We start from the raw sequence: 144,179 nt of genomic DNA, 5'->3' as shown, positions 1-144,179 counted from the left end.
AAAAGGCAGTTTGATGGGTTTCATGGAGCACATGCTCCATGTTTTTCAGAGCACCATGGACAAAGAGAAGCCAAGAGGGACAAGCTGGAGAGGGGCAAACACCAGGCCAATGAATCACTTAAATCCTACTTGCCTACACAGAGCCTGTCTTCCTAATTTGATTTTTTTTATCTGTTGAAACAACTGGACACCCCTCTGATTGAAGCAGAGCAGGACAACTGTGGTTGTGTATATGTGTGTGTATGTGTATATATATATATATATATTTTATTTATTTATTTATTTATTTATTTATATTTTATATATATTTATTTATATTATATATATAATATAAATAAATATATATTAATATATGTATAAACATATATTATATTATATATAATATATAAATATTATATATAAAAATATATGATATATATAATATAAATATATATATTATATATATAAATATATATTTATTTATATATATGTATATATATGGTTCTGTGTGTGTATAGTGCTTGTAGGATGGTCTGGGTGGGAAAGGATGGCAGGACAGAATTGAGAATTGAGAATTGAGAATTGAGAATTGTCCCTGGCTGAGCTGCCAGAGGCTCAGGGCCAAGTCCTGTGCTGGGATCACTCCAGTGGAGCAGAGATTTTGGGCCAGCATTTACCCCCTTGCAGGGCAGGCTGCAGCCTCTCCCACAGCTGTCTGGAAAGGAATGTACCAGGAGGGAAAGCAAGTCAATTAGTGAAATTAAATTGGAAACACCCCTGTGCAGTCCTGGGGCACTTTTGGACAGCTGGTTATTTCACTGAGGATGGTGGATACCAAACAGGGGAAGGATTGAACAAAGAGCAGGTGCCAGCACATTTCAGCAAGGAGAAGGAGGTGGCCATCACATCCTGGGGCTGGTCCTTCCCCACAGCACAGAATGGTGGCAATCAGCATTTCCCAGGGACCTTAGAATCCAGAGCCATCACACCTTTGAATGCAGCAATCAACATTTCTGCACTTTTTACTGCAATTTGAAAGGGAGAACAACTTCTAGGCCAAAGAGAATATAAGAATTAACCTGTGAGGTGAGTGTAGATGAACAGGCCCGAACAGATCCATGCAACATTTTTTTTTTTAATTTTCCAGGGTACCCAGATGTTGGAATTGGAACAACTAAAAAATCCCCTCTCGTTTTTAGCAATGCATCTTTGGATTTCCACACACCTGGACCAGTATAAGATAGGCTCCAAAAAATCAACATAAAAGACAGGAGGGGAAAAATAGAAAGAAAAGGGTAATGCAAAAACTATGGAGTTCTAGCTCTTCATCCCTGTGTCTGTAATTCTGTTTTCAGAGAAGCCCTCCATGGGGTTCAAAGCTGGGTCTAATACTATTTTGCATGTTCTGTCAGACAGAGGGACCATGGAAGAAGCTCCATGGTATATCCAATTTTCCAAGAAGCCAGAAGATACTGTGTTGGAACAGAGACAACAGGGGATCTGTAAGATGCAGACATGATTTTGAGAAAACAGGCAGATTACTTGGAAGAAGCAAGGTTGAAAAATACATCTGGGGAAATCTAATTAGGAGGGGAAAAAAAAGTAATCAAAGTAATTTTTCACTTCCTAGAAATGGGAGATGTCTGCTGGTAAGAGCAAAGTTATCTTAATTTTTACTCTTCTGTGAATAGAAAAATACCAAACTTAAATATCTCAGACTTCACACGGATGAAATTCCTACAGAACTGCCACCCTGTTAATTCAGTTCAGGACTGCAGGCATCTCCAAAGGCACAACTGTACTGACAGCTGCACCTACTAAGGATGACAATGACAGTAAGAAGGGAGGAAAATAAAGAGAAAGAATTCAGATACAAAGGAAGAAGGGCAGGGGAGATAAATAATCTGATTAATTTTGTGCATTTCATTTATGTGTAAGTCACCTCCAGCTACTTTTCCCTTTGTTTTCTGAGCCTGAGATGCTACACACCTGAATCATTTTGAAGTTAAAAAATAAGGAAATTAAGAGCTGCATAATCAGTGTTTTGACAAGATTCCTTTTAACTCCAAACTCTTGTTTTCAGAGGCTAACAAAGCAAAGCCTTAGTGCTCAAAACCCACTTTCCTGATCTGAAAAGCAGTTCTACATTCCCCACCTCATCCAGCAAGACTGTTAAAATATTTAATACTGTATTTGTCATGCAGACAAAAAAAAAAGACCAAGTCATATTTACTAAGGAGTGAACATTCTTTTTGGAGTTCTTGAACCTGCCAATTTTTGATGGCAAGAACAAAGAATGAAGCAAATCCAAAAGTATGTCTGGACCAACTTTAGAGATCTTGTCTGACCTATGCAGAGGACATAAGGAATGTTTTTCAAGTAGTTTTGCTGACTCCAGCTGCTGCCATGTCCTTCCCAAAAAAACAAAATTGTTTTGATTGGTAAGTGATGGGAGTCAGTGCAGCAGAACTCTGCATTCTCTCAGAGCATGGGTGCCACTGCTTGCAGTGTGCCCACAGCTCCCTGTGCTCCTTCCTGACTGCACTCCCAGCCCAGCTGAGCCCCTGAGCATCTCTGGGAGCCTGGAGCACCAGAGGCTTGTGAACAAACCCAGAGCATCAGCCTCCACATGCAATGTGCTCCCTGCACCTGCACGTCTGGGCATGGCTTCACAGCCTCCCCTCTAAAATCTCCCTCAGAGCTTTTTACAACAGACAGTGGCAGCCTGTATGTGCCAGCTCTTCAATTACATCAGCTTATCAAAAATCCATCCCACCTCTAAACACCCCTACAATTTTGCCATCGTTCCCAATTTTATTCCACGCTCTGCCCAACATCCGTCACAGTCCATGGTGCAAACAGGGGCATTTCAGGGACTGAAGGACTCATTCCATAAAAGAAAGATGCATGGGTTACATTACACAAATGTAGGTTACATTACACATATGTGGGTATCAATTGCAAAAGGAGAAAAAACAAACCAAGAAAACCAACTCAAGTCCTGATCTTCCTTTCCAAGTAATCCTCAGACAGAAAAGTGAAGCAAATGGATGCCCAGTAAGTAGGAATAGTGGCATTTTGATGCCCAAATGTGGCCATTAGGAATACAGGTTTTCTGTTATTGACTTGGTAAAGAGAGTTAAAAACATCAGAACAAGTTGGTTCTTGTTTTTTGGTTTTTTTTAAGTCTTTTTCAGTGCAGATAGGTTTGCCAAAATCCAACCCTTCCCTGCTTCTGCTACTGGCACAGCTTTAGTTCCACAAGGAAATGTGGCTTCAGCCACAATCTCCTTTCCAAAAATGACTGTCCTTTGTTGTACAGATTTGCAGGGAAGTGATTGTGCTGTACTGCTGCCTGCAGACATAAGGGCTCCCCTCATCAGCTGCCCCCCTAAAGGTGGTGGGGACAGGAATCTCTGCAGGCTGTGCTTGAATTCACTGCTCACCTCAAGGCCAGCCTCCTCCCAAGGCATAGCCACAAAGGGAAGAAATTCCTCTCTTTCCTCTCTGGGAAGAAATCCCAACAAGAATCTAAGAGTCAGATCACACAACTTCACCCCCTTATGCACAATTCAGTGGGGTTTCACTATGAGGGATCTTGTAAGAGAGGGATTATACACAAGTGGTGGAAGGGGAAGAAAACAAAGCTGAAATAATTCAGAACCCTCTCCTTCTCAATTAAGAAGGTTCTAAGTGGTTCTCAGAACCATTTCCTGCCCCTAAACACAATTTACTTCTGACTGATATTTATTTTGAGAGCTGGGGAGGAATCTTTTTCTCTGGAGTTCTTTATATCTGGTCCTTATCCTCACAGCCAGCTCTTAAGAAAGGTGCACCTCATTTGGCATGGCTGTAGTAGTTTATCCTCTGTAAGGATGACAGGGCAATAAACCACTGCAAAGCACTCAAGGCTTTGTGGCTGACATACACAGCGTATATGGAATACACCTTGAAATTTAATGATACAAACAAACCCAGTTTTAATCTCAGAGGAAAACTGGATTGGTCAGTGTATTGGACCTGATGAAGACAGACCTGCCAGCTCAGCTATTGCTGTCTGTCTGCTTCTTTTTTTTTTTTTTCTTTTTTTCTTTTTTTTGGTGATATAAACTCATATTGCTCTAAAAAAGAGCCTGAGCAGAGCAGAGGCTCCTCTGGCCCCCTGAGAGTCCCCAGTGTTTCAGCCTTTTGGACAGCCACAGGCCAAAATGAGCAGCTGCCTGTTGATGCAAACCCTCCTCACGCTGGAAAAACAGGTGATAATGAATTCTTGAAGCATATGCAAGCATTAAGCAACTACTCCATGAACTGTCAGCAGCTGTTTCAAGAGCCCTGCCCTGCCTGCCACAGGTATTTATTTAAAGTATGGTACCCACCCTGATATGAAACACATGCACAGACTTATACTCTGCCCTGAGTCCCTTATGGCTCCTGAGCCAGCCCCTGCCAGCAGGGGAATCTGTTTGGGAATTTCAAAGCTACCCACTGGGAAGGGAAGCAAACAAAAAAAGGAAGGACCTCAGGAGAAATAACAGGGTCTAATTTCCTTGTCATTTTATAGACAGATCCTTCAAGAGAAAGTCATATGGCTGTCCTGGTTCCCAACACTTCTAATATTTTTCTAATGTACATTCTGCTCACACAATTAGATGACATTCAGCCTCCATCCCAGCAGGCAGAACTCCCCCACATCCTCACCACAACTGAGGCACTTCAGGAATTTTCACTTACAATATGGTTCTATCACCTCAGCCTTGAAGGAATGTGGCACTGGGACATTTTCCCTCATTGGTCAGTGAGTGCCATCTATGTTTTTGGGATTACTTAGAAAGATTCCACCTCTGCAGACCATTCACTGGCATTGTCTGATATAGTTCAGCTTTTCCCTGTGCTCTGCTGCTGTCTCAGCCATTGCTGCCTCCTCAGATACAGAAAAGAGAGGGACAGTGTGCAAGGAAGCTCTGAGGTTACAGAGGAAGCAGTGACATGACTAGATAAAGGGAAATCACCTGTTCTAAGATCCTAATTATCATGAATTAACTGCACATCAAACTAGGAATCTAAACAGCAAAGTAGAAGCTCATTAAAAAAGGAAAAAAAAAAGCCTTAACTTTATTAAAGCAGTTACTGCTAGGTTTGGAAAATAAAAATAAATAAAACCAAAAAAGCAAGGCTCCACAAGTCCCAGCTCTGAAGAATTCACATCTGAAACAACTCCATGTCATTAGAAACACTGAATAACACGGTGATCAAAGGCACTGTCAGTGCAATTATTCTGTACAGGAGGATAAGAGGGAGGCCCAGACAACTAACTGTGAGTAATTGGGTTACTCCTTAGGCTTGTTTTTAAACACTGCACTACACCATGTGAATGCTGCAGGTCTCATTCAACTGGGTCACCAAAACTGAGGCAAAAGTCTTCTAACTTAAGGCTAGGAAGTGCAATTTGTATGCCTAACTTCAGGTGATGAGGTGAGAACACTGGGAAGCAAACCCACACAAGTAAGGCCAGGAGTTTGGCCCAGCAGATGGAACAGCTCAGAACTCTGCTCCTCAGCTTTCAGGACCTCTCTGTCCTTACGAATATGCTTTGTTCTTTTTCCCCCACATAATTCACATTTAGAAGCAACCTATATTTAAGATAAAGTTAAGAACAGAGTAAGTGACATGCCCTCCCAAAGTGCCCAGACAACGGGCACCTGCCTGGAAAATTGCAGCCCTCTCCAGCCCTGGGCTCCTGCCAAGCATTTCACGTAGTAATTCAAAGTAAATACCTTTCAGTGGGTAATCCTGCCACAGCCATATCTTGAGGTTCACTGAGGTCAGGGCTCTTAGGCTCAGTTAATGCCAGTGGTGATAGCTTTCCTTTGGCATCCTCGAGGGAGATTTCGTGTTCTGAATTCATCTTGCTTGGCTCATTTTCAGCAACAACAACACCTGCACATGCAGAATGCTCGCCCTGCTCCATCGCAGGGAGGGCTGGAGAGTGATTTCTGTACAGGTGTGCCTCCTGCTCCTCAGTGCTGGAGTTTATAGCTAGGTTTCCCTCAGCAGTGACTAACATCCTTGCAGTACCAGTTTCAGGGATGTCTCCAGTTTTTTCATTACCTGTCCTTGCTGAGCTTAACACTGTGTCACTGCTCTCTTTCACCTCTCCCTCAGTCATGCTGCCAGACTCTAGTGTACAGGCAGTTTGCAAGCAATCATCCTGGCTTACTTCAGTTTTTAAGTAATCTATTAACCCATGCATGGTCACGTTCTTTTCTTGCTGTGCATCTTGAGAATCCCCCGATGTTTCCAAGCAGTTCCTATTTACTGCTTCGTCCTGTATCAACTGCATGTCACTCTGAGACCTAATGTCATGCACACAATTGCTGTGAATGTTTTCCTCCTGATTTTCCTCAGGTGACACCCTGAAACTGTCTGGCAGTTCTTCATGGCTGTAAGATCCTCCCGGGATGAGCGTTGGAGCTGCCATGTCAGAGCTGCTCTTGGCAACCTCTGCATCACCGTACTCACTTCTCCCCTGTTCATTTGGCTTAGGATCCTGGCCCTGTGCAGCAGGAAGACTTACATCCTCTTCAGAGGGAGCTGGTTGTGCATTGCACTCTGTAATTAAGTTATTTCCCTCTGTGGCAGCAGCATCTTCTACGTCCCTGCCCTGCCCATTGCCTGCAGAGATAACAGCTCCGGTGGGTCGCTGCTGGCTCTCGGAACACGCAGGGAAGTTCTCAGCTGCTGTTGCTGCTGCCCCATCAAATGAAGCTGGTCCTTGCTTCTTTCTCTCTAAGCTTATTAGTGATTCAGGATCAACGCCACCAGCACACACGCCCTCCTCTCTTTCCATCTCACTGCTCTCAGTGGGTTTGCCTGGCTTTCGCAGATTTTCCCGGGCTTGTTCGGCAGATGGAGCGCCATCCAAGCCAGGGACCACTTCTGAACAGCCAGAGGGCTGCCTGCTTTCCTCAGGGTCCTGGAGACTTGCTGGTGGCAGCTCTGCCCCTGTGTTTTCTTGTTGCAGAGGTTTGCCCTGGGCAGCTTTGCAGGAAATCTCAGTAGCTAAAGACAACTCTGGCCCCTCTGCTTCTGAGGTGCCCTCGGGAGCTCCTTTGCCCGCCTTGTTTGGTTCTGAAAAGTTCTCAGCAACACAAAGTTCTGCTGTGTCCTTGGCCACTGGGCTCTGCTTGAAGCCTGCATGGTTTTCAGTCAAAAGCTGGGGTAATTCAGCACTCAGTGTGCTGTGGACAGTTTTCTTAAAAATCTGGCTGATGTGCTCCCTGAAGTCTGGGATGCTGGAGCCAATGTCCAGAGCGCTGCAAGTCAGAGCCTCATGCTCCCTTCCAGAGTTCTCTGCAGACTGCTCAGAAACACTGATGTCTGCCCTGGTTATGTTATTATTCTCTTTTGAAAGCTCTTCCATTTTTTCTGAATTCCCAGGTTTCTTTAAGATCTTACCGTACTTGTCATCTACGCAGAGATTGGTTGCAATTTCCTCATTACAGCCTCCTCGTGATGATGAAAGGCTCAGCAGCTTCCCCTCTGTAGTAGGGAGTGCTAACAGAGACTCTGCTGAACTGTCACTTTGCTGTTCTTTGAAGTTTAGCTCACTTTTTGTTTTGTTGGATTTAATTGCAGAGATCTCTTTCTTCAGCTTCTCAGAATTGAAGTGTGATAAGTTTCCAGTTCTCTGCCCTACATTCAAAGTCTCTGACAGGGCAAACATTTTGTTTCCATCACCCTGAAAACTTTGGTCTGGACACTCTTTTTCCCTCACACACATATTCCCTCCAGAGCTGTTTTCTGAGTTTGCTGCTTTATCTGTGCTTACCCTGGGTGAGGGACCTAAGGGTGCTGACACCTGAGGACCTGGGGGACCCTGCAAATTAGAGTTACCTTCTGAGCTGGTTTGGGATGTTGCAACTTCCAGCTCATTATTTAGTGATTCCCCCCTAGTACCCTTGTGCTCGTTGTTTCCAGGCTGCTGGCTGGGATGGCTGAGTGCAGAAATTGCAAAATCTGCTTTACAATAACCAGGCTGCTCTGTTGCATTTTGAATGCAGCTGGATTTATGTGAGTTATCAGTGGGAATGTCCTCCCTGTGTGCCTGTAGTGGTGAAGGAGATCCTTGTGCCCCTGGACTTGCATCAGGCTTTATATTGCTTGTTTCTGGGGCAGAAGCACTGTCCTCACAACTCATCTCCATGTTTCCATCTTTCTGGATGATTCCATCAGCAGTCAGAATATTTTCTGAATTTTTTGCCATTAATGGCATTTTCCTTTGCATTTTTGGATGAGATATTTGGGGATCATTTTTCTCAGAATTATCAGAAGTATGTGCTATTTCTGTATCTCTTGGCAGAGCCTGTGATGTGTTAGTGGCACTTGCTGAATCCTGTGTCCCTGGAAGAGCATTTACAGCAGCAGCAGCAGCAGCAGCAGCAGCACAGCTTTCAGCAGCATTATCCTCTCTCCTGCACACGCTGCCTGGCTGCTCATTCTTTTCAAGTTCTTTACAAAACGTGTCTCTCTGACATGCTGCTTCATGCTGCCTCGCTGAGATCAAAGAATTATCACCCTGCTCGGGCTTGCTGGAGTTGTGCTTACTGCAGCACTTCTCTCCTGCCTGCAGATGGGTTTTGTTTTGCTCCTTGCAATCTTGCAAATTAAGCGCGGTCACACCAGGAGCGTTGTGCCCGTGTTTGCTCACGTCCTCAGCTCTGCTGTCATCCCTGTCCTGCTCTTTTGGCCTTTCAGAGCCACTCTGGGGCAGTGCTGGACCTGGCACAGGAGATTGCTTGTCAGGGCTGTTTGAAATGTCCGGAGGTATTACCAATATGTTGCTGTGACTGTCTTGGTCTGGCCGCTCGGGTTGTGGTGCCCTTCCCTTGTTCTGCTGCTCATCTGCTCTGCTGGCAGCTGGCAGCCTGCCCTGGTGCTCCTGCTGTTCAGGTGCTGTGTTTGAGCTCCAGGCACTGCCACCAGCAGCAGACAGTGACTGCTCTGCTTGGGGAGGGGCTGTTGGAGCACCCTCATTGTCCTGCCCCTCTGGGACACTGCCCTCCAGGACCCCTGGAGAGCTGCTCGTGTCCCTCTCAGAGGGGCAGCTGTTTGCAGTGACGTGGCTGTCACCCCTTTCCTCCATGTGAACTTGGGGATCAGTAAGTCCTGAAGTGCTGGCTGCAGTTTTGGGGGGCTCTGAACCAGCCATCTGTGTATTTCTGTGACTTTCTGCAGCCACTTGCTCCAGCTGAGCTTGCACATCCAATTTACATTTACTTTTCTGAGCCAAATCTTCATCCCCCACAGAACTTTTCCCTGCAGTTTGGAGCTTCCCTTGTTGAACACCCTCATTTTGGTTTCCATCCCCAGCACTGCTGTGTGCAGCTGCAGGTTCCTGCTCTGGATCTCTGTGAGGTGCCTTGCTGATGTGACTCTTCTGTTCTTTGGTTTCCTGTGAGGCCTCCTTGGTTTGTCCCATAGTCCCTGCCAACTCATTTAAGGCCTGGAGATTGAGTTTTAATTCAGGCATTTTTGCACTTTCTCCTGACTTGCTGGAGCTCTCAGGCTTTTCTTGACTCTCAGTTTTGTGTTCAGATTCCAGCACAGCTTCTCTAGCAAAAGCCTTTTCCCAGGACTCATCCTGCTTACTCTGCTTGATATGATTGTTCCCAGGGTGGAGGAGCAGTGAACTGTGTGCACCATCTAAACAAACCTTTTCAGCCCTGTCACAGCCTGACTGGTCCCAAGTTTTGCCTTCTGCCTCAGTGTTAAAGCAATCAAAACTCCCTGGGCATTCCTCCCTTGCCAACTGTGGGGAAGCCACGAGTTTGTCCTGCAGGCCATCTGGAGCAGCTGTTTTCTCTTTGCTCATTTCTTGTTCAGGTTCACAACCATGAGGCTGGGAATCCCCTTTGGGCAATTTAAAGTTACTGTCCACATTCAGAGGCTTTTCCCCACCTTTTTCCCCCAGGTCACCTGTTGAAGTGTTTTCACAAAGACTGAATTTTTCAGGATCGTGTTCAAACTGGGTGTTTTCCATGTCCTGGTGGTGGCTACTAACAGAGCTCAAGAGTTGTTTTCCTGCCCCACTTGAGCCCTCAGGTAATTCACTTGTTTCTGACACTTGTGCATCCTCTGTTCTGTTTCCATTTTTTCTTCCTGTTACATCCACCCCCGTTTCTTTTTGATACAGCTCTGTGGATCTGCTCAAAGAAGTACTTGATGCATATTCTTCCAGTAATAATCTTTTCTCTACCACTGAATTTTCCTTGGTGGGGCTGATAATGCTTTCTGTTTCAGAAAGTGTGGTGCTTTCTCTAGACACATCATCAGCTTTTATAATTTCATTGCTATTGGCTTTTTTTGGGCTTTCAGTTGTGACAGCTGATTTTTCTTCTTCCTCTCTCTCAAATGATAAAGGCACACTGAACTGCTCAGCACTAACAAGCTCATGCTCCTTTTGAAGCTCTCTTTGAAAAAGGGGTTTGTTTTTTTCAGAGGCTGTTTTCACTGCTTCACTCCTCACTGGATCTTGAGAGCCATTTCCAGGCACATATTCCCTCAAAGGCTCTTCAGGCTTTGGTACCAGGAAGAGATTTGGAGGGCTAGAAGGCAACTCTGACATTAAAGTACAAGGTTCTGATTGCTCCCTTTTGCTTCCAGATAGAGCTGGATTTGCCTCATTGCCTCTAGCTGTTGTTTCAGCCCCCATCTGTAGATTACAGATCTCGCTGAAGCCCTGGGCGTTCACAATTGCTCCAAATTTTTCACCGTCTGAGCCTCCTGTTGCTGGCTGATTTGGGATTAAGGTTTCCTTTTCCATTAGCAGCCCCTCTCCACCATCTGTGTTCTGTCTACCTTGCTGCATTACTGCCTGCAGCTGACCTACTTCCCAAACTCCTCGCTGCTGCTGCTGCTGCTGCTGGGCCTCCTGAGCAGTAAAATCATCTCCTGCTGCCTCACCCCAGGGAAAGGCGCTGCCATGTGGCTCCCTCCTGCCACCCAGCTGCTCACCCTGCTGGAGCGATCCCGATTCACCCAAACTCACTGCTGCGAGGGCAGGGCTGGGCTCCTGTGGCATTCTGGGCTCGTTCTGGCTGCTTTGGGTGCAGGAGGCAGCAGCATTGTCCACATGTGCTGGTGCCTCTTCTTTGTCCTCCCCTGCACCTGGTGATGGCTGTGCTCTGTGGCAGTCTGAGGAGGTGTGTGGTTTGTCACTGCTGCCTGTGACAGGTCCTTTGGCACGGTCTGTGGCAGGCAGGATTCTCTCCCTTGCTTCAGCAGAGTGCTTTAAGAAATCAGAGTCTGTTTGTCCTCCTTGCTCTTGCAAGGCAGTGCTCTGTCCTGTCCCCTCTGGAGACCCCAGGCTGGAATTTAGGCTGGAATTTGGGCTGGAGAGCTCTTCAGCACTGTGGCTACTGATGCTGCCAACAATGGAAACATTTATTTGTTTCATATCAATAAAGAAGCAAAGAAATAAGAAGAAAAGAATAAAAACCAGTTTGTGGCACTGATGTTTCAAAGCCATGCAGTGCATGCACTGAGAAGCTGATAATCTGCTTTCAGCAGTTAAACCAGCAGATGAACAGTGATTTAAATGCTCATTACTCTGTGAAGAATGGTCCCAGTGTTACCTGAGAGCCACCATGCTCAGGGCATGCATTTTAACCACTCCAAAATCTCAGATGAGTGTGGGGAGAGGGGACACACATCTGACAGACTAAAGGAGCAACAGGGGAAAAACAGGAAAAAAATAACACTGGGAAAACCCACAGCACCTCAAAGAAAGGCTTTTTGTTTCTGCTTCTAAGAGACTGCTTTGGCAGAGCTACACACTAAGTGCTGTTATCTGGCTGTACTCGAGTGTGTAGCAGAAGATTAAGAAGAGCCCATCTGCTGAATGTTTTCTCCAACTAATCAGCACAGTTGATTCTCACCAAAAGGTCAGAGGCTCACCCTGCCCAGTGTGGGATGCTGCTGTGCCACCATCCACACCCCAATGATGAGCTCATTTCATTGCAGTGTTTGATTTCAGTGCATCCAACCTGTAACCCTTGGTGTGATCTCTCTCTCCACCCATTAAAGATATGATAGAAAGAACAGAACCAGAGATGACTAACTGCAAGAAGGAAAAGTTATTTTAAGTATTTTTCACTGTGTGGGCCTCAGTTTTTTCCCACACTGAGGTTTGTAGGCCATGAAATAGGTTAACCTTGTTCTCTCACTCACCTTCCATGCCTGGGCAGGGGAATATGGAGAGAAACATCAGTTTCAGACTGGATGTAGGATTGCACAGAAGAGCAAGGGGCAGTGTTTACTTGACATGAAAGAATGAATCCCAAGCAAGGCAGGACACAGAAAACACAGTGCCAGGCACTGGGTGGTCAGTGCAGAGCTGCACAAGGAGAAGTGGCTCAGAGCTTTGCCACAGCTTAGCAGTGACAGGTTACATTTCAGAAATTCCAAGTCCCCTTTAGATTGGAGCTGGAAAAGATGCTTAAAACACCTCCTGTACAGCCAGGCATGGATTGGATTTTAAGTAATCTCCAGAAACCTGAGAAGCCTCTCTCTGCTTCTCTGCCCAAGTTTAACACACAAAATACTTGATGGAGAAGGGACCAGCTCTGGGGTCCCTGCAGATTAGGTTTGTGTTTATGCAAGCACAGCACCTTGGGCTGTGCTGCCATGCACAAAATGCACTTCCAGCTGGGGCCAAGCCTCCTCCTAATTCTGAGAACTGCCCAGCAAACAATTTCTTTAGGGACAGCTAAAGCTGAATATCATCAGTCTGTCTTTGGTGCTAAAAACCTCCTTCAGAGTCATTGCAGTGGAAAACAGAGTGGTCTTTAAAGAGCCATTGAAATTTACCTGTATTAAGGCTAAGCCTCAAATCTAAGGTAAAATATAACTTAAAATTCATATATAGTTCAAACAAGCTTCAGCAATGCTTGGCATGGGTTTGAACATTTAATTTGTAGCACCAATACATTTTATTTAAATGTTCAGAAAACAATTTGTTCAGAGGAATTCTTCTCTCCCTAGCACACTGAAGACACTTATCCATATGAAACTTACTGACACTGGGAATACCAGAGATGGCAACAGAATATTTGGTGTCTGCTGGATCACTGACAGCACAGGGCATGACAGGGCATGAGCAGACAGCAGGGAGATGCCAGGAGGTTTTCCCCAAGCAAGGCATACACTTTATTATTGACATTAATTTTGCACTGAGGGAAGCTTAATTAGAAGAGGAGGGACAGAAACCACAACACTGAACTGGGGAGGGGGTGGAGGAGTGGGAGTCAATTGTTATTCAGGATTTTTGCTGTGTTGCAGGTCTATCTTCTTACTGACTAAATTGCTCATTAGCAGTTTTGTGCCCAGGGTTCTTCACCCTGGAAGCCAGCTCCTGTCAGAGATGTGGTGATCAGGAGGAGAACAGAACTGGGTGGGGGTTGAGGGGGAAAGCCCCTTTACCCTCTGTGAAACTGAGCACTGGAAGAAGCAGAAAACACCATCCACAGTTATAATTGCTCCTTATCATTTATCTTTAATCTCCAGTTCTTTATTTATCATTAATGCCATCTGTCAACAGAGCTGGTAAATGCACAGTAATAAATCTGGGATGGAAATGTTGGTAATGTTCACTATATAGAGCATTCATCATCATATATTTGCATTTTTCAGATTTCATCTGACTCAATTTTCTCTTAAGACTTCTACACACGACTTCTTTGTTACATTAGACTTCTGTTTGCAGCTATTAAATATGAAACAGTTCCAGACATGTCTGGAGTGGTTAAATATTCTTGATGATAATATCCAAACCCATGAACTGTCTACTGCCATACTGGTGTCAACTTTGTTAAGAGCCATACTAACAAACTTGTGACTTAGCAAGTTCAAGGGAGATGGCAATCCTATCAACTAAGTTCAGCATTATGAATCAATCAAAACAATTTTTTCTGCTATTCCAAAATGCTGAAAAGTTGTTCATTTTACTGAGGAGCAGATGAAGGAATTGGGACAAGTTTGTAATTAATGTATGCTGAAGAGAATTAAAATGAGAGTGCTGGCACAGGCTGTGACAGTGAGTTGAACTGTCACTGTTAGAGTGGAGAAGCACAGATTCATCATCTTGCTGCTGCTGCTCGCTCAATGTTTTATTCAGAACACAACAGAACTGAAAAGTCTGAGTTTCATTCAGCAGGATTGGCCCAGGCTGACCTGTCTGGGATATCTCTGTTTATATTTCTCCCTCTGATGGAGCTAACAAGGAAAACCATTCAGGGAACATATCCTTCCTACATCTTCCTTTTCATTATTTGCAATCTTGCTTTTCTGTCTGCAAGGCATGCTGGGGTTAGACAAACATCTGTTGGGAATGCCTTAAGCACAGTTGATCCTGCTTTAGGGCAGAAGGATGGACTGGATGGCCCCTTAAGGTCACACCTAGTCCCATTATCTTCCACTCTTTTTAAGGGGAATAACACTACTGGGAAATTACACCACATGCTGAGGATAATTCCCCTGAGTAAAACCCAATCTACATTAAATCAATAATTACTTTCAGGGAACATGTATTTTTAGACAACCCATTTAATACAATCAGCACAAAGCTATGGCCCTTAAAGTTGGTGTTTTTAAACACAGGGAAATAAAGTATGGTCTCTTTTGTGGGTAATCTGACCTAGCTCAATATTATTAAGGGGAAAATTCATTCTTATTTAAAACAAAACATGCAAATGACAAAGCGTGGAAGAACATTCGAGTTCCTCATAGTTCATGTAGAGTTTAGGGCAGAAAAAGTCATTTTGCTGTGAATAATTGCTGCATGTGATGGATGATGTTAAGAAAAGAGAAAATGCAGTCATGCAAAGACATAGGTGCATCTGTAGCTTGAACTATGGGTGTCCCACTGCACTCAAGAGTTACCAAAGGGAACTTTTCCCTCAGCTTAGAAGTTAAGAATTTTCAATTTCAAGGCCCTAACATACTGAGCATGTGAATATTTTGCCTAAAATGTTTGTTTTGCATAAACAATTCTTGACAATTCGCTCATTTGGAAGCACATTGCCAACTTAGCAATTAATTTTTAATAGCTGCAGTTAACCTTTTCCACCCTCAGAAGATATTGTGGCAAGTCTGAATTTTCCTGGAGAAATTTAGGAGTCCTGCCCAGTTACTAAGCTGTTTGTTAGGAGAGCACTGCCTGCTCTGTGTTTAGGGGGTGAAGCTATAAAGGATGTTAAGAAATCAAAGACTTTTGGTGCACATCCCATAAATACTTCCAGATTAAGAGCCATACCCAGTCTATCAACCATTAACACTTGAAGTCACAACTCCCATTCTTCTGTTTTGTCATCCACAGCAAAGACAAAGGGGTCAGGAGATAAAACCAGCAGCAGCCAGACAAAATCTCTGGCATTTATCATTTACTGTCTGAGTGGGAGTGTGTGTGGAAAGGGGGTTTACAGGTGCCCAAATATGATAAATGTGTTGGAAAAACAACAAGAAATGAAGAAATGCAGATACCAAGAAATGAAGATACCAGAAAATTGTAGAGTGTGTGTGGAAAGGGGGTTTACAGATGCCCAAATATGATAAATGTACCGGATAAACAACAGGAAATGAAGATATCAAGAAACGAAGATACCAGAAAATTGTAGATAATTCAAAATTTTCATTTCTAATTCCTTTTCTCCCGTTCTAAAACATGCAGTAGTTATTGAAAGGACAGGCAGCCCTCCCAACCCAGTGAGACAAAGGCATCAAGAGCCAAAGGCTGCGGATCCCAGGGGTCACCCACGGCTGCCATCCACGCTGATGTCACTGTGAGCCGCAGTGATTGTACTCCCAGGAGCCTGGGATCTGAGCATGAACTTAGAAAGCACCCAGGGGAACAAATGCACAGCCAGCTCTGAAACCACAGCACATGCAGAGCTGCCTCCCAAATGGTTCTGTTCTCTTCCCACTGACACGTGAGAGATCAGTGCCTACGTTTTGAGTTTACACATGTGGACACGGCGCTTGAGTTAAGGAATCCTGCATTTTAATCTGTCCCTAAGAGGTACTGAAAGTTAGTGAGGAACATGGAATTCATTTCCATATTCCCGTTCAAAAACAAAACAAAACAAGGCAAGTGACAGTTTTAGAGACGGAACAATTCACTTTTTGAACTTTTCAGTGTGAACAAGCACATGAGAAACCCATCATCGCTGAAGGGCTGCTAACAGCAGCCAGGCTCCCCCACCCTCCCTGTGCATCTAAGCTTTCAGGAAAAAGTAGGAAGCAGGAATAATGATCTATACTGTCCTCTGGGGAGCCATCCTCCCCTTCTCCCCCACCCCCAGTCACTTTTCACCTCCTTGTTCCATCCACAGAAGAAAAGGCAGGCCCTGCAGTATTTTAAGTATGACCAAACGAAATTATTCTAACATGAAAGAGGTAAGCTGCTGCAGCCAGCAGGGCCAGGCCTCCCTTTCCATTCCAGGAGTGGCTCCTGGTCTCCATCTGGGATATTTGGAGCTCCAGCAGGAAGCAGGGCACTGACAGAGTGTCCCACAGGACGTGTGGCAGCTTTGTCACCCCGCAGTGGCTCTGTGGGTCCCACAGGATCTGTGCTCTGCACTCCGGCTGGGAGAGCAGCCAGGGTCATCCACAAAGAGTGCTGCACCCCCTGAACTGTTTCTGGGTGTGTTATCCTTTAAACTGATGAGTTATCTTTTAAATTGATGCATCTGCTCCTTGCTGAGCCTGCTGGAAGAAGAAAGTGCCTCTGGGGTAGGGCTGTCCAGCTCCCAGGCTGTGCACCAGGAGAAGGGCAGGGTTACACCTCTCATGGACACCACTGCAAAGCCTGAGCCTTCCTAACTGCCCTGGCATTTTTATTCCACGTGGAAACTTCACAGATTAATTGTGTACTAATTACTGATTCTGCGTATTAATTACTGACGAGCTTATTTTCAGCACAAAGCACCAGCGAGTAACAGGTAAGGAAAAAAATCGGGCTGAAACAATGATAAAGTTCGAGCCAGAGACATTTTGAGCTCCAAAAGACAAGGGTTTAAAAGCAGTTTGTGAGGATTTGTGGAGGACAGAAGAAAGGCACCCAGAGGAAAAGCAAACGTGGTAATTTTCCACGCAGAGATCCTCCAGCCCAGGGTGGCAGGTCCCACGCCCTGCAGGCTCTCAGAGTTCACTTCAGGGTGGAAAAGATGCGCTCAAAGCAGCACAGGGGAGCGAGTTAAAAATAAACAGCTGGAATGTGGAACTTCAAAGATTTTCCGTTCATTGTCTTTGTTTCTATTTTGGCAGGATGTAACTTAAAAGACACCCAGAAGAGGCATGTGCCAGCGCTTTCAGGAGTGAGGCTAAAGAACGAGTCATTGCCTGAGCTCCCGCCCATTTGGTAAATTTCCTGAAACAAGAATCCTGTGAATCCTTTCAAGCTGACTCATCCATGTAACATTCATCTCCCACGAGTCAGAATTCTGCATGCTGCAGTGCAAAGCTGTTTTAGCCAGCTTGAATATAAATCTAAGTGTTCTAGGTACTCACATTTTGGAAAGGAACCCCTACAGAACGGCCCTTCTGCTATTTTTGAACAATACATTTTTAAAAATGCAAATTAGTTGCAAAATAGGATAAAGTTACCATGCTGATGTTAAAAAAAAATAATAATAAAAAGCAAGAGTGCACTTGCTGCAGGCAAGCCACAAATGTTCCAAACCCAAGGTAGGAGTCTCCACTCTTAGAGAATCCATGTGGATTCTGGTACAAATGCTGTCTGATATTGTGGAGTTCCACAAACAACTCCAGTTTGCAGCAATGTTAGTTATGATAAATCTATGGTAAATATCAGCACTTAGCAGCACTCATCATTTCCTCTCTTTTTCCCCCTCTCCATAATCTGCATACTGATTAGAATAGCAGAAAATTACTGCTTTGCTGTAGCAAATCAGAATGCATCATTCTTCTAGGTAGCTTCCTAATTTATAAAATAATTATGTTTTCTTCAGTAGGACAGCATGGTTACTCACAAACAATGCAGTGGTTATGCACAATACCATCAAGAGGAACTAAAACTAGAGGATACATGTGGTATTTGTTAACTGAAATAACAAACAAACAAAATGCACATTAAAAATCTCACCCTGTCCAATTTTACATCATTATTCCAATATTTGATTTTTTTCCTAACTACTGGGAATGACATCTATGGCTTGCCTCATTAGAGGCACTCAAAGACAGGAGAAATTCATCCAAGAAAAAGGTGTTGCATGTGTGGACCTGGTGCTCAACAGTAGAGTGATTAAGCCATGCATCTCCAGGAAAGAAGTGCAACCTTCCATCACTTTAAACTTCATGCCTAAATACCTTTATCACTGTAAATTGACTTAGCAGTCTTAGTCTTGCTGAGACTCCATTATTTTCAGTAGATAATTAAGATGTGCAAGTGGCAGTCAGAAGAAATAGAATTAATAGCAAAAATCCTCCTGTGTAAGAGCTCCACAGCACAGCCAAACTGTCCCTTCCAGAAAACAAGCTGTTCTTTTCTCATAAATCCTTTTAGATTATGTCATGTGTCTGAATTTCCCTGAAATGTCCCCAATGTGGTCAATGATGATCTTATTTAATACCTACATTTGGACTTCAACTGCCAGAAACTGTTGCAAATATCAAATAATTTTAAAACAGACTGGACTACAATGGAGTAGAATAGAATAGAACAGAATAGAATAGAATAGAATAGAATAGAATAGAATAGAATAGAATAGAATAGAATAGGATATTGGAAGGGACCCACTATGATCCAGCTGCCTGAGCACTTCAGGGCTCACCAAGGGTTAAAACAAAGACTCTTCACTGTTGCTCTGTCTCAGATGAGAGTTTATTAGTGCAAGCAAAAAGCATGGAAAGGTTGGGTCAAGGGTTACTACAACAGCTGGAGCTTGGTTTACAGCTCTGCAGTAAGGCAAGAAAATCAGTTTGGTGATCAGTGAGCAGTCTGGTGGTGTGAGGTTATTTTGAGGAGTGCATCATCATCATCATCATCACCACCATCATCCATCAGGATGACAGATCTCCCCCCAGTTATCAACAGCATCAGGGCTCCAGTGTTTTTCCCAGGAGGAAATTTCATGTCTTACCTTGCAGGTCCTGCAGTGGATGGGGGTGAGCTCTGCTCAGCCAGTGGCACAGCAGCAGCCAGAGCATCTGAGGGCCCCTGACCTCCAGACTTTGCTGTGCTCTTTTTCTCAGGGCTCCTTTTGAAATTGTGGCCATTACCAGGAGGTTGGCCCGATTCTGAGTCTTGTGGGGTGTTCTAGAATGAAAAGAGAGAACAAATGAAATAGCTGCTGCTGTTTTGGGGAATACATAAGCTTAAGGAGTTTTGTTCTGCCCACAGACAGACAACCTCTGTGGTGGATTTCCCTGCTTTGATGGAACTTGCAGGTTCTAAAGCCATTTTTTTTTTTTCTTAACAGCAGAAAAACAGAAGGAAGTGGTTGGGCCAAAATTAAGTACTAGGAAAAGAAGAGGGAGAGAAGAATGCAACAATTGTTCTGAAGCAGCCACAGCCTTTACTGACCCAAGGAGGGTATCATCTTCTCTTCCTCCAAGCCTGGCAAATGCTTCCTTGCTGAGCAAGTTTAAAATGAGAAAGGATGGAAACAGGCCATAAACTTGGGCACTCATAATATTAGCAGCATATTTTGGAGTTAAGTTAGAGATAAAACCAATGGCACTTGAATCCAAGTCCAGATTCCTTCCCTCCCACTTCAACAAAAGCTCAGAATGCCTCTGAATTGAAACAGAGGGCTTGATTCTTCACCAGGCTGCCCTTCTCTGATAACAGTGACAGGAAATGCTGTAGTTTCTCTAGTGACAGCTAGAAATGCTATTCCACAACTGTGGCTGTGCTGCATCACCTCTTCTCAAAGGGAAATAATTACCAGGGATCTCCATCCATGGAGATATGCCTTACATGAGTGGATTTTTTTTGTTTTGTTTTTATTGCAAATTATTGGTTTTGCTGCAGAGAGGAAGAGAGTCCTGGGCAAGCAGAGTGTTACATCAGGTAGTGAGTGGCACCTTCCAAATGAATTTTTTTTTGGAAGAAGTCTCTTTAGAACATGAAGAAGAACTAGAAAAAGCTGTCCTGACAGTAGCTGAGGATGTTCTTTGAGCATAGGAAAGAACTGGAGTAATGGAGAGAAACAACCAAGTGAAAAGAAAAAAGTCTGAATGAAGGCCTTTATCAAATCCTCTGGCACATCAAGCAATAGTTAAAAAGAAGGAAAGCTGCTTCACTAAACCACCCTTCACATAAAGTTACTGTGGTTTTAATTCTTAATTCTAGCTGTGAGAAGCCTAAGGCACACTTAACCTAAAGACACATAAGTGTATTTACTAATGGCAGAGCCACTGCAGGGCAACACCAGAGACTGAAAGCACATCACACAATGCCAGCTCATCTCTTGGGGCTTCCTTCCCTCCTTTTAATGTTTATTTTGTTCTCTCAGTAGTCAGTAAATTGCAGAGAGCCGTTGTTGAGAGGATTGCCCTGCTCTGTGTGAGCCGAGAGCTGCTGGAGCTCAGAGCCAGCAATGAGACACCCAGTGGACAAGCAAAGTGCAATGAGCAACTGGAAAGGCCAGGGCACGCTGAAAATACAAAAATACTGCCTTTATACTTAAGATAAACTTGATTAACTCTCATATCCTCTGCCTTTCCCTGGAGGAGCCCCTTCACTGTAGCTTTGCTCTCCTTTATCTCTCCACGTTCCTCTGGGAGAGACCAAGGGCTCTTGGTTGCATGATCATGCAGCACTTACCCAGCATGTGCTGACATCTGGCATTCAGAATATTTATCTAAGTATATATGTTGGCTGCAAACCCAGAGTATATGGCAAAAAAAAAAAATAAAACATCAAAAATTATACAAGGAAATTTGTTTTCTTCAGCCAGAGTGGAAAAAAACAGAGCTGAGTGAGCTTACAGGGCTCTGTTTTGATTTTGGCTTTTGTTTGCATGAGAAATCTGCTTGGAGAGTTTATTTCAGTGTGCAGAGAGAAAGAGCTATGAAAAAAAGTGTTATTAAATGAATTACCAGGAAAAAAACCCCAATCAGTGGGTGGGTAAATTCCCACCCAGGCAGGTGAGGCAGCCACAGTGCCGTGCTCTTAGTCCCTGTATCATGTCTCATCTTGAGAGCTACAGGTGGGTCAGATGCAAAGCTGGGACACAGACAAATGCCTCACTGTAGCAGCCAAGTTAAAAAATCATTTTCAGGCCCCTTGCAGACAGAAATGACCTCCTTTATTTTCCCAGCAGGGCAGGCAGGGTTGGGAGAACCACATGGAGAACCCCAAGAAATGAGTCCAATTTATTAAATTGTCCAGTTGGCAAGAGCAGTGAGAACTAATTATTCATTTTTTCCTCCTTTCTACTTCTGCCACCTCAAATTTTCTCCAGCTGCTCCGGGTGCCAGGCAGGAGGAACACCTCACATCTCTCCTGACACGAAGAGCTGCATGTTTTGTCTCCTTCTCTAAATTTAACATTTTCCATAGATTGTTTGAGGTCAGGGGACTGGTGATTTTTTTGTTTGGTTGATTGGTTTTGACTTTTTTTTTTGTTTTTAAATAACTTTGTGCTTTCAGGGCACTAATGTTTAAGAAGTTATAGTTCATCTCCAAATGATCCCCTCAGTGACTGACTTTGGCCACAGAAAATTCTGACTCTTGTTCTTGCAGTTCATTACCAAATTTAACAAGTATTAAAACAATCTTAGCAGCACAGGCCCTGTTAAAGCAGAGGAGTCTGAACTGTGGACACTTCATTTCTTTCTTTCTGTTGGATGTTTGAATGATCAAAAAGCTGCTCTAATACCTAGTAAGGTAAAAGCACACACATAGGTTCAAAAGAAGCTCAAAAGAGTATTTTAGCCATAATCTAAAATAAATCTTAATGGAGATATGTACATGCAAAATGAACTACTAATATGCCAAGATATTGAAAATCTTCATATATTGGTTTTCTGCACTTAATGTATTCATGTAATCATACAAAAGAACATGCTTTGTGAATCTAAGCCAGACAACAGAAAAACATAATTCAATTTTTAGATTAAATTTTTTAAATTTAAGCTAGTTATGCAAATCAGGTGGTGAACTAGCTTTGCAAAGCAAGCTTTTAAAATTTTTAATTAACATGTGTGAAAACAATTATAACAACTGTGTTTTGTTCACAAGTACCATCAGACAGCTGCAGTTAAATAAATTACTTTTGAGTTCCAATACATGCAGCCTCTGAAGTGATTGACTACAGAAGTTTGCAGCTAAATTTGTTCTATATTTGTTCCAAGTGTAAAAGGATTCTCATTATAAAGAGTTACTTAACTGGAAGACTTAAATAATTATTATAAAAACCAGAACACAGAGGTTCTCAGCATTTTTAAGTCTAGGCTAATTAAAAAACCCAACAACAGACCAACCAGCTTTGTCACAGAGAGCATACAAACAACAGGAGGAAAACTAAACAGCTCATACTTTTCTCCCCTTTAAGGCAGCACTATATTTAAATGAATACAAGTGATTCTCCTGAAATATGCAATGTAATTTCCATTAAACCCTTCCAGAAGCACTGGAGTCTGCAAGAACACAAAGTAAATCTACAGGATCACTTTATTCTCCCAATGACTTTGAACAGGATGCTAAAAAATAATAATAAAAAAATTTGAAAAAAGGAAGGGAACTCCATTAACACTGCAGCCAAAAGGATTGTGTGCACTGCTGCACTGGAGTTATCACAGCAGAAAGAAATGCCTTTAATGCTGCCTGGGAGCCTGAGCAGAGCCCAGCTCCCAGACCCCAGCTCCCAGCAGCACCAGGCACATCCTCATGTCCACAGCCCAAGGCTGGAGCTCCCCAGCCCAGCAGCACCCCCAGAGCACAGCCCAGCTCTGCCCCCAGCCCCCTGCATTCCCACCCAGCCCTCAGAAAGGTGAGCTTGGCCTGGCTCCCCTTCCTCTTCCTCCTGCCCCTGCCACATTCCCCCACGGAGCTCATCCTTTTCCAGCACTGCTGGGACCTGCCAGAGCCCTGAGGAGCTCAGAGTGATCCTTGAGGGCTTACATTGAATTTCCATCCCCTCCAACTCCCTCTGGTTTCGTGGAGGGGAAGCTGGAGCAAGCCTTTACAAATCTCAGGCAATAAACCAGAAATTGCCTTTCCTTGTCCTCCATGCCTTCCACTACAAGCTGGGGGAGGGAGTTGTTTGAACAGGTTTTCTTTAAAAAACAGTCTGTCTGTTAGAGGTTGTTCACATGGTTGGGAAATCAGGGTTTTTAAATGGTTCTTGAAACTTTTGAAGACAGAAAAGGTTTTTTTGAAACCACCCTTTCACTCTTCTGGCTTTTGTTGTTCTGCAGGAACAGTAGCCAAGCTGTAAGTTAGAGTTTTAAAACTTCATATCTTTGGAGAGTCATTGTCTCTCCCTTGTTTGCAGAAGTGGTACCAAAATAAATAAGTAGATAGTGAGGGGATATTGCTTTAACAGCTGGAACTTTGCATTAAAATCAGTGAACACTGGTCAGCAGAAACAGTGAGCCATCACAGAAGAGTAACAAATCACTGCCTAATACATTGAGCCAAGCTTGAGCTCCATGTGACACTTCAGATCTGAAGAATTACACTAAAACTCAGTTTTACCACCTTGCAAGGGAGCTAAATGTGACTTTAGCAAACAACTTGGTGCATTGCTGCCCCTTTGTGAGAGTGGCTGGGCTACAGCAGCTTGCAGGGGATGCCTGTCATGACCTCTTCTGGCTCTTCTTCCCAAACACTGTGACTGCTCAATCAGTTGGATGTAATTATGACATGATCAGATAGGAAGAGCAGACTCCATCCTTGAGGGAGTCTCTGTACAGAATTTTGCAATTACAGTAGATTTTTTCTTTAATCAGTAATGGTGTAATTTGCTGTTGCTTCTGGCGTGGTTTATTTGTCTCTCACGGGAGGAGAATTTTAAGTTCATACCTATTCTAATTAAAACCCTCAAAGGGGCAGGAATGCAAAAATTGGCACTGGCTTCTCATTTAATTTAATTTGCTTCTCACAAATACAAGAAGCAAAGTAAATTGTGATATGGTAACAATGGCATTTGAAAAATTCTTACAGCTTTTGATTGTAAGCACCCATGACCTTCTCTTAGAGATAAAGGGCTGCTTTTCCTCCTGAGAAACACCTACTGAAATGACTCTGGCTGAGAACACAAAAATAAACACTGCTGTGTGTAGGGGTGTGTGTGTATACTTATATATTCAAAGTCACCCTCTTATCCTTGATTTAGCTTTTTTCCCCAGAACACACAGCCACAGCAGGAACAATTCAAACCTTCAGGCTTCAGTACTTGTGTTTATGACTATTCCAGTCCACTGAGGGCACCAAATTGTATTCTTTAGATTCTTGTAATGTCAACATAGGTGTCTGCTCAACCACCTGAGAATCCTTGCTGTGTTTGAGGAATATGCACAGAGTTAATGGAGCCTGGCTGAGTAACTCCTCCATGGCTCTCCTTAACTTCACCTTCCCACCTGCCTACTGTGATCTGTGGTCAGCAAGCAAAGGAAAATTCAGGGTTAGCTTTGTATCTTCACAGTCTGGCTGCAATTGTTTTCCTTTGTCCCTTTCATGGTGTTTGGGGAGTGCCTGGATTATTTTCTTCAGGATGGCAGGTGCATGAGATACAGCAAGAGAGAGAGAGAATAAAGCTGATGAATTTGGGAAGAAAATCTTCATCCCCTAACTTGCAATTTTCAGTCAGTATAGTTTTAGCTAAAGCAGCTTTCTGCTGAGTGGTCCTTAGCAGCCTGGCAATAAATGACTTGAGAAGATGCTGTTGGATTTAATAAAGCACTATAGGAAATCAATCTCCAGGCTGAGTCCCAAACTCTGTTGTTCTTCCCAGCCAACAGTGCTTGCCTGCCTAGTCATTTCAGAGCTGTGGAAAATGCAGGTCCAACATTTTCACACTATTTTTTAAATGGAGAAATGTAGTAAATAATTACAGAGGAACTTTATGAATATAATGTATTTTTCCTTTTAATCTCTACCCATAAATTCACGTCCCTTTGAGAAACGATGATGGCTTTACAGTTGTGAAGGAAGCTTTAACCATTAATTCAGAAGAGAAGGACCAGTCTCCCAACCTCCTTTTCACTATACTTTCAAATTAAGAACTCTGCCACAACTTTGAATCTTCTTCTTTCATCCCCTCTCCCTCACTCACAGGAAAGATGTAAATAATAATGTGAATAATAATTATTCATTGCAGTGAGAAGTGTCCCAGAATTTGCTGCATTTGCATGAAAGGACATGTAATTCTCTGGGAAAAAAAAATGTTCTTTTTGAGTAAACTCAAAGAAATACTTGACATTATTCACCATGGAATATTGGACCAGCAGTAATTACCACTGGAAGTAAGAATTAATTAATTGAAGTGGTGGCTGGAGGTCTGTCAGGACTATGTAAGCATCAGGAACAGACTGCAGCCAACTGACAGCAACATCCTGATATGCACTGGATGAAATGGAAGGAAAAATGAAAGGGAATCATAATTCAGGGATTAAAAATTGTGAATCCCAGTGGACACAACAGACCCAGAGAAGAGCCCCTGTAGAGTAACAGAGAATCACATTGAAATGCTCCAGGCAAAATTAGTGCACAGAAAACTGGGGATGAGTTTTTGTTCCCAGCTGACCATGAACAATGGAGTGTATACAGATGTTACTGCACTGCTCAGAAAGTGTGTAAACACCCAGTTTGAGCTCAGAGGGGTTTGCCCAGTTCCCATCTGTGGGACTGGAGGCTGGATGCTGGGACAGAGCTGCTGCTGAGCCCAGCATCCCTTGCTGACCCCTGCAGCACCAGGGTCTGCAGGGAGATTCATTACCACAGCAATTAACCAGAGCCACCAGTTCAGAGGCACTGAAATCAGCTGGAAGATGGGAAGAGTAACAATGCAGAATATTAGCTGCAGGATGCTCAGCAGTCAGATTTGTTCCTAAGAAATAAGTGGGGAAATCTGAGCAGGATCACAGCAGGACAACTCCAGACAGCTCCAGACTCCTGAGAAGTTGTGGCCCCTCTGGCAAGTGTTGCCTGTCTTCCACATTTCACAGCAGAAAACAGGAACAAAAAGATAACCACACATTAAGATCTATGTTTAAAGAGAAATGAACAATAATAGAGATGTGGAATAACCAGCTTTGTTTGCTTTTTTGCTTATTTCAGAAAACCAAGAGGAAGAAAGGATAAAGCAAAATATGTAGAAATAACTTATGTCTAACTGACTTTGAAATTCCCCCTTCAGCTCTGGGGCAGGAGATGCATTACTAGAACTTCCATTCACCTTCAAAGCACATTTAAATTACTTGGTGGCTTTTACTTTTCTGTAGTTGTGAGAAAGGCTGTGGAATATGACAGTTCTCCTCTTCAGAACTCTGAGTGGCAAGAATTAAAACCCTGAGTTAAAAGTATTCCATATTAGAAAATCCAGCCTATTCAAGCTTTACAAAATTTTATGCTCATGTCTCTAGTTATAAAGAACTCTTTCTGTTTTTAATATCCTCCACCCACCTCTTTAAAGTAAGAGCAAGACTGCCCTGATAATGGCATTATTCTAGTGAAAATAAAGATAAAATACAGTCAGGGAAGTCAATAATAATCCTGTAACATGCAGTCACTTTGGGAGCTGTCCCTGAGCTCTGTGCACAGCCCCTGGAGCAGCATGGATGAGGCTGGGACACATCTGGGATCACTCTGCATCCCACAGACCATGTGCCTGACTGTGTCTGACATTTTAGGGAGCAGATTTGTTGGTCCTGCTCAGCTTGGTCTCATTTCTAAGTGTGGCTTTATGAGCTGGCACCTGAGTCCAGACTATCCAGAGGTGCAGGGTTGAGGAAATGCAGTTACATCAACCTCTGTCAAAGTGAGGGTTTTCCTTTTATTAATATTATGATTTATTAAATCATGTGGATGATTTTTGGACGTTTGGCTGTCCAGAAAAGTCAAGGAAAAGGAGACAATGTCATTCCTCCACGACACCCAGGTTTTTTTGGGTGGATTAAGAAAGATCTTTTTGATGGGCAGCACAACAGCTGAGACCTTGTACAGTTCCCTAAACTGCAGCACTTCCCACAGCTTCCCATTAAAGAACACATCCATTAATTCACTGCATTTGTCCTGCTAAGGGTTGGATCTCAAGCATCAAACTGGGTCAAAGTATCTGTTCATCCAGAATGTTTATTTGTCAATTTGAAGACCTTTCTCTTCATGTGGAGTTTCACTATTCAAGGAAAATGCATCATAGGAACAGTTTATATTTAATTCAGCAGAAGCCCAACAAGCTGTGCCACTGCAATACAGCAGGGCCCAATCCTAAAATCTCTCAGCAGTTTGGATTTTGTGTGCTTTACAGCAAAACAGAACATGGTTACTATCAGGATATGTGAAATCACTTTGTTAGACACACTGCTGGCCCCAGCCTTGTTTTACCCAAGCATTTTCTTTGTTCATTGCCACTCAATTTAGTTGATATTCTCCTCAGAGGCTGGTCTCTACAAGACAGATTGGGTATTTACTTTTTCTCCAAGTGTCTACTACAATCTTCCTAGTAGCACATTTATTCCACAGATCTTCCCACTCATTAAATGAGTTCTAAACTTAGCACAGGCCCTCCCAGCTTTAATGCAAACCATGTGTGAGGCTTCCAAATGACTCACTGAGAGCATGAGCCATGCAGGGGTGTTCTCTGATAAGCACATAAATAAAAACAACTCAGACCAACTGGTTCTGAGCATAAGAACAACCCCAACTGAGCTATTTCAGTGGTGTTAGGGTTGGAAGGAAAGGCAGCCAGCAAAGGGGGTCAAGCACAGGCTGCTTCTCTAAAGCATTGATTGCTACTAAAGAAAAAAAGTTAAAAGAAACCAGATTTTTTTTTACAACTTGCTGAAAACTTAAATGTATCTGCCTTGCAAATGTGCAGTCAGTGTCACAAAACCCAAAAGCCAGAAGCAGATGCAGAAGAAAAGGAGCAGCCAACATTTTGAATGCAAACCATGCAAACCAGGTTCATCACCCACTACCTGCTGTGCTCCTCGGCTTGGTGGTATAAGGATGGCTTTATTGATATTGGGGAGTTTCTGACTGAAAATCAAAATATTTAAGTTTTTGTTGCTACTTCTTGTTATCTCTCTGTTAATAGTGGCTTTTAAAATAATTTGGATTCTTAGCATATTTTGCTTTGCTTTGGAGGGCGTTGGGTTGTCTTTTGTTTTGGTTTTTACAGTCTGAAAAGGAGACCAGAAGCTTCCTTTCCTTTTAGAAGAGGTTTTTTTACTACATTTCTTGATAAATTCAGTCATTTTAAAATAAAGTCTTCTCAGCCTCAGGATGACTCCTGAACAAATATGTTTGATTTCCAAAAGCTTCCTGAGTGCAAGCTGTACACTATGGAGAAGAAATTCTCATTACTTAATTATAGAAATTAAGGCATTCCCCTCTTCCCAAACCTTGTGAAAAGCTGGGACCAAATCTTGGGCTAACAATAAAACGTGGCAGGAATGATCATGAACTATGGAAGATTTTTCTTCTAAAAATTATTTATTAAAAGATCTGTAATAGTTGTAATACTGATTGCCTTCAGAGGCCTCACTTTGCAATGCAGAAGGTGCAGCAGATCTGCTGATACCTGAAGTGGAAGCAAAATGAATCCTAATGCATTTCAGCAGCTACCACAACATATGGAAAAGGAGAGGATAAATACATACCAGTGTTTTAATTGTTGAAATTAATGAATTACAACTGTTATTAAACTTGTATCAGCACAGTAACTTCTCATGTAACAGTACACCAGTAGCCAGAGCATTTCACTGCCTTCCTTTTGAAAATCTAAAAATAAACCCCCAAAGAGCACCATGCATTAGCAGCACACCCTGGGAGCACGGGTGCCAAGTCCTGGATGGGAGCACAGACAGTGCAAGGTCATTTCTGAGCCAGGAGCAGCTGCTGTGTGCCAGGGCTCTGAGGGCACCACAGGCCCTGCCCAGCTCCCAGGGCCTGCCCTGAAATGGGGGCCCAGGACCCCATCTCAGCCTCCCAGGGGCGCCATCCCCTGTGATGCCATAGGGCTCTGGTGCTGGCCCTGGGCCCTTCCCTCTGCTCAGGGATGTGCCTGATGCCTGCGCTGCCCAGCCCTGCTAACAGAAATAGTCTTCCTTTATTAGCACCTACATCCCATAAAAACCCTACACTATTGTGACTGTGGTCACAAGGGTTTTCAGGGTGAAGAAGAGACGAGAATGTTGACTCCATGATCAGAAGGCTTGATTTATTATTTTATGATATATGTTACATTAGACTATACTAAAAAGCAATAGAAAGGAAAGGTTTCTTCAGCAGCTAGCTAAGCTAAGAATAGAAAAGGAATGAATAACAAAGATCTGTGTCTCAGACAGAGCAAGAGCCAGCCCTGCCATGAGTGGTCAAGAAATCCAAACACCCACAGGAGACCAATCACCTGTTGCATTCCACAGCAGCAGATAACCATTGTTTACTTTGGTTGCTGAAAACTGCAGCTTCTCACAAGGAAAAATCCTAAGAAAGGATTTTTCATGAAAGATGTCTGCGACACACTATGTCAATTTGCTGATAATCAGGTGGCAATTCAATCACAGAAGCAGAGAAGAGATGCAGTGGTCACTTGTGGGTTCATGACTCCAGTTGTGAATCCCAGTCCTGATTTTGATGTTATTTTTTGAGGGTAAAATCTTCCCTAAATGTGAAGTGGGGAGGCAATATAAGGAAATATTTCTGTGATTATTTTCCCAGTAGTAACTCCTAAATGTCAGTAACAACTCTACTGCCCAAACCGTGCCCTGATGCTTTGGAGCACTGTCTTTGCCAAAGGGAAAAAACCACACCAAGTTGCTTTCAATTACCATTAATGATACTTAAATATGAGTGTAATGGGGAGCAGAAGATAAATATGGGGTAAGTGGCCCGTGGAAGCAGTTTCTGAAAGGTTTGCTCTAGGCTAGGAGGGGAGGAAAAACAATTGCCCTGTCACACTCACCTCATTCTCTGCGCTGCTGTTCTCGTTGCCCATCTCAACTCTGATGTCCAGGATCACACAGCAATTAAAGAAAGATCACTGGAAGAAAAGAAAAAGCTCTTAATGTGCTGTAAAAAAAAACCCCAAACCAAAATAAAACAACAAAACCCCCTGGAAATTCTGAAGGGCTGCCATCTCTGCCACACAGCCAGCTGCCCCTCCTGGCATTCAGCCTTACAACGATTCTAAGTCACAAACTGGGGGAAAAGAACTCTTAATGCTTTTATTTCCTCATGTCTCTCTGCTGTCTTCTGGAAAGACAGTCCTTGAAATTCAGCTTTGTTACTCTGGATTATCCCATGACATTTGAACATGCCAAAGAAAGACATTTTCCTTGCCAAAGTCACTTTGGGTGGACAGCCCATAGGAAAACCTTGCTGTTTTAACTGCATTCAAACCATTTTTATCACTTGAAATTCCTGGACCAAGCTGTCTTCTCACATTGTCAGAACTGTGGTGTTAAACCTGAATATCACTGTAACAAAGAATTTTCAATCAAAGCACTCAGGGAAAGAGTAAATGGATATTTTTTCCTGATCACTGGCATCATTCCCTGCTTTTCTTGGGCATTATTCTGTTACAATGTTGTGTTCTAAACACCTTCCTTTAACTTTAGAGGATCTGCCTACCATAATTACTATTGGTTTTATACTAGTTCAGTTCTAATTATTTAATTTCAAAAAAATCTATGAGCAGTTCTAGAGTTAAGTGTCTCCCCAGGCATCGTTGATTTCTATATTTCTTTTTAAAAGGATACTCAATAGTAAAAGTCCACACCAGAGATTCACTTACAGACATTCTAGTCCTAGACATTTTATTTGGGGGCTCATGCATTGAAATTCATTGTATTTATTGTATGACTGAATATTGTATCAATATTATTATTGAATAAGTGAAAATTACACATTATTACAATCTCTTTAGGTTTTTTTCCCAAAGAATTTGGGATTGCTCTGCAATGTGTGTCAAGAAAAACTCCATTAAGCTTAGGCTGTAAAAGGGAGATTGCACTTTAAATGCAAAGGAAACCAACCTTTTAAGGAATGTTGTTAGCTTATTACTACAGTGCATTTTTTAAAACTTGAAATATTATTTTTCTTCACAGGAGGCTTGTGGAGAGGGAAGTTTGGTGCTGTGCTCTTAAGCTGTGCTCTGTTTAAACTTGATTGTCTTCGGGGGATACAGCAGTGCTTGAACTTGCTCCTGTGGAAACCACTGGGGCCAGGATTGCACTTCCAGTGATTAATTAGCAGCATGAGGTTTTATCTGCTGAGATTGCTGCCAAATCCTCTCCTGTTTCAAACAGTTTTAGAACTGTTTTAAAACAGTTCTGAGCTGTGCTGAAAACTGGACATAACATTTACAAAATCACTGCTCCCCAAGTATGAAGTACTCCATCGTGGAGTAATGTACACACACAAATCTTCCCAGGCCCAGCCCAGTGAAATGTTCCAACACAACACATTAAGATTATAATATTTTAAGTGTGTATTGATATAATAAAGCGTTCTCACACTGTTAGAGCTGCTGACTAAGGTTTAAATGCACAGGAGGGAAAGAATAGCTCCACTATAGCCATGTGCTTCCCCAACAGCCAGCACAATTCCTCAAGAGTGAATATTGTGGCATTTCTGTTCCCTTGACCTGCTGAGCTTTTCTCTTCCCTGATCTTTTTCTGTCCCTACAGACATCATGTGAAAACACCTGAAAATTCAGATTGTGCCCTCACAACCACTTGCAGTAATAACATAAACTGGGGAATGGATGAAATCTCCCAAATCCCCAGGGAGTTTTTAGTTAATTGGGGTGGGGTCTTGTATATCAATTGTGCAAAATGCAGATTTTGCTCTTCAAGTTCTTCAACAGATTAGCCAATGTATGTCATAATGTTGTCCTATTTATTTTAAAGTAAATTCACTTTAAAATTCACCAGTGCATAATATACTGTCAATATTTCTGCACCAGCTCAGCCATACTGACTGTTAAGGACAGCAGCTGCTAATAGAGGTCAAAGTTCTAATATTGAGTTGAAAGATAACAATACTTTTTTTACAGTTTTTAAATTAAAATGCACAGGAATCAAAGTAGAAAATGACAAGAGCACAGCAGAAGTGCCAGCTGTCAAAAATCTCCACTAACACATTATATCATATTGTCTACCCACACTTTTCTTTCCCTAGAGCATGAAATTTCACAATTTTCACCCAATTCTCACATTACCATCTGCTTAATAATGAAGATAAGTGTCATAAATAGGAAATAAAGACATTATAGAGTCTCCAATAATGAAACAAGCAATAATAATAATAAAGTGTGAATTACATTGCAGAGTGCTAAGATAATTTTTTAGATTACAGTGTTACTGTAATCCTTTTTACAAACATTATTTCTAAATCATTCAATGCACAAGCATTACTTAGGTTGCAAACTAAAAGTGCTTTATCATATGTATAGACTTTCAAATAAACATTACAAACATGCTAAAAATCCATCCCTTAAATAAACATAGCTTAACCAAAAGATAATATTCATCATCTTTCACAATTTACATGTCATTATTGAAATGATTTGAACGCTACATATCTCAGAAACAGCTCAGTGGTACCAAATTGGTCTGTTCAGCCTGCAGAGACTTTTGAGCTGCACAACCCCAAAGTCATTTTCTGGCATGGCTTTTTGAGCTGAACAAGAGGAAGCAAAGGAGAGGATGTTTAACGTTGCACTTACATTCCAGGATTCATCTGGCACCTTTGGCTTCACTGACGCTTTCAGAGCCTGTCTTCAAACCATTCCTTCCATCTTCACCTCACCAGTTTTCACCTGATTTTCCTCCTACTTCTCCTCAGCCTCATGAAATGTAGGCTTTCTCTCCAGGACCCACCTTCATAACCTGCTCAACAACCAACTTGCCTCCACCCCAGGCGAGAGGGAGAACAAGTTACACCTCCTGAGCCCGGCCTCCCCCTGCTCCTGCCAGGCTGCTGAGCCTCTCTGCCTGCCAGAAACCCAGCTTTCCACAAAAGCAACCCCAGGGAACATCAATTTTGGGTCAAACATCTTTCACTTCTACCGTTTCTTGGCATGTGGTATAAGCAGCGCTTCTTGCAAAAAGTGGTTCAGTGAGACTGTGTCAATGACACACTGGAGTTATGTGTTGTTTTCAAGGGAAAATTAGCAATTGGGGGAAAGAAAAAAAAATCTATTCTGCATTTTGTGTCCAGGTTTGTTTATGTGTTTAAGCTCATCTTTCATTTTCTCATATTACCCTTGAAAGCTGTCAGAAATACCTGCTAGCAAATGTTGATGTGCCTGTTCAGGTTATGGTGAAATCATTTCCCATTTAATCATCCTGAAGGGTGGGGACGTGACAAAAACCCTTTGAAATGTGATGTTGCAAGAAGTACTGGTTTATGGGCGAGCTAATTCTTATTATTAACCCTGATTGTCCATTCCAGCAATGCTTCCACAAAACAAGAAATGCTTCCACAAAGGGCTGCTCAGAAACACAGCTGGTAACCAAAGACAAGAGTATTTCTCATTAGTGGCAACTCCAAGGGATTAACGAGTTTCTGTAAACACCAGTGGTGCTTTTTGGGGCCACAAACCAAAGGAATGGTGCACTGTGGGTTTATTGCACCTCCAAGAGTGTGAGGCAGCATTGCTGAATGCAGCATGGAGAAGTCATACCTGACATGGCTAAAGGGCAGGATTTCATAGAGCAGCAATGTGTTGTCTGCTGACTTTTGTTGCACAAAATCTTGGTCTGTAAACTCCTGACTTGGAAACATAAAGCCTGTTGTGAGCTGGAATGCACAGTTGCAAGATCAAGGGCTGAATGAATAGCCCTGCCTTTTAAATCTTTCCTTTTTTGATGAAGTTGGTGATCCAACATTCTCTGGTCTCCCCAGCCCAGATCAGAATCCAGTAAATCTGAAGTTCATAAATTCAAAATTTTAGTGTGTTCTTTCTTAAAACCCAAGAGGGGGGCATTGCACAATTGATTGTCTTATAGACAACAAATTATGCAATGTTTTTTGTTTAGGCTCTCTGCCATGAATTTAAGAGCAGGGATCTTGTGGGAGCTCAGGAAAACACAAGCCTGGTAATACATCCTCACTTCTGCTAGCTGCATTACTTCCTCATGAAAACAACTGAACTCACATTTGGGGCTATTCCATGTCTAAGCTAGGGCCAGAAAATGCCACAAAGTGAAAGTGAAGAAGCTGCCTTGCAAAACAATTGTCTGGCAGAAACTCTGGGGAAAAACAACCTTCAGTAATCTGTAGATGATGATTTCTGATTGTGTGTTTTTACCAACATGCATGCAAAGCAGAATCCCTCTGTTTGGCTGAGTTGTGTAAAGTTTGCAAAGCCACACAGGCAACTCCTGCACTGGTGCCAGAACTGTGAGCCCTGGGAAATGAGGGCAGTGACACCAGCACAGCCACCTGTGCTCTGGCCTGTGAGCCCACAACAGCCCTGACTGACAGCACTGCATTGTAGCTTTGGGTCAGTTCCCTATTAATCCCTAAATTAGGATTCACTAATTCACTTCTACCCCAGCTATCCCAAGCAGCCCTCCTTGACTGCAAGCTGTTCCCACCTCTGCAGAGGCTGATCTCCTGCTCTGCTCCAGTCTGAAGTGTAAACCACCAGCTCTGAGAGAATTCCCCATACTCTGATGTCTCTATTTATTCTCTTTGAGTTTATGATGGAACTGGTGGGGGAAGAAGTACTCACATTGGGCTGCTTTGCTCTTGTTGCTGGAATTTCCCCTGTGGTTCCTCATCCACTCTTCATGCTCATCCAGGGAGAGATTGTCTTTTCTTGGTCAAAACAGGATTTAACACAGGAGGACTGGAAGACTTAAACTAGGGGAAAATACAGCTCAGACTTAAAGGTAAGCTTTGTAGTGGGTTAATAAGTTATTATTTCAATAATATCCAAATAATTTGTCATGAGTGATCAAATTTAATCCCAGTACATACAGTATTGGGTACACTTACCAACCATACTACATAGCTATGTTAGTTTCTTGTATATTGAAGATATGCTACCTTAGGTATTTGTAGAAGACAATTTGGTTTGAGGTCATTTTACTTTATGGTACAACTGCTGCCAATTTAAGACAAAATATTTTGTGTTCCTTACTTTCACATGATTGATGCTACATATAAAACATTGCAAAGTTCTGCTGAAGCACTGAGCATACTATTACACACCAGCTGTTCCCACAGGCAAGAGAAGAAAGGGAAGGTGTTCAGAATTTTACTCTTCTCCAGCCTTGATGTAAGACTGCAAAACCATTCCCAATTTCTGCATATTCCAACAATATCACAGAGATCTGCAAGAACAACCGCCCTACGACAGTCCTTTGTCTTGTGCTTTCTCACAAACTCTAGAAGAGCAAATATCAAGATCTGGGGGGGGAAACCATAGCCCACCATGAGAATTAATAAACAAGTAATGATTTTCAAGTGCACAACTTGATGGGGGGAGGAGGTTGCTTGGTAACATCAGCAGCTGGAGCTGCTGTAAAGCCGTGATGTCGCTTGGCAACGCTTGGAAAGCTGAGCTGGATTTTTGGGAGAGTTGTGAAATTGTGTTTTCGTGCCCTTCCCCCCAAAAAACCAGAGACTGCCTATGGAGATCACATCACTGAGCCCATGTAGGACTCAGATTCAGAGGACAGCAGAGGATGCAGCCCAGCCTTGGCCGATGTGCCCCACTTCATGTACAAGTGTGAAAGAAAAGAAGCAGGGATGCTGAGTGCCTGCCACTAAGGCATGAAAGTATGTTTTAAAAAACAGGTTAGGAAAGCTAATAATTATTCTTCCCATTTCTGGCTTATTTTCAATCAGGACGATTGAAACCTGATTCAACCTGGCCTCAAAAAATCCAATTGATGACATACTTCCATTGCTTCTAATCAGCCCCATGTGGCACTTCAGGGCACTCCTGCATCCTTCAGATGTTTAAGTTATGTTTTATGGCACAAAAGTGCAGAAGAAGACACATATTTCTTTGGAGATTAATGGATTTGCCCAAGGTTAAAAAGCTGGCCAAGTGGCAGAACTTGGATGTCAGCACTGGCTTCCTCAGCATGCTGCAGTTACCAGACTCTGCTGGAATTTGAGTTAATGTTATTGGAACCTCCATCAGGAGGTGCCTTTCCTAAGGAAACATGGGGGTGCTAAATAATTTTGCTTTACTTTCCATCTAGTAATATTTACCCAGCTGAAAAAAGAAAGTCTATCATTTCACCTCTTAACAGAACTTTCCCAATACTATATAGTTTCAAGCAATAATAAATAAAAGTGATTATGGGAATCTTAAGTGTGATTCTGTTGTATTCTACTTATCCCCTAACTGCCCCTCTGGAAACGTGGGTCTCAGATAATTTTGTGTTTTATCTGCAAGTCCCATGAGGATGTCATGGCCACCTCAGGGTGCCTAAAATGGTGCTCAGTGCCTACATCTGTGGATCTCAATAATCTTTCCCTTGTGCATTGAGCATTAAATGTTTTCAGGTCACGTACATTCCCTTCTGCTGCTCTGGTTGCAGATGTCAAGAGTACTGCATAGGGCTTAGTCCTTAAAGTGATGCCAAAAGTGTTTCATAAAATATATATGATCCAAATAAGAATATCCAAGCATTGGAACGTTTCTCTTTCCAAACCACATTTATACCAGCAGTTTTTCAGCAGATTCCATATGCAGCACTTCAGTCAGTGGGGAGGCTGTGGATGCAGACAAAACACAGCTCTGTGCACTCTCTCTCCATGCCCACATGCACATTCCAGCTATGGAGAGCTGCACACAGATTCCTATTGAAGTTTTGAACACCACCAGCTGATAGGGCTTGGGAGCTTTAGAGGAGGCTGACCTACATAATTCACCTGGTCAGTCTGTGCCTATCATTGTGCAGGACTGCAAGATATTTCCTTATTATTACTGCTGGGCTTTTATAAGCAGCTAATTATGATTTATTAACAACACCTCCCCAACACTTGCATTATGAGACATATATGACTGTATAAATCAGGTCCATAGCCAACCTGACAAAGTTTACATGTGTTTTCACACTCTAAATGCAAACAAGTCATTCAAAGTGAGGAATTTCTGTTCCTAAATCTTCTCCCTAAAGCTGAGAAGAACATGTCCTGTGACTTGGGGCAAAATTCTGGAAGTGGTGGTGGGAGGTCTGATGTGAGGGCAGGATTTTTAGAACCTGCTCTCTGCTCCTCAAACTGGTCTGCCTGCTCTGGTGTCCAGTCTCAGCACTGGGAATGGTGGGACATTCCCACCAGAGAGATGAAAATCCACATTATGTGAGGCAGAGGAAGAAACAAGGTGGGGATCAGTTGGTTTAACATGTCTAGAGGCACATGTAGGGCCTGGGAAGAATGCAGCACAGGATGAATTATTTCTTTCACAGAATTCACAGAATCTCTGGGTTGGAAGAGACCTCCAAGATCATCGAGTCCAACCCATCCCCAACAGCTCAACTCAACCCTGGCACCCAGTGCCACATCCAGGCTTTGTCAAACACACCCAGGCATGGGGACTCCAGCACCTCCCTGGGCAGCCATTCCAGAACTTTATCACCCTTTCTGTGAAAAACTTTTTCCTGCTATCCAACCTGTATTTCCCTTGAGGCTGAGTGCTCTGGTTGTGTCAGTGCTGCTGGAGACAGAGCCCAGCCCCAGCTGAGCACAGGCACCTTTCAGGAGCTGTGAGAGTGATGAGGGCAGCCCTGAGTCTCCTTTCCTGCAGGCTGAGCACCCCCAGCTCCCTCAGGGCTACTCACAGGGTTTGTGTTCCCAGCCCCTTCTTGCCTCTTTTCAGGTCCTTCCTCCTTCAAATTATTTTTCTGGCTTTCCCTTCTGAGTCTACCTTCTGTTTCTTCTGTTCATGCATTCCCTTTTTTCCCCTCCCTTTCTCCACGAGACTGAGTGGAAAGACAAGGCAGAGCAGAGTTGCCACAGGCACTGATTTTCTGAGAGCTGATGGGAAGGCAGGGAAGAGGCAGATCAGGGGCAGGGGCTCCTTCCTGCTTGTTCTGCTTTAGCTCTGGGGTCTGAACCAGCTGCCAGCACCTGTCTCTCCCTACTGTGGATGGCAGCAGTATTTAATCTCCCACTTTCCTGGCCTGAGGTGTGTGTTGACACGTCAGGCTTGGCAGGTTGCAGCTGCTTTCTGGGCTTTGTGCTCACACACCCTCTGTGCCCACACAAACATCCCAGGAGAGGAGAACTCTTCTCAGGCTCCTGGAAAGCCTCCAGTACTCAGACACTCTCCTCAGGATGTTTATTGGTTTTCTTTCTGCTGACACAACACAGGTACATAGCCACCTACCACACAGTCACACATATGTACACATGCATATATGAAATATTCCACATATATAAATGCAGATATTTTATGCAGATTATATCTTTAATCCTCAGTTAGAGGCCATGGAGCCTGAGGCTGTTTTTAATAATTTCTTGATAGCTGTTCGATCACTGAGTGAGAATAAATTAGATAAAAACTCAGCTATTGAATGTTTTGCAGCTGTCAATACTCTTACTCCAGAAATGCTGTGTTTTGTCAGTAGTGAGAGCAGGCTGGGAAAATAAACCTCTCTGGAGAGCTGCACACCAAGACAAGTTGTTAATGGCCAGACAGGGGTTAGATTTCATATTCTAGTCCAAGCAAGTGTATTAGGTTTTTGCAGGACTAACTCTGGGAACTGAGTCACTGACCTCTGAAATTGAAGTCAAGATAGTGCTCATAAGTTGTTTACAAAGGCTCCCGAGTTTGGATGAAAAAATATTTACTTTGAAACTAAATTTGTTGAGTTTCTTCAGTCTTCTGCACCTTGAAAAAGTTAGATTAAGTAAACACAACACCTAGGTGTACTCTGAGCATTTAGTTGGATTGCTGTGCAAGTTCCTCACCAATTCACAAAGCAGGAGAATGCTGCTGACATTTCAGAAAAGCAGAAATTGAGGCACAGGGGGGTGATCAGGCTGTTAATATGTTGTGTAATCCTGAGCTAGGCAGGAAAGCACAGCTGGTGTTCAGCCCTCAGAATCATGATACAGAATGAAGATGATTATTGGTTTGATGTGGCGTGACTGTTCTAAAAGAAGAGATTATATTTGACATGGAATATTCCCTGGATTATGGACTTTTCTAAGTATGATCTAACTCTACACAAAAAGACTCCATCAGATTTCAAGGCCAATCAGGACCAAAATGTTTCCTCAGGTTTATTTGTAAGGTCATGAGAACAGTTTTGTGCAGAGTAACATCATCCATAAATTAAAAAAAAAACAAAACAAAACAACAACCCAGCATTAAGGCTAAAATAAACTTATGTTCTTTTTTCCAAAGGATAATAATTGCATACTAATAAGAATTCTTCCTTACAGACATTACAATAGTTTCATACCTGTTAACATGTTAAAAGTATTGTAATGAATTAATGTTTATGCTATAAACATAATTATATATAAATTATAAATTATGAACCTGTTTTCCTATAAACCTATAAATTATAAACTTACTTTCCCCCAATTCCTTTGATTCAACTAAGCAGAATTGCAAAACAAGATTGAGAGGAGTCAGTTACAGCCAGTCTTCCATGTGTTTATGATGCCCTGGTGACAACAAATGGTGCCTGAGCTGCATTATCCCCCTCCAGACCAGGTTTGATGTTTGCCTTTGTGGCAGTGGCTTTTTTAGAAGATGATCTAATGCTGTGCTGGTGGGAAGTGGTCCTGGTGATCCCTGGTGGAGATAAAGTTACCTAAGCTGCTCACTGTTGTTACAGATGGCACAACTCTTCATCCTCCTGACAGACCTAAACCTAATCAGCTTCACCTAATGACAGATTTAAACTCTTATAACTTATTGCCTTCCCCCAGCTGGGTGTCCACTATTTATATTCATGTTCTCATTTTCCACTCATTTTCCACAATATCCAGTTTCAGAAGTTCACTCTTAATTTACAGGTGTATTTTTTCATTGGCATTTCATCATCATTAAGGACTATGCCAGTTGCAGGCTTTACAGTACCTCAACTCAGTCTCAGGTTTGGTTTGGGGAGGGTTCCCTGGAGACCAGGCTCACAAAATAGTTGTTATACATAATTATGCACTACACTGGCACTTTTAAGCAGGGATTATAACCTTGAATATATAAAAATTCTACTTTAAAGAGGAATCCATGACAGCATGCAGGCAGCTAAGTACCAGTCACCAGTACCAAAACATGGATATTAAGCATATTTCAAGCCAGTGGAATGAGCACAAAATAAGGCCTACAATTGTTTGTCCAGTTTAAAGTTCATGTGAATAAAGATTTAGGTTTCTTCTAGTACCCAAATGTGAGTCTTTTGCCCTTGTTTGAGAAAACTCTTCAAGATTACTTGGTGAACTCCTATGCATCTGGAAAGGAGTAATATTCTTCTCTGAAAAGTGTGATAGCCCACAGATTGACTCTTCAAAACTCTTCATACATAAGAACAGAACTTGCCACAAAATGATAACATGAGACTGTACAATATATTGGTGCAAAGGGATCAAGTATAATTTTTGAAACTCTTGAATTCTTTTTGCCAGCAGAAATGGTTTAATAGTGCCACAATTGAAATCTTTGTTTTGGGCTGGTGAGTCTTCATGCAGGAACTAAATATTGCATATAAGGACAATTAAGAAATGTTAAGCCTTGTTTATTAGAATTCAAGAATATTTCCATGATCAGTGCTCCTGACACATTTCACCCCTTGGTGTGAGCATTGTGTGATTTAAGAGTCTACCAAAGAAACTGCAAAAAAACCCCCTACTTTATGTAGGCCTTGAATTTAAACCTCCTGCCCCTTGCATCATGCAGAGATTTTCATATGGGTTCAATAAAACTGTGCAATGCTCCAAAAGTGTGGCTAAAATCAGGTCTTTTTCATCAAGAAAGTGGTTAAGTGTAATTTTCAGTTTACAGTTGCAAGTTGCATGGAAACTGTGAGTAACAGCAAGAAAGTAAAAAGTAGGCATGCAGCTGAGCACAAGAGATTCTAATAATGACTGTATTTTCAATAGTGTCAATATGCTGCAGATATAAAACACAGACACAGAAAAACAGACAACAGATCCCACTGCTGTTAGAACTGACAGCTTTGCATAATGGAACACACACGTCCCCCTGAAGTGCTGGAGAATAAAAACACACATTAAAATATGGGCAGATGAGGTCAAAACCTGCAGATTTATGAAGCTGTGCTGTGAAAACTGGAATTTTGATACTCATGAACAGCTTCTTTGTACTTTTTCCCCCCTGCCCTTACTGCAGCAGTTGTGTTTCTGCCTTCAACAAGGAGTTGCTTATGATGTCAGTTTGTCAACATCAAAAATCGTTGGTGCTTCAAAAGATCTAGGAGGATCCTCTCTGCCTTTTTTGGAGAGTTTGTGAAAATCTGACAGTGAACCCTCAGTGCACAGAAATGGTGCTGTTTGGCTGACACTTCACAGAATCACAGAAAACAGAGCTGAGGAACAAATCCTTCCCTATTTTAGCATCTCCCCAAAAGAGGTATTTTTTACACATTTTGGGAATGGGACAAAATGTTCTGAAATAATATTTACCAAAGAATTCCTTTGTCTCAGTTTGTCAGTTCCTCAGATCTATTCTGCAGAAACATCTATAGTGTTGGTTCACTGATAAAGTTTTCCGGTTTATTTCATTGTTTCTAGGGAGATTATCTCATCATCCTGCTTTCTTACTCACAATTCTGCTGCTCATGTTCCCTTCTAAAATATTCCTGTAGAAAAGATGACAGCTGTTCATATCAAAACAAAAATATTAGCACTATATTAATCACAGTATGTTTTGGTAGCAGGAAAAAACTGTTTTCATCCAGTCAGGTTGCCATGAACCAGCAAATCTTTTCTGATTACTTATACTCAGAAAAGCAGATTTCATCTAGGTAATAAAATAAATCATTCTTACCTTATATTTATGCACAGACCCATTAAAGTCCTACCAAGTTCCCTGCAGCACACTACTGTTTACACATGAAGCAAATAAATATAAATATCTGAATCCATTTGCAGGGACTCAGAGCTGGCTGAAGCTTGGGTTTGACCAAGAATAAAGAGGGCTGGTTGGATCTTATGCTTGCTGGGAAAGCAGGGAAGTAAATGAGTCTGTCAAGTCCTAACTAGCATTTAATGACAAATTTAATTTGGCAAGAAGATATAGTTCAGTATTTTGTCAAGCTTGCTGAGGCTTGTATATTCTGTATATGGATCTTGACCAACTGCTGTATTTTCATAGGATCCTGCATTAAAGAACTTCTAATGAAAACATACAAAACTTCAATCAAACTGTGTTTCACCATGTGATTTTTAGTACTTAGAAAAGGATTATGTCAAGAAAAAGAGAAACTATAATCTCTGATGGCTCAGCTCTTATCCTGGCTGTCAGAAGTGCAGCTCTTCAAACCATTAGTTTCTGCAATTAAATGTGGAATCAATTAACTGCACTTAAGCCATCCATTTAGCATTAAGCCTCGATCATAGAAGTAGGGTAAAATGTTACTCTTTTCAGACTTGTTGTGGACTTTTCTGATAAAACTCCAACTATAATGTAACTCAGGTCAGCTCAGATTGGCTTTTCCCCAGACTGGGTTGCTTCCCACAGCAATGCTGTCACAATGTTACAATGCTGGATGAAAACACTCACTAGGAAATTCGTGCATGTGCAAAGTGCCCTCTGATCTCCTCGGGCCAGGACACCCAAGCCTGTCATTGTCACAGGACTCTGCCTTAGAGATGGGAAAATGACTGGATGGGATGCAGATGCAGATGGAGATGTCATGTTACTTAGAACTAAGCCTGAGATCATCCACCCATAGGACCATCTGCCTTTTCTGGTCAACTACCATCCTTTTTCCTGTCCAAAATCCTTATAAAATAAGATTTATAGGTTCTAGGTATTAGCATTGAATTAAAATTTGAATCTACAAGGAAAACATTTTGACATGAAGGGACAGATTTTTTTTAACTCCTACATGTATATTGTAAGATTCTAATCCATCTTTTGGGCTGTGTAAAGGGAAAAAAGTCTGCTCCTAAGTTATTAGCAGCTTGATCTTGAATAGTTGAATCACGAGGACAAAATTCAAGTTATAAACACTCTATTTTTAAAATAAGATCAGATTTTGTGGAAAATACCTGCTTTATAATACAGACAGAAGCATGCCTGCCATCCTTTGCCTATCAATAAGATTGTTAGTTTTGCCTGAAGATAAACCCATTTTTTAAAGCTTGGAAAACAGTTGCCAAAACATTATGATAATATAAACCCTGCTCAGTAATAAAATCCTGAAATAACTGAAGTGGCCATGGACATACACATTGACAACAGATTTCAATGTCATGTCGTCAATGTTAAAAACAGTAACAATTAAATTTTTGCTCATCTTATTTTGATTTAATTGGTTCTCCTTAGTGGGTAAGACTGAAACTAACTTCACCTACCTGAAGATCTATAAGGTTTGGGTCACCAGAGGCAATATTGTACCTACAGCTGCTCAGTGTTGTGTTTTACAGCCTGAAACAAACTCTGCTATGCATGAAAGACAAAACATCGTAGACAGTTCCCACTTAAGAACATCATCAAACATCTGCATAATCTGTCTAGTGAGCAGCCAGCTCATTTCATCCTTGAAATTCTGCATGAGAAACACACATTCTTGTTGTTACATGGCAACTTCAAAACAACAAGCAATCCTTTTTGACACAAACCCTCAGAACTGTTTCTGCAAAAAAGAAGAACAAGTGGAAGAGAGCCACATTTAACAACTCCAGCATTTGCAAATAGTTATGACAGTCTGTAATGTTGTAACTTGTTTTTAAAACAGCTATTTTAGGACATGCACATTTAATGATCAGTCTCTTGGTCTTAGAGAGATACTGACTAAACAAGACATCATCCTGTAGACACACTATATAGGGTATGGGATTGTAAAACGAGTTATACAAGAGATCATGAAACTATGGAACCTCAAAGGAGACACTCTTTTTTTCTGGTACAGAGAAAAAAAAATTCTTTTACTTGTCAGACACTCCCTTTGCCTTTTTGTAATGTCTAAAACATAATTAGTAAACCGTTTTGAGTCTAGACATTTTTAAATTTAAAGAACTAATAAAAAATTACTTACCCAATTTTCCTCTAGACTAAAAATGAAAATGCACAACTCTGTCCCTGATTTTTATAACCTTCTGCACTCCTTCCCTCCTGGCTGGTGTGTGGATCCCCTTTCTCCCTGGATCACATGAAAGTGTTCTATTAATGTGAATTGGCTGATGTTTGAGAACACTATGCTGGAGAGCTATGAGTGTAAGGAATCTGACCCAGGGAGCTGTGGGGCTATGACACATCACTTCTGCACAGGAATTCTCAGTTGCTGGATGGGAATGACAAGGGACAGGTCCTGTTCACTGGGTGCAGCACGTTGGCACCGTGTTGTTGTTGTTGTTGGGATATGGATTTTTTTTAATGCAGGGAGACAAGTTCCATGTTAAACCAATGTAACTGGGATTCTACCCTCTGGCTTTTTACTCCAGCACTGTAACTTCCAAGTATCAGGCTGTCCCTTTCACCTGACCTCACAAGCAAAGGTTGGGAAAAGTGATCAATTTAGCACGTGATAAATGTAAATAACAACAGCACTGCTGAAAGTGACGGCTGCCCTAAGGAAACCACTGCAAGGCAGCACTGCTCTGCATATTTCCTAAGGAATGCCTTGCTGGAGCTCAGGATAAACACTGAAAGCCTAGGAATGCTAGCAGATTACCTGGCAGGATGGAGAGAAGGAAAAAGAAATCTTCTGCCCCCGTTGCATTCTTCATCCCTGTGCCTGAGTTCAGTTTTCCCTCGCCCACATGGGCAGGAGAGAGGGAATGCAGCTTTGTGTGTTCCCTTGTGGGATGAGATGGAGCTTTCAGCACTGCTTTGCACGGGGTGGTTGGAGTGTGAGATGTGTGAGCTTTCCAGGGAACCAGCCCCTGCCACCTCAGCACAGAGCTGCCTCAAGCATAAACCCCAAAGCACATGGCACTGCAATGGGAAACCCACACCAATCCCAGAAATGTCCCTTTAAGCAGAGCATGTTTTCACTTACATGGTACTTTTATAAATCCTCCCTTGGAATACACTGCTCCAAAAAGGAAAAAAAAAAACCATTGCTTTCCTAATAGGCTGTGAATTACAGGCCTTTAAACTCATAAATATAAACATATCCACATCAGCACAAGATATGATATGCTGGGATAGGATTAAACCTATCCCAGAAGTGCTTAGGCTTAAGTCAGTTGTTTGCATGGTATTGGCAAGGTCTAAGAGGTGATAATTTCTACAGATTGCTATAAGAAATAGAGAATTTATGAATTTTCTGTGAATACAGAAATGATTAGCACATTAAAATTTTTATGTCCAAAAAATTGCCGTGCAGTTATGCAAAATATGTGCACAGATCTTTATAACACTTATTGGCTTTCTGCTTTCGCAAAAATCTGACATTGTTCCACATTTGCTTTTAATTTGTTTATTCCTCCATTCAAGATGTTCTGGATGGACCACCAAGGCTGCAGCAGTCTGGCTGTTCTCCACTCTGAGGTACCACTGATATATGTATATATTTCCTACTCCTTCTTGCAAAGATTATTTTATTTTATTTTATTTTATTTTATTTTATTTTATTTTATTTTATTTTATTTTATTTTATTTTTCTACACTGCTGTTTGATTGTAGGGAAAAAGTGGAAGGTTTTCAGCATTTTGGCCTCCAGCAGCATGGCTTCCACATGTTGTTATAGTAGCAACCTGGTGTCAGATTTTCACTTAATGAAACCTTCCAAGTCCATAAAAAGAAAGGGTTCCTGGTGCCAATGAGGGATTGATCCTAACAGGATTTTTTCCTTGACATCTCACCAAACTGGGACCTTTTTTTTTTCACAGTTCTATTAATAATTGTTCTTTTGTATGTCTCTGAAAATACCTCTTTAGACTGGCACAATGTCTATGGTGATGTGATGGGCTGTAACCTAATCCACACTGCTGAGGGAATATCTGGTGCCAGATTTTCACCTCCCACAGGATTATCTGTAAATACAGAAATAAAAGCTGCTGCAAGAATCAAGTATACTAATTCACACTTCTGCATTACTAAAACAATTTTTTTTCATTAGCTATACTCATTAAAAGAGTTTTCCCTCATCTGGGTTTGCTTGCAGAGCTGGCAGCTGAATGCCAAATATTTCAGATGTTTTATTTCTGATGTTTTCAATCCTGTACTGCCATGTTTTTAGACAACTAATTTCTTGCTTTATCCCTTCATCCTGAACAGGAGCATTTATTTTGGTGTATTCAAGGGAAACGAAAAAAGGTTTATGCTTTAAAATCATAAGCAACACTCCTGGGCAGTGACTAAAAGGTCTCATTTAAAGACAAATCTTTTTCCATTAATGGCTGGGAACATCTGCTAGCAAATCAGGGATGCTCACATCAGGAGGCCAATTTCCAGAACTGGACAAGTGAATACATTTGACAGTAAATGAAATAGTGCTAGATCCACATTTTAGGGGCTCTAGATAAGGGCACCATTGTGCTGGGCAGTTCCCAAGCTGAAGTGCACTGGGAATCCCTCTTGTAATTCACTGCTCAGCCCCATAAAATATCACATTATTGCTCTGTATGTGGTGACAATGGAAACTGACCTTTCCTTGCTGAAATACAGCATCTGTATGATCATGGTATATATAAATTGTACAATTTTACATAAAATTCCGTTGGAGATCTGCTGCTAAATGCCAGAAACTCTACATTCATTTCTGCTCCCTGAGAGGAGCAAAAGAGGGAATGATGAAAACTGCACACAATGAAACTCTCCTGCTAGATCTGCAATGTTTATTTTAGGATTCCTCTATGTGTCTCTTCTCACTTCAATGAGAACAGGGTTTTATGTATATGCATGAATGAGAACTGAATGAACATCAGACAAAAAATAGTCTTGGTGTGTGAAGACAACTGGAAAATCTTGCAGTTAGCTGCATGTAGGACACTTTTTTCACTTACTATTTTCACTGTTGACAGTAACAACTGACATATATAAACAGTAATAGCTAGGAAAGCACAGATCTGATCATCTGGACAAGCAAAACAAAAACGCAGGGCAATATATTGCAGTATTTTGGAATGTTGAGTTTTTATTAAGCATAGTGAGATGACAGTAAAAAATTGTAATTCACATTTGCTAAGCATGTATTTGCATCCTGAGTATTTTTTACCATGTGTTTATGTACTGTAGTGTACAATGGGCCCTGGTCTTGTTTGGATCCTCTCTTTAGCCTTTCTGTGTCAGCATCTGAAAGCAAATTACTCATATTGAATTTGCAATGCAGATTTGACAGCACTCTACAAGTCACACAAAGAATAGAAAATAGTTCAAGAGCTCAAATATAACTTATTAATATTAAACTGAAGTATTACATATTTTAAACATATATTTTGAAAAGTAGCTTGTGCATAGTTGCAGTCTGTAGTCCAGCTGAAGTACTGGTTTGGGCAAACTGAAATAGATCCATGTCTATATACTGAGTCAAGCTGATCTATGAAGATATTAAAGAAAATACTTCCAAAAATACTTTCAAACCTCTACCACAACAATTAGAACAACATAATAGTATTAATCAACAATGAAGGGCTAAGTGTTATGATTTCCATTTTGCAGGGACTAGCAGGACCAGGAAATTGATGATCCCTCTGTTCTCAGCATTGTACCTCAAGTGGTACATTCAGAGTTGGGCCCTTCACTATAGGAAGGACATGGAGGTGCTGGAGAGTTTCCAGAGAGCTCTTCTGAGGAATGGCTGAGGGAGCTGGGAGTTTTTAGGCTTAAGAAAAGGATGCTCAGGGGGCCTTCATCGCTGTCCTCATCGGTGCGGTGAGGTGGGACCGGTCTCTGCTGGGCCTGCAGTGAGACAACCAGAGGAAATGGCTTTAAACTGAGACAGGGGACATTCAGGTTGGATATCAGAAAATTTGTTTTCACGGTTTAGGTACTTAGGCATTAGGAATAGGCTTCCAGGGAGGTGGTGGAGTCGCCATCCCTGCGGGTGTTCAGGAGGAGCTGGGTGATGATGTGCTTTAGGGGTTATAGTGCAGTGCCGGGTGGGCAGCTGGACTGGATGATCTCGAAGGTCACTTCCAACCCTGATAATTCCACGATTCTAACTAGATGGTCCTTAAAGTCCCTTCCGACCCAAACCATTCTACGGCCCAGTCATTTATTTCATCTGCCAGAGCACAGATCCCTGCTCAGGGACGAGCGCAGGCGTTTCCACGGACTCATCCCTGTATGAGAGGCGCTGGAACAAGCGCAGCGCTCCTTTCCCTGTCGCTTCCCCTCGCTCCCTTCAGAAGTTGGCTCCTTTCCCTGTCGCTTTCCCCCACTCCCCTCAGAAGTTGTTTCCTTTCCCTCTCTCTTCCCCTCGCTCCCCTCAGAGTTGGCTGTCCCCGCCTCCTCCTCACGGCCCGCGGCTCTCCGCGCCCGCAGCGCCCTCCCGAGGCGGCGGCGGAGCCGCGCCCGCAGCGGAGCGGCCTCTGCGGCCCCGCCCGCGCCCGGCTTCATGCACCGCCCGCCGCCGCTCACAGCGCCCGGCCCCGGGCAGCGCCCGGAACTCCGGGGAAGGAAGTAGATTGCAAAGGAGCGCTGACGGATCGGTAACCGCCCCTGCGGCCAGTCAGAAAGGCCCAACCCTGTTTGCTGAGGAAGGGGCCGCACAGAACTGGGGCGGCGAACAGCGCCAAGATGGAAGATCGCGATCTGAGCGGAGCGGCTCAGCGATCACCGGCGGCGCCCGCAGACCCTTCCACCAAGACCCTCTGAGACGAACTGCGCAGGCTCGACTCGGTACGTGCATCCCGGGAAGCACGGCAGGCACGCGGGCCGGCGTCATCCCGGTGGCATCCCGCGGTTCCCGGTGACAGCTCCGCGGCCGCCATGTCGCACACCGGCAGCAGCGGCGACTCCTCGCCGGACTTGCGCCGCCGCCGCTCGCGCCGGCCACACGCGCAGGAGGAGGACACGGCCGAGGCGGAGGCGGCGGGCGAGAGGCTCCGGCAGCTCAACATCGGCGAGGGCGACGACAGGGAGCACAACAGGATGATCCGCAGCCAGTATCGGGAGCTCATCTCCACCGTGCAGCGTAAGGAGGCGGCGGGGGCAGCGCCGGGGCGGTCCGGGCTGGCGGCCGGGGGGGCTTCCGGGGCTGGCGGCCGCTCCTGGGCGTGTGGGGAAACGCCTGGGCGAGGGAGCGTTCCTGGCAACTCCGGTTCCTCGGGCTAACGATGCTCTGGGTTTGGACTTAGATCGAAATTTGACTCCCAAGGAAGCAGGGAATCGCAAATCATGGATTGGCTGGAAGGGACCTTACGGGTATTCTCGTTCAAGCCGTGGCAACGACATCTTCCACTGCCCCAGGCTGCTCCAAGCCCTGTCCAACCTGGCCTTGGGCACTTCCAAGGATGCAAGGGCAGCCACAGCTTCTCTGGGCACCCTGTGGATACACTTCCTGTATCTAAAGGTTCTCCAGTGTGAGGCCATTCCCCCTGTCCTGTGCCAAGTCCCTCTCCTGCATCCCCTGGGATAGGTTACGAGGGATTCAGCTGCACTAACACACATGCGGTGCCTGCGCTGGTGCAGGAGAACTTTAGAGATGCGGTGAAATCCCTTCATTTCACTTTTGTGATGTCTGAGCTTTAGTTTGAAACTGCAGGTATCATTATGTGCCTGGACCAGAAAGTTATTCCTGGGACTCCCAAAAAATGCTATGTAGTTTTTAGCATTTCTCCAGACAGGTGTGTGAGTCCCTCTCCTATGTGCATTTGAGTGAGCTGTGCTGTTTCCTTACAAAAATGTGGCCATGGTTGTGTCAGTAGCACTGCCAAGTTCAGGCAACACGTGGGATTAGTTGTTTAGTAAGTAGCTGATAAATTTGTTCAGTTGTTTTACAGGAGGCTACAGTGCAGTTTATGGGTGATCAGCCTGTTTATAGAAGTGACCTTTATGCATACAGTTTTAGGGACTGGTTAGCTTCTTTCTTGGAAATTCCACTAATTTCCCCAAGTCAAGCCTGTTTTCCCAGTGAGGTAACTGTTGAGTGATCTCTCCCTTATCTAGACCCATGAGCTTTTGGTTCTCTTTTCTCTCCTTGGCCCAATTAAGGAGTGATGAAGCTTTGGTGGGCACCTGGCCTCCCGTCAGCATCAAACAAGCGCAGTGGTTCTCAGTGCTTCTATGTTTCAGTAATTCAGGGTTTCCTTTGTGTCTTTTCCCACAGAAAATCGAGAATCCATGCTAAATTCAAAAAGCAACAGGCTGACAGAAGCTTTGGAAGAAGCCAATAGACTTTTTGATGGAGGTAAAACAAATTCTGTGGTCTTTCATTGATGTGTTTGGCCAAGTGTGAGACAATGATGCCTTACAAACAAAAGAGGGCAAGAGTGAGGTCCAAGTACTTAATCAGAATTTTTATATAAGTTAAAATAGATATGTTAAGTTGAAGATTGGTTGAGTAAGTTGATGTGAGAAAATAAATGTCATTACAGTTTATTTACTCTTAGAAATAACTCCTTGCTTTATTTTGATTCGCTGGAACAGTGCATATCAGTAATGCACATAAAAGATAGCAGTGTAGAGGGGTTCATTTCACTTGGAATGGTGGAAAACATGTCAATAAAAAATGGATTTGTTGTTCAAGATCATCTGTTACTTTTCCATGGTTTCTCATTCTTTCCCTTCTTTAAATATAAATATTGTTATGAGGATTATGTGTGTTAGAGGTCATTGCAATAAAAGGATTTCCAAAGCACTAAAGCCCAGATAGTCCCTGTGCTGAATCTGATAATTCTGTTTGTGACAATTTCATATTAATCACCATAAAATCCTTTCTGTAACAGTTTGCCGGGCACGAGAAGCTGCACTGGATGCCCAGTTCCTTGTCATAGCATCCAATATAGGAAAGGAGAAGGCCAATGAGTTACACTCAGAGATGTCAGCATTTGATTCAACAGCATTTGCAGAAGACTTGGTAAGTTCCAGGCTCTGAATTGGCCAACATTTCTGCTGGAGGTTTGTCCTGTACCATAAAGCCTCAGATCGTCAGGCAGTACTTGGCAGTTCTGGTGGAATTTAATGCTCTTCCTATCAATTTCTTTGATAAACTTTCTGGTGACTGTTGTTGTCTTAAACTACCTATTAAGCACTTGCAATAGGGGAAAATCTGACTTTAAATGCAAACACTGCCCCCATTATTGCATTGCTGCTGCTTTATCGTGGTTCTGTCAGTTTGTGCTCTTAAAGTCTTCTGCTGTTTTTTCAGTCATTCTTCTGTAGTTTCTCAGTAACTAAATAGTTTCTTTATCATGTCCACTGGCTTCTATGTTTTTGGATAGAGTTCTTGAGGCCCTGTGTCAATGACATGAAATGGGACTTTGGGAGACTTGAATGCTTTCAGACTGTTTGTCTCTTTGTACTGGGGGAAGAGTTGGATCAGAACAGCTTTTAACCAGCCTGTTGGCTTCTTTGCTCCTTGAAAATGCTTCCTTATGTTACAGCAGATCAACAAGGAATCATGAGTGTTTGCTTAAGTCTATAAAAAACATAAAGTTCAATTTAAAATTTTTCCTGGGTTAGTGTGCAGTGGTGGATGCAGGGATAGGCCAGATAAGGTCCTGTGATATTTGAGGGGCTGGGCTTCCTGCAAGTGTGTGGTGTTCAAAAACTGTGAGACATCTGAGCTCTGAAATGCAATATGAGTAATGTTCTGCTACTTCATACATCACTGAAAATGTGTTGGAATCTAAGCAGTTTTGTTTATCTATGGCTTTCATCGGTTGCTGAACACAAGGGTGAATTTGAGTGTTTATCTGTTTTCATGGTATCCTCAGGAAAGTCACAGTTCCTAGGCAGTGGTATTAAATGCTAATTTATCAGGCAAACACCACCACTGTATCACCATGAATGTATCTACTGCTTTACCTCTAAGTAATTTCTTATTGCAGCGTTTTTTCTTTTGCAGCTGACCTTCATGGGTATAAATCGCACAGAAGTGGAAGAAACTGATGACTCTGAGGACGTTCCAGATGATTTTTTACCCAGTCATGCCTGGCAGAAAATGGGGGAAGAAGCACCCAAGTACTTCAGGAGAGCACCTACTTTTCACTACATGTAAGTTTCTTCAAGGAAATAGTGTGTACTGCAGCTCAATGGCCTTGGCTGATTCTTGTCTTTGATGCCATGGCTTGAATTGAGTTAAACTGAAGTCACAGCAGAGTGTTGACAAGGCATGAGGCTGTCAAAATACTGGAACAACTTTTGGGGCTGGTTCTTTGCAGAAATCTCTAAATGTGATGAAGCTTTAGGTATCAGTCATCACTTTGCCCTTTCTTGAGGAGATCCACTGCTTGGTATAAAGATTCCCAAGCATACAGTGTAAACCAGATTTGCATGTGTGTGTTCTTTGTGTTTTGGTTAGGATGGGATCTTTCAAGTCTGAGCCTCCTGTACAAAAGCAGCGGATTGAGAGGCAGAAGAAAGCTAGCAGAGGGAAAGCAGAACGGGCAATGCCTGCTCAGGTTTGTTATCTTTATTAACCATTTGTTTGGCATAGTTATTAAAAATTACTTCTAAATCTTTGTTTGTTTGTTTTGGGTTTTGCAATTATAAACTGTGTAGTATTTGTGACATCCCACCCTTAAGGGGAGGGGAGCATCCAAGTTCCTCAGTGCTGTGCTGTGCTCTGCTTATCTCCAGGAGCCAGAACAAGGACATTTGTCCCAGAAAAGTGCTGCCCTCCCTTCCTATGGCTCCTTCTCCAGCTCTACCCTGTTGTTTCTCACAGTGTGTGATTACCAGCACTCCTTGGTGCTTATTGCTAACAATCCTTCGTTGGCTCCACAGCCATCCAGCTGGAGTTGGAGACACACACACCAGCCCCTTTCCTTCTGAGCTTCTACTAAAGGATTCACACTCCATTATTAGGCTTCCTGATTTTTTTTGTGTGGACTGCAGTATTTCACTGAGTGGAAGGAAGTAAGATTTACAGAGCAATTTCATGTTCAGAAGTAGGGTTTACAAACTGATTTTCAAGTTATGAGCTTACTTGTTCTGTTGCCTGTTGCTTTGAAGGAAACAAAAAAGAAACTTCTTTACATTAGTGTGGTGCCCATTTTTCTTTCATCTAACAGGATGTGGCATTTGCACTAAAATGTGGTTAATAACAGCAGCTAATTAGCTCACATAACCACTTTTTTGTGCTTTCTGTTTTCTTATTCTTTGTGTCATTCACTAGCAGAAAAGCAAAAGTCTGGGAATACTGAAAGAAGCTTACATCTGAAACTGCAAATATAATCCATGTTGTTACAAGCAAGCCTCAGCTGTGATAATGTGATAAAGATATAGAGGCAAATGGCTGATTGCTGCTTTTTAAAAGGCAGCCTGCTCAATCCAAATAGTGATAGAAAGGATTTGTTACAGTTTGTACTGGGAAGAAGAGGGGCTGGAGGGTTTGTGGGTTGCTCTAAATGCTCATCTTCATTAAACTCACAGACTGTAGCACTGTGTAACCCAGCTCCTCAGAGCTGTTGAAAAGTAAGTGTACACCTGTACACAGGCTCAAACCATGCAAGCCATGGCCTTTCAGATTGACATTGTAAGATGGGAATTAAACCTAAAGCTCTTCAAAGTTATCTCATGTTTGCATAAGTGTGTTTGTTATGTTTGCATGTAGGGAGAAAAATTCAGCTTTTATGTTACACGTTCAAAAGAAGCCCTTTGCATATTCTGGTAATTCGACAACAGTTATTTGAGGTGAATCTCTGTTTCTTTTTCCCAGTTAAAAGAAATGGAGCAGTCTCATCAAGAAGCTACAGAAAAAGAAGTAGAGAGGATCTTGAGAATATTGCAAACTCATTTTGAAAATGATCGTAAGTATGATTAAATTAAGCATTCACTAGGGAAAATGAATATTCTCTGTCTCCTACAATGTGGAGTGGTAAAACTACAGAGACAAAGTGAGATGAAGTCTGCAAGTAGATATCTTTGGTGAAGCACATACACCAACTATGTATTTTTTATGAACACTAATCAGCTCTTGTTTGACTGCAAAGTAAATGTAAATCCTCTCCTCTGATTAAATTCTGCCACTTTTAGATGGCAGTTAAATAGTCAAATATATGGGTTTGTGTGGGGGAAATGATGGAAGAAGATAATCTACTATACAATATACTCTGTAGAACATCTGTTACTGCAGGCAGCTGGGAATTCTGGATTATAACTAAATTGAAAAACATCCCTTTAGCTTTTGAAAGGTGCACTGGCTCTCTTAAGTTTGTATTTACATCTGTCAGCTCTGTGTATACCACCTGTTTGTTTGAACAAAGGTATTTTTGCATCCCCAGCTAATACACCCATTTCCTTCTTTGATTTTGTGATTGATCCGAACTCGTTTGCACGCACGGTGGAAAATGTGTTTCATGTGTCCTTCCTTAGCAGGGTAAGGCATGACATCTTTTTAAAATATCCCTTTAGATACTAGAATTTCCTAGAAGTACTGACCTGTGTTTTTTCCTGGCTTTGATATTGAAGAATTAGGATTTAAATAGGAGGAATACGAATTTATTTTCTGCAAGCAGTCTGTGATATTTTGGTAATCAAATTAAAAAGGAAACAGAGTTGACTGACTTTATTTTTTTGCACTGCAGTCAATTTACCAACAAAACAGCAGTGATATTTTTGCAGTCAATATGTTTATCGAAAAAGATTCTGGCTCACATTTCCTGCACATGTAGAAAAATTCTCACAGAGTATGGAAGAGTGACTGAGGCTGTAGAAAACTATATTAGTGCAAGGTTTTATATTCTTTTTGAATCCATGGATTTACACTTCAAAACTGTGCTTACTTTGTCTAATAAGTAAAATTAATTATAGAAAAGACAAAAACTGCCAAGGATATTTTGACTAATTCAGGTTTTGTATTGAATAGAAATATTATTATAAAGGGTTAGCTCAAGTATATTTAGAGAATAACAACAATTTTAATAAAGCATAATTTTTATAATCCAGCAGTTACACACTGTTGCTATATGGGCTGCCTTCTTTATGCATAAGTGCTGTGTTAAACTAGTTTTTTCTTATGTGGTATGCCAGTGAAGATTCTTTATCAGTATATGTACCCGTTCATGATTATGTAATAAGTAAAAATATGACATTTCTGTGCATTATCCTAACTGGAAAACTCTTAAGTTATGAAACTTTAAATCCCACTGTTGTTTAGGATGGTCTTGCAAAAATAAAGCTGGATGAAGATGAATTGCCAATAATAGGTAAAATACAGCTTTAAAATACTCTAATTGTAACAACATTACATGTTACATGTTCACAAAGTTTTAGGTATATTTTTAACTGGGGATATGCAGTGAATGTAATTGAAGGCATGAAGAGATTTATGAGCAGCTGAAAGGATTGAATCTTTTCAAATATTAATATATGAAAAAGATCATACAAATGAATTCTATTAATAGAAATCAAAGGTTATTACCTTTCAAGATATATTTTTGCTAATAAGTAAATGAACATTATTACACTTGGCCTAATAAAGATATCTTTGGGTGTAAGAACTCTCTTGTCTCAGAGTTGCTGCAGCTTCAGAACAGTTGGAAGGGAAATTCTTCATTCAAGGTTGAATGAAGAATTCATTCTCCATTCTTCATACAAGATTGGCTTTCATTCCCACAGGATATCAGTGGGGTTAAGGCTTTGGTGGGATATTGTAAGGAAGGAAATATTTAGGTCCTTCTGAAAAAAGTTAGTTCCTAAGTTTTTAAGACCTGAGACTAAGGAAGTATCTCAAGCAGTACATGGTACAGGCTCCTGATAGAGACTAACTGGGTGGAATGTGTAGGATTGATCTGATTTTTGTGAAGCTTTTGTGGGGAAACTGTTATACTTTACAAGTATAAATCCTGAAAGTGCCGTGTTTTGATCAGAGCCTATAAAACCCAGCGAGGGAGGGGAGGAGGACAGCAGAGCTGCAGCACGGAACCAGGTGGTCATAAGTCTGGACCAGAAAGAATGGAAGGTACCATGGAGAGCACTTCATACTTTGGATCTATTCTTTTTTATTTAAGCCTCTGAGAGCTGTGCTGGGGAGGGCAGGTGTTCTGTGTACAGAAATACTTGACCTTATGGATGCCAGAACAATCACAGATCTAAGGGATATTTGTAGCTGCAAGAAAACGGAGAATTCGGGCTGTCATTCCATCTTTGATTCCTGAAGCCTGGTCAGTTTAAGTGCTTTGAAGCTGTGCACTGGCTTCACTGTTTTATACAAGGCCTGGGTAAATATGGAATCTGTTTCTTCCCTGATGTACAATACTTGTCTCTGGAGGCAGAGTTATCCATGCAATTTCCTCACTGTTTGTAATAAATCTTAGACAAAAAGTAGTTTTGAGTACACATACTTCTCCTTTGTCCCTCACTCAGAATGTGAAGGAGAAATGTAGTAATTTGAAATAGTGCTTTAGCATCTGTTGTAGTGTGTTTTTATATTTTGTAATACTTTGAAGTAGTTTTGTTTTGTATTCCCATATTTTTCCCAAATGGTTTATCCCAAACTGTACCCCCCTCCCTTTACCTGTGTTATCCCTCTCCCGGGATGAGATCATCCCAAATCCCCACCCTGGCTCTCTGTCAATCACTCAGCATCCCATCCCCTCCATCCAGAAGTTTCAGTCCAGGATGTTGAGTGATTAGCCAGAGGCCAGGGGTCAGCCCCCCAAGCCTTGCCCCATACGCTGTCCTAAATGTCCATGCCCCAGTACCCATCCCTTAGGGTCACTTCTTGGTTGGTAAAATGTTATCTACTTTTGGTTTCCACCTCCCTTTAAATGTGACCTTGGCACCTCTCCCGGGGCTCTCGGCAGGAGGCCCCTGAGGAGCAGGAGCTCTTTTGGGACTCCTAATAAAACCTTGGATTAACCCCTGCTAAGAGTTGGCCCTTTATCTTCTACCGCTGTCTCTGGTGTCTCTGCTGCTGCACAGGCGCCAGCCCAGGTGCCCTCAGCACCCTCGGGGCACGCACAGAGAGTGTCTCCCTGCCAGCCCAGGTGCCCTCAGCACCCTCGGGGCACAGAGAGTGTCTCCCTGCTGCCAGCCCAGGTGCCCTCAGTACCCTCGGGGCACACACAGACAGTGTCTCCCCCCAGCCCAGGTGCCCTCAGTACCCTCGGGGCACACACAGAGAGTGTCTCCCCCCAGCCCAGGTGCCCTCAGTACCCTCGGGGCACACACAGACAGTGTCTCCATGCCAGCCCAGGTGCTCTCAGCACCCTCGGGGCACACACAGAGAGTGTCTGCCCCCAGCCCAGGTGCCCTCAGTACCCTCGGGGCACACACAGTGAGTGTCTCCCTGCCAGCCCAGGTGCCCTCAGTACCCTCGGGGCACACACAGTGAGTGTCTCCCCCCAGCCCAGGTGCCCTCAGCACCCTCGGGGCACACACAGAGAGTGTCTCCCTGCCAGCCCAGGTGCCCTCAGCACCCTCGGGGCACAGAGAGTGTCTCCCTGCTGTCAGCCCAGGTGCCCTCAGTACCCTCGGGGCACACACAGAGAGTGTCTCCCCCCAGCCCAGGTGCCCTCAGTACCCTCGGGGCACACACAGAGAGTGTCTCCCTGCCAGCCCAGGTGCCCTCAGTACCCTCGGGGCACACACAGTGAGTGTCTCCCTGCCAGCCCAGGTGCCCTCAGTACCCTCGGGGCACACACAGTGAGTGTCTCCCCCCAGCCCAGGTGCCCTCAGCACCCTCGGGGCACACACAGAGAGTGTCTCCCTGCCAGCCCAGGTGCCCTCAGCACCCTCGGGGCACACACAGTGAGTGTCTCCCTGCTGTCAGCCCAGGTGCCCTCAGTACCCTCGGGGCACACACAGAGAGTGTCTCCCCCCAGCCCAGGTGCCCTCAGTACCCTCGGGGCACACACAGAGAGTGTCTCCCTGCTGCCAGCCCAGGTGCCCTCAGTACCCTCGGGGCACACACAGAGAGTGTCTCCATGCCAGCCCAGGTGCCCTCAGTACCCTCGGGGCACACACAGACAGTGTCTGCCCCCAGCCCAGGTGCCCTCAGCACCCTCGGGGCACAGAGAGTGTCTCCCCCCAGCCCAGGTGCCCTCAGTACCCTCGGGGCACACACAGACAGTGTCTCCCCCCAGCCCAGGTGCCCTCAGTACCCTCGGGGCACACACAGACAGTGTCTCCCCACCAGCCCAGGTGCCCTCAGTACCCCCGGGGCACACACAGAGAGTGTCTCCCCGCTGTGTCGGGGCTGCCCCCCGGTGTCTGCCCACTCAGGACTGGCCCAGGGTTACTGAGAGGCTCCCAGAGGGACAGAGACAAGTATCAGAAACTTTATTACTTTCTTAGTGGTAATTAAATTGAAATAATTCATCTCTGCTGACTGACACTCTGCTGTTTTCTTTAACCAGGAGATCATAGAAACATTTCAGATAAGAGAAGCTATGATTACCCCTCTTTACCAGAGCACTGAAGAAGAAATGGAAACAGAGTAACTACTCAAGTAAGTTCTTTTAGCAAAACTCAGTGAGGTCCTTCTGCACGTGGGAGAACTTCAGGGAATCTGTGTGTGGCTTACAAATGCAAAAGAACTGTAGGCAGGGTGACTGTAACACCTGGAATTGCTGTGTTCTTGCCCTCTTCATGAAACAAAATGTAATCTAGCCTTGTATGCAATGATTAACTGGGAAAAAAACCCTTTATTTTTGAGTTTGATGGTCAGTTAAGTGATGAGTTATTTTTTGGAACTTTGTACTCAGGGTGCAGTGTTGGAAAGAATCATAGCTTAGTTTTTCTGTTTGGGTTCTTAACTTCCTGACTGATGTTGTTAATAAAGTAGTGTGAAGAAGGACTTAGAGGGAACCAGGCTGTCTTCCCTTCTGCTTCCATAAAATTCTTCCAGTGATTGGACTGAAGTCCTGTCACAGTTGTTTGGTCAATTCCAGATCCTAATGCATGTTGTCTTACTGCCTTCTCTTTTTTGTTTTTCTTTCCCCTTAGGTGCCTTAAAGAAAATACATCAGGACATTTGCTCAAACAATTGTTTTATATGTATATGTTGTAAAATTAAATATATTTTTTCTGGAACATCTCAATGCTTTATACAAGCTGCTTTGTTTCGAACCATGGAATGGGTTGGGTCAGAAGGGAACCTTAAATCCCATTTAGTGTCACCCCTGCCATGGCAGGGACACCTTCCACTATCCCAGGTTGCTCCAAGCCCTGTCCAACCTGGCCTTAGACACTTTGAGGGACCCATGGGCAGTCACAGCTGCTCTGGGCAACCTGAGAAAGTTTAGACTTGTCACAGAGTTCTTTATGTATTCTGGCTCAGTTTGCTACTTCATATGAAGTTTACTGTCACTCATGAAAAAGGTAAAAAGGAAACACTGTCCCTTCTTTTCTCTCTTGTCCCACCCCAGCAGCAGCAAGTGGAATTCACATGGTTAAACATCCCTGCTGGGATAATCTTGCTATTCTGTATTTTGGGTGCTGCAGGAGAATTGATACTGCCCTGCTGTTCTTGCTACTCTGGAAATAAAGGCTTGAGTTTGGAAATTCAGGCTCAATTACAAATTCCTTTATTCCAAACTCCTGTATTTGTTTGGTACTTTGGGCATTGTGCAGGCCGGCTCTATAGAGCCAGAACATTATTTTATTAAAAGTACTTGTATAAGAGTCTTGTTCCATTCTCAGAAAACGCTCTGTGGAAGAGCTCAGGATCTCTCCCACCCTTTTATCCTGCTGTAGCAGCTGAGGGGGGTACACAGGGATCCATCCCCACGGAAGGGCTGTTGGAGCGCGTTTGTGGGGCGAGAAGCTGCTCAGGCCCTGAGGGTGAGGGGGGACACGGCCGAGGAGCGCCAGAGCCGCAGCGATCTCCGCTCTCCGATCCGGCAGCGATCTTCGCTCTCTGATCCGGCCGCGATCTCCGCTCTCCGATCCGGCAGCGATCTCCGCTCCCCGATCCGGCAGCGATCTCCGCTCCCCGATCCGGCAGCGATCTCCGCTCTCCGATCCGGCCGCGATCTCCACTCTCCGATCCGCCCGCGGAGGAGGCTGGGTCGGGGCCGGGCGCGGCGGCAGCGGCAGCGGCCGGGTAGGGGCGCTGCGGAGCTGCGGGGCCGCCGGCGCCATGCCCGCCGCCGTGGTGGAGTACAAGGGATGGAAGGAGGGCTACGGCTGCGGCTACTGCGGCGCGGCGCGGGGCAAAGTGTCCGCGGGTGAGCGGGGCCGGGGGTGGTGGCGTGGCCCAGCCGGGGCTCGGGGCTCCTCCGGCCCCGCCGCGCTGCCCGCGCGAATCATGGCGGCAGCGCCGCTTCCTGTGCGCGCCGCCCGCGCGCCGCCCGCAGCAAAGATGGCGGCGGGCGCCGCTTCCGGGCGGCCCGGGGCTCTGACCTGAGGCGGGCGGGGATGGCGGCGGGCGGCGGCTCCCCGAGCATCGTCGAGTTCTTCGGCGGGGAGGATGGCTACCGCTGCGGCTACTGCAGGAGCGACACCGGCAACATCTCGCACGGTGCGGGCGGGGCGGGCTGGGAGCGGAGCCGCCCCGGGCTGGCCGAGAAGCGGCGGCTGCGGGCGCGGGGCCGCGGAAGGCGGCCGGGACAGGCGGCGGCTCGGCAGCTGCCCCCGGCCGCCCAGCCGGGAGCTCGGAACGGCTCATACGGCCCGGTGCTCCCTAATGAGTGTGACAGAACCGAGGAGCGATTCTGTGTTGTTTTCCTTGTATATATCTGGGGAGTGGGAGGTACACAGGGGAACTTAGCGCTGGTGCGGTCAGAGAAATATGGTTAATTGCTTCCCGGGATTTGTGTTGGGCTTAGGGTTTTTACATTTAACGTGGTTATTGAAATCAGTAATTACCATATTTAAGAATATGTCAGATCCCTATGCATAAGTGGCCATTAGCTACTCAGATTTGCAGTAACCGCAGAATCACAGGATGGTTTGGGTTGGGATGGACCTTAAATCCCACCCAGTGCCACCCCTGCCATGGCAGGGACACCTTCCACTGTCCCAGGCTGCTCCAAGTCCTGTCCAGCCTGGCCTTGGGCACTGCCAGGGATCCAGGGGCAGCCACAGCTGCTCTGGGCACCTGTGCCAGGGCGTTTCCACCCTTACAGCCAGGAATTTCTTCATATTATCCCGTCTAACCCTGCCCTCTGGCAGTGAGAAGCCATTCCCTGTGTCCTGTGCCTCTATCCCTTGTCCCAGTCCCTCTCTGGAGCCCCTTCAGGCCCTGGAAGGGCTCTGAGCTCTCCCTGGAGCCTTCTGCTCTCCAGGTGAGCTCTCCCAGCCTGTCCCAGAGCAGAGGGGCTCCAGGCAGTTCTGCAGAGTTTGTTGTATTTTACAGCCAAACCACGGTCAGTCAAGTGTGCTGCTGTTGTTTATTTCAGGTATGTGGGCACATTCGATGACAGTTCAAGATTACCAGGATCTCATAGACAGAGGATGGCGAAGGTATGTTGAAAAGGAAAATACAAAGCCATGTTGTCAGTTGATATAACAGTTAGAATCTCCATTTAAATTTAGAATCCATATTTAAATTTAGATCTATAAATATACTTATATATCCATGAGTAATTGAACTATTTGTCCAGTGCTCTGTTTTACCTATTGTAACATGACTTTCAAATAGGGAAATATTCAGTGATTTTAGAAGGATAGTACAGTCAGCAAAGAACTGAAGAACTCTTTGATATTTCATCATGAAATGTTTTGGTGTGGCTTTTATTAAAAAACATCTTCATTTATTTTGTAGTATAAACAACAAAAAAAATCAATGCATATTTATTGCTCTTTTCAGAAGTGGAAAATATGTCTACAAACCTATCATGAATCAAACATGTTGTCCTCAATACACAATAAGGTAAGAAACTCAAAGTACACTTTTGTAAGGGATTTGACCACTTCAAATGTGTTCCACCATTTGTGTTTGCTTCTTGAAATACATCATAGTTTTGAAGTTGACCTACTATTAATGATACTTTGAACAGTAAATATCAGCTCTTGGGTTTGTGCACAGGGACATGAGCAGCTCTGGGATATTTTCCTGTAGGGAAATAACCGTGTCTGTAACCCACAAACACTGCTTTAGCAGCCCACTTGTATTTTAATAATTCTAGAGATAAACAGAAAAGCATGCCATAAGGACTGATAGTATTCAGTAGAAGACAATGTAATTTCATTATCTCAAAAGTGTTGATAAAACATTTGACCACTCAATATAGGGAAACTTAAGAAATAAATAGAGATTACAATGTAATTTTTGTAAGTGGTTCTTTAACCTTTTTTTTTCCTGAAACAGTCTTTCAGACGAGAAATGTTCTTTTTGTTCTTTTTTTAGGTGCCGGGCTTTGCATTTTCAGGCTTCCAAGTCCCACAAGAAGGTTCTGAAGAAAATGTTGAAATTTATTTCCAAAGGAGATGTCTCGAAAGTAGCGAGCGAAGGTAAGAAACACTGAGTGCTTGAAAACCAATACTGCTGTGTGGAAGGAGGATTTAAATACCTGCTTGAGTGGTCAGATGGCAAATGGGCTCTGAATTCTGTGTGTAGACCCCTGGTTGGGCTGTGTCTTGAGCACTTCAGTAACCCAGGAGCCAAATTGTTCAGGTGGCTGGGGTTATTGAAGAAAATATTTCCTTACTTTTTCCATAGACCAGCTTATTTTTCCTGGGCATGCCCAGGAAAATAAGCTTTCTAGCTTTCTAGCTGGGTGCTGTAGAGAATTAGATGTTGTTTTTACTTCTATCATGAAACTGATAATCTGGAGATGACTAACTAGAGCAGCTGGTGGCACAGAAAAGGAAGAGCATAGAGGGTTTTTCCAGTCACTCTCCATTTATCCAGCACCAAACTCAGCAATTCTTCATGTTGGTGAAACTTACATTGGTTCTGAATCATTATAATCTGCCTCTTTTGTATGTGTGGGATGCTAGGTTTGTTTGTTGTTATTTGTTTAAAATATTTGACTGTCCAGTTCTAATGGAGAAGATAAAACTGTTCTCATAAATGAATTGATGTTCATAGTTTGGGATCATAAAGGAAACTTTGTGTTCAGACTGTGCAATAGTCACTTTATCTGTGGGAAAACACTTGTAAAATTGGAAACTAGTTAATTTAGCATTAATTTTAGTTGTGGAAAGTGTGAGCTGTAGTTGTTCAGAAAGAAATTCACTCATGCAGGTTTTAATTCTTGACAGAAGAGCCAATGGATTCCCATATAGAGGATGTGGCCACGTGTGATTTTCTGTACAAAAGCGAGTCTCAGGTCAGTCAGTCTGACCTGACTCCCTTGGCTGTGGATCAGGCTGAGAGGGTGGAGAATGAAGATAAGGACTCAGGAGAAACAAAAGAAGAGGGCAATGTGCAGAAGGTGGAATCGGATTCTGTTCAGGTCTGTGCAGACAAAGACACCCCAGTCCCTGCAGAGCCATCACATTCAGCCAAAGCTGCTCATGCACCACCCAAGCCAGGTAATTTCTGGTAGTAATTGGAGCATGCTCTCATCATTTCACATCTTCTTGCAATCCCTTCTTTTTATCTTGCTTAGTAAATTAATAATTGTTTGGTTTTATTCCCTGTGCTCCTTCCAGTTTATGGAATTACAGCGTAAAAATTTAGAGATGCTGGGTGTTATTTGTAATACTGTAATTTATATTTTGTTACATGAAAAAGTTATATTTATCTTCTTTTCCTCACCTTCAGTAAGACTGAATCTCTAACACCTGAAACTAAAGAGGGGAGATTCAGATTAGAAACTTTTTATGATGAGGTTGGGGGTGCCCAGAGCAGCTGGGGCTGCCCCATCCCTGAAGTGTCCAAGGCCAGGCTGGATGGGGTTTGGGGCAGCCTGGGACAGTGGAAAGTGTCCTTTTAAAAGTCTCTTCCAGCCAAACCATTCTGTGATTCTGCCTTCTCTTGGGACATGGGTGATTTCTGGCAGGAAGATAGTAAAGGGTGGGTGGATTATTGCCAGAATAATTTATTTAAGGTAGAATTGCTGATAGACACTTTGTGGCTACAGGTAAGGCAGCCTTGTCTTACAGATCTTGTTTCCCATTTTGTGTAGCCTGTCCTGGCAAATAAAGGGAATTTCCATCATTGTGGTTTACTGGTACATGGTAGGGAAAATCCTACTGGAAACTTGCAGCTTTAGAGTTTCTGCCTGTGTTGGGACATCCTAATAATTCCTGGTTTCACTCACCTGTTGCATGTTGTGCCAGTATTTAGGAGAAGGAAGTACTTTTGTCTCTTTCTGTAGCATTGCTGATTTCAAGTGAAAAAATGTTTTTTTCCTTAATAACCACTCATGCCTATTGGATCTGATTTTCACCAGCTTTATAAGCAATTTTTGCATCTAAATAAAAGGAAAGTTTTTAGAAATGCTTGATCAGAGAATCAGTAGTGCTGCATAGAAATATTACAGAATTTTTAAAACTGTATTTTATATTTTGATCTTATACAAGCCTTTAAAACCCTTATATAGTTTATTGCTTATATGACTTTTATTGTGTAAATTTTCAAAGCTCTCTTGTTTTAAATAATAAATTAAAAACTTTGGCCTATGTAAACTTAGTATTGGAAACAAATGAGGTGGCTGTTGACAGCAGATGGCAGACTTGGGTAAAGAATAGGAGTGTAAAAACCTGCCAGTGCTTTGGAAAAGGTGAGGTAAGGTCTTTAGTTAGGTTAAGAATAGCTTTGAGTCAAACTTTAAGGACTGGAAATGCAGATAAGTAACGTTGTAGTGTATTTCAGAAAAAAAAGGTTTAATTTTACAGAGCAGAAATATTCATTAGTGTGCTTCTTTCTGGTGTTTTTAAAGGAAGTGAATAATAAGTGCATCAGAAGCTTATTTAATTTTTTTTTTTTTTTAATGCTAGCTGGTGTCACAGGTCAAATTTAGTTTAAAATTTTCCAGATAGAAAAATGTTTAGTTTTTATCTTGGAAAATGTAGACTTAGTCAGTAATAAGATTGTTTAATTGCATTTTTATTCCTTTATAAACAAAACAGGTCATTGTCCTCTAGGAATAATGGTCTGTTTCTGCACAGTTTCAGATAGAAAAGAAGGTTTGCTTATATCTGTGTAGGCACAGTCACTGCTTGAAGAAGTTTTTCTTGCTAATTTACAGCTTACAGAAGATCCAAGACATGAAACAGATCCCAATACAGATGAAGTAATCATTCTTCAAATATATCATAAGAGTTTTAAATAAACTCTTCCTCTGACTTGTTTGCCTGAGGACAGGTCACACAGTGTCTGTAATTCCCTCGTGTCTTTGGATCTGTGTTGCTTTACAACTCACAGTTCTTGTATTAGTAAGGAACACATGGATCAAGGTGGGAAATAGTGCATGGGTTTGACTTCTCCTTTTAGCAAATACCACTTCACAAATAGAATTCTATAAATGACTTATCTGTTAAGCTGCAAAAAGTGAATTTATTGATTAAAACAGACAATCTGAAGGTAGTTTTAAGCAAATATGCAAACTTCTGTGGCCTTTTCCATTACATGACCATAATAGCATTGGCAGCATTTCTACATCCTGCCTATGGATTCCAGGTGAGGAAAAAAATTAATGCTTTATTTTGGGGTGTGTGTCTTTACAGGAGTCTGTGGTGTAGCTACACACACACACACACACACACACACAGGCTTTGAATGCAGAAGAACAATTCTCAGTGATTTTGTGATTGTATTTCAAGTTTTTAAGCACAGCCTTGGCTTTGGGGTGAAATGGTCAAGGTGAGTCCAGATTAGTGCTGCAGTAAGAAGCTGTGGAAGAATCACTGCATCAGTGGAGCATCAGGTGTTGGTGGTTGTAAATGTGAAAGGTCATGCTGAGTTCAGAGCCCAGGCTGCAGTAAATGGTGATTTTAGCCATTTGCATCCAGTGATGAGGTGAGAGCTGTTTGCTGTCAGGTGTGGTGTTTAACTCTCTGCCTGTGCCCTTGCAGGGAAAGGAGCTGATCTGAGCAAGCCCCCGTGTCGGAAAGCAAAGGACATCAGGAAAGAGAGAAAACTCCAGAAGCTCCTGCAGAACCAGATGGGCACAGCAGAAGGCTCTCAACTTCAAGGAGATCAAGCTTTCCTCTTGCAAAACTCTAAATCTAAAACAAACCAGCCTAAAAACATTGAAGACTTTGTGTTTGTCCCTCTCCCTGATGATGCACGACACAAATTAGAGGTAATCTCTTGTTCAGTGTTGTTGGGGGCAGATGAAGGAAAGGTCCAGTTAAGGAGTTTTTGAAAAGCTTAAGTCTGTATTTATGGCTTTATGGAGTAGTTGTGGCTTAAATCTTGAAATACATGTGGTACTGAATGATGTATATTTTTATATATATATATTTATATATATAGATATAGAGATATAGATATATATAGAAATAGTTATATAGATATATAGATATGCAGATATATATATAGATATGCATCATAGGAGTGTGTATATATACATATATATATATGTATGTATATATATATGTATTTATATAAATTACACACTCATGGTGCAGCTGCACTCTTTTTAACCACAGGAGGGTACTCTTGTACTGCAATGTCCTAGCAGTTCAGTTACCAAAATAACTTGCAAATTAATTTCATACAGAGTGACTTGAAAATGAAAAACTTTGAATTAACCAAGTGTTAAATAATGAGAGAAATTCACTGTTTAGGTCTGTAATATATAAATACTTAAACTACCTAAGCTAATGGAACTTGACATGCAGAAACTTCATAAAATTAATCAGATAACAAGGTAGTTGCTCTTTACACACATCATTGGTGTGTGTTGATGTCTTTGAAAGCTGTAAAAATGTGAATAAACAAGTTTTCTTAATACACTGGTTGCCACTACATCTATGAGACAGTAATTTGGAAGACTTTTGGACTTTATAACATTTGTTAATCATAAAACCATTTTTCCTGCTATTTTTTCCATAAGCTGGAAAGCTAACTAAATGTTTTCTTGATCATTTTCAATGATGCTACTGGAAATGAAAATATTTGCTGACTAGAAGCCACAAAATTGATTTGTCTCCCTAACTCCTTCACATTTCCTGAGGAGTTCTCTAACAGAAGAATGATGGCTTTGTCTGAGCATGTTTTTAGAAGATTAGAAATATTAAAAAACATTTGCTCTTTGTGAAAATACAACCATTCTGAAAATTGCATAGTTTTTGAAATGAATATGACCTTAAATATTTTTGAAAAGACATGCACTGCTGCCTCTGGGGTAGCATTCTTTTTGCTTAGGGAGCAATGATTTTTACTAAGAAGAATCTTTAATTTATAGATTACTTTTTAAAATTATTTTTGTGTGTTTAATGGTGATGGTGTGAGGACTGGTAACTCCTAGTTATGGTTAACTCATAATTGAGTATGGAAACATTGCTTCACCTTCCTTTTTCAATTTCAAAAGTACCTGGAAATCCCCTTGGGATTATTGCCATAAAAATGGGTTTTGGGTGAAGAGCAGAGAGCTGAGTCTTCCAAGCCTTTCAAGTATTTTTCAGTGTAGTGTGAAACTATGAGAGAATATTTAAGTAGCACAGAAAATCTCTTTAAAATGATGATCTGCATACCATTTGTTGGTATTATTTCCTGAAAATTGTGTAGTTCCTCTCTAAGCATTTTAGTTAATTTGCAGTTTGAAAACCTTCTGTGTTATTCAGTGTCAATTTAAAAACCTTCAGTAGCACAAATTGAACTGGAGAATTAAAAGACTCTTGGCTAATAGTAATTAATTTGTGATGGCCCTTATGCAGGAGGAGGGTAAAATTTCTCTCTGTTGTGATGTTTATATAATGTATAAATGTATAATCATTGCATGATATTTTAATAATAAATGTGTTTAACTTCTTCTGAAGGTGAGGGTGGTGAGATCATCTCCACCAAGTTCACAGTTCAAAGCCACATTTCAGGAGTCTTACCAGGTCTATAAACGTTACCAGATGGTCATTCACAAGGACCCACCTGATAAACCAACCATAAATCAGGTCAGAAGGCCAAATTTAATTTTATGCAAAGCTTCCCCTCCATTTCACATGTCCTGTTTCTAGGAGAAACAAATGTGGATTTTATATCCATTGTATATTCAGGAGCTTGTAAAATACTGTATCCAATAAAATCAACATCGTGAAAGTGCAAACTCTTGATACTTCTTTGTGAGTACCACAGATATTTGGTTTTAGTTGCAGGCAGAAAAGTTATGGATGCTGTTGGGTAAGAAATGGAGAGGGTGAGGCTCTTGGAGATAGAGATGGCCCTTAAAAATACAAATCCCATAAGAGCTAAATCCAGCTGGACACTCAGCCTGGTAACTGTTCTTCTTGGCTTTGGTTTGAGTGTTTCCATAAAAAGGATACAATGATCAGGGCCAACATGTGAGCAAAAGTTTGTCACACACACAAATTGTTAATTTAAGGTTCACCAGAGTGAAATAATTCTCTTCAGTTTCAGTTTAAGCCTTTAAAAAGTAACCTGTGTGGACTCCATCTGAATTTATAATTTGTTGCTGCTTCCTGCAATGAATAGGTGGAGTGTAAAAGTGAACTGTCAGATGTGTTACATCTCTATAAGGGAAAAAATGTATCATGAGTTTGGAGAAACAGTATGAGTAGGAAGAACAAGTAATTGTTGAACCAGGGCAATCAATGAGTGATGTCCATTAAAAATAAAACATTTTAAGAAGTCCTTGAGACTGTGCAGTAAAACTAAAATTTGTTAGCTATCAGTAAAAATAGGAAGCTATTTTATTATTATGTTTAAGGTAGAAAACTGACTTCAGAGGCTTTGAAGTGCATAGGAGGAGATCTTTCACTAGCCTGACCTTCAGAAGCAGATTATGTGATGGCATGCACTCAAAACAGAATGCTTCTATTTCCCTTGCTCTGAAGGTGAGGTTAGTACCTGTCTCCTTTGAGGACCCCCAGTTCAAATCATCCTTCAACCAATCTGCCACTTTATTTGCCAAGTATCAGATGTCTGTACACAAGGACACACCTTCTGACTGTGGGGAGAACGAGGTACAGTTCACTGCATGCACCTTTCTGCCAACAGCTTCTTCAAATGCACACCCAGATGCTGGGAAATGCTAATCTAAATATTAAATCATTGAAATTGCCATTCCCGAGGTTTTCTTGATGGCAAAATCATCTCCTGCTTTCAAGTTCTTTGGTGTCTTTTTTATATTTCTCCCTAATTTTTTTGTGTTTCTGCTTAATTTAACAGGTGAAGGTTTTAAAAATCTCAGTTTTACTCCCATTCCATTGCTGAGCACACTGCTCACCTGGAACTCCCCTTTACAGCAGGAATAGTGCAGAAGTCTCTCACCAGCTGATCATCTGAGGCTTGATGAGAATAGGTTGCATATGGATGAACCCTGCTCCTAAAAGGCTGTTATCCTAATCTAATAAATGAAAAATAATTAAAAATACTCGTGGGGCTCTGAACAAGCAGCAGTTCTCCATTTCTCTGGCAGGTGGCACAACCTCCTCATTGGCAGAATTAATGAAAATGCTACCTCAGATCTCTCACTCTGTCTATTGCAGATGTGCAACTTTATTATTGGTCACCTAGTGAGGATTTTCTGTTCCTGAGAGTGAACTATCTGCAGAAGTGAAACCTTGTAAACTGGGGCTGCTTTCCAGGTAGAATTGTAAAACCACATCATAATTTTTGGCTTTAGTTCAAGAGTGTAAGGAGAGCTGGGTTTTTATTTTTTTTGTGAGATGTCTGTAATGCTACTCTGGAAAGCCATAAAATCCATTTCACTTTGTTTAGTAAAATAATAGGTCTCATAACAGTGAGTAGTAGTCTCTACCCTTTTTATAATTGCTGGCCTAAGTGGGTTTAATTATAAAAATGTAAAAGTTGGAGGCATGCCAAGAGAAACTGAGCTATTTACTAGATTTGTACCCAGCATTACCTGGGCAGATTAGAGACTTGGTTTTTCTGCCATGATGGAAGCATTTCAGCCTGGAAAGATGTGTTAGGGACAGTCAGGTTTCCACCACCTGGAGGTGTAAAGGCTGTCCTGGGAGTTGTTGTTGGAAGGAGATGGATTTCTGTTCACTGCTAGTAGTGTAACAGATTTTTATCCTCTTTTTCCTTATTACTTGCCATAGGGGTTTCCCTGCTTTGCCTTTCTCTCCTCTCTTTGGCCTCATGTTTGTGCAGGCTTAGATAATTCCAGGGGAAACATAAAAACCTTCTCTGAAGCATCTACTGAATGTAAAAACTTGGTCTGATGCTGGTGGGTTTGAATTTAGGTTCTTTTTCAGCCTTGGTAAATCATATTTAGTGTCCATGAGACACTAAATGGACAAGAAGGTTTTTTAATTCACAATTAGGAAGTAACACTCTCCCTTCAATCAACATTTTGTATTTGATCTCTGCAGGAAGTAAACTGAAGCATGTTTTGCACAAAAATGTGTTCTCATGTAGTTTAGAATCCTTTTTTTTAATATTGAATTTGTGTGGGAAGAGTTACCTGAGTCACTTCTAAGGTACCAAGCAGGGTAAAACTGATCCAAGTTATTGAGAGGGAGGGTAGAAAATGCTGCTTGTAAGACCTCAAAACTTTTTCTGCTTCCTCTTTTTCAGACTTTTTAATATATCCTACAGACATTATGGAACCAAGGAGTTTTTTAAGCAAAGGGAATAAAATTCTCTGCTATACACAGGACCTTTTATCAGGATAGGAAGCAGTCTGCTTTGTGCTTTAAACTGGCAAATATCCAGGATTTTTTCACTTTTAATTTGTGCAAACTACTCTGTGAGATTCTTGGGGTTTTTTCAGGGAGAGTCCTCCACACTTTTGTGTTTGGAAAGTTTCTAGTTTAGGAAGAGTTTACAGCTTTATATTTGGCTGAACACTTCATATTTAGAAACCTGCCTGTATTTAAATTCAGAATCATACAAAGATTGGTATGGGACATATTAACAACTTCTTTTGGGAATATATTCTTAGATTGTTGGCATTACAATACACTATCTGTTGCTAGGCTAGTTTAATATTAACCGTATTATATTAAAAAGCAATTCTGAAAATCAATTTAGAATTTTGGTGGTTATTTGAGAATAACGCTAATGGGAAAAACTATTCAAATGTTCCCAGTAGTAACAAAAGATATGGAAACAATGAAGCTGGTTATTGCACAGTGAGTGTGGAGAAGGCCTTTCTGCCCCTCAGTAATGTAAATACAGCTTTCCATCAGGAGTTTATGTGAGGATTGTCAGGGCAGGGAATTGTGGAATTGAACTTGTTGGCACTCTCTGGTTAATGCCAGTTTGAGCCCAGTGATAATTGGTGTTTTGGTGCCCTTCATGATGCTGAGTCTCTCTAAATTTTGCCTTTTCCTCCTTTCCTTCTGTTTCCCTGCTGAAGACTGCACAGCACCAATTGCAGTGTGTTCATTAAAATAATTGGAGATTTTGCTGGGGAGAATCCTGCAGCACATTTTGGTGATGCAGTACTGATTCCTGAGTGAGGCAGTGACTTCTGTTTGTTCTAATAAGAAGCAAGGTGGAAACTTGTGAAATCAACTTTTCCCAAGTTCCAGACTTGTGATGAAACTTTGCTTTCTATGGAAGCATCACCAGAATCTTCTGTTCCTCTTTCACTGGCAAGGAGAGGACTGGCTAAGGTAAAAATATATTGTCTCTCTGCCAAATAGGTTAATATTCTAGGAACAGTTGAAAGTATTCCCTTGCTCCTGGAATTAAAACCAATTTAGATTGCAAAAGAAAAAAAAATTCAAATTGCTTTTTATCTTGGCATGAAAGCCACAACTATTTTCTGCATAGTCTTTTAAAATATTCATTATGCCATTTTTTTTTCTTAGTTGGTCTGGTTGAAGTTGAATTTACCCTGGAAATCCTTTCACCCCTCTCAAGAACTTTGGATCACTTACTGCAGGAATTCAGCTTCAAAACTGACCTGGTTCTGTCTGTGCTTTGGAGTGGAGTCAATTCCTGATGTTACACAAACTTGTTGGCACTGAAGAATGTTTATGTCAGCATGTTTGTATTGTATGGAATTGGTGTCATGAGGAAAAACATAGCAGGCAATTTTCATGCTGAAGGTTTCTTTATAGTACTTGCTCCTAAGTATGGCTGAGGAAAAATTGGTTTTTCAGTTTTCCTCTGTGGGAGCACAAAACTTTATTAAGCTACTGTGTAAATGCATGGGCATCCACTGTTTGAGGAATATATGTATTTTTATTATAGTTGTTGGAGAAAATGAGATGAATTAGGGGGAACCTGAACAGATTGTGAAGTTAAAAGTATAAATAGCAATGAAGGAGTTCAGATAAAATAATGGAAATTAGGAATATAGGTGTATCCCTGCCTATTGGAGAAGTTTATCTATGGCTGCTCTTGAATTAGCCACGTTCTGAGCTGCTGATTTTTGGAAGCTATTGAAACAATCTGGATTAGTCTTTGCCCCATTCTTTGCAGTTCTTCTGACCCTTCATGAAAATGCTTGATGTGGCTCTTTATCTCAGGTTCAAAGTGATGGTCCCATTCCCAGGATAACAGAGCTGTCTTTTTCTTTTTTATTTTCAATGGCTTTGTTTTCCTTTGTTGCTTTCTTGTTTGTTGGGTTGTTTTTAAAGCAGTGGAAGATGTAATCATGCTTAGCATGAGGAGCTGTGTCTGTAACATACAAAACCCCCACAAATGTAATGAATTGCAAGGGTTTGGGTTATTTCCTGGCTTAGTGGTGGTTATATTTATTTTGTGAAATGGGTCCAGCTATAAGAAAAAGAAATTGAAATCATGAAAGCTTAGAAAAACTGAGAAATGGAGACCTCTAATGAGCAGAGAGATGAGAGTAGAGCTTCCTTCTATTGAAATAACCTTGGTACCCTGTGGCATCAATGAAAGCTAAGCTGGACCATAAATTATTGAGCTGATCAGCATATCAAGAGTAAAATAATTATGCAAAAAAATCATGTGGGTGAGGGCTTGTCCACCTTTTTTTTTTTCATTTCTCGTAAGAAAAATAATAAATGCTATTACAGCTTTGTTGTAATAGTTCATGCACAGAGAAAGATATAAATATGGATTTGGAATCGATTTTAAAAATTGAGTAACTTTTAATAGCCTTTGGTTATATTTCTGGGAGAAAATGTGTAGATTAATATATGGAAGGATGATCTGAGAATAAGAAGAATGGACTTGTGTCTTGTATAATCCCAAGATTTGGCTCTTTGGGTGATCCAATTCCACTGGATTTATGAAAGCTGTGTAATGGCTTGTCTGTGCTTTGCTAAGAGCAGTCCTTATCTGCAAATGCTTTAACTCTTGCTCAGCACCAAAAATCCTTGTTTCTGGGTAAGAAATGCAGGGAAGATCTTGCAGAATACAAATCACCTGGAAAATGCTGTGATCCAGCTCTACCCCAGCTTCAGGATGATTTATAAAATACCTGCAGATAGGTATTTCAGAACATTTAGATCATTTCAGGTAGGTATTTCAGAACATTTAGATCATTTCAGGTAGATATTTCAGAACATTTAGATCATTTCAGATAGGTATTTCAGAACATTTAGATCATTTCAGATAGGTATTTCAGAACATTTAGATCATTTCAGATAGGTATTTCAGAACATTTAGATCATTTCAGGTAGGTATTTCAGAACATTTAGATCATTTCAGATAGGTATTTCAGAACATTTAGATCATTTCAGATAGGTATTTCAGAACATTTAGATCATTTCAGATAGGTATTTCAGAACATTTAGATCATTTCAGATAGGTATTTCAGAACATTTAGATCATTTCAGATAGGTATTTCAGAACATTTAGATCATTTCAGATAGGTATTTCAGAACATTTAGATCATTTCAGATAGGTATTTAGAACATTTAGATCATTTCAGAACATTTAGATCATTTAGATCATTTTCTAAATGATCTAAATGATCTAAATTTTCTAAATGATCTAAATGATCATTTAGATCATTTTCAGAACATTTAGATCATTTCAGGTAGATATTTCAGAACATTTAGATCATTTCAGGTAGATATTTCAGAACATTTAGATCATTTCAGATAGGTACTTCAGAACATTTAGATCATTTCAGATAGGTATTTCAGAACATTTAGATCATTTCAGATAGGTATTTAGAACATTTAGATCATTTCAGGTAGATTTTTCAGAACATTTAGATCATTTCAGAACATTTAGATCATTTAGATCATTTTCTAAATGATCTAAATGATCTAAATTTTCTAAATGATCTAAATGATCATTTAGATCATTTTCAGAACATTTAGATCATTTCAGGTAGATATTTCAGAACATTTAGATCATTTCAGGTAGATATTTCAGAACATTTAGATCATTTCAGATAGGTATTTCAGAACATTTAGATCATTTCAGATAGGTATTTCAGAACATTTAGATCATTTCAGATAGGTATTTGAGAACATTTAGATCATTTCAGATAGGTATTTCAGAACATTTAGATCATTTCAGATAGGTATTTCAGAACATTTAGATCATTTCAGATAGGTATTTCAGAACATTTTGCCACCTGAATCTCTTGTGTTTTAGATGAAGCAATGTGATAGATGAAGTGATAGGTACAGGTGTGGAGCTTTGGAGATCTGGATCAAAGATTTTACATGAAACAAAAGTCAAAACATTTTTTTGCCTTTTCATTCAGAGGAGGAAATTTTTGATCCCAATGAAATAATCAGTGGCTAATTTGGATAGAACAGAGGGTGTCTTTAGCAGTTCTTAATGAAGTGTCATCTCATCAGAGGCATCACATTTCTGACCTCAAGTCTTTTTACAGCAGTCTTTGTCTTCAGGAAACCCAGCTGAAGTGTAACTGAAACAAGCTTATGTGGCAGCTACACAAGCTAGAAAACATTTCCATAAAAGATCATAAAAATTCTACAGTAGTTTCCAGAGAGAGCAGGAGTGAACAGTATATTGCTATTGCTCCTGAAGCAAATGTTTTATTATTTAACTTTTCACAAGGGTTTCATAATGACAAACTTGTAGAAAAACAGTATCTGTCTGTTCCCTCTGTGAAAGTAGCTGGACTCTCTCTTTGCTTTGTGCTTAGCTAAATATTTGTCTTGGAAGAAAAGAATTTCAGGACACACAAAAGATACACTGTTTGAAAAGGTGCAAAAAATTACTGAAATACGTAGAATGGGGTTTTTCTTTCACCCTCCCCCTTTATTTTTTTTTTCTAAATTGCTTCCCAGGAATCCACTTGAACCAATAGAAAAAACTGAGTGAGTAGTCTGAGAAATGCCAAGGAGCAGGTTCTGATCAGCTCCAAACTGGTATCAGCAGCCAGTTGCAAACTTTTAGGTCTCCCTAACCTACTTCCTTCTCTTATATTCCAGTGAGAGAATTGCCTAAAAATCAATAGCCTTTGTGGTTATTTTTAGCCTTCTGTACATTTTTATTCAGCTCCTGGAAGCCAGGGCAGAACATCTGACTGCAGTGCACTTGGATTTCACATCCTGGTAGCTCTGACTTTAGGACTTTGAGTATTTCTAGATCAGCCCAATGTCTTCTTTTTATTTGTGTGGCCCTTGTGACTGCAGTGCTGTGGATTCATGGATTCTATCATGAAATCTAAAAGCAAAAGAATTTAGGCATCCAGACAATTAAATAACTTGTCCACAGTCTAATTATTTCAGTTCAGATTCTTTTTGCCTCTCAGTTTATATTCTTGATTTTGCCACTGTGTTTTCTAGGTAAATCCATATAAGATTAAATAATCTTTACTGTAATACTGCTAAGCCTCCAGTATACCAAGAGGAGGTTTCTTCTGAGCAAGAAAGCCACAGTGACATTTGTCACTCCATAAAGGAATTGTAACTGAAATAAATGTACAATTTCATTAGTCTCATCCTTGCACTGAAAACTACACTTGAGACATGCATTTAAACTTTAAATCCCTCTTTCCATTGTAAACTTTAAATCCTTCTTCCTAGTTTTGAAGGCACTTTCTTCACCTGTAAGTCTGTGGATATCTCTGAAACTCTGTTGTTTTTGCATGTCTGTATTTTTGTAAGCAGTTGTTGTAAATGCTAAATAGAGCCAGCTCTGGGATAAGTCTGATTCCTCTGCTGAACTCTAATTTATTGTCTGGTTCAAGGGTGGTTTGCACTGTCTTTTCCTGTAAAAATGCTACATTTTGTCCCATTTTCCTGAAATCTCCAGAAAGCTTAAAAATTTACTTCATTTTTCATCTCAATTTCAATGTATTTTCCTAGTGAGTTTGTTTTTATTGTTTGGTTTGTTGTTTTCTTTTCTGTGGGACAGTGTTGTTAGCAACTTACTGAAACACTGATTTATTTTTAGTTTTTCACTGCACAACTTTATGGTTAAGAGTGATTATAATCTGTTTTGGGTAAGGAAGATTATTTCAATTAAAATATGGCACCACAGAAGTGGTGAACTGGATTTGCAGGTTTTATGACTTGCCATCTTTATTTTTTAGTTTCTTATGAACCTTGCACCTCTGTGCAAAACAAAGCAAAAAAAAAACATGCGACCAAAATCCTTGGTTTATTTTAATCCCATTCAGAGATTGGATTTTAAAAAACAAAAAGAAGGAAGGCCCACATCCCATATTCATTGCTTATCCCTCTGTATCCCAAAAAAAAGGGCAAGTCCTCAGCTTTCCTTGGCAGTGAATTGCAAATATGAGCAAACCCTTAATGCTGTCAAAGGGGGAATGATAAATGAATGCTTTTTGTGGAATAGCTCAGATAATTGTGCAGCTCCTGCTGCTGGCACCTGGAAGGGTCCTGAGAAGGACATGGTGTCCTCCTGTGACATCAGGAGCATTTCCCTGCAGAAATCCCTGGGCTGCCAGGTGAAACCCATTCCAGTTTAGCTCCCGAATCTCTTCCCCCTGTGTAAAAGGGAGCAGGTGTTAACACTCTGCTTTATTACCTCTTTTTAAAGCTGTGCACATGCTCTTACTCCAGCAAGGAGCTTTGGGTTGAACCCAACCTGCTTTTTATTTTTCTGCCTTCTTTTCTCGCTTTGATTTCATTCTCAGTGATGTGTTTCTTCTTAGTTTTAATAATTATGTTTAAACTTGCTCCCTGTTGTTGAGTTGATTCCTTCTGGCAGCTGTAATTAGCTTGCACCAAAGTAAAAATGATGTGGATTTCTTATATATTATAAAGCTTTTAAAAGCTTATGTAAATCAGTTGGAAATTAAAATTAGAAAAGCATGGCTTTGTGAAAGGAATTTGAATTGTGTTTGTGTGACATATTGAGTTATTTTACATACAACATCAGCTTTTGGCTGTGTTTCTTTCAAGCTTTATTGAATAATTTTTAATTGTGTTCATAATAATCTTGCAGTGTTAGATGAGTTTGTTAATTTAGAAGCTGAATCTAATGTTGGTTTTTTTATATAAATGTATAAATTAGTTTAAGAAAATTACCTAACCTCTGAACTTCACCAGGTATCATCAGGTGAAATAATTTATAACAAGACTTGGGTTTTTTTCCCTTAAGATTGTGATACAAATTCAGGTGCAGTTAAGAATTTTTTTCTAGCAGCTGTAACAGCAGAAGTTATTAAACTTCAAAAGTTCCCCTTCACCCTCAGAGCCAAGGGACTGGGCAGCAGGGCCTGGAGAATTGATAAAACTATTTGAAAAGTGTCGTGGGCTCAGATTTCTCACCATAGGGCTTAGTTTGCACTCCACAGCTAAAGTTACAGATTAAGAACTGTTGGGGGTCTTCTGACATGAAAATTAATTACACATGGTTTATTTTTTCTGAAACCTGCACTTTCTACAACCACTGGCTGTAGGGATGGATGCACTCATAGTGTAGGAATTGTAACTCTGTATTTTTACTTCAGGAAAATAACTCAGTAATTCAAAATTTTAATTATCTTGTTTTTTCTTTAAATATTATTGGTGGGCTTTTTCCCTTATCCACCAAACCAAAATAATGCTACAATTTAATTAAGATACCACAGTCATTTGTTCTTCCAAACTCTGAGTAATTTAGAGTGATAGTGACTAGATCTGAAATGGTAAATTATAGGAAATGTACAATCCCCTGCCTTCACCATTACAGCATAGAAATTCAGTGTTCTTCCATAATTTCTGTATCCAAAGGTTTCCCATCAATCCATAGATCAGCAGGACAAGATCAGCAAGATGAGGCAGCAATAATCTCAGAACTTAATGGAATTCTTGACAACAAAATCTTACCAACAGTCAGGTTTTTGTAGGTGTCCATATGTATTCTTTTTATCTAAATTTTAATTAGAAATTCCTATTTACTATTACTTTGCAGTGTGGGAACTGCTGACTTATTAAATCACCCAGCCATTACAAAAGGGGGGATTAAACTGTTTATTAAAGTAGTTATTTAACAAGGGAATGTTTAGGGTTAAACACATACCAGAACTCTGCAATGTGTTTATTGTGGACTCCACCAATAAGGAAGTATTTGTATGAAATAAGTAAATGATAGTAAGTGAATAAGTATTGTATTTTATTACTCTAAGAATCTTGGACAAGCTCCAGATCATTAAAACATTGCCTTTTTGGGTAATTAGCAGCAGCACATCATTTTGTATTGAGGCAAAAATCCAAGTTTGAAATGCTTGCACTTTCAGGAGGTTGATTTTCTTTCTTTTCTTTGCCCTTCCTCTTCTTTAAAATTAAAATGAACTTGCTTTTAATTTTGAAAGTAAATTAATTTCTGTTAAGAGGTATGAGGGCCCCATGCTTTGGTGATAGGGGAGGTATCAATGGAACTGTGGGGAAAGACTCCCTGTTGCAATGAGTCCCAGAGGAGGTTAATGTGTAATTTAAAGTAAAGGACACAGAAACAGACCTGTACTACAGGGGGACAATTCTCTCACATCACATTTTTAAAAACCATCTCCTGTTTTATAGAAAATAAAGTACTTTGCATAGTTAATTATTATATCTCTTTGTACTTCTAAACAGAATGTGAGAGTTTAAGGGTTTAAATGAAATTTCCATAAACAAAGCCTGATGATGCTTTTCAAATATATGTATTTGAAAGAGTATATTTAAATATTAATGTATCCTCATGCACTGGTGATGGTTTTCTTTCTTTTTCTGCTTTGCATGTTCTTGGACCCTGCTGAACCCACCTTGGTGCAGTTCACACGATTCCTCTGTGATTCCCCTCTGGAGGTATGTATTCACTCAGGATGGGAGTTTGGAAATGAATGTATTTCATTTCTTTTGTTTCATGAATCTATGAGTATCCTCTTTGCTCTCTGTAGACAGCCAGCCATGGTTAGAGGTGGTGGAGGTGGCTGGCACAGAATTCCTGTCTCCACCAACAGGTAAGGAAGGTTCTGCTGTGTTTCCACAGAGCCTGAGGACTCCTTTGCTGGGCAATAAGTTCCCACTGAATTTCACAGCACTGCATTTAAAAATAGAGGCACAAAAGGCCATATCTTTCATGGTTTTCAATTTATTTCTATGCAAAGAAAAGAATGAATTACTAAATAACTTGTTAAACTTGTATTTGACTACAGTTTGAGGTAGAAGTTGAGGAGAGATGCTGTTGCTTCATTTCAAGTGAGCAAACTGCCATGGAATCCTTGCAGTGTCTTTCTTGTTAGTCTCAAAGAGCTCAGGACGGCGTGACTGTAATGAAATTGTCAGGTTATAGTAATTACACTGGTAATTTGATCTGTCGCACTTTGAGTGAATCCATGTGTGCAGAGTTTGTTGCTTTTCTCTGCTGAGTCCACTGGCCCTTGCATTCCTGAAAGCTGAAGAGTAATAGAGCTCATTAGACTTTATAGGAAAAGGGCTTTTATCACCTCGTCAACTCGTGCAGCAGACTGCCATTATATTCTTAATTTTGTATGGCTACGTAGATGTTGATGCACACTACCCTGCCAGCTTTATACCCATATTGTTTCTTACAGACACTTTTTATTGACATTTCCAAGCTTGAATTAAATTTTGTGTGGCACCACTACAGATGTCTTCAATTAGATGAAGTTAAATAAAAGGGGTTATGTATCAGAGGCCAAGGGATTCTTGAAATTCTTTATTCTGAAACAGTTGCCACAAGCAAATCTAGCAGTGTGTAGTCTGTTTACTCTTTTGAACAAAAATAATTTAAAATAAAATTTAAACCTTACATGTTTTCAGTTTGTAATTTTTGGAGTTTTTAATGTTATCATTAGCTGCAAATAGTATGAACACCCAAACTCTTCCTGTCTTTTTTACTTCCTCATTTTATTATCCAGTTTAGTTTCTGTTTTGGCTATGGGCTCTGGCAGAAAAAAATGAATGCTTTAAAGAAAAGATACAGTATGAAGTAGCAGAAAATGATGCAGTTTTCTAGCAGTAAACAGCATAATGTAAAGTGAATTGTTTGAGGTGTTTTTTTATTTATCCTTTGATTTTAGAGGCTGCATTTAACATTTGCCATTTTAGCAGGTCCCACAGGCAGATGTGGAACGGTGGTCATGGTTCAGCACAGGGGAACAGCCTGCAGGACTCTGTGGGCTGGGACCCTGCTCTTGCCAGGGTGGGGGATTCCTGGGAGAAAGTTCTAGGGGAAATCCAGACTGTTCAGGGTGATCCACCTTATTTTTGATGCTCAGTGAGTGAGGAAGATGTCAGGGACCAGTTGTGTCAGCATCACTGATGGTCATCTCAGTGTTTGTCCTGCCCAAATTGCTCCATCTTGTCCTGAAACAGCAGCTGGAAGGAGCCTCAGCACTCAGATGGACCATGGTGTTAGGCAGTTCAGGGATAATTTTGTTTTATTCTCAAAATATTCTCTAATTGCTGCTTGGATTTTTTTTTTCATCTTGACCGATGTTAAGCATTAAACTGACAATTTTCTAAAACTTGTCAAAATCATCTCTCTGAGAGAGCTGCTGATTTATGCCCATTGTTTTGGGTGTGCCTATAGCAATAGGTTTTCCAGCATGCATTTATGCTCCATGGATTTATGAACATTTGGTGTCTCCTCTGCCTTTTGGATCACTCAGTATTACAGGATCTTTCTGGAGCTATTTACATTCAGCTCTTTTTTAACCATCCTTCAAAATACTTCAAAATCATCATCTTGGTTTGCTGCAGCATTATTCAGTCTTCACTGGAGAATATAATAGATCCAGCAGGATGGAGAGTGATCTGTTTTCTGTTATGCAAGTGATCATTTGTTCTCATTCACCATGCTGAGATGCTTTTGGATTCTAAAGAACTGAAAGATGGTTGTGAATCTCAGTCTTTGCTCTTCAAAAAGCACATCAGCCTCTGTTTTGCATTGTTTTGTTTATTGATATGTTTTAATTTTCAAGAGAACTAGTAAGTGAGACCATTACAAGCCTGTAATTCCCAGGATCATCTTTTTATAAAGTGATATTTGACTGACATTTGATGCAGTGTAGCTCAAATTCTAGACTTTTCCAGTCAGGCACAGAATGTATGTGTAAAGAATGTCCTACCAATCTCTAATGGAAGTAGGATAATGTGTTGCTAACCAAGGCATAGAAATCTACCATATGGCAAGTTTGTGTGTGTGCCATTGGGAAAGGAACTGCTGGAATTAATCACTTTGCTTATTTGGCAAATAATTTCCACTGGAGCAGAGAACTCAAGGCTTTCCTGGCTTTTTTTTTTTTTTTTTTTTCTTTGATAGCATAAATTTAATATCTTCCATGCACAGCAGAAGGTAAAATGGAAAAGTAGAAAATAAGAAATTTCATGAAGCCTCCCAGAGAAAAATAATCATGCACTGTACAGGCAGGACACATTTTTGGTATTTAATAATACCAAAAAATAATTATAATTTAATAATAATAATAATAATAATAATAATAATAATAATAATAATAATAATAATAATAATACAAATAATAATAATCATATAACAATACCCATAATAATTATAATAGACATTTTTATAATTATTATAATAAGCAAAATACCTGTTAATATTAAAGTAAAAGAATTACCAATGTGCTTTGAAGAAATTCTAGTGCTCTCACAATCATTGAAGTTCAATTATGAGCAGTTAGTACACGGAGGTACTAATTGGGCTATATATAATGCCAGTTCTGTTAAATATTTAAATTTTAATAATGGATTATAAAATGTGAGCATTCAAATGTGCTCATGGAATCATTAGCTAGCAGGATATGAAGACAGGTAGAATGAACATGGAATATGTTGTATTTTTCTCTTCATGACAGTGTAAACATTGGAGAGAAAATTGTGATTTCCATTTTGTCCTGGATTTTTTCAATATCATCAGATTATAATAATTCCTTGTATTGAAATAGGACTATAAACTGTTAATTTGAAATTCTTCGGTCCTTCTGGATTGATTCCAGGGCTAGTGTATAAATTTGGGTAGATAAGATAAGCCCTTTCTGGTGGGGCTTGCTCCCCTGATGTCACTGGTGTATTTTCCATCACCCTTGACAGACACAGTCCCAATGGAGATGTCAGTGGTGTGAAATGGGGTAGCCTGCTTCAGGAAAATGTTTCCTATTCTAGACCTGTTGCAGGTCGAATTGCCTGGATAGTGCACAGGAAATCGAGTTAAAGGAGCCAAGTATTCATTGAGGAATGGGAGAAAATGTAATACTGACAAGCATTACAAAGGATTACATTGTATGAGAATTTCTGAAGGTGGAGGGAAACCTTACTCTTTTTAAAATGTTATTTGCTTAATGTAACAGAGATCCCTGTCTGTTTTGCCTGAAATCAGTGCTGTGCTCATTATGTTTGTTCCAGAACATAGACCCTCTTATGTTCATGACATTTCACTGTAATTGCATTAGTGAAATAACTGCAGATTGTGCTTTACCAAAAGTTTTAACTGATGTTAATGCTCAGTGTGCAGAGGTCCAGTGACCAAATCCATGTGCTGCTCTTTGGAGGTTTGGGGTCACACACAGACATTTGTTTAAGTTCAGAAGAGTTTGCTTTGAGTGAAAATCTTTTCCATGGTGGCTTAGACTATCTTCTTTAACATTCATTAAATCCTATATGATGAATTTTTGACTAAAAAAGAAAATCTGTTTTAACTGAAGCTTATTTAAGCAAGTCTGTGTTCCATTACCAGCCACATCTCCCCATGGCTTTGAGATGTTTCATTTTTCTGTCACTGACTGTACTCTGAGAAAGGAACTTAACCTGTGCTGAGAAATCCTTAGAGAACATCTTTTGCTTGACTGTGTCCCTGCTTTAAAATCACTGACCATGTGATTTCATTTGGCTCTGCTGAAAAGTGGATGCTACTGAATGAAACCATAACTGTTGGATAAGTGGGCTTTACCTGAACAAGAAAAGCTGAGTTTAATATGCTTTATCTGGGTTTAATGTTCTCACATACTGCAGATGGAGCTCTCAGATGTTTTCATCATTTCACTTTTAGAGTATTTGTAGCTCCACATTTAGTTTTATGGTATATAACTGTGTAAAAATTCAAACATATTGTTATGTGGCCTTTATTTTGGGACTTGCTGGTTGGGTAAGCCAGTTGAAATGATTTTTGCTCACGTGATTGATTCCTTTTGACACATGTGGTACCAATTAGAGTAACTTCTCCTGCCTATCATCTCTTCAATCAGGGCTACTGTATCAAGATACTTGATTAAACCCACCTTCTGCTGATGTAATGCAAAACAGTTGGTAATAGCAGGCAATATTGTCAGATTTATTGAGTGAGAAGCAGCTTTCTGAAGACCTGGCAGTGCAGTGAAAAACATGACTAGATGGATAATTAAGTTGAGCACAGTGGAATTCAGGATTAAAGTAAACTTGACGTGGGAGAAAATGGCATAGCAGAGTTGGTTGTGTAATACAGTTTAAATTAGGGATATCATTTTCTTCTTAATTTCAAGCATCAGTTTCTGGCTCGAGGTGCTTTACCCCATCCAGAGTCAAACTTCAGTGCACATCCAAAACCACAACACACAACAATAGCAGTCCCTTGGTGTTCTTGCAGGATTTATTCTGATGTGGGCTGATAAAGAAGAGGTTCCACAGATTTTGTTGCCACACAGTTTCAGGTTCTTGGATAAAAGGTGTTCTGTTAGTTATAGAGAGTAAACATCACACAAAGAATGAGCTGCTCAGGTTTTTTTATGAATGGTCATCTGAAATAAACTTAATTGCCACTTTGAGGAAATCAATTTCTATGGCAAAAGTGCTTCCAGTGCTTGGGGATGTGGAGGAGAGAACCTGGAGGTCCTTGCTGTGACAGGGAGTGTTGGAAGCACTGGGCTGGCATGTCATAATTTATTAATAATTTGAAGAAGCACATTGGTTTGTCCTGTCAGTACCATAAGTGCTGGATGGCAGAGGCTATTTCAGATTCATGTTTGGGATGTGTGATATGTGTGTTATACCCACTGTGAGAACAGCAAAGGGCACAAAAGATCCAGTAATAACATTGCTTTCCCTGCCTTTCAAATGTCTTTTTTCCTTTTTTCTAAATGCAGGTGGCCAGCAAAAATTTTTACAGTATTTACTTAGGTGTTGAAATTCTCTTGAAAATTATTTTCATACTGAAAGTCTGTCAGGGAGTTAATCCTTCTCTTGTTCTTAGGCAGAGCATGCCCCAAATGGACCAGAATGTGGCTATGGCTCCTTCCACCAGCAGTACTGGCTGGATGGGAAGATAATTGCTGTTGGTGTAATTGATATCCTGCCCTACTGTGTGTCCTCAGTCTATCTGTACTATGACCCAGACTTCTCTTTCTTATCTTTGGGAGTCTACTCTGCATTACGGTAAGAGAACATTTTCCTTATCTGCATGGAATTAATACTTGTTTCTAAACTTGGAGTTTTATTTTTAGTCTAAATATATATTAGTAACACTACCTTTAGCAAAATAGTTGTGGGGTTGGTTGCCTTCCAGGTAAAGTTTTAATTGTCATCCTTGACTAGAGATGTAACTTTCTGGTTAGCTAAATACTTTTACAGGTTAAGAAAACACACAGAAACAAAATGCCTCGTTTTTATTGCCACTGAAAATAATTTAATATTGCTTGGTTTCAGCAGGAAAAGCCCCTTTTTTTTTGTCTGAACAGAAATAATTTTTCCTTTGACCTTTTTCTAAGCCCAGTTACCAAATGAAATTAATCACTTTTATAGTTTTATGCACATTGAGATCATAAATAACAGAGTACCTAAAAAGCGTTGTCTGCTGAATTAGTGCTCTCCTGCTGTACTAGCACGAAGTATATTTTTCAGGTATGTTAATCTCATTATCTTTCTGTTCAGAAAGCCTGATGGAGGGAGTAATCCTATGAATTTTAAAGCCTTAAATTAACTATCCAACATGGCCTTGCAAAACAGTAGGAATTGTGGGTCTTGCTTTTCGCTGTGAACAGAACTTGTGTGTGAAATTGCAAGTTACTGCTTTTCTTCCACAGGCAATTTTATGATTCCATTGTTCCTCTAAGTGAAAAATATCCACCCCAAATGAGTGGAAATACTTGTGTAACTCTATTTTTTCCTTACCTTTTTTACTTCTGTGTTTATATGAAAGAAGCTGGCCACAGACAAATGTGGTGTTCTCATGGAGCAGCTGGGGTTGAGCCTCGTGCCAGACATGTCTGTGTCCGAGGCTGAGTGTGAGAAGCTGTAGCATGAATCTTTTCACCTGTGGGGATTTGCACAATGTCAGGTGCAAAAGGAGCCCTGGAATTGGGAGATCCAGGTTTCACCTTTCTCCAAGGGCTCCTGCTGAGAGGCACCTTCTCAGCTCTTGTTCAGTGTCACCCTCCAGGGTGGGTAAATGGCACGTTTGAGCTATGTGAAGCACAAACAGCACTTTAAGGGAACTTCTTACCACAATTTGTTCATAAACCTTTTCTATAATTAATAAAACCCATGCAATTTAATATCTCAAAGGTCTAATCTGAATTTGATTGGATTTTGATTAGGATCTGATAATTTTACAGAATTAATCAGAATTAACAAATCTGGAAAAACGTTGGAACTCCTAAAACCTTGATATTTTTTACTCTTAATGGTTTAGATTTTTAGAACTAGTCCATTACAAATGTTAGATACTTGAAATTAGACTAATATTTTCCTTGCAAGATGAACATACAAAATACTAAGTCCTCCTAAGAATTATTTTTTAATATTTGTAATATCACATTACTTTATGTAATAATAGACTGACATAATCCATGCTTACGAATTCTTTAAATGATTTAAAATTTTCTACATAATAAATTTAAAGCTATTTAGCTGCACCATGAGTGCATGGCTCAGCTTGTGAAAAAGCAGCTTGTAAATTCTGCAGCATTTAAGGCAATAAAAAAGAGTTCCCAAAAGTCCTGGAGGGAGCCTACGTCGTTCTTCTTTGAAAGAGGGGAAGAAAAAAGTTGAGTTAGGAGGACTTAGGAAGTTGCAAAGGAATCTGATACCTCCAAAGCTGTTGCCAATTTTACTCCAAGGAGGTTGGACTGCATTGCTGTCACTTCCATTTCATGCCACTCTGAGAATTGTTGCTGCTGAGTTGTAGAAAGGGTGGGATTTGAGCATCATTTGAAATATGTAGGCATGTAAGTAGAGAGCAAGGGGAGAAGAAACTGCTTAGAAATGCCAGTCTTGCCACAGGAAAAAAAAAATCAAGAAATACTGAGTAATGCTAATTTAATTTTAAGGGATAAATTGCCTCCAGTATTTGTAGATGCTTCCTATATGAATGTACTCATGTCTTGGATCAGAGAATAGTTTGTGTTGGAAGAGACCTTTTAAAGATCATCTATTCCAGCTCCCCTGCAGTGAGCAGGGACATATTCTTATCCCTTTGACACAGAAAGTAAAACCAGCATCCATTTTTTATCCAGTTTGTTATAGGAGTGATCTGCACAGATAGAAATTCTGCAAAAATGATCATTTATAGAGGAAGCACTGGCTGAGTCTTTGTAGTAACAGTGCTTTCCTTGTGCCAGTAAAATAAAAACCAAACTTTTTTTTGGAATACATTGACCTTTTTTTTCAGGATAAATGAGAAAATCATACTAACAAGCATGGGATGGGTAAAAATACCTTTTGTTGCATAAAGATGGATGTTTTTACATGCAGATTGCTGGAGCATAAATGATAGAACAAACAAGAGACTTACCCTTGAAGCTTATTTTTCAAAAATGCTCTGATGTTTTCCTGAGCCTTGTTAACCAGTAGAATTCCAGAATACCAGTAGGTTTCTGTAGAATTCAAATGTACACAAATATTGATAAGAAACATTAAACAGAGGGTGTCTTAGTCATTTGTATTTAGATATCAAATCAGACAGCTGGCAGACCAAAACACAAAAATGAAAGTATTTTTAAGCCTGACATGGTGTTGTGCATTTTGATGATTTGTTTGTTAGGTTTCCAAGTAATAATTTTCAGTTTATTATGTTTGGGATTTTTAAAAACATTAGTTTGGAGTTTATGATGCTAATTTTTATTTTATAGAAGTCTAGTCCTTTTATAAGTCCTAGATTAAGAGCCAGATAGCTGTAAAATATTTCAATATGAAGAAGTAAAATGGCTTTAAGTATTGTATTCAAATGTAATTAGTCTTTTCTTTCCCCTAACAGGGAAATTGCTTTTACCAGACAGCTTTGTGTAAAAGCTCCTGATCTCTGTTTTTATTATATGGGTTTCTACATTCATTCATGCCCCAAAATGAGATACAAGGTAAAGTGTGTTTTCACTTATTTCCTTAGTGTGCTGTTATTCAAAGCTTTTGACAGTGTTCATAGTAATACAATATTTTGTAATTGTCATTTTGCATTTTAATGTAGACTTTATATAGTTAAATTTGAATGCTGGTTACTGTTTAACTTGGCTTAGGGATTTTTTTTCCCAGTTTAGTTGCATGTGCTATTTATTACATCTTGGCTTAAGAGAGGTTTTCAAGGCTGTCAGATAATGTTTGTCATTTGCTTACCTGGCTATCTCATGTTTACAGTGTCTCTCAGTACACTAAAATTCTCCCTTTTTGAGGCTGGCATATTTGTACCTGTTGCTTAGTGACTCCAGGCAGTGATAAGATGTCATTTTGGGCTTGGCTGGGTTTTACTCTTTATTTTTTGTTAGAGGCTCTGCCCATGAAACCAGTGAGAAGTTTGGTGAGCAGAGATTTTGAGGCAGAGCAGATTTCGAGGAGACCACAGAACATTTACAGAAACCACTCTGGCTGCCTTGTAACCCCTGCTGGTTTCACCTTGGCTCAGACCTCAGTGCCTAAGAGTATCTCTCTTGTGGTTTTAGATCTTGTGAGATGTTGTATCTTTTCTCTTTAAATGCATCATTGCTTTTGGTTATTAATATGATACAACTTCAGAGTACTGAACATTGATAGCAATTTGCTGAACACTTTCACATAACCATTTTTATCTGTTAATAATGTGGAAAGATAAAAAGTTGACAAAATCTAGAGAAAAAGGCAAAGTGTTTTCATTTCCTTTTTTCCCTTCTCAAACTATGCTAAAAATCTGCAGTGTTTTCAAATGGCCAAAAATTGTGAGGCTCATTAAAGTGATAGCTGTGAAGGAGTTTCAGCTTGATTATGGCCTGCACTACAGGTGCCCATGAGGATTGTCTTCTGAAAATAACAAATCCCTCTTGTTTTGGTAGATGATGTGTCTGTGTGTGTGTGTGTGTCCCCTTTGCCAATTTGAATTTTTATGTCCATCTGCTGGCCAAAGAGAATATTAAGTTTGATGGAAGAAGATAGGTGAGTTGGAAAAATCTGCCCTCTCTCATCTGAATCATCTGAAAGGCTGGCACATCACCAGCTTGAACCAAAGGTTTTGATTGCTTCCTTTACTCTTTGGAGATATTTAGAAGTTTGGGGTGATTTGTTCATATTGAGACACTGCAATTTAACATCCCTTATCTCTTCTACAGCCTGCATAGTGCAAGACTTAGAAAATGAGTGGATGTCATTTACCAGGGCACTTAAAAAATAAATCTGGCAATAATAGCAAAAAAACCCCAAAAATCCCGTTTCTGAAAGATATCATGGTTAAGAGACTTTTGGGTCCAGCTGCTTATAGTGCTTTACTAAAAAATGAACTTTGTGTACTTGGATTAAATGAAGCTCATACATGAGGCACTGCATTAAAGGACCCACTCCACATTTTTATTATTTATTGCAATGTTTTGTTGAGCCTGTGCTGCAATTTGAAAATGATTGCATCAAGAATAGAACACTCCCACAATGCTTCTAGATTTCATTCTTAAATAATGGAAATTGATTAAATTGTAGTGGGAGTATTTTACTTTTTGTTTCCTTCACAAAAGCTCTTTTTCTTCCCTTGCTTAGAATTAATGACTATTTGATATGACTGTGATTTGGTAGAATATACATTTTAGTCTTCCACCTAAACCTACACAAGTCAGTGGGTTGGGTAATTAAAGCTGAAGTAAGGACTGGGGAGGATAAGAAGAAAAGCCTGTACCTGTGTGATTAGAACACACCTAATGCTCTCTGCTGGGACAGCTGTAATCCAATAAATGAATTGCAAGGGCCTTTGTTCTATTTTATATTTCCTTTCCTGGATGCATTTGTTTGAGAAGTAGACCAAAGTAATGAAATTGAAAATCAGGTTGACATTAATTCTGTAGTTCCACTTTTCCCTCACTGAAACAGAACACCAGAACCAAATTATCAAGCTAAGCCCTGAAATGCATCTTGATAATGCTGCTGCTCCTGTAAGTGATTGGGAGTGGTGAGGTAGGGTGGGGAAGGACTGACTTTGCAGATTAAGTAATTTCAGTAATGCCTGGTTGACTTGGAGGCATTTCATGTTAAAGACTTTGCCTTATTGCAATTTAATAGAGAATTTAGAGGCTCCCTTCCCTTAATGATACTGCTGTGGAGGAGTGACAGGCTGTGGGTGACTGATGTTAAACTGGTGTCAGGTAAAGAAAGAGAGAGAAGGAGCTGGAAAGCCATCCACTGGGTTTCTAGCCCTTTTCTTGTGATTTTATTTGCAAATTACTCATTTTGGGAGCTTCAGAAGGGGAGGCTGAGCACAGGAGCAATTCTCTGTATGAGAAGTGTCTTATGAGAACACAGCATTTATTTCCAGTGAAGGCACAGAATTTGGGGGATAGTTATTGGGGTCAGTGTGTGACCATCTCATCTGCAGGGTTCTCTTCCCACAACTGGTACAATTGGGTGTATGAATGGAGGGTAATCCACTGGAAGATTGGAGGCCTGAAAGTCCTGGAAGCAGATCCCAGAGCTGGGATTCCTGTGGCACAATAAGAGTTGGAGAGTTCTGGATTCTCAGGCAGGAAGATGAATGGTTAGAGTATCAACTAACTCATGGATCAGACATAATTACAGAGGTTTTTAAAATAAAGCTCCCTTTTGACTCAGTGTTCCCATTCCTTTTGTTCCCCACCAGCCAGCATTGATTGCAATGTGATTTTAGGACAATGGAGTCCTAGTGAAATTTATTTTAAGATGGGGGAAGGAACTCCATTGCAAAATTAGGATATCTTTTAGTTCCCAGCCCCTCTCTGATTTTTTCCCATGTATGGGTTAATATTTACAAACTGGTAAAATAAAATCTACATTAAATTGAGACAAAAGGATTCCTGCAGTCCTATTATGTTAATATGGAAAAATCCAGTGAAAAACCTTAAGCAATGGCTTTGTTCCATTTTTTTTCTGTGTAGGTTAGGGTAATACAAGATTTAAAGGGTGCTCTGAAGAAATTCATGACCTTGTGGGAAACCTTCTCAGGCTCTGTTAGATGTGGTAGTTCTCACATTGGAAAATAGGCTCCTGGAAAATTTTCCAAGAGTCATAAGATGCAAAGTCTTTTTCCCTAATGCATTTTGGAGTGTGTGATAAAGTTTTAAGCATAGTATTTTACTTGAAAATGAAGTTGGTCTCAGGGTTGCTTCTCATGTGTTTAAGTGCTGTCTGTGTACTTGTTAATGTTTTCAGTTAAATGCAGTAATTTGCAAGCATATTTATGGACTTACAGAAATAAAAGTAGCCCCTTTAGCAAACAGCCATATCAGAGAAATGCTTGAGAGGACCTTGGATTTTCTTCCTGGATTGATATTCTGTCTGTTTTATCCTGCATCCTTCAAGTAAAAAATGTCACTCGTGGCTCTGTTTCTAAATTCACATTTTCCAATCACTTCTGAACTCTTTAAGGTCCTTTCTGTTCTTTCCATTGCAGTCCTTTCACACTGATTTTGAGTCTTGTGGTGGGTGATGTTCAGTGGATTTTGAGATTGTGTTTCTGGTATAAAAAGTGTATTTGCTGCCTTGCATTAGCCATTTGGCCTCAGTTGACCTTAAATCCCTTTCTCCTCTAAGTTCTTGTGCTGGGAAGGATTTGGTGACATTTTCTATGTGAGTTTCCTTAGTTCTGGGTTTTGGGAGGCTTTTTCAGTGTTGGTACTTGCATAGATCTTGTGAATGTAGTGCCCTTTCTCTTTAAAGGTATCATTGCTTTTGGATGATACAATTTCAGAGTACTGAACATTGATAGCAATTTGCTGAACACTTACACCTGATCATGTTTATCTGTTAATAATGTAGACAGATAGAAAGTTGGAGCATGGATCATTCATTCCTTGTTTGGGTCAAGGATGTGCTTCCCCTGGAGGCCACCCCAGTGGTGCTGGTAAATAACTCTCAGAGCACTTGGAAGTGCACAGCAGATTTAATGTCTTTGTGCTCTGTTATCTCTGTGTGCCATTTTAAGGCCATTCTATGATGTGAAGAGGTGTTTTGACTGAAACCTTTATCCAGACTTGTATGCAGGCCAAAGTAAATGGAATTATTTCAAACAGTCTCCTTTGGTATCAAGTCATGGCCAGACTTCAGATAGATGGAATACTAGAAAGGGCTCTGAAATGTCAGAAAAGAAACAAAAGGCTGATTCAACTGTGATTAATCATTCTTAAACTAAATACCTCAGACTGATTGTGGTTGTGAGTGGTGCCCCTGGAATTTTATGGCACTTGAGAGCCAATTTCTTTGGCTGCTTTCAGGAATTTCAGCATCACTCCTCGTGCAGCAGTGAAATGCATCCAGTGGTAGCCTGCGTGTCCATGTCCACAAGATCCACAGGAGCCTGGCTCATCTTCCCCTGTCCAGACTCTTTCACCATGTCTCACTATGGAATTTAATTAATGTTTTCAGTAAGCTCAGATTTGCTGTGTAAAGTGAAATTTGTGAGGGAAGGAGATTTAATGTGATCCTCTGGGATTTTGGGGGGTGTAAGCACATGCTTGTTATGGTTCTGCCACTGACCAGCAAAAAGCTTTGCTAAATGTGTCATTAGTTCCACACAAAAAGAGCTGGTGCTTTCATACCTTCATGTGTCATCTTTTTATTCTTATTATCATCTTTATTATTCTTTTTTATTCTTTATTATTTATTCTTTTTAGTCTTCTTTTCTCATTGGTCTTACTATTTACCTTAAAATGGGAAAAATATTTTTAGCTGGGAGTAGTTTGGAGGACCAGAGTTGCCCTGAAACTACTGGCTTTTCCAGGATTAATTTTGTAAGTTTATAGGAATAAATCTGCATTGCAATTAGCACAAAACAACTTTTTATGTAAACAGGTCATAAAGAGTCAACTGAATATCCTGAAAAGTCAGTGCTTGCTATAGAGTGCCAAGTTGTTGCTTGCAGCACCATTTGATAATAAAGAAGTGAAGTATCTGCATTGTAAAACCATTATTTAAGAAAGCAGTAAAAGTTTTGGCAACACAGTGGTTTTGCTTTTTTTGGCAGGACCATTAAAAACAAACAGCAAATAATAAAGACAAAAACATACAGTAGTGAAGTCCTGAGAATGATAAGCTGCACAAGTGAGGAGGCAATTCCTGCTTTTGTGTGTGTCTTATTAACATCATTTTTATCCTCCTTCTGCCTTCCTTCCTTCTGTTTTCTCCCTGGACTTCCCTGGATCCTCCTCTACATCAGCAGCTAAAATTGAACATTGATTTCTTCAGAGCTCTGGCCTTACCCAGCTGCTCCTTCTGATGGGCTGGGTTAGTGCCTGAAGAGAGACTGCTCTGAATTCTGCTGGAGTTTGGGCATTAAAACCCAAAGGGATTTTGAGAAGTCTTTTAGAGTGACCAAGACTTCCAGAAGGATTTTGCATGATTGACTTGATGTACACATGTTAAATGTGAAAATCAAGCTGCTTTAATGTTCCTTCAAGGTTTATCTGGTGCAAAAAGTCCTTATCTCTCTACATGTATTTTATCACATGTGTTTGACTGGGAGGGATGTCTGGTTTTTGGATGTCAGAAGACAGGTGCTCTTTTCAGCATTGCAGAGTCCCTTAAAATCTTTTTTCCTTTTGTTTCTTCCTTCCATAAAAGCTTTTTCCTTTCACCTTTCCTTATCTGAAAGCCTGCACCAAATAAATGGAACTTAACATGTTGGAATAAACAACTATGAGAATGTGGGACAGAATAAAAACACCATGGGTGAAAAATTATTAGTTCTTTAGTTCTTGATGCCATGCTAGTGATGAATATTTAAAATCTTTTCTCCTTTACTTTTAACAGCTTCTTACAAAGTGTTTGAGGTTTGTTTTGTTCTTCAAGACACTTGTAGAGAGGTTGTGAAAACCACATTATTATGAGCATCAGCAAGCAGGAATAAAGAGATTCTCCATTCCGTATAACAACAGCCATAAGTGAATGCTGACAGGGGATTTCTACTGAAAATGTAATTATGTAAAGCAGGATATCAGTGTCTGTCTATATTTCCATGTTTTCATAGCAGGTAAAGATAATGAATGCAATTACTCAATTGCTTCTTTATTTTTTTGTAAGCTGTTGTTTTTTACTGAGTATAATTGGTAAATTATTGCAGTTGTTCCTCAGTAGAGGTGTTGAGGCTGTGCTGAATTTTACACAGCATTTTTCTGCAATCCCATTTTTCTTCTAGAAACAGATACAGACACCCGCTGTGTCTTTTTGCTTAACTTTATTTCTTTTTTTGTCAGTCAGAACTCCCTTGGGACAGAAGTGACCATATCCCTGGGGATTTATTTTTCTAATGTTGGAAATGTTTATATTCCTAATGTTAAAAATCTGTGTTTCTTTTTATTTGTTTCTGGAGTTTAAGATGAAGTTTGTAGCAGAAATGAAGTAATATGGATGTTTATGTTTGACTATTATTTCTAGGCCTTTATCGGGGGAGATGATGTTTGTTCTGTAGGTCTCAGCTGACCTCTGACATCAACAAGTCTCTTTCTCATTATTGCACCTTGAGAAAATAAACTTGGTTTGGATCAAGTTATTTTCATGTGGTCCATAGAAAACCCAACCATATTCTGTATGTTCAGGATTCCCAGTTCAAATGTTCTGAAGAATAAACATAGAAATGTGATTTATGTGGCATTAACTACCTACATTTGCACATCAGCAGGGGTGTGCTCTACACCTTTTACTTGTTACAGGAATCTTGTTAATTTGGGACAACTTCATTATTATGATTTTTTTTCTTAATAAATATGATTTTGCTAATTTGTGTAAGGTTTAAGTGAGCTAAAATCCTACCTTAAAAACCCAAGAGTAAGAGGCACAGTTAAATTGTTGGTCAGTTCTGTGCTGGTGGATGTTTTCAGATTTACTAGAGGTAACTTTCCTGTCTCTGTCAAAGGGAGCTGCTAAAAAGATTTATTCAGGATCATGTTAATAAACCTGAGACAAACCATCCTCTGAATGATGGTAGCTGCTGGAAATTTATCATGTCTGATTCATGACTCAGCACAGTCATAAATTCCCTGCTCATTTCTGACTTACACTAAATCTTGGTTGAAGGCTCATTTGGGGACTCCATAGCAACCACTGGCAGTTAAAAGTGAGAACTGTAAATTGTGAAATGCTGAGACAAAAGAGCTGGGGATTTTGTTTGGGTGGCTTTCTTGTGCTTTTGGGTTTTTTGTTTTTTGGTCTTTTATTTATTTTTTTTAAGGGAGAATAATATATTTTACAATTTATATGTCTTCAGTTTTTTCCTTCATGTGAGAAATTAGGTCAAAATTCCCATTTCAGAATTTGCCAATTATAGTTCTACAAACCCATTAGTCCTTGCTAGTAACTGTAAGAATGCAGGGAATTAAGAGTATTTTTAAGGTGTCTATCAAGCAAATTAATTGATGTAGTGCTGCTTCATCAGCTTCAGTTTTGTTGATTTAATCATTTTGGATGGTCCTCAAACACTATTTAACACCGTGTATTCTGAATTTTGTCTTTGTAACTGTCTCTTTGTGAGAATTCTCAAAAGTGAGTTAAAATTTGAGTATTCAGAGATGGTCACTGAACAGTGCTGTGATGGAAAAGGTGAAAACAGATTTATGGAGATAATGCTCTTCACTTTTCCTGACACAGTCCCTGTGTAAAGCTGTTCACAGCCAGGCCAGCTCAGATGTTGGACAAAATATTAAAGTTCTTGTGCTCTACAGAAAAGTCAAATCTGTCCCCAAAGTATGAGTCCTTAAAACTGGTTCATTTTATCTGTGCACCACATTTATTGAAGATGGCAACACTTGGAGTGTTGGATCTCTCATTTAACTCCAAATCCAGCTGCTCTTATTTTTGCTCTTTTGCTGATTATGTTAGCTCTAATTAGGCAATATTGTCAAGTGGAATTTATTTGGTCTGAAAGCCTGGAGCTCCTGCTTTTCCTGGCTCTGCCATATTTCACTTGTGGCCTTTACAGTAGGAGCTAGCTGACAAGCCAGTTAATCTACACAAGAGATGTTTTCTCTCCAATTTTCCAGGAAAGGTTTAATGGGAGATACTTTAATGAGGCCTGGTTTAACTGAGACCTTATTAATTTTACAGAGGTAAACTTTTACACAGTACACTCCTCTGAAGTGTTGCATGTAATCTAGATGAGAATTCATTATTGTGAATGATTATTTTCTTTCTCTGAGTTTGTTTAGCTGCTGACTGTACAGAGTCTACAAGTAAGAGTATAATTAATGAACAGGGTATATTAATGAGGTTCTATTATTTATCCTCAACCCTGATGTTAAACACAGTCTAGTCTGTAAAAAGTACAACATCAGTACTTGGATGGGAATTTAAGTCCCAGAATCCTATAGAGGTGAATGATTTGGAGCCAGGAGGGAGAAGTGGAATAATGGATTGTGTAGTCCATCCCTTTGCTGCAGTACAGCTTCAGTTATATTTGTGTTAACTTTTAAAAGCTGTAGGATGTGAGCCAAGGGCCTCCCTTGACACACTCTTGCACATCTCTGCCTTGGTGTGAGTATATAACAATATATAACATAAATAATATGTGTAACATATATAATAATATATAATATATAACATGTTCTTATCTTTTCTTGTTCTTTAGTGGTCATCCCACTGAAATTCTTTTTCTTAATGTCTCACCTAAGCTTTTTCTTCCTAAAGAAGAAGATTATTATTTCTTTGTTGTTGTTGTGTTTAATTTTATAGGTTTTTTGCAACACTTTTCTTTTTAAACCTGGCTACCAACATGTCTCTTCATGGCTTCTCTAAAAACCCCAATCAAACATCCACCAAAAATACCCCTCAATTCCTTCTCCAGCTCTCATTTTCTAAGCTTTTTGTAATTTTTTAATGCAGCCTAGAAGATTTTCATCAACCAATGTATTTTGTCCTAGAGAATGGTGGCTAAAATTAGGTCCTGAGCTGCTGAGGTCAGCTCCTAGCATTTGTTTATATAATATGAGTTACTGCCTTCATTGTGCTGAAGATGATAGCAACCTCTGGAGGCAAGGAGAAAGGGTGGAAAAGAGGAGAAGAAAAGGGAATTGTGCAACTACAAAGTTTTTAGAATGGGCTAAGTTTGGATGTGGGCTGAGTTATTTTTAGTGTCAAGGTTCGTGACTACGTGACTGTGAAAGAAAATGTGTTTATGCTGTTGAATTTCTCTGCTGTCCATTCTGCTTTAGCTAAGTCTGGGTTAAAACTTGCATTTTTCTTCTTTCAGGAGAGAATATTGCATTAAATGAGTTGACAGGGCATATAGGGTTTTATGGTTTTTCCTTCCAGTGCTTATGGAGGTCTGCTGGATGAATTTTATCTTCCTTATAGTAGTAAATTGTTATTTATAGTATTACGGTAAATACCTGAAGAGACAGCTCAAGGTAAAAAATGAAGAATTAAAACCTAGAGCAGGGCTATGATAGTACTGGGTTGCAGATGATGGTAATTAATTGTGTTTTCACACCACCAGCATATCCCTGGTAGGGGACCAGATTATTTCATGGCATCCTGTGGTAGCCACCACTGTTACTTAGATGCAAGTAATTTAAAAGCAAACTTGTATTTTCTTTAATTGGTATTAGAGACAGTAGTTGAAGTTTGTGGAGCTTAGCAGGCTCTTGGGTGGTGCTGAGTTTTCCCAAAGTTCCTTGAGGGCTCTGGGAGGCTGCACAGAGCAGGGCCCCAAGCAGGAGGGTCAGAGGAGAAGTGAAATATTTTTGTTTCAGCTTCTTTAAAGTTTTTTCTCAGTCTAGTAAACTCAGTTCCCAAAGGCTTTAAAATGTTGCCTTATTGTGGAGACCTGGGAGCTTGATGAGTTGTTGCCTTTTCCAGTGCAAATTAAAAAAAAAAACAAAAAACAAACCAACAAATAAACAAAAATAACAACCTCAAAGTCGCCCTTGGTGTTTTCAGACACTGCCCCGAGGTTTCTGTTTGTCCTGTGGGAATTAACCACTGCCAAAAACTTTATTTTGTTTAGTTGTTCTCAGCTGAAGAATGGAACTGTTCTAAAAGGAATGGCTGAAACTGTTCAGAGTAGTTATTTGCTGTGTTAGATGTGTTGGACAATTTGGGGATTCTTACTAGAAAGGTTTCAGGGGAGTAGATCATCCTTTCTAACAGATACTGTTTGCTTCTTCCCCTTCTCTTGTTCAGAATGAAAACGTTTTCACAAATAACACTGAGATGGGATGACAAAACAGGGTGTGAAAATGACTCCATTGTTCATTAATTGGAGAAGAATGGATCTGTGGAGCAAAAGTACATAGCACCCAAAATCTATCTTTGTCCCAATACAAATGCCCTGTTGTTCTGTGAATGGACAGAAGACAAGATGAGCTTTTTGTTCCACTGATGATTGATTTTATTTATTTATTTAAGCTATTAGGGCTAGTGTTCTCAAGGGGTGCTTAGTGATAGTATGGGTAGTGTATCCATAATTCATGTAATTATTTTTTTTCCTTATGTTCTTTCCATTTTAGTCTTTATCAGTTGGCATTGTGTGGCTTGTTAATTACTTTTAACTATCTTCCATTCAGGAAAAAGGGAGGAAGGTGGAGAGATGTTACAGTATATTTTGAGGCAGAAGTATTTAGGAACATTTTTGGCTGCTATCCTTTAGATGTGCAGATCTCCATTCAACTTACTTGACTCAAACTGATGAAAATTTTTGCAATTTAAACTTATATTATGCTAATAAATATTGGCCTAATGTATGCTAAGAATACAAGTGTTTATAAGCACTTTGCTGTCTATTTTATAAGTGTGTTAGAAGTGCAGGGAAGTGCATGAAGCTGCTTTCTTGTTTCCAGATATGCATGCACGTGAGTACAGGGTGCAGCTTACTGATTTTCAAATAAAGCAGGGTGATTGCCTGGGCAATTTTGAGTTATTTTTAACTCTGAAAAGCAGGGATTGTCAACTGTTAGAATGGCAACAAACTGCTTAACCTCTGTAAGTGCAGTTCTAATTTAATACTCCCCTAATCCTATATTTGGGTGGATGTTTAATACACCCTTGAATTACCAGGTTTTGGAATGATCAGGACCTACACAGCCTATAGAATAGTTACTAATTCTAGCCCATTTGCCTCCAAACTTGTTTTTAAATGTGAAGGTGTTTATAAAGCAAAGTTTTCAGGTGTTTATAAAGCAAAGTTTTCAAACATCTGGCATTCAAACTGAAGTGTTGATGTTTCAGCTCAAAGACTTTGGGGATGCATAATGTTAAACAGTCTGTTTTCCTAAACATGCAAGTAGACATTTGTGTACCTTGAATGGCAATAATTCAGATGGAGGCATAATGGGGAACGTGTTCTGCCCAGCTGAGAGAAGTGTTGGTCAGTTTTACAGGCCCACAACCTTAATGGATGCAAAGCTGCACAAGGAGTGACTGCTGCAAAACCTCCCATATAACTTCATTTTGTTCAGCTTGTGTGATAAAAATGAACTTACTTGACAAGAATTCTAGGATTACAAGTTTTATGTTTTGTTTATAATTATGGAGACAGAGTTTAATAACATAAGGAGGAGTTTGAAAACAAGTCAACGGCAAAAAGAACATGTTGAAAGGATACAATTATTTTTACTGTATTGTGTCCTCAGGCAGTTATTATTTCCTGCAAAACAGCTTAACGAAAATTCAGTACATCTCTATCTAGCCATGTTTTATGTCTTATTCCTCCCTTTGTTTAGTGTCCCTGTTCTTGGATTCTTTCATCAGTTTCTTACATCTAGCATGGTCTCAGAGGGAATGCATTGAAGCCCTGGAGCTCTCTCACTTCAGTATTTTTTCTGACAACTACAGCCTGGTTTTCAGTTTGGAGTGGAAGAGAAGAGGGGAGGAGGAGAGGAGAGGCAAGGCAAATATGTCCAGGGCTCTGGGGACACCTCAGAGCCTCTTCCAGTGCCTGAAGAGGCTCCAGGAGAGCTGGGGAGGGACTTGGGACAAGGGATGGAGGGACAGCCCCAGGGGAAATGGTTTTCCACTGCCAGAGGGCAGGGTTAGAGGGGATATTGGGAAGAAATTCTTTACTCTGAGATTGCCCAGAGAAGCTGTGGCTGCCCCATCTCTGGGAGTTCCAGGCCAAGTTGGACAAGATTTTGGGATAGTGGAAGGTGTCCCTGCCCATGGCTGGGGGGTGGAATGAGCTGAGCTTTGAGGTCCCTTCCAACCCAAGCCATCCCATGGCTCTGTGATTGCAGGATGGTGGGAGCTGGTAGGGGCTGTTTGGATTCTGGGGCTGCTGCCTCTCACCGCTGGTTGGGCTGGAGGTGGACGTGGCCCCACTTCGCTCCCCACTTTTCCAGGCTGGGACACCACCAGCCATCCCTTCTGGGGTGGCAGAACTGTCTTGGTGTTGCACCCACCCCAGGATTTTGTCTGTTGTGACCTGGTGCAGGGTCAGATGGCTTCAGCTCAGCCCTGTGGCTGGAGCTCCACGTGCCAGGATGGTCCCAAGGTGGTCGGATGCTCTCCTGCTGAGCAGGGACCCTGGGAGAACACAGAGGCTTTGTTTACAAATTCCCCTCTCCCAGCAAACAAAGCAGGCTTGTTTAACAAACCCTCCACAAACAAAATGGACCTAAAATTAGAGTGCTTGGTTCATGAATGAAAACTTACTATGAAAATAAACATTTTTAGGGACAATAGGAGAAACTTCTTTTAAAGCACACGTGTTTTGATGGTCTGGAATTTTTGTGCAGATACTCATTGATCTTTTGTGCAGATAGCTGTTGCTTTGGTTGCTGTTAAGGTTTAAGTTCTAACACATGCTTGGAACACTGGTAAAGTGAGCCTCTGTATTTATTTATTCAGTTTTTAATCTGCAGATGTAAGGGAGACAAGTGGGTTTAGATTTTTTGGCAGAGATGCATTACTCTATCTTTGTAATACAAACTGTAGACACTGAAAGACTGAGATTTATCATTGCCCATTTTCCTCCTTCAGCTTTTTAGTCTGAATAACATGTTTGTGTGTGCATTGGGGATACATTACCATGAATTTCACAGTATTATTTAGTCAGGATCCTGCAAAAATGTAGGTTTCACTAATGAACTTTTCTGTGCTGCTGTCTCTCTTTGTCCTACAGCTTCACTCTTTTTCTCCTATCCTAAAGTTACTGTTAATATCTATTTGCCTGTATATGCCAGTGGTTTTGAGGTTGTTTCTTCAATGCTGGGCTATGTGCATTTCAGTGTTGAATGACGAAAGATAAATTACTTGGCTTTTACTCAATTTTTCATTGCTGGGCTTAAAAAACTTGTCTGGTGTACCATGTATAGGTAGAAAGCCTTGAAGTTAAAAATCTCATACTGTTCTGAATTACTGGCTTCAGAATATTATTTCTTGTTCTTAGATGTATGAAAGCAACTAGAAATGAAAAAAGCTGGACTGACAAATTTTAAAGTGACCTTGTTTTTCAACATGATCTAATTGTGAAAAGTTTGAAAACCCCACATAGCATATCTTAATCTAAAGCCAACATCATGCATCTGAATTCTTAATTAGGAGTATATTTCAACTTGTGAATATCAGTGTTTCACAATTTGCAAAGCTGTCAATTAGTCTGTTATTTATTATGTCTTGAAATATTCCACAGGCTGAGTCGGTAGCTGGGCATGAGAAGCATGAAATTATTTATTCAGTATAAGGCTACCCTCACCCAGACTTCCTTGGGAAGGTCTTATTTTCTTGCCCTCAGAGTCTGGATGGATTTTTGGCAAGTTCTCTTTTGGCTAGGTGTTTTTTAAATCCTGTTGGAGCAGGACTTTGGGAAGTCCAGGACAGGAGTGGTGTGGATGGTGTGGGCAGTCACACAGGGAGAGCTGAGCTGGAAAAGGGGGCTCTGAGTGGCATGAAGGGTTGGGTTGAGTTTTGGAAGGTTTGGGGCTCCAGGCAAAACTCCCTGCAGAGTCACTGGAGAAACACTGGGAAAGATGGAGAAAGCTTGGACACTGATGGACACTGAGGAAAAAGAGCTTGGAAGTAAGCACAGAACACAACATCTCTGGAGGCAGACATGCTGGCAAAAAAGGGTCAAAAAGGTCAAAAATCCAGAGAAACTGGGTAGGAAGAGCAGGTTTCCATGTGCCCTGTTGGTGCACAGTCCTGGACAGTTTTATCCAGGGGCAGGGAATGTGCAGTTGGATGGAATTGTGAGAGCAATGCAGGAGATGTGCATGAGTAAAGTGAGTAAAAAGAGACTTCATAGATACCTGAAAAATAATAGATATTATAGATATAATAGAATATGCAGATATAATAGATATAATAGACCTGATAATAATAATTATATATATAATATACCTATATTCTATAATAGAATATACCTGCTTTCCTCTTGTATAGTCCTTTAGAATTGTTGATAAAAGGGTGAGGAAAGTCAGGTTGCAGTTGAAGTGAGTCTCATGTCACAAAATAATTTCTTGTCATTTTCACAGAAGAATAAGAAACTAATTTACCTTGCTTCACTGTTTGGCACCTCATAACCACAGCCAATGTTTCTATAAAATGAAAATAAAAGATTGTGCACCCCTCACACCCATTTCTATCATGCTGGTACTCTTAATTCTGTTGAATTTCAATTTTCTGCTTCCCACTGCGTAGTCGTATAGTAGAAAAAAATTAAAACATGCTCACTTTCATTTAAATTCTCTAAATTTAATTTTGTTTATCTATTTTTTCTATTAAGTAAACGTGGTGTGTGGTGTTTTTACTTTGATAACTACATAACAGAAGCCACTTTGACAGGGAATTAATTTCGTTCTCCTGTGGCAAATGTCCATAAGCTACAGATGAAAGCTGTTCTTGTAGATGTGACTCCAGCTAGTGAGGTATTAATGATGAATGTTTAATGAATTAATGAATGTTTAAAGCTATTTGATATCAGCGTGGCAATTCTGTGCTTCTAAGGGTAAAGCACGGCTATGATCTATTAGGTTGTGCATATTTTTCCTGTGAATATTTCACCTTATATTAAATATAAGAAAACAAACTTTAACACTTAATTTCATACATTTAATTTAATGAATTCAAGAAATACTGTCAGTTTATGGCAGCCCTTCAAGAGAAGGATATGGGATCCACATGATTGAAGCACTCATTGCTTTTTCTGGTTATTTTTTTGGGGTTTTTTTTTTATTCTTTTGCTTCTTCCAGCTGCCAAAATAAACTCCTTTTGAGAAAGACCTAAGTCAACAGAGTTGGTGTGTCTCTAATGAAGCATTCTTCTTGAGGCCCCCACTTGGATTTTATCTTTTTGTCATAGTTCTTGTTAATCTCCCTTTCCAAGTTTAATGCTAGGGTCTCCTTAGGAATGTCTGCTGCAGATTCAAAGTAAACAAGGTCCATTTCAGTAATCATATGATTTTTATTCCCTCAAACACTTTGATTTCTTTTTGTAATAAAATTGCAATTAATATTACTTTTTTTTTCCCTGTAATATACTTTAAAAATATCAAGTTGTTGAAAAAGTTGGCTAAAATTCAAGGAAGCTAATAGCCTTCAAATGTACAGGCTTAACTCTTCTTTATTACTGTTTTTCACTGAAGTTTCTCAAACTGTGGTGCTTTTTTTAGCATTCTTGAGTAGCCTCTCTACAGATAAGACAGATTCTGGCTTCCAGCTCCAGAACAATCTGTGTGGTACTGTCTTTAATTAGCTCATTCCCAACTGAATTTTAGATTGCAGTTTCCAGTAAATGTTAGCTGCTTTTATATATTTTATTTACAGTCACCAAGTCACTTTTCCTGTGAAGTGTTTTGAACACACAACCTTTTGAGTTCATAGGGAATCTCAGTCTCTAAATGTGCACAAATCCACCTTGAATTAGAAACATTCCTTGGAATCTCAGTCTCATGTGGATGTTGCTGTTCTGCCAGTTTAGTGTCACTGGTACTAAATATTAGTGCATGGGAGAGATAAAATGGCAATATTTGAAGCTATGGAAACTTTTCATATTCTGAACAATATTCTTAATATTCTAATGTTCTTAATATTCTGGTGGCAGAATTCCATCCAGTTGAGTTTTCCTGTAAGTACCATCTCATATCAGCCTTTTTTTTTTGTGTACATCAAACACAAAGTTTATGCAACAATATTGAAAGTTAAACTTTGTTTCAATAGTCTGTTTTAATAAAAATACCATTGTGTATAGCACAGATTAGGAGATAAAAACAGGGGGAAAAAAGAAAGGAGCTTTGGGAAATGTAAAGAGTGCAAAAATAGACACATCATAGTTTGGGGATGTAAAATTATTTAGAAAATATGCTTTAAAAGTGGCCCTAACTTTATGTAAGATCCATAGTTGTAGTATTTGTCTTTGTTTCTCATTTTCAAGAGTTGTATTCAAACTTATCTGTGATTTGGATATTATTATTTCAGTTTTGGATAAACAGTAATCCTAGGGCAGCTCAGAATCCACAAATTTGCTGTTGCTGTCATCAAAGGTCTGGAACCCTTGGTAAAAAATGCACTTTATTGATCTTGAAGGGACCATTTTGTAATGTTTGTACAGTTGGCTCTGCAGTGTGAAACACCATCTCCAGGGCAAATTCAGCCCAATGGGTTTAATCTGAATTGTGACTGCTACTGAAATCTTAAGAATCACAAATGTAGAATTTGTGGGAATATATCTATCCATCTTTCTTACTGAGAGTAAGAAGAATGGAGTGGGAGGAGGCACAGATATTTCATGTTTTGTGTCTGAATTAAGAAATGTCACTGTACCTGGACACCCACTGGTTTGAGTAAATCCCTAAGCGCAAAGAACAGGAATATAAAAGTTTGACAACTACAAATCTTTAAATTAAATTTTCATAAGTATTCATGTAAACATGTGTGTGTCTATCTAGTCATCAAATTTTTCTGATGTAATTCCTGAACATAAAGATATTTTTTTCTCTTTTGTGCAAGCCTTATCACTAGATTTATTCCAGACCCAGTGGCTTTGATGCTGTGACTTTTAAGAGAGTGGCTTTAGTTGCTTAGAACAAAGACAAAACTCTCACTTCACTGCTCTTTATAAATGACAAAGGACAAACTCTTAGCAAGAAGTCTTGGAAGAGAGAGCAGGGCAGGAAAGTGGCTGTGAGAGGATGCCCAGAGCTGTGTGTTATCTCCAGCTGCATTCCAGGCTGATAAGGCAGAGATGATGCAGCAGCCCTCTCTAAGGCTCTCGACCATGCTAATTACTGCTCACTTTACAGCTTGAAACCAGAATTATCCCATCGATGAATACAGTGGTGTGAGAGAGGAGAACTGTTGGAGTGTGGGCATGGATGTGGTTTATCTCCAGCAGCACTTTGTTGGTTTCTTGGATGCTGTGGATGGAGTGTTTGAATATTAATGTGCCCCAGGTTGTAGCTTGGAGCTCAGCATAAACACCCAGAGCCTCCCTTGGCCTGTTCTACTCAGTGACTGGAGGGAAAGATAATATTGGCATAAAAAAGGAGGAAGAAGAGCTGCACAGACTTTGAGACTAAAGGGGAAAAGGAAAAACCATCAAAACCTGTCCCAAATGTTCCCTTTTTGCCTCAGTGGAAAGCAGTTTTTTCTCTGGCAGCCCATGAGCCTTTTCAGACACCTGTTGGCTGTTTCCCAGTATCAAAAACAAGCTTGAAAGTGTTCAATATTTCAGATCATTTCTAGGAAAGAGGACAAGGGGAAAGCAGCTATTTGGAGTGTGCACTAAGCTATGGAGATAGCAAAATCCAAACAATTCAGGAGTAGCACGTGTTGGGAAAACAAAGAAACAGTAAAAGTTTCTGAAGGTGTTTTGGGGGGAGGAGAAGCATTTCTTTAAAAGTGCTTCTTTGCAGAGCACCTTAGGCAAATAAAGTGCTGAGATTTACCTTCAATCTCAATGAAATTTAAAATAAACTTAATTTAATTCCACTTTTGTGGTGGGTTAAGAACATGCAGGTAGTTAATAGCCAGATAATTGCATGATAATTGTAGGATAGTGAATGTGAAACTTGGCTGCCTTCCTTTTTGACTTTCAATCATTATTTTAATCTGCTTTACACTTACCTGAAATATTCTGTGTACCTGGGGGACACTATGAAAACCTTCTGAAATGCTATTTTTTTTTATATTTAGTGAAGTACTGCCAAGTATAGTCAATAATTGTAGGAAGTTATTTTGTTTGACATGTAGAAACAAATGTCAGAACTATTTTCACTTTGGGTTTATCATCAGTTATTACTCTTAATACATTACAGGGACTTGGGAAATAAATAAAAAATAATTTGCAAGTTGGCAAATTATTTAGAAATTTGCTTTGAACAGTCAGTTAACATCATTGAGGAACATTTAGAAAGACAATTAAAAGTAATAGTGATGTAATTAATGGATCTAGATAAATGTTTGCCATAGATGGCCTTACAGGTCCTTTCCAGCCCAAACCATTCTGTGATTCCATATTTCTGTTGGAAATACAACATCAAATTATATTTACATTTCACTTACAGGAATTTGGAGATTTACTTTGGAATTTCATATTCCAAAACATTTGTGAGAAGGTGGGTGTTTGCTCTGAGTTTCCACGTTTGAGGTGCTTTGGGAAGCACCTTATAGCTCCCTGGCTGCCTGTAAAATTCCCATTACACAGCTTTTGTGATGATGTAACTAAATGAGAATGAACACCTCTTTCAGAAGAGCAAGGACTGGCACTTCATGTACTCGAGTTCTGTGAGCTGCAGAATAAATTCTGGCTATTATTTGTAACATCTTTTAAGGATTACAACACATTATTCTTTAATGAAACAGAAAGGTGGCTAAGCTCTCAGGAATGCAGCTCTGGGATCCTAAAAATTTCAAAGTTTGCAGCTTGGACAAACTCAGCTTGTTTGATGCTGGCACTGCAGTTTCAGGCAGCCTGGTGAGATCCAACTTGTTAATTCAGTTACCCAGTGATGTAAGCCCTGTTTGGTGTAGATTTTCTTGTAAGCTGAATACTTTTTGATGATAAAGGTGAAGTCTCCAGCCATGTCTCCTGGATAAACAGAGCTGCTTGCCTCATTCTGTCCCTATTGCTTACAGGTTTTTTGTTTGTTTAAAAAGACGTTTAAAACAGTGACTACGAGGTGGGAGTGAATTTGTGGGGGTAGTTTTGGGGTAAGGAGGGGTGGGATTTTGTTGTTTTTCTGAAGCCCTTTAGGCCTCACACAGCTGGATGCCCTGTGAGAGAGAGGCTGGAAGCACAGAGGGGTTGGGATGTGCAGCTTTTGTCCACCCGGGAGAGCACAGCAGGTCAGGTTCAGCCAAGGGCTCTCCTGGGCATCCACAAACTCCAGCTCTGTTTGTGGAATGAAATCAGGGAGCAGGGGGCTGTGCAGCACTGCTGGGGCTTCCAGGGGAAAAGCTGAATTCCATAACCTGTGGTGGGCAGTGCTGCCCAGCTCTAAGGGGTCACTGTTGATCATTTGGGGTTGATTTGATTGTGTAGCCAGAGCTGTTCTTAGGCAGCTGGCTGGAAATGGGGTCTTAATTCACTGTTAATAAAAGATCAATAGCTTTATTGTGAAAAAATAGAATGCAGATGTAAACTGTACCTGGTAAAAGAATTAAATGTGAGTTTAACCTTCCTGTTTGGTTTTTTCAGTGCTACTGGTGCTTGACCTTCATTTTTGAGACTATTGTCTTTCTTGGTAGTTTTACATTTTAAGTTTTACTTAGACTACAAAAACAAACTCTGCTGGTGTTTTTCATCTCAAGTGCTTACCAAATCCCTCAGATTTTGCAAAATATTTAAAAAGTAATCTCCAGACTAAAGTCTCATTAAAACCTTTGCCCTTCCTGTAGAACAAAAGTTCAGAGAAGTTCTGGCTGATTGTAATTTGAAAACTGTAAAACAGAAACCATCATGGTGTGAAGTATTAATTTAGGCTTGGCAGTCTCTCTGTAAAATTTATTTCCAGAAGCTTCCAATTAAAATGCAGCATGTCTAATTGTATAAGGGAAAGCACCTTGAAGGTTCTCTCTTTTTTATAATGTAGGAAGAAAAATGCCACACATACTAGTGACAATAAAACATCTTGCAGGTATTTTTTACTAAAAACCAGTCACATTTATGTTGCAATGTGTTGAATTGGTAGAAGGAACCGTGTGCTCAGGAATTTCTTAGCCATACTAATTTTCAGAATTGCTTTTTAGCCAAGCCATTTGATAGATTAGTCAGATATTTATCTTTTTGTATGTTTATCTAATCTTTTTGTGCCTTTAATCTAATTTGTACCTTTAATCTAATTTGTACCTTTGTTACACATTGGGTTGTTATGCTCCTTGAACAATGCAATTTAAAAGGTTTTCCCCTGTGGCTCTTTGCCCTGTTTCAAAGAAAAAAAAAAAGCAAAATTGGGAAAAGGGCAGGTTAACCAGGATGGTTAAAGGTATGGAATACCTCACCTCATAGTGCTGTAAAGAATTTAATTCCCTTCAGTCTGGTGGAGATAGCACAGAATGGTTTGGATTGGAAAGGACCTTGGAGATCGTCCACTCCCATCACTTTCCACTCCAAGACATGGAGTTTTTAAATTCCAAAAACATTTCAAAAAAGCAAATTTTGTGTCTTGGATATTTCTTGGCAAAATGTAGATGCAGAGAGAGAAATATGTGCAGTTGTTTTGTATTGACAGAGTTCATTTCATCTGCAGGTGGTATTGGGTTTGAGAGGCTGAAATCTGAGACAAGTGCTTGGGGATGGTCTGTAAGATGATACTTTTTGTTGAAAGTCTGGTAGTTAAATATTCCCTGCATGGTCTGGACAACTTAAACAGTTCTACTATGTTAGAGCTTGTATATAATGAGATAAAAGAAAGCAAAATGTTTTCAGTTGTGAACTCTTAGCATAGACAGAACCTCTTCTGAAATGGATGCTGACTTAATCTGAAGCCAAAGAGAAATGATTTTCAAAATCAGTTTTGCAAATCTGATTAAGTTCTTCTGTGATAAATCCCTTTGCAGCACTTCCTTTTAGGAGATCCCCTTTCTATTTTGGATTTATGTTGGGTGTATGCTGCAAATCAATATTAAGAACAAGAAGGAATATAAATAGTATGCTCAGAGGCAATTTATTTAGATGATGTAAGTACTTTAGAATGAGTAATGAAATTGGAACATTTTTCTTGAAGTACAGATGCTCATGTACATGAGGCAGAATCTGTGTGGGTTCTCAGGTTTAGGTGGTTTTGCAGTCCAGGAATAAAGGGAGAGAGGAAAAGGGTAGGAGGTGGATTTGTTTGTAGTGGTTTATTTTCAAATACATAAATATATTGATTTTAAATATAAGCAAATCTGAGGTTTTAAGTATTCTGAAGAAAGTAAGTAAATTGAGAGTAAGTGCTTATGGAAAGGGTGGGGGGGAGACAAAAGCCCTCAGAAATAATTTCATTTGATGTAATGAAGTCCTGTGGGTTCCCTTTTTAATTCCCTCAATATAGACACAGTGCAAACACTGTTCACACTCACCTGGGCACGTCCTGGGTTCCCCTTCCTCTCTGGGGTGACTCAGGGGATGTGGGTTTGAGCAGCAGAGTAAATAAAACATCTCTACAGGAGAGCTCTCTTCTTCTGGTGGGTTTGGAAACACTTCTGGGGAGGGAGGATATCAAAGAGAACCAAGGGCTTCTTTCATTTTTGCCTCTGGTTCCTCTGAGTGTCCTGGGTCACTGATGTGCCACCCCCACAGCCTCCTGTGCATCCAGGGAAGTTCATTAACAAGCTCCTAAATTTTGGGGTAAGAAAACATCTAAAGGAAGTCATCTCAGAACTATTTTTTCCCTTTCCTCTCCAAATTATGGTGTTTTGATGCCCAAAATAAATATTGAATCTACAATGATGGGTTGGATAATCAATTTTTTCCCATTACTATGTTACTCAGTGCTAAAGAAGGGATTTTTAAAATTATAACCAAACCAGTAATGCTGCAATGCAGTTAATTTTAGAATTCTGTAATGTTACAGAAGGAAGTGGGAAATTTGGAATAGGGCTGCATAGTGACTTTCATGTGTGGGATTCACAAATGTGATAAATTTCAAGATGTGGGAGCAGGATCTCAGAAACTGAGTTCCTGGGCTGTCTTTTCTTAGAGCCATGAGTTAAATTCATGCTACTAGGAAAGATTAATTTGCCACTTGTATTTTCTGTGTTCAAGCAAAAGCTCTGAAAGACAGTTCCTTGGCTATTTCTGCCTTCTTGGCCAGTTGAGAAAATGTCTTTAAATCAACAAGTAATTATGTTCTAATTTTTTAAAAATATGACTGAAAAGGCATATTTTTTCCCCAAGTCCTTAAACTGTTTCATCTGGGTAATGATGATTAAAAGTTCTTTAAGCACTACCTTCACACAGCTTTCAACTATTTCTGTTTAGAGAGCATAACATTTCAAAGTGGTTTATTTTAAAATGTCACTTCTATTCTCTGGCTTTAGAGGATTTTCTAGGGCCTTGAGGTTTAAGTTTCTGAATGGAATTGGAGGAATATTGTTTTAATTTAATATAAAAATTTGCCTTTAATTAAAAAAAACCCCAACAAAACCAACAGTAGTAGCTACAAGTCAGTCCTGGATGTTTTGCAAATGAGATAATCAGTCAGACAGACCTTTTCAGAAATCTACCTCAGGTATTTGACAAGGCTCAGCATGAAACTTGGTTATTTTTATCTTTTTTGCACAGACAATGGTGACTTTTTATCACAGACAATTCTTGTATTTCCTTCTCAGCTGTTTACTCTTGGTGGGGAATATTTTTTAAAAGTGAATTTTTCTTTAAATATCATGAAGAGTTGAACAGTAAGAGCATAAAAGGAACTGAGAATTTCTGGTGGTTCTGATTCTCCAGAACTGGGTGTTAGTGCCTAAAGGTGTCCCTAAAGGAATTTCTTCACCTCCAGGCCACGGGAACTTTGTGTTGTCCCTTCCAAAACCTTGCTCAGCTTCATGGAAGGCTTCCTTTTAAATCAACTTCATCTTAAGATGATAATCTTAATTTTTTTAAATTACCCATTTAATGTCGTTGATGTGAAGAACTCTTAATGGCATCAACTGCAAGATGACTTCAGATAATGCCCAGTCTTTTAATTTTTAATTTGTATATTTAAACCTTTTCATTCTCTTTACTGTATGGCTGTTTTTCAAGCTGAGATGTGTAATGAGTTTACAAGTGAAAAATTAATTTGCTATTGCCACCATATGGCTGTGAATGTTGAGAGTGTTTGGATTGCATGAGTAATGCCTCAAAGATAGAATTTTGACTTAAGTTATAGGCTGCTGAATAATCTTATTTTAAATCAGATGAAGATCTGATTAGGGGAGGTTATTATTGCTGAGGTGGTGATTTTCTGTGTAGCTGGAGGGAAAATAATTAAGGCTGTTTAGTTTCTGGGAATGTCTGTAAAGAATATCTTCTTAATAAATCAACTAAAAATAGTAGAATTTCACTAATCATTACCTGTAAGCTAATCCAGGAAAAGCTCCATGAATTAAAGTGTTATTATTTAAGCAGCAATGAAATAAATGCTCCATCACTAATGTAATAAAAACAGCGTCCTGCTTACTGTTCAGTGGGGTTTTTCTGTTGGATTTTTTTTCTTTTTGGTCTCCATTATTTGGTAGAATTACCAACACTTGAGATGAGCTGCTTTTGGAGGTGCTGAGTTTTTTAGTGCTGGCCCCAGCTCAGCAGAACTCCAGAGAATAACTTAAATACAGAGTTCCAGTAAGCAAAGCCAAAACTTTCCGAGTTCATCTTGGATATCATGGAAGTGTGTTATGTTAATTTTACATTTTCATCACGTGCCAAGGTTGAGTTTGTGCTCCTGAGATGGTGCTGAAATGACTAAAGCCTGTGATTTCACTGAGCACTCATTTGGTGTAGATTAGATTAAAAACTATTCTTGCTCTTTGGAAAATCGCGTTGTAGCCAAAGTTCTCGTGCAACTGATATGACTGCTGTCTTTTTGGTGCCTTTTCTTCCATTTTTTTTTCCATTTTCTCCCTTTGGCAGGGTCAGTACAGGCCCTCTGACCTGCTGTGCCCTGAGACCTACGTGTGGACACCCATTGAGCAATGCCTGCCCCTGCTCGAGCACTCCAAGTACTCGCGCTTCAACCAGGATGGAAAAGCAGGTGAGGCTGCACAAATGAAACAGCTCTGATTTGCCTGTCTGCTTCTAATAAACCAGAATCATCTGCTGCTGAGGCAGCATGGAAATCTTACCTGTAAAGGATAAAAAGTGTGCAATTCACATCTCCTGCAGCAAACGTTTATCTTTTAAGCAATGCACATTTTAAGTATATTCTGTCCTATAGGCTGTAAGTAGTTCTAAATTAGTACATATTGCTGCCTTTCAGATTATTTTCAAATTGTATTTGCTATTCTGGGCATGAACAAAACCAATAAAATAATTGTTCCTTGCTTGCATTCCTGTTGGATGAATGCATAAAGGAATTAAATTGGAATCAATACAGGGAAGTGAAAAGACTGGAGAGGCTTAAAGGCATCAGGTGCTTTTGTTAAGAAACAGAGTGGCAGATTTAGCTTCAAAATCAATTAAACATTCAGTTTAATTGGTGTGGGTGTGAAGAACACAATAAACAGCAGAAGCACCTTAAACATCTTGACATAATGTGATTCAGTTTTACACATTGTGTAAAACAGGTACTTAGTGATTTACCAGTACTGACTGGTTGAAATTGTTACTGACCAGAGCACAGTGCAGTGATGCTACTGGAAAACAAGGCAATCACATGAAAAAAATCATTAATTTGCTTTAGTTACTGACTCTGTGGGCCAATGGCAGGCCCCAAGGGAGCTGTGTTAGACCATGCTTAGTGTGGTGCTTGAGGGAAAAGGAATAACTTAACTTTTGCTATTAATTGCAACTTGTTGAACATCCTCTTTTTGAAGGTTTTTTCTCCTGTGAGTAACAATTGAGTGTGGCTGTGATATTATTCAGAGATGTGTGGCATTATTCAGGTTAAAAGGGCTGTGGTTTATTTCTAGACACCTAACACAGAGTCTCAGCATTCTTCAGCAGCTACTTCTTTCTTTTTACATGTTTTTCTTTTTACTATTTTTACTTTTTTTTTTCTGTTTGATCCTTTTACTTTTTACTGCGGTTTAGTAGGATTCCCATGGCAGTTAACTGCTCAAAGGGCAGGATGCAGATAAATTAAAGGAATTAAGCTTAAGCAGGACTGTGAAGTTCTAGAAATGCTGTTGAGTTCCTTGCATTTCCTCACCCTCTGCCTGTTACTTGGTTGCTCAATAGAAACACTAATAATAATAATAAGAAGAAGAAGAACTACAATAGCAAGGTTGAAATAAATCCATCATTGTTAGATTAGTGAGGAGAAATTGGAAAAAAATTACAAAATTAGGAGGAAGAAGGGAATGATTTTGGAGGCCAGTGATGTTTGGGAAACTTTTGGCGTTCAGAAAGGAGAGAGTGCTGAACTGGTGCCTGTGAAGGTGTTAATAACCCTGTGCCAGCAGAGGGGCAGCATCTTGTGGATGGTGTGAAATCCCTGTGGCATAGCAGGCGTTTGGAAACCACAGGAAACAAAGCTCTGCATCATTATCAGCCCAGAATATCTCACTCCAGACACTACTGGAGCTGGGGCTTGTGTCCTGTGGTTTAAGGAAATTAAAACATAGCTGCACGTTGAGATGCTCTGGGCCTGCTGGGAGCTCGTGGGCTTTGGGGGTTTGGGTTGCTGCTCAGAGGAAGCCATTTCTCACCAGTGAAATCCTCATTCTTTACTCTCTCCAACAGTCACTAATACCAGTTTAATGAAGTTACAGTCAATTTTAAAAAGAGCAATACAAATGATGGTGTGCTTTATTCCCCTTGAATCAGCTTTCTGTGGCACTGTCTGTAATGGTGTTTGTCAAGTGGGGCATGATTTAGCAGGAGTGGGACTTCCAGCACTGAAACCCAGGGCAATAACCAGAGCCAGTAAACAACTGGGAGAAATGGTGTGGCTTTCATTGCTGCCTGGGGCAGTGAAGCAGTCACTGGCAATGGCCATCTTCTATTGCTGTCTGGAATGGCAGAAAATTTGGGAAATACTGTCTCATAATAATTTGTTCATAATTAGTATGAGACACAATTCATGTTTTCAGCATTTTCTGAATTTTTGAATGTGCTTTCCTTTAAAAAAAATCATAAAAATTTACATAATAAATTTACCAATTGCAGGTTCAGTAGAGTGTTTTGATCTTTCAAGCCTCTGTAGTATGAAAAGGATTTTTGAGTATCCATAGACATTACATTGCAGAGCTCTTTCTTAAATAAAATCTACTTTTACTTTTCTGGAATAAAAATAAAAAGATACTCATAAAAAGTGGCTTTTTATTTTAAAGCATAAAAAAGTATCAATTTACATAATTCATGCCGTGGAACCAATTCTTCATTTTTGTTCTCTTCACTTTGAAAAATTTAGAAGACCTGGCATCATCTAATAAATGAGAGAGATTAATGAAGATTCTGATATTATTAACTAGTAGCCAGGCATTTATTTAGAACTGAGCAGTTTGTGAGGTGGTGCACTAATGGAGGGTTTGGATACTGATGCAATCTGGTAGTGCTGAACTTTATTTAATGGCCATCAGCTGTAAGTGCAGATGGAGATAGGCTCAAAAAAGAATTAATTAAAAGGTTGCTCTGCAGGTCAGTGACTTTGATAACACATCAAAGTGATGAGCAGAAGTCAGTCACATGATAGCATTTGCTGAAATACTCCTGGCCATGGTCTGCCTGCCACACCCATTGACCCCCTCCCAAAACTGCTCCTCAGGGTTGGACTTCATTGGAGTCTTCCCTAACAGCTTTACCCATGAAATAAGAGCTCTGTGGAAAGATCTATAAATCATTTATTTGGTATCCTGGCAATATTTTTGTCCTTCCACTTTCCATTTTCTAGACTAACTCAGTGTCGTGTTTTCTCTCTTTCTAATATCGGTTGAGATTTTCAGTTTGTTGCTCCTGGGAGAAGTCTGGGAAAAATATCTTCATGGAGCAAAGTATCTACTTTTGGGATGGTAATTAAATTAGTGGGAAACTTCAAATCTTTCTTCCCATCAGTGCTGGACTGTCAAGATGTTTAAAAAGCAACTTCAGATGAGGGCAGATACAATCCCAGTCTGAGAGTGGTGGCTTCAAAGCCTTCATAGTTACATGACTGTGTCACAGAATGTGGGGTGTACTTGGCGAAGCCAGGGTGAACATGGGGCTGTTACCCAGGTGAAAAAGCTTTATCCAAATTTTTAGGCATGGCCCACAGCAATCTCAGTGATGGAAGCTGCTTCCCACCTTCCTGTGTCTGCAGAAATTGTGTGAGCAGAGCTTTCAGAGCTGCACTTCAAAAGGACTTCAGTGCTTTTTCTGTCTTAACCATTTTGTTTGCTGAAGTTGATAAATTGGCTAAGCTAATACACATCTGTTCAACTTCCTGCAGATCTAATAATAGAGTGAAATCAAAATGACACCGAATGGAATACATTAATTAAAATGAAAGTATTTTCTTCAGCACATTAAAAAAAAAAAAATTGCACATAACAAATGCATAACACAGGCTCCTCTGCCTTTGTGTGTTCTTGGAGACAAGACACTCTTTGCTGCAGAGGGTATGGTTAACTCAAACCATGATGGATGCAAGAGGGTGGGATAAAGGCAGAGAGAGGCACTTCTGGGTTTCCTGGTCAATTATGATAGTAGACTAAATTATAGTCTATTAATAGACTAAATAGTATTAGACTGAACTGACCTTTTTGTAAACATTGCAGTGAAGGAGAGTTTCCAAGAGAGGGATCTAAGCAAGTTTCTTCGTTGTCTTTCAGAGTTTATAGAGAAATCTTTTGCAGTGTGAGAGTTGTAGGAGAAATTAAGAATATGGAGAGACACATAGCAGTTTCCTTGAAAACATAGATTTGTCTGGGATAAGATGCTGTAGTCAGAGGTGGAACTGCAGGCAGATTGCTGCCTGCAGGTGCTAGGGTGAAGATGGACTGAAGCAGAGTGAGGGAAGCTTTACAAGTGAGGATCTCTGATGTGATCAGGGTGTGGGAGCTGGCAGAGACATGGATAGAGGATGGGAGGAATTTTGCTGTAGTTCATACAGGTAGAACAGTGAGAAGAAGGGCTTGACAAGAGCAAGAAATAAGTGGTGGTAGGATTCAAACTTGAGCATCTCACTAGGTATTTGTGGAGGTGTGAAGGGAGGCTGTTATTTGGATACACCATCTAAAGAGACTACAAAGCCAAATGATTCAGCAACCACCTTGCACTCCTTGCTGCAGACCAGGCTTTGCATCTGCCACCTCTGCACAGCACTGAGGGCCTTTTTTCTTCCAGCAGAGTGGAAGAAGTGGAAGTCCTTAGCAGAGCTCAGGCTCTAAGCTGTGTCCAACTGGTGTGAGCCAAAGTGACGATAGGCAGTGGGATTCAGAGGAGAGGATTTGTCTGGTCTGTGCTTTCCAGTGCTCAGGCTGCAGCTGCACAAAGGACAGATGTTGACATCCAAAAAGCTTTTGAAATTGCCTTGTGTTCACATGCAAGCCTTAGCCATGAGAATAAAACAAAAGTTAAACCCAAGCCAACACTAAGTCCTGGAACACCACACAAGGCTATGGAGAGGTCAGAAAATCCTCACTTCACACTCACAAGAATCACTATAAAAAGCCCATTCCATGTAATTCCTCCTGAGTTCATAGGAGATCATTCATTTCTGAGTTACTGAACTAAAGAGAATTACTTCAGGTTTCCAGTCCTTCTCTGTATTAATCTCGTAACATTTATTATATGTTTTACCAGATTTTTAAAGCTTTTAGCTGAAAAAACTGGTTTTTTTAGAAATACATCTTTATATGTATATTTATCTATCCTGCTCGTAGTAAAATGCAAAATAGTGAAATGCAAAGTAAAATACTAGAGTAGCAAAATGCAAATAAAAATCCCAGTATTTTACAACTTCTGGATCCTCTTAGTAGTGATTGCATTATCTTACTGCTTTTTTCAAGCAACTGAGTGTTATTAGTTCTAGTAAATAAAACTTAAATAAAACCAGAAATCTACAGGCATGTGCAGTTATACAAAACTGTTTATTTTAAATGTATGTTTTTGTGCATAATGCTTCCACTAGGAAAATAGTTTGTCACAACTATTTCAATAGCTATAATTTCTAGTGTTATGTTTTTAAAACATTTAGTGTACAATTTTTTAGTGCACTATGATACCAAAGAGTATTTCAAACTGGTTTTATACTTATTGTGTATTTGACCACAACTATTTTATTGACTTTTTTTTCCCATCCAGTACAGAGACTGTTTAATTTTACAATATATTTTAAAAATCTAGTATGTTAGTGTGATAGTGGTGTTGTTCCCCTCCTCCTTTGAACAGAAGAGCCACGATCACATATTTATGTCCTGTGAGTGAACTGTGGTTGCCATTTGGTCACGTCTCAGAGTTCAGGTCCCTGGCAAAGGGCTCTGTCTCTGTGGGATGGATGCAGGCAGAGGGGTTTGGGTGTAGGCAGAGGGATTAATGCAAAGGCCAGGATGTGTTAATGTTTATAAGGGTGGTGTGATGCAGATTAATGTTTACAAGGATAAATGCACTGAACTTCTCGAGAGGATGAAAATGTGGTCACAAAACTGTCACAGATGGAAAACATTAAAGCAATTGTTCAGAACTCTGCAATCATCTGATTTGGGAGAAATTGCTGCTTTGCTCTGCAACAACTGCTGCTTATAATTTAATTTTTTTTAAAGATAGTTTTGTGTACTTCGGAGAGTTGGGAAACAGTTTAAATAAACTCTGATGGATCACGAACTAAAGTCTTCTAAAGAAGTAACTTTCCACTATTATCACAGCTATAGGTAATAAATTTGAATTCTGTAAGAAAAAGAAATTGAATTCTGCAAGAAAAAAGACAGCCATCCCAGTTCTTTCTAGCAGCTTCTCTAGAACAGACACATCTTACAAGTTTCTCTGTTTCTAATTAAGTTCATGAACACTTTGAGCCATCAGAATGCATCTTTCTAAATCCAGTGTGATCTTTGAGTGTACAAGATGTTTAAACAATGAAGATAATGCCAATAAGGTGTAGCCAGGCACATTTTTCCCTCACTTTTTTACTGTGTTTGGATTAAATTGAAATGACTGGCATGGGGTTTTAGCCTCATATGCAATGCTTCTGTAATACAAAGGAAATGTTATTCTCTTAATTTGTGGGTCCTAAGTAACTGCCACAACGTGAATTGGTATCGGGGTTAGAAAATGCAATTTTTAATAAATATTTGTGATTTAAAAGTTTGGATTGCTTTTAACATATATGTAGCAGACTAAACCAGTGCCCCTTGAGCAGCATAATTGTCTGACTTCTGGTGTGGTTTGTGAAACCTTTGGCTTGGACTGCAAAATTCTCAAAAATGTGTTAATCCACAATGACCATCATAGAGATTGTGAAACAAATGGATGTATTTTGGAATTCCTTTTTTTTTTTTGGTGGACATTCCTTGAAAAATTAAGATATCTTGGCATGCTTCACTTCTCTTTGTGTTGAAGAGATGATTCTTAGATGGGTTTATGCTCAAGATACTCTTGCACCTTTTGAATGTTGTGATATTTGATTTTCCAGCAGAATAATTCTGCTTTAACTTTTTTTTTTTTGGTAAAGTTTCAGAAGAATGTGGGGAAAGGCAAGGCCTGCCAAATCCTGTAGAAACCATTTTCCATATGCAGAAGGTGTTAGAAGCACAAGAGCAGAAATTAAAAGTTCAATAACGTGGGACAAGTAGAGCAATCATGCAGATTTATTTCGTGCTGAGGACAATGAGTGTGTGGGACTGGTTTCCAAATGTGATAAAAGTTAACAGCTGTAATTAGGCCCAGGCACAGAGCAGCCATGGAAGGGACACCACAGGCATGTGCTGAGCCACACTCCAGCATCCACCAGGGAAACCTGTGCCAGGGTCAGACCTTCTGGAATGATCCTCGTGCACTCCCTGCTCTGGTGACATCATCCCAGCTCCTCACATGGAGCCTAATTGATTCCATGTTTTAATTAATTTAGCCAGCAAATTGATTGCTGTAATTTGATTTATTTAGCTGATAAGCTACTGCCAATTGCTTCAATTTTTCCTATTTCATGGTAATGTTTGCATTTGTAATTCTCAGCTTGACTCTTGTCTCTGTTTTTTTTCCTCCTCACATGTCAGTCTTAATGAGGACTTTGCCCTTCTTTTTGAAAAATCCTCTGGCTGCTTTCTGCCATGTTCACTTCTATGCAGTTCAGATATATTAATAAATAGTATATAAGTCTCTCGCTCCTTCAGATTTTTTTCCCTATTTTCTCACCATTGTTTTGGAACTGTAACTCCTTAAAGCATTATCTCTAACTTCTGTCTTTTATACTGGCTTCTGTATGAAGAATGGTGTCATGGAATGGTCTGGGTTAGAAGGGACCTTAAATCCCATCCAATCCCCCAGCCATGGCAGGGACACCTTCCACTGTCCCAGGCTGCTCCAAGCCCCATCCAGCCTGGCCTTGGGCACTGCCAGGGATCCAGGGGCAGCCCCAGCTGCTCTGGGCACCTGTGCCAGGGCCTGCCCACCCTCACAGGGAACAATTCCTTCCCAATATCCCATCTACATCCAACCCTCCTGCAGCTTTAAGCCATTCCCCCTTGTCCTGTCATCTCCACTCTTATCAACATCCCCAATCTTTCCCATTTAAGATGCATTACAATTCTCAACCATTAATTCACAGATTTAATAATGTGTTTGATATGTCTCTCCCACCAGTAACAGAGTCATTTTGATTATGTTCCTGAGATGACAGGTCCCATGCTAAAGCCTCTGCAAAGGTATCTGTGCAGTTTCATTCCCTGCTAGCCAGTGATTTAGAGTTGCTTTCATGTGCTCTTTCCAAGTGCTTGTTGGATTTTAACTGTGATTTTCCCTTCTCTGTGATTTTACTGTGATTTCCCTGTCTCTGAAGAGAAATTAATAACTCAAAATGCAGAACATTTCTGTGTTCTTTTAAATAGCTTGGATGCTTCAAGGAACAGAAAAGCTCAGCTAACAAAGGTTCTGAGAAGTGTGGAGGACACACATCTGATGCAGCAGAACGCTTGGTCAGGTTCCTCAGTGCTGACTCAGAGTAAATAAAACTCCCCAGAATCAGAGTTGCGCATTAGAAATGCCCGTGGGGTCCATCAGAAATGGGTCAGGCCATGAATGAGCCTGTAAAGCTTTGACTTTGCCAGTTCTGATCTGCAAAAATGCCTTGTGCAGGTTGCTGAGGGCCTGGAGCTGCAGTCAGGAAAGCTGGGTTAGGGAGAGCACGCACAGGAAGGTGAGAATCACAGAGATGTGAGAACATCTCACAGTGCCCCTGCCTTCAAAACAGAGTTAAACCTGTGCTGTGGCCCTGCTTTGGGCCCTTGTCAGCACAGTGCACTTAAACTGAAGGCAGTTGATTAGATAACCAAAAAGTGTAGTTAAAATAGAAAAAAAATCCCAACCCCAAAGTGCCCTGGGTGTGCAGTTAATATTCTTCATTAGCAGTTCACATTCTCATTTCTCGTATTTGAAGTCATCAAGAACAATATTAAAGATTCAACTTCTTTTGAAGTGACTACTTCATTTTGTCCTCTGGAAGAACATCTAAAAGTAAAAAAAGTTATCTTTGTCAACTTGCCATTTACTAGATCATATTTTTTGCACTGCTTTTTTTTCCTAAAAAGCAAGTCCTTGGAGGAATATCAGTACCAGTCCTTGGTAGGACAAGAGGAAACAGCACTAAGTTGTACCAGGGGAGATTTTGGTTGGGTATTAGAAGTTTCTTCATGGAAAGGGTTGTCCAGCCCTGGAGCCACAGTCCCTGGAGGGTTTTAAAAGCTTTGTGGATGTGGCACCTGGGGACATGGCTTGGTGGGTTTGACAGTTATGGGTTATTGGATGGACTTGATGGTCTCCGAGGGCTTTTCCAACCAGAATGATTCTGTGCTTCCATGATTTAAATCTTGTCCTTCAGTAGACATTTTCTAGTCACCTTTTTCCAGGACAATATATTGAGGTAGGCTAGAATAAATGTATTATATGAGAGCTTCTCAACTAAACTGGGAATTTCATGCACGTTGTTTTATGTGCACCGCTCTTCGCCGCGGAGCTCCACAGCGTAAACCACTCGTAGGAGTTCAGGCACAAAGCCCAAAAGTTTGGGTTGGAAGATGCTTTTAGGATTTCTCCTCGTTGCAACTTCCTGTCTTTGCCCATTTGAAGGATCCCTATACCTGTAAAACTGTAATTCCCCTGCTTTAAGGATCATCAACAGTGTTTTGATACTTTACAAACGTGTTCTTTTTGATCACTGCTTTCAAAAGTTCCTATTTTTTGTTAGAGTAACTGCAAAGATTTGGCTGGTTGAGAATATCCTGAGCACTTTACTGTACTTCCTTTGTGACTTGTGCTTTCTGGTTTTAATTAAGAATTCTTTTCATTGGATTTTTTTTTTTTTGTGTGTGTTGTTGTTTATGCTTCATTTTAACTGTACTCTTATTTTGGTTTGAGTTAGTATTTTTGTACCCCAAGGCATAGGGGTCTTTAATATTCCTTAATGTATGAGTCTAGTTTGAAAGAAGCAATATGAGAAAAAGCACATTTTAGCTCACTGTTTTATATAAATATGGCTATTAATGGGTATTGCTGATTGGCCCTTTTCTTTTTGAGGATGACATCCTATACTTTGCTGGTGAACAAAAGAAATTATGCTTTAAATTGGGTAAGAAATGAGCTTAAATTCAAAGGTCAGAAAGATTTGGCTTCTGATTGCGGTGAAATAATTTTTGATTTCCAGTAATTAATATCTCCTATGTTTCAGTCATAAAATTTGAAAAGTTAATGTGTTTCTTCCTTTTGCAGTTTCTTTGTTTTAAAATCATTGATCATTAACTGTGACAAGGTCATGTAAACCAGATGTAGCTTTTCTTTAAAAAAATATTCAACAAGGCTGTAGTGTTTCTCATAAAAATTAACATCACCATAGTGTAACCAGCAAGGGATGGTGCTTCTTTTTACCATTTTTACACCTAGTTTGAAAGCTTGAGTATCATGGAACTTTTAATCTCCCTATAAATTGAATTTTAATTTTTTTTTCTTCAGTTGTAAAAACGGGAACATTCTGTTCATCTTTTAAAAACCATGCAAATCCTAAGTGCTTCAAAATTGAAAACTAAAAACTGCAAACAACATGAAACAAAATCTAAACCCCAGCACATCCATGAGCTGGAAATGCAGCAGTTGTCAAGTATTTATCTTCAGACTTTTTGTTCTGTGGATTTAATGCTTAGAGGTAAAATAATTCTTTTGAGATTCCATTTTTAAGCAAAATGGAAATTTAATTTATAGTGTGAGTTTCCTTCATTGTCTACTTTTAAAGTGAATCACAGGTTTCAGCTAATGACACAGATGTAAATATTTTAATTTTTGAATTACTTGGTTCTTTGCCTTTTCCTTTCTTTCTTTCACTGTTTTATCCTGCTGTGATGGGGGAAAAAATCCAGGTTCTCTGTGTAGTATGGATGCAGAATAACAAAGTGATGATGGCCAAATAGTTTAATGATTCCAGGGAGTTGAAGGAATATTTAAAGAAAATTAAACTTATGATCAGAAACAGAATCATTTCAGAGTTTAGCAGGAGTACCACATTTCTTTTTGTGAGTTAGAAATGCCAGTCCTCAGTTAGGTTTCTTGCTAATTCTGAGTCCATTCTGTGCAGAAAATATAGGAAATATTTTCCTGTGACTAATGTGGGTTGTTTTGGAAATTGGCAAAATTTCTCCTATTTAGAAAATGGGAAAGTCAATACATTTGTCACTTTACTTTTAATTATTTTTTCACTTGTTTTCCTATAAGTGGAAAAAAAGCACTTTAAAGGAAAGTTAGATTGCTTCCATCTCTAGATTACACCCCTGAGAAATGAAACAATGTCATTTTTGTGAGGAGTCTGTCCAAGGGGAGGAGGGCTCAAAAGAGGAGCAGCACAGGATGCTGCAGCTCAGGCTGCCCTTCCACATCACTGTTGATCAAAACCCCCTTGGCCCAGCTCAGCCACCACCAAAAAGCTGGTTTAGTAATATTTTCTACAGAAACTTTGAGCCATCACCCTTTTTTCAGCGTGGTGTTGGCTCTCAGGCTCCTGCAGAGCTCACTCTGCACTCCGAGTCTCACTTGTCCAGCTTTGCACGTGCTTACCCAGCTCTCCGAGCAGATGGAGCTGGTTTGCACTCCAGCTTATATTAGGGAGTAATAATAAAGCTTAATGCATGTGAAGAATAAAAATATTTGGATGTGAGCTTCCCCAAATAGCGTTAGGAAAATGCTAATCCACCCCTGAGCTGTAAGGAGAAGACCATGAAATTCTGGATTTCTTTAAAGAGCACATTGCTGTCCAGCTATGAATAAAGCCATTGCTATTGCTGTGAATAAAAAAAGGTGAAATCACTCCTCCTTATTTCATGCTGGTGTTTCAGCAGGAATGCTTATCAGCATTTGAAAATTGTGTTTTGGCTTGGGAGGGAGCTTGTAGTTTTAGGGGGAAGTTGATTTCTGTTGTGCAGAGAAATAAGGACTGGACTGTACAGGAGTTTGTTTGGCTTCCTGCTGCTCATGTTCCTCCTCTTCCCTGGCGTGTGGGAGCTTTTTTGGGGTGAGTGCAGGCTGAGGCTGCCCTTTAGAATAGAAAGCAAATTCCCTTCTTGAATAGAAAGCAAATTTTTACCATTTTACCTTTAGGCGAGGGTGGATGAGTGAGCTGGGTCAGGAACTCAGACCAGACCATTGCATGAGAGGCTCTGGGTCACTCCTGCTCCCTGCCTTGTTTTCTGCTGGCATTTAGAAACGTGCCTGATGCCCTTTGTGTTCTCAGAGAGGAAATCCTCCATGTGTGGATTCCATTTAGCAGGGTTTTGGGGCTGGGAACAGAACATTTTAACACCTCTGTGCAGTCTTTATGTGGGGTCACAGAGGCAAGGTTGAATTAGAAGTGAAATCTCTCCTATATTCAAATTTCAATAGGCAACTACAGCATAAATAATTCGCTGCTTTAGGAGTATAGGGGAGAAGAAAAAGAAGTGACAGGTAATTTATTCAGTAAGAATTCACCTGTATTTTTAGCTCTGAGACTTACAGGATAATATTTCTATTTTCAGTTGGCAGCTGCAGTTGCCCAGTTTTCTAAAATTACAGGAACTTTCAATCTACATAATTGATTGCTCTATATTTTGTGTATCTACCATCCAGACTATACTGATAGATGTAACTGAATTAAGGGATGAAACCTTGTATATTTTTTGTGTCAAATGACAGTATCTCTTCTGTACACTATAATAAATCAACAGCTCAGGAGGTGAAAAATGACAAAGTGTGAGGAGAAAAAATAAGCACTTTTAAAAAACTTTTTAGTGATAACAGTACTGTATTCAGTAATTACAGAAATGACTAAAATTGCTCTAATACGCTGTTCCACTATGTGATCAGTCAGGGTCTTTCCAGAAATGAAAGTCACTAAATAAAATTTCTTCACTAAAGCTTAAAAGGATGGGGTTTTTTTCTTATTTTCAGCAAGGAGCTTTTTTAAATAAAGCATTTGGTCTCATTCTGAATTGTGATTGCTGCTGTATTCCAGCATCAGCCACACAGGGAAGGCCTGCTTGAGTTCAATTGGCATCATCTTGAATAGAGAGCAGATTTTACCATGTGCCACTCAGCAGGAGCAGATATTTAATTTTTCTTATTGGGAGAATAATTTCTTTGTTAAAGTGTGCCAGAGCCCAATCTGCTTTTATTTTCCATTAAATTATTTTAAATTTATTCTGCTTATATTTAAATTGTGTTTAAAGGGAATAGTTTCCTGAATTCCCATGATGTTGCCTCCAGACCAGCAACAACTGAAAGGTGGCTGAGTTCTGACTTTCAGATTTGTTATGATGGTGACACAAGTTCCTATTTGCCATCTCTAAAAGCTTAACTGGTACTTGAGATTATTTTACTTAACATCTCAGTAAAAGGTTTCTTTTACAGATGGAGTTTAAGTTACATACATTTAAGTACTTTTACAGAAGGTTATTTTTGTTATGAAAGCTTTGATTTTGAGGGGAATCAGTGGAAGAACAGGTAATCATTGTAGAAATTTGGGATGTTATTTTTCTTTGCAAGGAGCAAAAGTGGAGGAAGGGCACAAATGCTGAACGAGAACAGAGTTCAGCTGAGCCAGGAGGGCTGCAGTGAAACCAAGGTACAGTAGCTTTAGTCTCTCAAAGAAATCAAACCTGGGGCCAGCAGCACTGCAAGCCAGGACATGAACTCACCCACAGTATCAGGCTTTGGGAGTATTTGAAATCAGTGAGTATCAGTGAGCAGGGACCAACTCTGAAATGCTTTTGGCACAGAGCTGTGAGGGCTCAGCTTGGCCTAAATCCATCCCAGGGCACAGACTGGGAGTCAGTCTAGAGGTTCAGTAAATAGAAACTTTCCAATTTGAGAAGTTAAAATAACTTTACGCTTGTGTCACCTCCAGAAGCTAAACTTGCAGACTTTTTCCTTGGTGAACTCTCAGCAAGGAGGAGGATGTAACAGAAGAGGCAGAAGGGCTGGTGGTAAAACCAACCAACCCATTGGGATATCAGGGAGGTGTTGGCCACACATCAAAAACCTGATGGATTTCACAGAGGGAGAGAAAGCCATAAAGTGTTTTTGACTTGGTGTTTATCTAAAGCAATTGCCAACAATAATTAGTGGGGAGCACAATCTCAGCAAGTACTGCTCAGATTTTCTTCCTTCAAACCATGTTTTCCCAGTTAAGTCTTAAGAAACACATTGTGCTTTCATGTCTGGAATCAAAACACAGATAAAAGTAATGAAGTCATTCCAAACTTGGTAAAGCAGCCTTCATTAAGTTTCACATACTAAATTCAGGCAGTCAGCAGGAAAAAAGTTTCTGGACCATAGAAATTTCTATGGATGAACAGGGGCAGGTTCTTCAGTGTGTCTTGCACAGAAAAGAGTTTCATGGCCTCCTTTAAAACATAAAGAAGCATTAATTAAAAGCAGAAAGAAGATCCAAAATGAAGTCTTTGCATAGTTGATGTCCCAAAATACTGACATTCCAGGAAGCATCTCTGTTATTACTGGAGATGCTTAAACGGATTCTCAAACTGATATTTCAGATTCTAGGTTGACTCTTCTTGGTGACTTTTTGAACCTAAAGTTCAGAAAAGTCCAAGATTTCTTTTCCTATTATTTTGTAATAATTCTACTGATTTATCCTGCAGTGGCCTTCAGATGTGTGGCACATTCTGTGAGTTTCTTTAAAGAGTTTTCTAGCACTGTAGTGCAAATTTTTCTGACACACAGCAGCTATATAGTATTATTGTTCAGCAGTAGGAGCATCAATGGGATTCATAAAAATGAGGAAATTTTAACTTGTTCAGTCACACTCTTATATGTATGATTCTGGATAAATTAAGGCACAAGGGGCCTGGATGTGAAGGAAATAAGTTTTAATTGTGGTGTGTGTATTTTTGAAGAGGAATTGTGTTGTACCCACCCAGGGAGTGCTTGCACTGCTCACCCTGTTGATTTACAGAGCTCAGGGATCAGACTTAGGTAAGGACATGGCTGGAGGGCCAGGGAGTTCCACCTGGGAAGGTGGTTTATTGCCTGATGCTTACCTGAGGAAGCAGCCTGGAGGCTTCCTGCTGGTTTCAGTACCTTTGTCCCAGCTGGTGTGGTGGGTTTTGCAAGGGGTTTTGCAAAGACAAGTCTCTCCTGGTCAGTTCTGTTTGAGTTTTTCCCAGCTAGAGTTTGCCTTCTGGCTCCAGCAGCACTAAATGAACGTGGATTTTTAAATGCAGCAGTAGAGGTGTTTTCAAAAATGCCATCCATCACCATGAGAAACATGTGATGCAGGATTTACCTCTCCACACCCTGCAGCCACAGTTCCTTTGCAGGCTGGGTTTGGTGCCAGCCACAATCCAGGAACGCTCTGCAGCCCAGCTTCCATCTGCAGATGACATTTCTCACTTCATGCAGCTCTCATTATGCATATTGAAGTTAGGGGCATAAATTAAGGTGCTGTGGACGCTGTAAATAACATTTTTTTGTGTTGTGGTTGCCTCTGCAGTTGATGAAGGTCGCCTGAAGGAGCTGGGCAGGGTGAGAGTGCTGCACAAGAGAACCGTGATGCCTTACAGCGTGTACAAGAAGAGGAGGAAGGGGCCCAGTGATGAAGCCAGTGTCCAGCAATACGCAAGCCTGGTGGGACAGACCTGCTCAGAGAGAATGCTGCTGTTCAGGAGCTGAAACCCCCTGAGATGGCATTTCAATGGCTCCACATTTCATTGCACTGCCCCTGGGTGATGTGTACCATAGTCGTGTGCTGGTGTGCCCACTCAGACAGGCTGAAGCACAGGTATATAGCCAGGCTTGTGTCAATACATGGTGCTGTGTGTAAAGGCCAGCTCCAATAAATCTTACAGTACAGCAAGGCTTTAGCAATATAAGTTTAGAAAAACACGCTTGCAGTATATTTTAATTAAGTAGTTCTAGCCTTTCTATGCATTATGAATCATTCTAAGTATCTAAGCAAAATGAAAAACAGGTTTTGGTTTTTTTTTCTTTTGTAGAGATGAAGGTTGACTAAATCTAGATTAAGAATCATTAAGTTACAGATGTTTTCAAATAGCACCTTGGGTATCTGTTGTTAAAAATTGCTGTGAAATTTGTGCTTGCATTTGTATGCTCCTAAAATCCTGCAAGAGGACTGAAACGTGCTATTACTTTCCAGCATGATACCATTTTATTTCAGCAGTATGTTTAAAAAACAGGAAGGAATTATTTTCTCTGCACATTCTTCATTTGTTTAAAGCAGTAAGTCAGTGTCAGAGGTCCCAGTGAGTGTAGGAGTTCGTGGTAGGTTCTCAGTGGCAGGGGATGCAGTGCTTTGGAAAACTTTTCCCTTCAGAGAAGAAGCAGAACAGTTGCACTATAAATATACCAAAGATATGCAGCCAAGTGGCACAGTGGTTTTTGGTATAAGCCTTATCCTTTGTCTAACAAGAGTGGGTATTTCAATGCACATGGCTGATGTGAAATAGAGCTCAGGAGGTTTATCCTGCAGCTCTCAGTGCACATTTCAGAACTATGCTAACAAAAACAAGACAAAAGGTACCACTGCTGGGTTTTGTTGCAGGTGCTTTTTTTCTGTAGAATTGTACAGGAAGACTTAACTACCATATTCCAGCTTTTTTTACTGACTGTTTTGTTTCTGGTGCAGCAGCTCATGGGTTAACACCTTTAATAACATTTTAGTAAATACTTCTGTTGGAAACACAGGAAGTTGTGATCCTTTATGAAAGCACTTTATTATCTCATATATATGAGCGTTGTCTGTGTCCCCATTAAGCCACATAAGTTGGAGGAATTTGGGGAAATAACACTGTTGTATAATTCAGTAATGTATTACAGCATTGTAACATTACCAATGCATTTGTGCTTCTTATCTTCTTGGATAACAGGGGCTGGTATTTACCTTGAATCCACTTGGAGTTTCCTGTTAGCCTTTGAACAAAGATTCTTATTCAAGGATATGTGGGTGGTTTTCCCCCAGAAAGGAAACAAATTCAGTTCTACCCTCTGAGGGTTACATCTCCTGTCATTCATACATTCATTGATTTAATTTTAAACACTTGGCCACTGTTATTAATCATTAATTTTTATGTGGAGCAGACGTAAGAACTGGGGGAATCAAGTGCAATGCAGGTTTAACTTTGTTTTTCATATCTGTTTGATATGAAATTAGTGTATATTGCAATATTATTGATAGTACAGCTTCAATAGCAACTTTAAAAAGTCATTTTATGTTTTATTAATTGGGCTGTACAGAACTGATCTGCTCCCAGAATGGTCATTCACGTCAGCATCATATCTGGTGTATGTTTATCTGTGGCCTGGTACTGAGAGGTTTCTTTGCACTGTACCTTCTGCTTTGTCCATGCCTTACCTCAGCCTCCTGCCATGTGGAGAAGCACTGAATAATCCTCATGAAGATTGTTATGAAGAATTCCTTTCTGTGGAGAAAATACTTTTACCACTCTGTTAACCAGTGTAACATTTCCTGCCTACACAGTGTGCTGAAAAGTGGTGATGCCCATATGGCTTGCAACCAAAATAAATGAGAAAACCTTTTTATGTGATACAAAATCAGTTAACAAGCACTGAGGAATTTCACTATGAATTGCAAAATCTTAAAGGTTATTGAAGCCATTTAATGATGAGCTCCTGGAGAAGTTACAATTTCTGTTCAGTTTCAAGGGAGCAGACTTAGTGTCCCCACTGAGAGTTCCATCTCTTTGTGCCCCTATTTGTCACTGATATGCCTTGGATTCGACTTTTATCTGATGCTGTTTCTCCCGGGGAGCTTTTAAGGACTGCAGTTAAAGGAAAGGGAGAGAAGTATCTACCTAAGAACTGAGCACAGCTTGAGGTTGTCCTTGGTGTGGGCACTCACTGGAGGCAAATGAGCATTTCCTGTGAGTCTGAAATGGTGCTTTCACCTTCTGACCACCCCTGGGACTGCAGCACCACAGCACGCTGGGCTCCTGGCCCCTGCTCAACTCAAATATGGATTTATATCAAAAAGCAAAACCAGGCAACACCGAGATTGACTCCAAACTGAGTTCATCTCCTGTGGTTTGCTGAGATCTGACTCACTTTAGTGTTATTTTAGAAGGAAACTGGGGCAGTATTTTTGAGGACTGATGCCTCTATCCCTGTTTTTGGAAGGGAGACAGAGGCTGAGGATGAAGTTCTGTAAATTTCGCCTGTGACTTCAGTGGAGCTGAAAATTCACTACTATTACAATATTATTTAATATATTGTAATTGACGATTACTGAATTTAGAGATATTTAACTTAGCACAAACTATTTTATAAAAGTTTTTTTGTGTGTGTAGCTGGTTTGGGAGAGTCCATCTCCAATGTAAGGTTGCCTTGTCCTGTCATCTGTTGATAAATGAGCATAAAATGGTGGTAAGAAAATGCAGAGTTGTGACCATTGCTGAAAAATGCCATTTTTTGTTTTAGTTGGAAAGAAGTGGGAAGCTTACACATGTCCAGCATCAACACGTGTCAGTAAATTCAAGAACCTGCATGTAGAGTTTGTAAGTGCTTTTTAGCAGGCCTGTTTGACTTACAAGTGTAGAAAATAAAGTTATTTCCAGTCTCTGTGAATTATTATAAGAAATAATAGCTCTGAATGTGATTTCTGCATTAGTTTGTAGGAATTTCATAATCCTGGAGATTGACCAAGTGTCCAGTGAACAGCAAAATCAAAGAATCCATCAAAGGGTAGCAGCCTTTAGGAGAGAGAACTTGCAAGTTTAAAATCATGTCCAAAACTCATGACCTGTTTTGGAATGAAGTTTTAGTTCCAGCCAGGCAGATTAATGAAGAGATTGCATGAAATATAATTGATGCTTCTTTTCTGAGTAGGATAAAATAAAATAAAGAGACTTTTCACAAATGGAGACTAGACAGGACCAGCTATTTATTTGAGTTCAGCTTGGTTGAACAAAAACCTGTCTCTGAATTAAGGAGCCAAACCAGCCAAACACAGAAATGTGGGTTGTGTGCATAAAGATAACCCAACATTGCATCATTTTCTGACTGAATAAGGCAGAATTCCAGCTAATTCTGCATTCCTGAAGGAGACTTTTCTCACAGCCCCAGCACCAGCATGGCTTGAAATGTTGGTGGGACTTTTTCTGTTCCATTGCTCCTGTGGAGTCCACATCCATCAATCTTTTTTGAGATTCTGTGAATTTCCTTGCCAGGTGATCACTCTGAGGCTCCAGCCTGATCAGCCAATGTTTCTGAGTTCCCTCTCATCATGGTTGTCCCAGATAATCACCCAGAAATGATTTTGGGCTGTCCTGATCAGACTCTCTACCCAAGCCTTAAGGTCTCTCTGCATTTGGAAGGGTGGAGGCAATTTTCAGGGCAGAAATCATCACTTTTCTGGGAATCACCAACATTTCCCAAAACATTGTAGCCACATCTTATACCAATATATTTATAGAGCTGCACCTTCAGTCACACTGAGTGTAAAATGCTGAATTACTTTTGCATTTTCCAAATTATTTGGGGTTTTTTAAGTTAGTCAAAGTGAAGGATGGTAGGAGCAGATGTACAATAGTAACTCATCCTAAATGTAGCTAATTGTGGTGAGTGGGTTTCTAAAAGTGTTTTAGAAATTAATCTACTCTATGCATTTTGTAGTACATTTAAAGCTCATCTCATGAGAGCTTTGTTTCCTAACAGCATTAAAATAAGAATGGGAATTAATTAAATTAACATGTAAGCCTGAGTTCAGCATATATTAATGCTCTCTGCATTAATACAGAACAATCTTAACTCTGAAAATGCCCTTACTGCTGATCTCTGGCAAGTAGCAGCTCAGAAGCTTTCTGGCTGGATTCTTTCTGGTTATGTTTTACTGTTTTGATGTTTATTCATTTCCTTATTAGAACTATTCCCATCAGATTTTTGTACTTCCCATCAGTTATTTCCACTTCAGTTTTGACACATAATACATGTGTCTGCCAAAAGTCCTGCTGAGAGATTGCTATCAGGACAAAAGAAAGTGTTGGAAAGTCTGTTAAGCAGTGAGAAGAGAGCAGAGTCCACAGGGACAGTCAGTCTGCAACCTTTGTGCTGCAGAAAAAGCAGGATTTATTTATAATTTAGTCCACTGCAGGCTTAAATAAATGTGTCAGATTTCATTCATTTCCCTTTGTCTGTGACATCTGATTGTCATTGTCCAGGGAGAATCAATGGGGCATTGTGGAACAGGAAAATAAATTAATAAATGCGCTGCGTTTGTGGCAGCAGGCTTGAGTTAAGGGATGAAATCACACGGATTCCCTTGGAATTCTCACTCCATGTCTGCACAGGAGCAGGGAATGGGGGCTGGATGGGGCTTCCAGGAAGGGTTTGTTGCTTCTCCCCTGTCTCCTGCAGGCTGGAGCAGAGCAAGGACACATCCACCACCCCGAGAGGATTCCTCACTGTGTGCATCCATCTCTAACAAAGCTCCTGGGACTGATTCTGTAAATACTGAAATAGTATTATAGTATTATTTATAGCAGTAAATACTGAAATATTGCCAGTTTTAATGTCCTCTCTCCAATTTGGATCCTTTAGGTTGCAGTGACCCTGCTTTGGTTGGTGCTGCCCCTGCAGAGCCACCCCTGAGGTTCCTCTTTGCAGCAGCTCCAGCCCTTCCTGGAGACTGGTGCCAGCTCATCCTGCTGTGTTTTCTCCAAACAAATCCCAATTACCTTTCCAAAATTTGTGGTTTTAAGATAATTTATTGAGCTTTCTTAAATATTGTCCCACTGATCCACTTTTTTGCCCTCGTGCCAGCTGCCCCAGTAATTGAAGCAATAATTATTTCAGTGTTTTACATTGGCAAATAAATGTTAAAATTTTTCACAATTATGATCACTATTCTGTCTGATTTTTCTGTTTAACACAGATCCCTCTTTGCTGTTTATTTACCACACCTCAGTAAAAGATGGTGGAGATCCAACCCTCGCTGTCCCAGCAAACAGAATTTTCTTTTTCCTCAACTGCTCTGAACCTGCAACCACCAGATGGCATTTCCAGCCTGTGCAGGTCATTGCAGCATTAAAGTCACTTCTTGTCTGAGTATCCAAATTTTCTGAGTCTCTTCTATTAACGTCTCACTCTGAGTTTAATTTTTTACTCTGCTTTTAATTTGGGTCTATGAGGAAAAAAAATTAAAATTGTCAGGTGGAGTTGATGAAGTGGTGTTTAGTTGAATGGAGCACAAATTTATTTAAAAATCAGGATTAAAAGCTGTTTCAAGAAAAATAATCTCGATTTTTTTAATGCTGAATTTATTAGATATTTTCTAGTACCAGTAAATTACTGAAATCAAGATCCATAGGACAATTACAGAGGGGTCAGTTGGCAGATTTACCTGTCCCCAAATGCTCTTGGTGCTGTTTATTTCCATGTTCCACCCAAACCACGTGCAGCTGGAGCATTCACAATGTCTAATGTGCATTATTTTTGTGCTCCATCCATATTCCTCTTTCATTCTTAACCTTATTTTGATACCAGGATTTTTTTCTCACCTCTGCAGAGAGTTAACTGATGTCAAAATAAGGTTTCTAATAGTGAAATCAGAGGTCAGGAGACTGCAGCACTTCACTGCATGAAGGGCACTGCAACCCATTTGTTTTGTGACTACATTTGTCTCTGTTGCTCAAGGTGAAAGCAAAGACACATCAGCTGAAAAAGCAAGGCTCCCAATTTTAAATTCATTATTATTTTTCATACAAATACATTATTGTATCCCCCAGAAACCTGGAGGAGGCCTGGCTGCAGCAGCTGCTCTGTGTGTCCTCAAATTGAGATTGTCCTCATCCCTGACATTTTTGCAGTCCATGAAATCCCAGATGTGCTGAACATTCTCCTTCCTGAGCTGGCTGTGCTAAAGGGAGTGAAAAACTGCTTTTCCTGGGCAGGGAGATCTGCCATGGGACCAGGCTGCTCAAACCCCATCCAGCCTGGCCTTGGGTCATTCCTGACACCCCTCACCTCAAACCCACCCAGGTGATCCCTTCAAACCTCCTGTGTCCAGGAAGTTTTCATCCTGTGTTCATCCAGTTTAATGGGATGGAGATATTCCAGGAATCCAGTGCAGTAGGATGAAATTGGAGCTTCTGCATCTTCTTTTGGTCAGATTTTAATACATTAAATCTATATTTTTCTTTTATTGCCTTGTATTGTAAATAAAAATAGTTAGTATTTACACTGTGGAGGAAAAGCAGATTAATGGAATAATCAAATAGAAAAATTAGAACAATAGAACAATAAAATAGAAAAATGATATTTGCTAAGATTAAAAATGGACATTCCTGAAAAGACAGAACTCTCTTTAAAAAACCCAATCAGTCCAAAGGAGTGAAGTTGCCAAAATACGCCTCCCATATGCAGAGAGGAATGCACTTTGTATGCCTGAAGATTCTGATGCTTTCAAACAGCTGCTTCTCCATCCCCACCCCCTTTGTGTTTCCTTTTTGCTGTTGTGCCCTCAGTTTTTCTTGGGCACATCTTCCAGTTCTTCAGACCTGTTAGGAAGGGAGACATTGATCAGTGACAGGAGCTCAGGAGCACGTTTAGCCAAGGGCTCTGTGCTGTTCAGAGTGACCTGGGAGAGAGCAGGAGCACGGTGACATTTGCAGTGGATAATGGATAAATAATCTATTGACTGTGGGGCAAAGCAAAGGCAATCAGCAGGAGGGCTCTGATGGTTTCATTGAGCCCCATGAGCAGCACTCTGTACATTGATCCAAAAATGCCTCCGAGCTGCAGCTTCTCAATGTCATGGCACTCCCCATGGGCACCTCATTTTGCAATTTGCTGGTTCTTCAAAGTGTTCTGAACTTTCCAACATCGCTGAATCCCTCACTGAGTGTCACCCTGTGCCAGGTAAGAAATTAAAATCCAGGCTGTTGAGTGGGAGTGGTTTCCTCCCCTTCTCTATTTGTTGAGGGCTTTAGAAGTTACTCCACTTTTCCTAAAAGTGAGGTCAGGGAAGCCAAATTCACCCATATCTGGCCTTCACCAGGCTCCTCATGAATGGGCTCCACTGAGCATGTTCATTTTTTATTACTCTGCATCATGCAGAAGTGACATTGTGGCTTTAAAAACCAGCAGTTCATCCTCATTGGAAGCCCTGCAGTCACTGGTGATGTGTAGAAATAGCTGGGTATTTAATAAAAAGTTCAATTCTGACATTAATAGTTGGATATTTAATGAGAAATTTGACATAAGAAGAAAGTGGTTTCCCAGTTCCTCTTCCAGCCAACATCTGGGATTCTTCCCAAACCTCTCTGTACCAATGTTCATTATTGTATTTTATAGTAAGTAAAATCAGGTTTACAATCTCCTGAACCTTCTGGTGGTACTAAAAATACAGCTAATAATTGTCTATACATCTTGTTTTTACTGGAAATAAAAATCCTCTGGATCGAGACGCAGCCACGTACTATAGCCAAGCTGTAAACACTTGTCCTCCAAAAAAAAAGTTGAACTAGAGTGGAACATGAATTTATAAGCTCAATGGTTTGTCTTAATTGTGTTACCTCTGACATCACAGGCCTGGTAGAATAACCACATCTCTCATGATTTCACCCTTTTCTAAGGGTTTTCACCTGTGGCTTTGTCCCTTTTCCTGCTGCACACCTGCCCTGCTCCCTTTGGTGTGTCAGGTCCATCAGGATCCCATGCTTGGCACGCTGCTCAGCAATTCCCCCTATGGAATGTGTGTGCTGAGATGGTATCTGGCCACTGGATACATTACCTGAGATTTCACAATGCTCTCACCGAGTTAATCCTCCTGTTTTTCAAGGATTGTAGAGGTAAGGAGGGCCATAAATTACCTGCACTATTGTTTTTGTTGTTGAATTGAACTAAGAAAAATGGAGGGCTTTTTATGTGCCAACTATTTACTTAGCTGCCTGCAGTTCTGTGCAAGTTTTGGGTGAGGAGGTTTTTCACAGTTGAGTGTGGTTGTGTTTGAAACAGAAAATGGTAAAATCTGAAGCTGTTAGAGTTGGTGCAAACCTTCACCAAGTTTCTGATGATTCCGATGCTTGCAGCTTGGAATATTTTGCACACATGTTCCGACTTTGCATCCACAACATTTCTTAAAGCAACAAGTCTGCAGCAGACACGAGAGCTACCATCAGGAAACTTGTTTGACAGTTTAAACAGGCAGCATCTGTGTTTCCTACATTTCATAGTACACAAAAAAGAACTGGGATTGCCCATAGCTCAATTAATTCAAGATGTTGTCGCATGGTGGAACTCTGTTTTGGAGATGTTAAAAAAAAATCTAATTGAAAAAAGGGATTTTGCCCTCATGTTTGGCTGAGTTTCATCAATATCACCTCCTCAGTGGAATAATACTGAGAGCAGTTGGCTTGAATTTGGAGAATTAAGATAAATTGGTGGCCATCAGGGCTGTCCTCCTGTGCTTCCAGCTACCTCTCTGTTAGAAGTGAATTTGGGATTTTCAAATTTCAAAGCAGTCTAAGAGATTTGAATTGGGGGCCACTTAAGTGTCTTTTTAAAAAGCACCGAAACTGTCACCATTATCAAGAAAAGGAGCAGTTGCCTTGCAGGGCTTGGGCTCAGCAGAACACATAAACAGATGCTTAAGGCAAAACCCACAAGGAATGTTTTGATGAGGTGGACTCCAGGAGAGCCAGGACACCACAGTGAGGTCCAGCCTTGCAGCAGAGGACATAAAACATCTCAACAACTTGGTTATAATTAAAAGGACTGTGTTCTGGGACCTGCTTCCAGATTTTCGTATCTACAAAGGACTAATATAAAATAAAACTAATACAAAATCTGCTCTTCTGTGACAGAGTGCCCCCAACTGCCTGGAAGTTGGCTGGGTGGGAGAAGTGGGAACGCTTTCCCAGAAGCTGCGATCGCGGCTCAGGTTGCGATAGCGGCGTCGAACGATACCTGAGCCCGTGGTTTCATCTGCAGTGGCTGCACTGGGGCTCTTTGCAGGGCAGGAGATTATTCCAAGAGTTGTGTCTCAGCCTCTGGCTCCTGCCTCTGGTGACACGAGGTGCTCCTGCCACAGGAACAGGTTTCACACGGGCTGGGCTGGGCCATGGCCAGAGCTGCTGCCGTGGCTGGTGAACTGCTGGGGTCTCTCGCTGCTCACAGGGACCCCGAGATAAGTTACAAAGTCTCTTTAACCAGCCTGGTGATAGAAGAAGGAGTCAGAGCTCTTCAGTTCTCAGTCTCAAGGTTGTTTATTGTGTCTTATCTATAAAATTCTTTCTCCTGCCCTGCCGAGGTCCGTCCAGCAGGACAGTTCCAGGCACTCTGCCTGCCCCAGGGCAGGGTTATGTCTTTATACTAAAAACTACATGTACAATGTTTACAATTACTTCCCAACACCTATCACCTATGTTAGACAGTGAACTTCTACTCTAAACCAATCTAAAAATGCCAACATCACAGCAGAAGATGGAGGCCAAGAAGAAGAAGAAGAAGAAGAAAGGCTGGACATGCCCAGATCCCTCCTCTTGCCTCCTGAATCCCCATTCTAAAAACCCCAAAATCTACTTTTTCACCTTGTGATAAATTCACTATCATTCTACTTAATTTGTCATGGCTTGCAGATCTTCATCTAAGGTTGGTAACTTGCTCCACAGGTCATAATCAAAACCACAGGGGCATTTTGGGCTCTGTGCCAGGGTCTCTGAGCCCCCTGGCAGGGGTCTGGGCTGCTCAGGACAGCTAGAGGGATGTCCTGGGTCCTGACAGTGAATTAACCCACAAATAAAACCAGTTTTGTGCCGGTGTCTGTACTCAGAAACCCTTCCCCACACATCTTCCTGGCTTTTTGAACATGCAGTGAAAATCATGCACACTTACTTGAAACTTTATGTGCTGACCTGAGTATTATCTCTGGGGAGGACTCCTTGGGTCAGTCAAAGTGAATTAAACCCAAATGCGTCTGTTTTTCATGTTTACTCCTTCCATAAACACTGCACATATGCAGTGTGCAGCTGCTATCCTGGAAGGTTTTCTTCCCCCTGTTGGGGGGATTCCATGCTTTAGGAGTATATTCTGTTGATAGTGCTCTAGAAGGAAGAAGTGATGCTGGCCCACTTAACAAATCATTTATCAAACTGGAGGAATTTCAAGGAAGGTAAGATGGGCTAAGACAGTCAGTGCACAGAACATTTCAGTAAATAAAAGTCACAGGAATCAATGCCTTTTCCCCTCTGCTTAGATCAACCCCAGACAAAACAAGATTGAAAGGTACAGAACATTTCCTTGGGGGATGATTACCATTTATTTTTATTGATTAGGGCTCTCAGGCTGTGACCTCAAGCACTCCTTGCAGCTCCTTCTCCCTGCTTTGGTCCCTCCTTGCTGCTGGTGTTTGCTCTGGTGGAGCAGCTTGTGCTCCCCTTTGGCACTGAGGGCTCCCCAGAGCTGCTGTGCTGCTCCATTTTGCTGTGTTGAGGCCAGGCCTGACACCAGGAATGTGCTGAGCCACTCAATCCCTTGGATGCACCATTCCTCCTCCTGAAAAACAGGGGATGATATTTAATGAGCCCCACCAGGAGCTCTGACATCCTCAGGCAAGGACATGGAGGGGCTGGAGCGTGTCCAGGGAAGGGAATGGAGCTGGGCAGGGGCTGGAGAATCCCTGAGGGAGCTGGGCAGGGGCTGAGCCTGGAGCAAAGGAGGCTCAGGGGGGCCCTTGTGGCTCTGCACAGCTCCTGCCAGGAGGGCACAGCCCAGGGGTCGGGCTCTGCTCCAGGGAACAGGGACAGGAGCAGAGGGAACGGCCCCAGGCTGTGCTGGGGAAGTTTCAATTGGATATTAGGAAAAAGCTCTTCACAGAAGAATATTCAATTGGATATTAGGAAAAAGCTCTTCACAGAAAGGGCTGTTCAGCCCTGGCACAGCTGCCCAGGGTGGTGGTGGAGTCCCCATCCCTGGAGGGATTTAAAATCCATGTGGATGCAGCACCTGGGGACATGGGACAGTGGTGGCCTTAGCAGTGCTGGGTTGATGGATGATAGAGAGCTTTTCCAGCCTTGGTGATTCTGTGATTCCCTGAAGGGATTGTAAGTGCAGAGAACCACTGTGGGTGCTGCAGGGTGGGGCAAAGCCCAGCAAGGAGTTGCTCCATCAGGAAAATGACAGATGAGGTGAAGCTCGAGGACAAATTGCCAGAGAATTTTTGTGAATGGAAAACACGGCTGAGTGGAAATGTTTGGATAACAGGGAGCTGGACCTGCTGACCACCTCCCTTCCCACCTCAATCATTCTGCAGTTCTAGGGCTGAGGTTCCAAGATGGACTCTCCCTGTCCCATCCCTGGGCTGACACATGATGGGAGCCACCAACCTGGGGGAAGAGCACGCACTGAAACCCTTTCCTGCTTGAATAGGTTTGCAGAATGTCAACCAATTTCCCCAGCAGCCAGGACCTTTTGGATTCATTCTACATCCTTTTATTGCTGTTGCCATAGTGAAAGACACTCATTCACCTTTGTGGGAAACTTAATAAAAATCAGTCCATGGATCATTAGAAATGCTTGTGGTGAATTTTAGAGACGGGCTTTTCACAATCTGTTAATCCACTGGCTGAAGAGTTGGTTATCCCATTCTCTTGTGTGGGATCTTTACAGGACACAGAGTAGCTGTGCTGCCATTGACTACAGTTGTCTGGAAATAGGCAAAAAAGGCTCACAGCTACTGTGTGGTTTAATTTAAATGCCAAAATTACCTTGGGGGTGACTGTTTGCTCTCCAGAGAATGGAGCTGCCCGGGAAACCCCTGCAAAGTACTGAGCACACTAAACTGGGCTGGCATTCATCAGAAATTGTGGTTTAGGGGCTAAATGAGAGGGGCTGCTCCACAGATACTGAGGATGTGTTTGGGTTGTTGGGTGAGTTAACAGGGGGGCAGATTCGTGCAGAGCCAGATTCCAGTTGGCACCCTGGGCCAGTCTGCCTGGGTGACAAAATACAAAATACACCCAGCTACCCCTGCAAGAACTGCTTCTGGTTTGGAGGTGTGTGGGTGCTGATTATAAACCCTTGCTTTGCAGAGTTCCCTAAAAAGGCAGGAGGAAGACAACGGGCAGAAACAAACCACTGTGAGCACTGGGACATTTACTGGGAAATATCAGGCAGAAACAAACCACTGTGAGCACTGGGACATTTACCCTGTAGGGTTTTTCTGGTCTTTCATTCCACAGCAGGCATTTCTGCAGTCACAAATGAACATTTCTCCCATCCAAACTCATGCAGCAACTCTGCCATCCTCAGCCAGGTTGGAGCCCAGCTCAGGGGCTCTTCCTGCCCCTCCAAAGCCCAAATCCCAGCCATGGCAGGGCATCCCCCTGGCATGGGGAACTGCTTCTGGTTTGGAGGTGTGTGGATGCTGATTAGGAAGCCTTGTTTTTCAGAGTTCTCTGAAAAGACAGAAGACAATGGGCAGAAACAAACCACTGTGAGCACTGGGACATTTACTGGGAAATATCAGGCAGAAACAAACCACTGTGAGCACTGGGACATTTACCCTGTAGGGTTTCTCTGGTGTTTCATTCCACAGCAGACATTTCTGCAGTCACAAATGAACCTTTCTCCCATCCAAACTCACTCAGAGGCTCTGCCATCCTCAGCCAGGCTTGGATCCCAGCTCAGGGGCTCTTCCTGCCCCCCCAGGCCCCAAACCATGGCAGGGCATGCCCCTGGCACGGGGTGGCTGAGCTGTGGCCAGTCCCCAGCCCTCAGTGGGGATCCCTGCATTGTGCTGGGGCTGGATTGTGCTCTCAATGGGATTAGCCTGGGGAAGGGGTGAAAGGCTGTGGGAAAACCTGCGTGTGTCGCGTTTCCCCGTCGGGCTCTCGCAGCTGAACGTCGCCACCCGGCCCACAATGGGGTTAAAAAAGTTAAGGGAGGCTGTTGTGGTAGCTGGATTTTGAATTATGTATTCATGGATCTGCATAATAGCCTTTCAGATGGGGTATTGTTGTTTAAAGGCACAGTCTGGGGATTGTGGAAGGGGAGACGGGGATGGAGAAGCACAGAGGGTGAAGAACGTGGAAAACTTAAGACTTAATCAAAGGAGAGTGACAAATTGTATGAAATGAGATTTTCTCCCCTGCTTGCACTGTGCCTACAGGACAAGTTTTCACTTGGAAATGCTGACTCCTCTCCCAGCCTGATCATATTTGTGTTTTCTCTCTTGGCTGGGCTCTGGGAGCCCTGAGAGGGAATGCAGCAGAGCTGTAAATGCAGATCCCTGCCCTGCTCATCCCTGCTCACCCAGCTGCTCCTGCATTTTCCTGTCTCCAGCACAGGTGAGATGAGCAATGGGTTTGTTTCCCTGGTTTGTTTAATGCCAGGCTGCAGCCACCAGACACCCAGGAGAGGGAGAGGTGTTTGGACAGGGATGAAGATGGGAGAGCCCCAGCTCAGAGCTCCCAATGCAGCCTCAGTGATCACCTTTTATCCACAGCTGGAAGAGGAGGGCAGTGATGGGCAGGAGCAGTGAGAGGAACCCTCTTTCCTGCTTCTTTAATGGACACAACACAACACTGGGCTCCAAACACATTTTCTTGTGAGCAAAAAAAGATTTTTTTCTATTATTCCCCCCCGCCCCCAAGATTATCTTGGAAATGCAACATAAAAACTATTTTCTCCTCCAAAGAGTCCATTCCAAAATGCAGGAGACTCTAATTATGCTGTAGTGGGCCCTCCCCAAAGCCTTCAGGAGCCTTGTTCAGCGTGCCAAACGCGCTCCTTGACGGGGAGAACACATCCCCTTTATTCCACAGCGCTGCAGAAGTGAAGAATTCCCGTTCTGCTCCAAGTGGATGTACAATCTGCAGGAATGTGCCCAAATAAACTCGCTGATTTGGCAGGGCCAGCACTAAATTCATTAGTAAAACATACATTATAGTGTCCCCAATCAGCTCAGTGTGGCCTGTGCTGCTGCTGCTGAACAAACGTGCACATTGTCAGCTGTGACAGCCTCTGGAATTTGGCCCAAAGCTGCAGTGCCTCAAGCACAGGGATTTTCCATAGCATCTATTTTTAGTAATTATATAGAGCCTGCTTGGAGTAATACCTGGACTCCTCTTGATGTTCAATGTGTTTATTCTCCCTGTGAGGTCGGCAGGAATGAGCACAAGCCAGTTTAGCTGTGCTGTGGCTCTTTTCTGCTGAATAGCTGGAAACTGGGGAGGTTTATGCCTCTGCAGGGGAGGCCCAGCCACAAACACACCAAGCTCGAGGCCTTTTTAATGCATGAGGTGCAATTAAAGGTATTTCCAGAAATGTCAGGTGGCCACCTGCTATTGGTAGAGTGTGGACAAATATGATTTTCTCACTTCTTGTATTTTTCTTGACGTTTTGTATGTAAAATACCATTGTTATGTAGATGTAAACACAGTCCATTTTACATGACAACAGTTTTCATTTCCCAGAACTTATGAGCCAAGGAGGAGATGCACTTGATTAAACTGAATTTTAAAGGGGCTTTTTGGAAGTGGATTGAAAGTGACTATTTTTTTTTTTTAGTTCTCTCACTCTCTCCTGTAGAACTGGCTGTGCTGGGCAGTTTTCTCTGTGGGCCTTGCTCCCATGGTGTAGCTCCACTCCCTGTGGAGCCACAGCTCACTCTGTGTCTTCTAACTCCTTCTAACTCCTGTGCTGGCCGGGCTGGGTTTTTCTCTTTTGGTCAGCCTTGATTGGTTTTTGAGGGTTGGTGCTTGCCACGTTCCAGCTGGTTCCCTGTGCCATCAGCTTGGGCGCATGAACAGGCTCCATCCCAACAAACAGGATTTTCCTGGGGCTGTGTTTTTCAAAGCTGCTGCCCAGACTCATCCTCCTGTCAGTCACATCCACTTTCTGCTCCTTCCCTGCCCGACCAGCCAGCAGGCAAATCCTCTGGCTGCCCTCATGGTGGTGTCACCTCTCTCAGCTTCTGAGCTTGCTGTGACATCCCCTCAAGTAACATCTGGGCTTGGAGGTGCAGCTGCCGCCTCCTCCTGCCTCTCATGGCACTCCATGAGTTTTGGCCAGCTCCAGAGAATGTTTGACTGTCCTGCTGCTCAGTGTGAGGTGCTGCTGGGCTGCCTGGATCCTCCCTGAGATGTGCAGATATGGGAATAGGTGGCCACTTGTGACAGTGTTTGCAGGGGTCTCAGGATGAGGGAAGAGACGAGGATCTGACTCCATGTTTCAGAAGGCTGATTTATTATTTTATGATGTATATTATATTAAAACTATACCAAAAGAATAGAAGAAATTATTTCATCAGAAGGCTGGCTAAGAATAGAAAAAGAAAGAATGATAACAAAAGCTTGTGTCTCAGACAGAGTCTGAGCCAGCTGAATGTGATTGGCCATTAATTAGAAACAACCACATGAGCCCAATCCCAGATGCACCTGTTGCATTCCACAGCAGCAGATAATCATTGGTTACATTTTGTTCCTGAGGCCTCAGCTTCTCAGGAGGAAAAATCCTAAGGAAAGGATTTCTCATAAAAGGTGTCTGTGACACCCAGTCCCTGGCTGTTTGCATGGCCCCCTCTCCCTGCTCTCCCAGCCTCTGGAAAAGGCTCCCTGAGCACATCCCTGTTTTCCTCCTCTGCTCCCACAGCCCTGCAGGTCTGTCTCCTGTTTTCTTCACCTGGGACCAGCCTGTCTCTCCTTGCTGCTGCTTCCCCTCCCTTCCTTGCCCCCAGTCTGTGGCTGCCCCTGCTCTGCCCTGGAGCTGCTGAGCTACTGAGGGTCACCCCAGGGTCCTTGTGCCTGCTCAGTTCTGTGCTGCAGCTCTGCCCAGCAGAGTTCCCTCTCTGCTCAGGGCTGGTTTCACCCTCAAGTGATGCTCTGAGGGCTGAACCCCTGTGCTCTGGGGGAGCTGGGGGTGCTCACCTGGAGGAGAGAAGGCTCCAGGGGCATCTTAGGACATTCCAGCGCCTAAAGGGGCTCCAAGAGAGATGGAGAGGGCCTTGGGAAAAGGGTCTGGAGTGATAGGACAGGGGGGAATGGCTTCAAACTGCCAGAGGGTGAGATGGGACATCAGGAAGGAATTGAGGGTGGGCAGCCCTGGCACAGGTGCCCAGAGCAGCTGTGGCTGCCCCTGGATCCCTGGCAGTGCCCAAGGCCAGGCTGGACAGGGCTGGGAGCACCTGGGACGGTAGAAGGTGTCCCTGCCCGCTGGGTGGGATTTAAGGTCCCTCCCAACCCAAACCAGTTTATGGTTCATTCTCTGATATGGCTCTGACAGTCCTTCACCAGACCTTTTATCTGGAAAACTCTCCTGCAACATGATACTCCTGCTCCATCTGTGCCCATCCCACAAACCTCCATCCCTGCTCCCCACACTGTTCCCACTGCTGGCTCTTGGCCCTCTCTCCTC

General features: G+C 41.0%; 2 protein-coding genes across 8 annotated transcripts; both read left to right on the top strand.

Moving 5' to 3' along the window:
• The first annotated feature begins 48,799 nt into the window (after positions 1–48,799).
• Positions 48,800–59,433, top strand: NSMCE4A (NSE4 homolog A, SMC5-SMC6 complex component). Of its 2 annotated transcripts, XM_071446425.1 has the most exons (11): positions 48,801–49,418; positions 50,553–50,633; positions 51,172–51,302; positions 52,293–52,441; positions 52,749–52,848; positions 54,108–54,198; positions 54,673–54,767; positions 55,548–55,596; positions 56,260–56,351; positions 58,750–58,841; positions 59,339–59,433. In XM_071446425.1, the coding sequence occupies exons 1-10, from the start codon at positions 49,214–49,216 to the stop codon at positions 58,831–58,833; spliced, it is 1,077 nt and encodes a 358-aa protein (XP_071302526.1). In that variant the 5' UTR covers positions 48,801–49,213; the 3' UTR covers positions 58,834–58,841; positions 59,339–59,433. The 2 variants fall into 2 exon arrangements, with proteins under 2 accessions (XP_071302527.1, XP_071302526.1); XM_071446426.1 differs by lacking the exons at positions 55,548–55,596; positions 56,260–56,351 and having other exon boundaries at positions 48,800–49,418.
• A 976-nt stretch (positions 59,434–60,409) lies between these two features.
• ATE1 (arginyltransferase 1) lies at positions 60,410–130,686 on the top strand. Of its 6 annotated transcripts, none has more exons than XM_071446423.1 (12): positions 60,410–60,561; positions 61,735–61,798; positions 62,145–62,207; positions 62,685–62,788; positions 63,542–63,814; positions 66,302–66,531; positions 69,242–69,370; positions 79,496–79,528; positions 84,930–85,111; positions 87,930–88,029; positions 112,104–112,224; positions 127,288–130,686. In XM_071446423.1, exons 1-12 carry the CDS (start codon positions 60,474–60,476, stop codon positions 127,464–127,466), a joined length of 1,566 nt encoding a protein of 521 aa, XP_071302524.1. In that variant the 5' UTR covers positions 60,410–60,473; the 3' UTR covers positions 127,467–130,686. The 6 variants fall into 6 exon arrangements, with proteins under 6 accessions (XP_071302524.1, XP_071302521.1, XP_071302520.1 ...); XM_071446420.1 differs by lacking the exon at positions 69,242–69,370 and adding an exon at positions 68,213–68,341; XM_071446419.1 differs by lacking the exon at positions 60,410–60,561 and adding an exon at positions 60,664–60,854.
• Positions 130,687–144,179: the final 13,493 nt, after the last annotated feature.

The sequence above is a fragment of the Agelaius tricolor genome, unplaced genomic scaffold, assembly GCF_023055355.1.
Source record: "Agelaius tricolor isolate 1412-34295 unplaced genomic scaffold, bAgeTri1.0.p SCAF_22, whole genome shotgun sequence".
Classification (NCBI taxonomy): Eukaryota; Metazoa; Chordata; class Aves; order Passeriformes; family Icteridae; genus Agelaius; species Agelaius tricolor.
The sequence above is the reverse complement of the archived record's forward strand: the minus strand, read 5'-3'. Positions and strand labels throughout refer to the sequence as shown.

What these genes read in the sequence shown, in the direction of transcription:
- NSMCE4A (XM_071446425.1), top strand. Translation starts at nt 49,214, where the DNA reads ATGTCGCACACCGGCAGCAGCGGCGACTCCTCGCCGGACTTGCGCCGC. An exon ending in AACGGGCAATGCCTGCTCAG is followed by an intron (nt 52,849 to 54,107) that starts GTTTGTTATCTT and finishes TCTTTTTCCCAG; the next exon opens with TTAAAAGAAATGGAGCAGTC. An exon ending in ATGTGTCCTTCCTTAGCAGG is followed by an intron (nt 54,768 to 55,547) that starts GTAAGGCATGAC and finishes ACTGTTGTTTAG; the next exon opens with GATGGTCTTGCAAAAATAAA.
- ATE1 (XM_071446419.1), top strand. Translation starts at nt 60,752, where the DNA reads ATGGCGGCGGGCGGCGGCTCCCCGAGCATCGTCGAGTTCTTCGGCGGG. An exon ending in TCTGTGATTCCCCTCTGGAG is followed by an intron (nt 79,529 to 84,929) that starts GTATGTATTCAC and finishes TCTTGTTCTTAG; the next exon opens with GCAGAGCATGCCCCAAATGG. An exon ending in GCCCCAAAATGAGATACAAG is followed by an intron (nt 88,030 to 112,103) that starts GTAAAGTGTGTT and finishes TCCCTTTGGCAG; the next exon opens with GGTCAGTACAGGCCCTCTGA.